The 131,408-nt window shown below is 39.7% G+C and overlaps 1 protein-coding gene across 10 annotated transcripts; it reads right to left on the bottom strand.

Annotated features, from left to right (window-relative positions):
• Nucleotides 1-51,782: 51,782 nt before the first annotated feature.
• scn8aa (sodium channel, voltage gated, type VIII, alpha subunit a) lies at nucleotides 51,783-130,643 on the bottom strand (the record flags this gene model as incomplete). 10 transcript variants are annotated; one of them, XM_079803333.1, is made up of 26 exons in its annotated part: nucleotides 51,783-55,430; nucleotides 55,543-55,813; nucleotides 55,908-56,005; nucleotides 56,124-56,265; nucleotides 56,337-56,390; nucleotides 56,503-56,787; nucleotides 61,976-62,098; nucleotides 80,404-80,577; nucleotides 90,865-91,019; nucleotides 91,134-91,251; nucleotides 91,742-92,212; nucleotides 92,464-92,820; nucleotides 93,803-93,976; nucleotides 95,039-95,277; nucleotides 95,381-95,516; nucleotides 97,615-97,920; nucleotides 98,820-99,107; nucleotides 99,267-99,473; nucleotides 103,047-103,188; nucleotides 103,435-103,498; nucleotides 103,748-104,083; nucleotides 109,622-109,713; nucleotides 111,912-112,040; nucleotides 112,207-112,294; nucleotides 115,110-115,230; nucleotides 130,368-130,643. In XM_079803333.1, 26 exons carry the CDS (start codon nucleotides 130,641-130,643, stop codon nucleotides 54,286-54,288), a joined length of 5,991 nt encoding a protein of 1,996 aa, XP_079659459.1. In that variant the 3' UTR covers nucleotides 51,783-54,285. The 10 variants fall into 10 exon arrangements, with proteins under 10 accessions (XP_079659459.1, XP_079659464.1, XP_079659465.1 ...); XM_079803338.1 differs by having other exon boundaries at nucleotides 103,859-104,083; XM_079803339.1 differs by having other exon boundaries at nucleotides 95,381-95,513; nucleotides 103,859-104,083.
• Nucleotides 130,644-131,408: the final 765 nt, after the last annotated feature.

The following is a 131,408-nucleotide window of genomic DNA, read 5'->3' as shown; positions in this document are numbered from 1 at the left end:
TCAGCCATGTGCACTCAAATCCGTCACATCCAAATGTAACACGTCGCACGGCACTGGTGGTGTAAATCTACATCATATCACTGCATCGCCTCTGAATACACCTATAAGCAAAAAGCATGCAGTGTTTAAATCAGTGTGAATGTTTGAGCAAAAAGGAAAAAAGCCCACTGTGCAACCAGTAACCAAGTCAACTCTACACAGCAACTTGCTCCATCAGCATCTATAAAACTATCCTTTGTCCAACAAAGGTCTTTTATCCCCAATGCTGCCATTCAGCACCACCCCCGTTCAAAAGAAACTTCCTCACAAAAAGCCTTAACCGGTACTATTCTTAGTGGCGCACCAGTGGAAATCACTGTAGCTCAGCACAAAGCGCGGGGTGAAACGGTAGCCGGCCATTTTCATCCTTTTATTTCAACTCTTTGTAGCTTAAAAGTGCGCAAGCCACCATTTAAAAAGTGGAAATGCTAAATGCAAGCCTTCACAATGCCATGCGGAAACACCGTTTAGCTGTGCGTCATTCTCTATTAACGGTGCAGTTTTTCTTCCCAGGCTGACTGTAATTGGTAGATGATAGTGGCTGTATACGGAAGCAGATTGGCAGGGCCTTGTGAGGATTCAGGCCCATCACTCTATCGCCTACCAGAAGAGAAAAAAAATCAAACATTAATGCTGAGGCAAGCAGTCTGGCTACTGCAAGCCTGCTGAGTGCAGCACTAATGACCACAAAGCAGTCTTACTTCAGAGCTAGAAAGGGAGGGACAGAGAAGGGAAGAGTGAGTTTGACAGGTGTCACTCATAAAATCAACCTCAAGTGTGCACAGTTCACCACCCAGTACAAGCTCAAACACCACATGCTCACTGACCCCATGATATCTCGAGCATATTAGATTATAAGCACTAAAGAACAGAGCAGCTGAGCTTACTTAATGCAGGACTCCAAAACAAACACTAAGGATGAGAAACGCCGCTAATGACCTAAAACACTGAAAATCTCAATCTGACCTCATTGTTGGAGGTCATGCCAGCTTTTAGCAGCTTTTCCATCTTCCGCCTGTACAGTGCAGGGGGTTCAGGTGCACAAATGACAGCCCGGTGATGAATCAGGGTAATAAGTAATTTGGTTGAATGAGAAGCTGCAAGCCTTGCAGTCGTCCCCCGCTGGTACTCATTAAGCGAGCAAAAGAGCAGGACTACTCCAGCACAACCCTTAATGAAGATGACATGCTAGTGATTTTCAGTTTTGAACTAAAATAGGCTGCACTCTTCTGTATTACAAGGTTCCTTGTAATATGGCCAATGAATTTCCATGACTTTCCCAGTCATTAGTAATTACAGAGAAAAAAAAAATATTTGTCAAGATATAGCACTTGGCGCATGGATCATGCGTGACAATAAAGACATTTTAAAATATTTCACAATATTACAATTTGTACTGTATTTTTGATCAAATAAATGCAGCCTTAAGTGAGTATAAGAGGCTTCTTTCATGAGCATGAAAAATCTCTTACCAACACCAAACCTTTGAAAGGTAGTGCATATATGAAATTCCTTATACCTTCATATGTGTATCTGTGTGTGTTAGCTTAAAATTTATCCTGACTATTGCTGCACTATTCTGCTTAATGGGCTAATTTTCAGGTCTCATTTTAGGTGACAGCTGTACACTGCTGAGTGGTAGACATGGCTGGCAGAGGAAATATTGTCATGGTTTTTTCCAGCAACCACCTAAAATAAAATGAGTCTATAATTAGACAATGCCATTCTAGAGCCAGAGAGAATGCCTTTCCTGCAGACATGTGTTCATTCTCTGCCATAGCTGAACAAATATAAAATGTCAATTATCAAAAAAAAAAAAAAGATTTGTCTGGAATACACACAAACGTATGAAGATTAAAATAATATTGGGATGTAATGAAACCCTCATGTCACGATTCGATACATATCACGATACTGAACTCACGATACAATATTATTGCGATACTCCGAGACATGGTCAAAGGTTATCAAAGAAAATATACTGTTGATTAATGCTAAATTTGGGATTACATTGGGGCCGGAAATGAATAGTTTTGGACTTGGTGCTAATGCACAGGACAATGGTGACACCAGAATAAAAAATTTGTGATTCTGAATTTGAAAATACAGAATTATTTTAGACAAACATGCTTGCACTCTGTCACTGACTAGATATTTTACATCAATACCACAATAATACCACTTTTTTATTATTTTATTGACATTTGGCATTATCAGGACCCACAGGTATTCCCCCACTGCATTATTATTCATTATATTTACATTTACATTTATGCATTTGGCAGACACTTTTATCCAAAGCGACTTACATTGCATTCAAGGTACACATTTTGTCAGTTCTTGCTTTCTCTGGGAATCGAACCCATGACCTTGGCGTTGCTATCGCCACGCTTTACTGTTTGAGCTACAGGAAAGCTAGCTCTATATAAATTATATATAGTAGTTTAATGTAGTACTGACACTAAAACTCCAACGTAAACTAGACTAAACGTTTTAACTAGATGAATTAAAAATACAGATTGGCACTATCCACGATACATATTGTTGCATTTTTGCATTGCGATATATTGTAACACAATATGTTGTTACACCGCTAATATATATATAGTTTGATCAAAAGCATGACCTTATTAGTGTGACTTGACACTTTTTGAAGAACTCATTGGATATGACACACAGTTACACTTTTAATTCCACAAGGAGATTAATCAATTCATAAAAAAATAAACATTTTGACAAGTCTAAATAGAATGATTTTGTAGAACATATCGTTTCATACAAAACACTAATCACATTCTACATATGCAATAGCCAAAGTTCAAAATGTGTGTGTGTGTGTGTGTGTGTGTGTGTGTGTGTGTGTGTGTGTGTGTGTGTGTCCGAGATTTTTGGGGGTGTGCGCATGAATGTGGTGATAATCAGTCCCAGGCTGCTCAAGTTTGGTGATATGGTGTCATTAGTCGGCCGGGCGAGTGCAGAGTCTTTGGCAGAGATTAGGACGGACTGAAACTCTAGCCTGGCCTCGGTGCCATACAGAGGAGGGGAGAGGGGTCAGATGGATTATTACTGGCTGTTTCAGATGTTTATTATTCCTATTCTATCTCTAACAGCTGAAAATTGAAGAATTAAGCAGCAGCCTGGGGGATCAGTGCAGAGGGGTTAAATCCAGCACTTTGGTTCCTCAGAAAAGACATTTCTCAGCTATTTATGCTCTGTGCTTCCACACAGTTGGGGTTTGAGTCAATGGAGGAAGATTGAAAGCAAGAAACTTGCTGAATGGGATTCTTTTTGTCTACCCCTGCCTTTCATTGCTGCGATTCTATCAGTAAAAAAAAAAAAACACCAACGATATCTCTTTAATATCTCAATTTCTTCTCAGCATCTCTTAGACAGCAATTAGATTAAATAGAGAAAATAGACGATCCTGATTCGCAAATTTTCAAAATTGCAAAGAACTTTGAAATCAAACAAAAAGGTTCAACTGATTTAACAAGATACATATTCTGAAGATTCAAAGATTTCAGTATGAACTCAAACATAATCATCAAGTTATTGAAAGACCAAATTATCTGAGCTGCTCTATTAACCTTAATAAAAAAGGGAAACATCTGCAACATAACTGAAAACATTATCCTAAAATATGAAAGACTAACCAATGAGCAATATATGTCTAATAGAACAATAGCAGTGTATAATCAAGTTCCATTACACTGAAGTTTTGCACCTAAGTTTCTGCAATAGCAGGGGTGGAATTCATTTCAGACTGAAGCAGCATAAGCAACTGGGCTCCATTTTTAAGCCTTCCTTTCCCACAGACGTCCAGTCACGTCCATGCAAGGCTGCTAATCTGACTGGGAACATGTGACAGCCCACAGAGAAACATGAACTTTCTGTGTAGTGCAGCACATGGGTCACCTCTGATGAATTTAGATTTTAATACCGTTCCAAACACAATATGTACATGTCATGCTCAGTCTAGTTTAGACTGGCACGGCCACGGAAAAAAGTTCTTGTAAGCTACTGCGAGAAACAAAACTAAAAAACTAAAAAGTTCCATGAGATACTAGTCACATTTGGTTATACTGTGTGTTTTTAGAGCTTACAGCTTACAGAAATATCGCAAACTATACCCGCAAAGAGTTCAGGGCAAGTATGTGGTTTTAAATTTTCTTTGATTAGAGTGCCAATGCTCCGCTAAGGCTGAAAGAGGAGTCAGATGAGAGTGCTTTAGACCTCTAATTAAAGACAGAGGTGGGCTAATCCACTAGCTGCAGGGGTGAACTCTGGTTACTGTGGCTAACCACTCGCATGGTTGCCATTCATCTGTGACTAAACAGGACCACAATTGTGTGTGTATTAAATATAGCTACCATTTCGTGTTTGTTCACATAATTACATGTCAGTAGATTTATAACTCACCTTAAAATCACCTACCAATTTAAATGTCATAGTCACACAAGTTATTTGGTCAATATTACCAAACGTAAAACTAAAACCATTAAAAATGAATTTTCGTTACCTAAAATAAAATGTATTTATTTTATTTCAGCTAGTTGCCAAAACAACATTTTCATTTAGTTTACCTTGATGTGCTAAAATAACTAAACCGAAATAAAAAATTAAAAACTATGAAAACCATTAAAAACTAAACCTCAACTAAAATTTTATGAAAACAGAAAATAAAAAAATAAAAACTCAAAATTCAAAATATAAAAAAATAAAAATCTGTAATATCTCAATGATGCTAAAATAACCAACCAACACTGGTCATTAGCCTTAATAGAAGCTTTGCAAAATAAAACAAAGTAAGATCAAATTTAAATTTGATAACACACTTCAAATGGCCTCTTTGAAAAATATAATACCATTATGTCTCAGGTCTCAAAAAGAAGGATACAAATTCAAACACAAACATATACACACATATACATACACTATATTGCCAAAGGTATTGGGACACCCCTCCAAATCATTGAATTCAGGTCACAATCACTTCCATGGCCAAAGGTGTATCAAATCAAGCACCAAGGCATGCATACTGTGAAGTGGTAGGCCACGTAATATCACAGAGCGGGGTCAGCGCATGCTGAGGCGCACAGTGCGCAGACTTTCTGCAGAGTCAATAGCTACAGACCTCCAAACTTTGTGTGGCCTTCAGATGAGCTCAATAACAGTGTGTAGAGAGCTTCATGGAATGGGTTTCCATGGCCGAGCAGCTGCATCCAAGCCTTACATCACCAAGTGCAATGCAAAGCGTCGGATGCAATGGTGTAAAGTAGTGGTTCTCAAACTTTTTATACCAAGTACCACCTCAGAAAATATTTGGCTCTCCAAGTACCACCATAATGACCAACATTAAAATACAGTAGTGTGGTAGGCCTAACTATTCAGCTACAGCTCAGCACAGTTCAAAAACGAGGCAGTTTATTCCTAATAGGAATATTTATTGTTGTCAGCCACTTTAACATTGTAAATACACAGTTTGTACATTAACACTAAAATATAAAATAATTAAATAATGATTAAATTAAAATGTTAAATTAAAACTGTGCTGTACTTAAATATAAAAAACTTTACTCAAATAAAGATGAAATTAAAATTCTTGTTTTAACATTAATTTATATTTAAAGTCCCTGTAAAGTTAAAATTAAATATTTGTTCTGAGTTTGTCACACCACAGAAAAATGTGTTATTAAATGTGTGCCAAATTTAAATGATAAAAAAAAAAAAAACGCACTGAAACCATGCCCATTAGCGGGAAAGCTGCAGTAAGCACACAAAACAACTGGGCAGTGGGTACCGCAACAATGGCACCAGATGTTGGCGGGACGGACGGATGAAGTCCTGTGTCAGTTCGGCCCCATTCGGCTGTGGATTATCTGTGAATCCCAGTTGTCTCCGATGAACGTTTGTAAAACTATCCGGTGTAAAACGATCACTGCAGAGGCAGGTGTTGGTGGTTATCAAGGTAGCTGTTCACAAAATTAATCCACCTCTTCTTGATATCGGCGATTTTTTTATAAGCTTTTTATACATTTTACAATTAGGTAATATGCATTTACGTGATGAAGGCATAATTAACTAGCTAACTGTAGGCTGTAGTAACTAGCGGTAGTGACAGCAACGCGCGATTGAACGGGCGACCTGATGCGAATGACGTTAGTTGTTAAAATGTTAGGGGAGGGGCCAGGCTCAGTGGCTCCAGTGCGTCATCGAGCCACCGTTTTAGTACAACACAGTTCACAGTGTTTGTAACGTGTTTCAGCAATACCTTTCTAACATTTATATGTGTTTAGAATAGAAACCAATTTTAGAATCGCGTTTACGGCGATTTTAATTTAGTGGTTCCTCTGCGTACCACTAGAGGGAGCCTGAGTACCACTAGTGGTACACGTACCACACTTTGAGAACCACTGGTGTAAAGCATGCCGCCACTGGACTCTAAAGCAGTGGAGAAGTGTTCTCTGGAGTGACCAATCATGCTTCTCTGTCTGGAAATCCGATGGACGAGTCTGGGTTTGGCGGTTGCCAGGAGAACGGTACTTGCCTGACTGCATTGTGCCAAGTGTAAAGTTTGGTGGAGGGGGATTATGGTGTGGGGTTGTTTTTCAGGTGTTGGGCTTGGCCTCTTAGTTCCAGTGAAAGGAACTCTTAATACTTCAGCATACCAAGACATTTTGGACAATTTCATGCTCTCAACTTTGTGGGAACAGTTTGGGGATGGCTCTTTCCTATTCCAACATGACTGCACCAGTGCACAAAGCAAGGTCCATAAAGACATGGATGAGCGAGTGAGTTTGGTGTGGAGGAACTTGCCTGGCCTGCACAGAGTCCTGACCTCAACCCGATAGAACACTTTAGGGATGAATTAGGAGCAGCGACTGCGAGCCAATCCTTCTCGTCCAACATCAGTGTCTGACCTCACAAATGCGCTTTGTTTATTGACATAAAACCACTCCTAAACCTTGTGGAAAGCCTTCCCAGAAGAAGCTGTTATAGCTGCGAAGGGTGGGCCAACTACATATTAAACCCTATGGATTAAGAATGGGATGTCATTAAAGTTCATGTGCATGTAAAGGCAGGCATCCCAAAACTTTTAGCAATATAGTGTATATGTGCATGTGTGTGTGCCATTTGCACTTATCTTTCTCTACCTCATAACCTTGAACTTTTTATTTTTTATGTCATAGACATTTCTATTTGCACTTCTGGAAATCTAATCTAATCTAAAACAGTCAGAATGTTCGAACCTCAACAGAACACAACGCATAAACATTCAAGTGTTTTTTATTTCCCCTAGGCAACATGTGAACAATAACTTTTGGACTACAACTATCTGTGTGTCACTTGAGCTCCTTCTGTCCATTCAAACCTTGACTGGCCCGGTGTGTCGGGATAACATTTCCACCAGCTCTTCCCTCAACAGCGCCTGATGTCAGGAACTCTAAATATAGCTGCAGCTCTGAGTTGGCATGGATGAGTCACGGACAGAGAGATGGACACATTCCAGCTCGCATACACACACCAGCCGATTCTCACTTGCATGATTAATGAAGTTCACAGTTGCCACTTATCCGATCAATGTCATTGTACTTGACAAATCACAAAGTGCCTGTTTACCATTCAAGGTGCATACTTTGTTTACATTGACTTTAAAAGGCATAAATGCAGCGTTATCTAGTACTGTTGATTTCCTTTCTGCTTCTCTGTGATTGATAGTTTCAGAGCAGCGAGTCGGTGAACATATTGATCGGAAATTATTCAGTTTGCAAAAAAAAAAAAATTACCGGTCAGGTGGTTTATCGATGCAGAGCATTAAGCAGCAGTGATCAATGGTTGGAGAATGTGTTGCTGAAAACATTCACCTATATACAATTTTGTTTGACTGACAGGAGCACAATATATCTAGCTTGGCGAAGGTTTGATGCTCTAGCAGAGAGCCTGAAGCTGCAATAAACCGAACAGGCTGAAACACCAGGGGGCCGCTGGAGCCAGAATGGCGTCTAGAGGGAGAGAGACGGAGACACTGATACAACCCACCCACACTGAGTGGAAAACTGTGGTGAGCCATACTGCTGGTGCCTGTTAGCCCAAGGCTGTCAGTAAAGCTGACATCAGCATGATCTTTATAGTCTATCAATAAATGTGTATATGTATTAGAATACTATGCCATAGACTGCAATTGAGTACACCATCTAGCCCAAGACCAAGCACAGAAACACTAAGGAAAGTCTCAGAATATTCTTGAACACGGACACAACGGAGTAGCAACAAAAGCCGCCTCTTGTCCAGCTATGTCAGTATCTCCAACGACAATGAAAGCCCCAAACAGGTGTCCTCATTTAGGATTTACTTTGCAGTTTAAACAATGACAAACAATGGCAAATGTATAAATTGAGTGTAGTACGTTTAGAATGAGGATAAATGGGTAATAGTAGGCATTCAATAATTTAGGGAAATTGGCATTATGACATGATCTATACCTTTAAATTTATAGTTATTATGCTTGCAGCTTTTATGGGTTCATACAAATATTCTATGTTGTTTCTATTAATTTGTCACACCACAGGACCATTTCAAATTGATGAAAGCAAAAATAATTAATACATTATTTCAATTATTAAAATGTCAATGATGATTAACAATTACAAGTTTTTTTCTGACAACCTTTTACCAAAAAGGTTACATTTAACCTGAATTTATTTATTAGGTAACGGTAACTTTTTTGTTGTTTACAGTATTTTCTAATCTCAGTCAATTTGAAAATGTTAAAAATGCATTAGTATATAGAAATTAACATAATAACCCAGATCAATAAATGCTGCAATGGTATTGTTCATTGTTATTACGTTAGCTTTTGCATTAATACATTTTGACAAATAAAACTTTATTGTAAAGTGTTAGATTCATTTAATTTTAACCTAAAATCTAGATTAAATAATGTTTAAACTTCCCAAATACAAATGGATTTCTGTCCCTGGGTGCAGAAAAAGGGATATAGAACTCTTTAGAAAAAAAAGGGTCTGATGACTGAAGCAAATTGATTTGTTCAATAAAGGTGTTTCTTCGTATCAGCAACCTTTTTTTCTTTTACTTTTTTCTCCTTTCAATTGCTGACCAGCGGAAAAAGATAAATGCACCCAATTCAGCCTCTAGCTTTCTATTCGGAGCTCACATTAACTTTGTAATAGCTTCTTTCCTTGGGAGGCAAGATTCCAATTCAACATATCATGTTATATGAATGAGATTCCTATAAATGGCAATATTTATGCACATATATTTTCAGCCCATGCACGTCTGTCTCATTGTTGCTCCTATTGAAGCTCAGATGGAAGCAGCTGCACAAGACATTCAACAGAGGTGTGTGCAAGTAAATATATGTAAACATATCCATATACATTCCTTATTAACACATCCAAACCTTAATGCCTCTGAATACTGAAATTCCATTATAGACACATTGAATGCAGGCCGTTCAAAGCAAATGTGCTTGAAAATATGGGGAAATACACCTAAAATATCAAAAGAAAACTGTCTGTTGGCCATTTGTTCCAAAAGACATGATTACTGGTCCAACAAATGTCCTTAAACTATAGAAACTGCATCTCAAATCTGCACAGAGTGCTGAAATGAACATAAAAGGTGGACAGAAATGGCTCGAGGCATTTGGGATCCCCATGTGGTACTGGAAGGAGGGCTGAGTCTGAAGGACACTTTCTCTGTGTGCGAGGGTGCTAATTCAATCAGGCCGTCAGTCTAGTGTCCGCCTTCCTCAGTAAGCTGCCTGTAATTGAGTTCCCGATCAGCTATCCATCAATAATTTATTTGATCCACAAATACAGTGACAACACAGAGGCCTGGGAGGAGACGGGATCCATTTTGCCAGAGCACAGAATCTATTAGTTCTTCTAGAACTGTTCATCAGCTCCCTTAAGTGCCATCACTGGGTTACAGTCAAGTTCTTTTAAGCTTCTGTCCTAAGCTTAGACAACTGGGAAAAATATCTCAGTCATTAACTACCACTCTCTATTTAGAATGGCCATGTTCCCTTGAAGTAAGCAATAAACTGATAGCCCAAAATCTTCAGTAAATGTCTCAAAGCACTAATATGTTTAATGTTAATGATTATATGTTTAATGTTAGTGATTACCTATGGCTTTAACAGAGGGATCCAGAAGTCAACTAAAAAAAACTGACAACCTTACAATACACAGAAATTCATATAGCACAAAAATAAATATTTATAAGACTAAAATCAAATACAACAAAATTCTGAAATTCGTTTAAAATGAAATGGAGAAAAAAATAAGAGTAAGGGGCTAATAAATTCAAATATTATACAATTCTGAAAGTCACTTAATAAAATAAACTAGATAAATAATGAAAATTAAATACAATAAAGAGTGAGAGCAACATTTAAAAATGCAATCAAAAATCTCGAAATAAATAAAACAAATAAAATATGTAAAAAATAAATAAATAAAAATAAGAGCAAAATACAAGCATTTTCACTAGTTGTCTCAGTTTGTTTTTCACTACACTATATATTTCTATTGATTCTACTAAGCATATATTACGTCTTTATGTGTATGACACCAATGCAAAGCATGAGCAGACAAGATATCTACTGTTAGGCCTTGCAAATTCAGTATAAGACACATATACTGATACATTGTCAAATTATATACGATCAATATTGCGATCCCTCAAGCAAATGCATTACTCACAAAGGCACGTTATCTTATATAAAAGACCAGTCAACACTGACATACATCTCCCATACTCTTAGGCACCAATTAATGCTGTTTTCTTGCACATGACAGTGCTGTTTCAAGGTTAAACTGTGCAACTGTCAGAATGATTTTCAATTATGCATAGCAAACCTTCCTCCCCCATCTAGAAACAGAATTGCGAATCATCGTCACTATTCTCTGCTTACCAAAGCATGCATACACAGATTGACAGCTGGACTCACAGGTGTAATATGTTTTTACTAAACATTTGCACATGATTAGAACCTGTAGCATTTAACCTGTACCAGTTGTATATAGGGGCTTCTTATGATTTATAGCCGTTCCCTTCGTCCCTTTATCCTTCAGCCAAATGAATTAATAGCTCATAAGCCTCCATTACATGACCGACCCAGTGGCTCATGTGCACTACACTGAAAACATTATAAAAGCCAGTAACATTAATTAATCTGTGTAAGTGACTTTAGGTAATGTATATAGAATGAAATGAGGAAAAGGAGAGACTATTGAACAGTCAGGGGATGGGAGGAGGTTCTTACTGTAAGCATACTTTCAGCTATACTGAATATGACAGTAAAGAGAAAATGTCCATTGATTTCTGTCAGTGGTGAGGTGCAAATTCATTAGCACTGAATTCTGCACAACATGGTGGTTCCTCGCATCGGCCTTGTCTCAGATAATATAACAGTAATTGCTTTTTAAAGAGAATGAAAGCTTACAGAAATCAGGATACTGAGAAAATATGTGTGTTGAGCTCGAAAGGACAAACAGTTTGAGTACAACTTGAGTCATTTCCTGATTTTGTTAACCTTTCTCGCCATAATTTCATAGCCTTTTCTTTTCTGTCCTATCAATGCAAAGGGGTAAAAGAGGCAAGAAATTAAGAACGAAATGTGTCAGGCAATAAAAACATACAGTCAAACCAAAAATTATCCGGACACTTTGACCTGACCATGTTTTGCTTAAGTGTTTTTTTTTTTTTTTTTTTGCTAATGCAACCTTTTACACCACATAATTAACAAAACGAAGCATTGCTTGGTAATTGGTTGACCTAAATTGCTATTATCTAATTGTGTACTTAAATTTAACAGCTGACAGCTGATTGGTTGATTGTAATCCAGTAAACCAAAGTTATCTGACATTATCAAGATGAATTTGTTCTGACACAGTTTAACTCCGAGTTCTTGTCATATTTTATTACCATTTTCTAAACTATAACGAATAAACTAATGTGAGAAAATGTTGAAGGTGTCTGAATAAATTTGGGTTTGACTGTATTTTGTATTGGATTTAAATGTATATTATATTTTATATATATTATTTACTCTGTAATTATTAATTCACTCTCGTGTCATTAATTAACACACACACACAAAAAATACACATACCATTCAAACGTTTGGGGTCTGTAATACATTTCTCAAGGATTTTTTACAAGGATGCATAAAATTTATCAAAAGTAACAGTATAAGACATTTATAATGTTACAAAAGATTTTGATTTCAAATAAATGTTGTTCATTTGAACTTTGTATTCAAATAATCCTAAAAACAATCAATCACGGTTCTCACAAAATGATTAAGCAGCAACATTGAAAACAATATGAAATGTTGCTTGAGCAGCAAATCAGCATATTAGAATGATTTATGAAAGATCATGTGACACTAAAGACTGGATTAATGATGCTGAAAATTCAGCTTTGCCATCAGAAATAAATGACATTTTAAATAGTTATTTTAAATTGCTTTATTTATTTATTTTTGAAAAAGAAATAAATGCAGCCTTGGTAAGCAAAGAGACTTCTTTTAAAAACATCTTATTCTTAATCTTAACACCTTAATCTTACTGACCCCAAACGTTTTAATGGTAGTGAAGATTTGAAGAATTGTTACGCAGCTCTTGCCATAGTGATTGTGGCTGTCAAAAAGGACAAAAAAACCCACCCACATTAAAATAAGTCTGTATGAATAATAGAAGTCTTATGATTGGAGGCTCTACAATAGCCTTGTGTAAGGAAAAGACTGAAATTAAGCCTTTCTGAACGATAATCTTTGTGGGTTTTTTGACATCTGAAGGCACTATGAAAGTCATGAAATGGCAAGAGCTGCATAAAGATTCTTAAAAAAAAAGTCTCCTTTTGTGTTCCCCAGATAAAAATAGCATATGAGTTTGGAATGACATGAAAGTCAATAAATGATGACAGCATTTAAATTTTTGGCCGAACTGTCCCTTTATTTTAGATTAATGTCACAGAAACTTCACCACACAGATATACACAGAAAAAGGCAAGGGAGAGAGAGAGAAAATTAGATGTAGCCCAGCTCTAGACAGCTCTACATCATCCCTCACACCCCAGACAGGCTGCGGTGCTGCAGCAGGATAATTCAATCTTTAAACTGCTCATTCTTTAGCCGCTGTCAGGGTCGTGTCTGCACTGACATTGTAAGGCTGCAGTAATTGCATTTGCGCTGGAACCCAGAGATGCGGCATCTTCAGGCTCTATATCAGTCAGAGGAATGTGTCTCTCTCTGGTCGGACTGGTCCAGGGATCCAGAAACGACTTGATCAGACAAACAGATGGCTCTGTGGCCACCCCCACAGCACACGGAGCGCCAGACATTTGCTTTAGAGCAAATAGTAATTGTTCATGAGGACAAGGCAGTCATTTGTCTATTTCAAAAACATCTATTGGCCTATCACATTTATATATGTATGTTTCTTTTTTGAAAGAAATCTCTTATGCTCACAGAATGCTCACTTTTTTTTTTTTAATTACAGTAAAGACAATAATATTGTGAAATATTATTGAAATTTGAAATAACTGTTTTTCATTTTAATATATGTTAAAATTAAATTTATTCCGGTGATGTCAAAGTTGAATTTTCAGCATCATTACTCCAGTCTTCAGCGTCACATGACATGATCCTTCAGAAATCATCTAATATGCTGATTTGCTGCTCAAGAAACATTTAAATTATAAAATTACATTTAATAATATTTTTGTTGAAACCATGCTAAAAATGTTTAGGATCCTTTGATGAATAGAAAGTTTAAAAAAAAATGTAATTACATTAAATTTTAATGTCCTACAATAATTACTGTGCACGAAGATTTAAAGTTGATAAAATGCACTTTTTTTCCATTGTAATTTTATCTATAACTAATTTCTGTAATTAAATGGTTGAGTTCACCCTTCCCCTCAGCATTAACCAGCCCTTAAACCTACCCATACCACTAAACCTGTCTCTAACCTTACCCGTTTCCAAACCTCAATAGCAGCAAACTTGTTTTGCAATACAACACAATAATTACACAATTATTATAAAAGTCTTACTGATCCCAAAGTTTTGAATGGTATATGCATGCATATACTTTATATAAGTACATATACTAATGCTTTTGAAGGATGGCCTTTAGAGCACTGAGTTTTACATAATATCTGGAGAATATTATACTCATAATGTACTAAAGCCATTGTGCCTGACCTACAATTTGAAGTGTCTTGAGGCTCTTATTTTTGGATCTGGCAGCACAGGTTCTGACAAGCTATGGGCCTGCAGTGAAGGGCGCTTGCATTTTTCACAGTCACGAATTGTGTAATAGATCCATCTTCTTGAAAACAGTGACGTCTGTGTGAGATTTTCACCATGTAGTTATGATCTACTTTTGGACTAATGGCTTTGACAATCTAGACTGTGGCACCTGTGTCAAGCAAAGACCTTTCTGTTGTGCTCGTAGGGCTTGGGAATGAGAGCACACACACATGATATGGTACTAAATGTATCCAGTTAGACTGATGACATCTTAGCTATTCTTATAGAGTCTGATTTAACATACAAAGAACTGAAAATATCCTACTCCACTTTTGTTTAATGGCTATTTGAGACAGACGTAAGCATTTCAAAGCCATTTTGTTTTATACAAATAGTAAGCTAATCCTTGACTATAACTTATATGACCATCAAACTATTAATAATGTAGCCTGGGCAGCTCAGTTATTGGCCCTGACTGATCGTAAATGCACCAAAACCCTTTGCTCACACTCTTAAGTTCACGTGTGCTGCTCTTGTACTTGTTCATTGTGCACTATTGATCAAGCCACTGTAAAACTTGTGACTAAAGCTTAGCCTGTGCCTCCTGAATAAATCACACTATTGACCATGCACTTATCAATAAGGGTAATGACAAACATCTGTCCCCATTTTTAATGAAATCGACAAGACTTTACTGGCACTCCACCGGTAGCGGCCATTCCCAGATTGACAATCTTTTAGAGCAAAGCAGTGAAAGTAAATGGAGCAAGCGCCTGAAACTGATGCTGTAAATCGAGAAGTATATTTATACTTGGGATTATTCTACCAAGCAAGCAACAATCGAAAAAGAATATGTTTCGCTTTAATATCATCAACAATCTGATGATCTGTAAAAACAATGAAATGAATATAAAACGGTAAAATGAGGATGCTTGGCTGACAGTTTCCTGTCCAGACAGTAAGCTCATGTTCCGCTGCCTGTCTGTAACAATACCAGCCAACTGACGATACGCTTCACCGGAGATGAGATCCAAGCATTGAGAGGAACTATAATACCAGTGAGATCAATAGATGGGCAGCTTTTCTGCATATCGTTCTAATAAAGAGCTTGTTGCAGTATGTCAGTGCAGTGGCCCGTGAGACAGCATTTGCATGCATCTTTGTAAGACAAGAAACACGACATGCCTGTCTACGATGATGGTCGATACTTCTCCATGTCTGAGTCTAAGGACAAATGCCTCCCTTTGAAAAATCATCTCTCGCTATTTACCCTTAATATCGGCAGAAGAATATGCATATGGAAGGAGGAACAATCACCTTTCTATCAGGTGACAATGAGCAGAGAGTCAATACCTCTTCCTATAATACGCATTGATCACTAAGCACATATGAACTCCCTTTATCACTCACAATTGGTTGAAAAGATTTTCCTCAGATAAAATAATGCAATATAAACACAGCTAGAGGCAGTAGGAAAATGCCGATATTACACATTACTTTAATAACTCTCTCCATAGAGCCTGCATATCAGAACAATGGACATATCAAATTGAATTGTGGTCAGAGGCTGAAATACAAAAGTGCAACCACCAACAAAGCACAAAATCTTATAGTCTCCAAATAAAAGGTACTTTTTCATAAGACAAAGGCAGTGTAAGGTATACGCTCTCCAGGATTTATAGCCCTATATCTCACTCCAGTGATTTCATAACCTCAAACGATTCGTTGAGACGTATTCACAAGCTAAAATCTTTCAAGTGAGGATTCTAAGATGCAAAACCTTTTTCATTTTCATAGATTTGTAAACTTTGAATGCCCAAAGATGCTCCTTGTTCGATCTTTATTTAGAAGAAGGATTTTAAATACAAAGCTAAATTAAAAATTCTGCTGTAAAGCTCGCCCATGCATCCCCATCGTTTCATTGTCACTCTCAACTGGGTTCTCAATTCATTTAGTGGATGAAGCCCCACACACAATGAAAAACTCATAAACCACAGCCCCCCCTCAAATATATATCTACACATGAGAAACCTGAAGGCTTTAAAACTACCATTTCATTATAGCTAGCTTTAGGACCTTATGTGCATCCACTGGAATCAATTTGTTTTTAACCGCAAACTGGAGGCTCTTAAAAAATACCAACATGCACATGCATAATTATAAACAAGTATTGTGACCAAAAAACACTCAAGCACAACTCTTGGCACATTTGAGCCTGCACTGCCTCAAACCAAATAGCTCAGATAACTGCACGACTCTGGAATGTATATGGTCCAGATACGTGTGTAGTAAAGTTTGCTATACCTAACCCATTACAGACACGCTGCATAGCATCTTATCATAGCGCAAATACTGCATAGTCCAAACGTGGAAGCCCTCAAACCAAATAATTCAAAAAAGCTTTGCAACAAACACTTCAAGGTCAAAGAACGGCCACAAAGACAGCTTACTGTCAATGATGTATGAGCCACACAAGTATGACTGCATAATGGCCTGAACACAGATAATTGAATAGCATGACTGAATAGAAATATATATATATATAATATAGATATGTTCTGCACTCTATATATTAGACGATAAAATAAGTCAACAGATGTTTCGGGTTACAGCCTTCTACAGTGTACTGATTTAGTGCTTCTTAGAGATTTTATACACAGCGATGAGTATTATCAGGTGTTCAGAATTAAATTTTGAAACACATTTTTCTTAGGAGGCCCACTGAAGTGCCTTGAAACACGCAGCATTATTCAATGTGTTCACGTAATTTCCCCTGAAACACGAAGACAGGGTGGGACATCAAGCAGCCCGTCCCCTTTTTAAAAAAAGCCAATCCGCTTAAGTCGTGACATAAGGAATGCCGTTTCTGGGTCCAAGCCTCAACTCTTTTCACTTGAGAATGCCATCGACGGCCGTTTATGAGCGCTATTTATTCATATTAAACAGCAGACATTTTAAATACTTACAGTCTACACAACAGTCTCTGTGCTCACAGTGTCACAGACATTAATATTTTAAGGATTTATAAAGGATGAATCACTGTCTGGCCATCTGGAATTTTGGTATGGAGATAAAGGTTATAATTATAATTTGTATTGTAGTATTACACCACATTGTGTGTAGATTAGCACCATTAGTTGTTTATCTTGTGGTATGAGGACCCGGAAGCGCTGCTGCGTGACGTCAGACTTAACAACCGAATAGCGTTTCGTTTACATCACAGTATGACTAGACCCTTTCAGCTCAGTAAAGCTGCAGTTTCCTCCTAATGACCTAATCTTTAACCATTTCTCATCATAATCTCCTCCATATCGTTTTGAAATACAGCATTCTGTGAAGAATTCAAATGGGTCTGATATTTTTAGTTGTCTGCTGACTAGCGCATGTGCAGACTGTGGCGGTACGCGTGAAACTAACGTGAAACCAGACTTCATTCACCTCAACTGAAAGTATATTCACATGGTCTGAATCGTTCCCTTTCCCCTATAGTGCTCAATGTGCCATTAACCATGTAGAAAATAGTAAATGTGTGAACAAGTGACCGATTTCAGACGCAGCTTCAGCGTCTATTTAGGGGCGGGATGCTTCAGAATCTAGAGAGCATTTGATTGGACAGAAGATGTGATGAGCAGCTGAAGTCTGCGGTAATGTCATAGAAATCTGTGATCCATTTTAGCAGAAGTTAGATACTGTAAGTTTCGAATGCTTATATTTCCTAAAGACAAATTTTGTCATTGTTTTGGAACACACCAGCTTATTCATAACCTTAAAGGGATAGTTTACCCAAAAATTTAAATTAGCCCACAATTTACTCACCCTCAAGTCATCCGAGGTGTATAGGACATTCTTCTTACAGACGAATAAAATCTGAGTTATATTAAAAATGTTCTGGCTAATCCAAGCATTATAAACGCAGTAACAGTTGCTCTGTTTTTAAAGTCCACAAAAAAAAATGCATCTGTCCGTCAAATAACGTGCTCCACGCGGCTCCGGGGTGTTAATAAAGGCCTTCAAAGCGAATCGATGCGTTTTTGTAAGAAAAATATCCATTTTTAAAAATGTATTTCACATTTTACTATGGGTCCTCATCGAATAAGGTCAAAATACATGCAAAATACCGGCGCTATCATAGATATTAGTTAATTAGCTCATTAGTGCCTGCGCGGATCGGTCGAATGAGGCATCTACGTATATATATCTTTGATCACGCCAGTATTTTGACCTTATTCGCCGGAAGTTATGGCGCTGGGAATACTAGATGACATTAGTCTGATAAGAGGTAAAAAAAAAATCTCAAATACAGTTCGGTTTCTCGCAGAAACCGATCGTTTTGTGTCTTAAGACATCAATGTGTCGCCACGAGCCACATGGTTTAATAAGGATTCGTATGTCTATGTGTTTTTACTCTCATACTCTAAAATATCCCCATTGACATGCATTATATGACTATCACACTGCAACGGTTGGAGTTAAAAATCTGCATTTGTTTTTTACTGAAGAAACAAAGACAGCTACATCTTGGATGCCCTGGGGGTAAGCAGATAAACAAAAAAAATTGTTTTTCGGTGAACTATCCCTTTAAGGCTAATATATTCATACTAAAAGCTAAAAAAAACTTGCATTTTGATTTCATGGAGCCTTTAAAGGCATTTGTTTTGAGTGAAAAACTTTTTTTATTTGAAAATAGACATCCTGGTCTTTGCACCTAAATCAGTTGGGAGTGTGCAATAATTACACTGACTTGATGAGAAAAATATAAGATAAACTGAAAGTTAGTTGTACAAGTTGTAAATGTGGTGTACAATTCTTCATTTAGGACAAATTTATGGTAGATAGAACCAATGCATAATGACTGATGAATATAACAGAACAATGACTATGCTTCACCAAGATGAAAACACTATCTAAGGATCAAGAGGGGAAATAACAATACTCTAGTAAACTTTATCTTTCCATTTACGGGCCAAAGCAGATGAACAGTCCTCCTCACTCCCCGGCAATCCTGTTACCACAGGGATTTGTTCTGGCAGCCCTGTAAAAGATTAGTCCTCCAGGAGAGTGAATGGACTTGATTAGCTAGACAGCATTTTAATGGGATTGTCAGAGAGGCAACAATAAATCAGCTTTTGTGATTAAATGGGCGCTCTAGTAAAAGTTGTATGTCTACAGATCAATAATTATTGAATGTTGCTCTCGCTCACACTATGGAGGCGGTGAAACCAACCCAAAATTTCAGCAAGCTAATGATCATGACAGACGGCAGCACGCGGATTCCACTCACGCGATTGTAGATGCATATATGCATGAGTGTGGATGCGGGTGTCAAAGAAACAGAAAAAGGTATAAAAGAGTACCATGAAGATGTACAAAAAATAAACAGGGCAGTACTTGACTGATGATGATATGAATGAAAGGAAGAGCACTAACTCATAAATAAATATAATAAGAAAATAAAAGCAAAGTAGACGTGAGAAGAACAAGAATAAAACATTAATGTCATAGTAAAGGGGCCATTTAAATAATTTTATTAGCATAATGTAAAATACTATAGTGGTGAGGTAAGCTAATAGAAGGAATAGTTTACCTGAAAAGGAAATTTGTCATTATTTACTCATCCTTGTGTTGTTCTAAAACAAGGACGAAAGTTTCATCCATGAAAAACAATAGCTTTGAAACTCAAAAAATTACAAATACCATAAAAGGATCATACAAAGTCCATACAACTCTAGATTTTAACTAGCCTCTTCAAAGTCCCACTGCACACCCGAAAAGAGCAAAATCCTTGCCTGTTTTCTCTCTCAAGGACATTTTTGTTCAGCTCAGATGAGCCTATCGTGAGGTTAACCCTGAAACACTTCTGTATTTATTTGCAAAAACTAACATTATGGTTTGCTTACATAAGACTTGCAGATTGAATGCACTCACAATTATGCACTCACAAGCAAAAGAAGATATGCAGCAAACAGCTAAAAGAACTGCTTCTGTATCTTGTGCATTGTTACTATTGCGCAGAAAGAAAATAGAAAATAAGATTTTTTTGTAAAAGCATCTGCTAAATGCATAAATGTAAATGTAAGATTTTGAAGAATGTTTCAACTATTTTTGTTCACATAATTAGTCAGTTGGGTCCAAAATGACCCCTGTGACTTTCATTGTACTTACAAAAAAACAAACAGTGTGTTCCAGAAGAAAGTCAAACAGGTTTGGAAAGACATGAGGGTGAGTGAATTCATGACAGAATTTTCATTTTTCACTATCCACTAACTTCTCAAATTGTTATCTCTTTGCGATCTTGGAGAAAGAATTGTGAAATTAAAGATCTCTAATTTCCCATTTTCTTTTCTTATGGGACAGTTTTGAGCATCGGTGTGTAAACCGCCATGTGGAGGTCATCGCATGGAGAGTGTCTCTCTGTCTCTGGTCTGTTGTTTGTAATTAGGTGTTTAAAGGACAACTGAACTCCAGACTGCATCAGTCTACTTCTGCATTCCTTCAGCTTTGATAGCACGCTTTTCCCCGCGTCTGCCCCTCATCAACCTATCACGTGCCCCTCCCTCCGTCTGTCCTCCCTTTGGCACGTAGGAATCCTTCGGCTCTGGACAGTGTTTCATTTCCCTCAAGCCTCGTCCTTGATAGCTTAATGGCCCCACATTGAAGAAAACATGCAGGGAGAGAATGACAGGGGAGTGAGTCAACATAGAAGTCATTTTCCATATTATTGTTCCCATTTAAAAGGGATCTGGTCTGTTTGGAGCACTGTCAGATGAAATTGCTAATACAACAGAGGATTTGGAGCCTTGTAAGAAGAAAGGGCTATGACTGTAATTGTCACAGTGAAAGCCTATGAGATGATTCTGTTGACACAAGGGCACATTTGAATGGTGTTTGTCAAGAGAGGGAGAGAAAAAAAAAATATATTTCAATTTGTATTTATTATTACACAGAGCTGAGCTTCATTGCCAACCAATCATTTCAAACATGCACAAATAGGGCTAACGTTCAACACAGCTTCAGCAAACACCAAAATGGAAAATTTGGTCACTTTTGTTCCCTCCATGCCTGCTGTTCGTCAAAACAAAAGTCTTTTATTCTGACAGATTCGTTATAACACAGTTTTTTCATTTTGTTTTGTTTTGTAATCCTTGTATTTTCTGGTTGAAAATAAATTGAAGTTTCGTGTCAGAATAACGCTGTTAAGAACATAAACTGCTAATATAAAAGACAGTCACAAACTTCTACAAGGTCAAAGGACAGCCACACATTATGTCAAACAAAGAATTAATATACTGATTTGATAAGTAAATGCCATATAATAGCTACTCCTAAAAGGACTATAAATAAAATAAAACAGTAATCCTAAACCCTATTCAGATGGTAATTGTTTTTCATATGGACGAAAGGTAATTTCACAATTTACATTGACTTGTTTGTGAAATGCTGGAAACCGTTTACAAGAATAATATTACGCAACCGCTCATCAATAGCGAGTGGGAGCTTTTAAGAGAAAAAAAATAAAAAAATAAATTAATTTATATATATCACGTACATTTTTTTAAATGGGCCATTATTATGTTATGTTAACTTCGTCCACATTTTTAAAATGATATAGGAGAGAAACAAGTCAATTAAAATAAACACATTATTTTGGAACAATAAAATAAAAGTCAACTAGACTGAAAAAACGTTTGAGTTTCTCAACTGGACTCTTCATCTGATGACCAGTGGTCAGAATGGACTGCTGTGTTTATGAGATTTCCTAACATAACTGAATACAGAGGATGGATAGACTGACCCTGAACGCTGTCCACACCATTGGGCCTGTGAAACGAGCTGGAATGGGAGGGGCTAGGGGGTCATCACAGGTGTTGTGGGTACTTTTTTATTATGAAGCGGTGGCTGTGCAGATGTTATAAAGGGTAATTGCTTTTGGGCAAACACAGCTGTGGCAGCTTCAACTGTTAACCACATCTCAATGCATCTAATATCAAGGTTATCCATTTACTGCAATTCCTCCTATTGAGCCAGCAATATAAGTCTATAGCGCTCTTCTCACATTTAGCGCTTGTTTACACAGAGTGGACATCATTAAAAGCTTACGGTGTCAAGCAGTACTGTGAATCTACTATCATGTAGAAAAACAGAAATATGGCGCTTGCTAAACCCGCAGGCTGTGAATACTGAGAAAATTCACCTGCTGATCTACTGTTTCATTGGCTCCCATTCCAGTGCTCCAGTTCCTATTTAAACCCATACGCTATACTGGATACGGACACCCAAGCCCGGACCAACTGCTCGTGTTGTCTTACTTTCTCTGGTTTCGGTTTCAGTTTCAGCAACAGTCCGCTTCATTCAAATCCCTCGTCTGTCTTAACTGGAGCGACACAATGCACTGTGTCTGGAATGAGGTCATGTGCTTGTCTAAATGTAGAGGTACACTGATATTCACTGTTATGCAAGTTGGGTTCTGTAGTCAATGTGGATGTTTCTTATCGGACTCATCAGCTGTAACACTCATGTCAATCATGAATTCCAAATGTAAAACTGATCTGGGGATAAAGTATACTTGGCACATAATTAATCAAAATAAGCTATGCAAAGATAATGATACTGATATTGTGTAAAACTAAACCACATGCCCATGCAAAAATCACTGCCATGATACTAGGTGGTCTGATATTGTTAAAGTGTTCTGAGATTACTAGGCAGTTACATACTGGCCTAAAACCAAAACGATTCCATTCAAAGTACATGCTCTATAATATTTCAGTCCAATTGAAATGGCTCAGGTCCCTCCTTTAAAGCTATTTTTATCTTCGACAGGTAAAAATAGCAAGTCCAATCATTTTGAAAAGTAAAAGGCATCCTCAAAAAGCCACATGATTTTGGATATACTAAAAAATATTACATTTTAGCACACAACTTGCCCCTCGTTGTCTGTGCTATGGACAAAATTAACTTTCAATCTTAAAATACATTTTAGGTTAATGCAAAATATGTACATTTAAAAAATACATCTGAAAATATCTAATGTTGCCTCTAAATATATAATAACAAGTATAAACAATAGCAATTGTGCCACTAATAACAGTTACAAACAAACAAGGTACATTTTCTCTTTTTGATCATCTCCGCAACATTTTTGCACCTCTTTAGAGTTATAGGAACATGAACGTCTGGTAAAAACATTTCAGCCGATGTCTGTTCTTTGCTTCACCTTCACAGCTAATGGAGGCCACAGCCGTGTCAGGACATGCAGCAGACGGGCTGTCTGATAGTGAACACGGGCCCAAAGGGAAGTATGAACCAGTCACACAAGTCTAGAATGTGAAATCTCTCTGTCACTCTCTCCCTCTCTTTCTGTATCTCATTGTCTTTGTTTTTCTCTCTGCCCCTCTTTCTTCCTCTCTAATAATCCATCTCTCCTACAAAGCCAACATTTCTTGACTCACTCCTTCCCTCATCCCAGAGAGAGATAAGACAGAGTGAAGTCTTGCTGACAGGCCCTTTTAAATATTTATCCTGGCGTGAAGAGAGAAGTGAGCAGAATATTTTCTACATGGGCTTCTGTGGGTCTGCCTGTGCTCACTCAGGTCCTCTGTCTTATGTTTCTTTATCTTCTGTTTTTACACACTTTTTCCCTCATGCTTGTACAATTTTCAACTATTCAATCTATCTAACACTTAGAAATGCCTTAACCACATAATAACAGCCCAGCAATGCCATAGCAACCATTTAGAACACCAAGCAACCCTAGCAAAATACCTGGCAACCACAGAGAATACCCAAGCAACTCCCTAGTAACCACCTAGAACACAATAAGAACTGTCAAGCAACACTCTAGCAACCTTGTAGAAAACCCCAGAAACTGTCAAGACCCAGAACCAGTATTGTAATTATGTAATTAAGCTACCGTACTTAAGTATCAAAGATATTAGCAATTTTTACTCTCTACTTGACTGCATTTTTTTGAAGTTCGATGTTCTTTTGTGCTGCATTTATGCCATGTCGTAATTACCGCAGTTTCGAGATGACAACATGTGACGTTCTATTCGGAGCTGTTCACGTCCTTGGAATGGGAATTATGCGTTTCTATGGCAACACTATCAACGACTACATGAATATGCAGTAGTCAGGTGGTACAAATAGGAGCGCTCTTGTGCATTTTGGCCTTATTAACCCAAACTGGTTAATGGTTGTGAGTACATTAGCGGGTAGTTGTGAATAACAGGTGTTTCATATATGAGATGAGGGCATTACACACATCCAAAGAGCACGGAAAGCCATGTTTTAGACAGCGCCCAAATACTGAATTGAGTATAACTACTGTTAAACCTAATTAAAAAGCACTGTTTATTTCATATGCATCTTTGTTCTGTTGTATTTATGTATCAGTATCGGTATCAGAACCAGCCAATAGTTGTTTGTTAAAAACTATATTGGCCAAAAGAATAATATCGGTGCATCCCTAATGTTAAGGTCGCAACACTCAACTACAACCCTTATCACATGATTCACAAAGCTCTAGCATGTCTGACCTCTAAAAAACGCCACCAACCACACCCTCCTTCACACCAGAAGCAAAAATGTTTGTCAGAATCACTCCATTTCTCTCCTTCGCTTGCTTTGTTTTTCGCCTTTTGAAACATGAACAACATACGCTCTGATTTAAACAAACACACACAGATGGGCCACTGTTGTTACAATGTAAGTGTTAGCCCTGGGCCACACGAACCAGCAACGCTGTACACAGATGCCACCTTTCCTGTGATCCACATCCCATTAAAGGAAGTCAGGCTGGTGCCCCAATCAACAGATCACCTTTTCAAAAGTGTCTTTGTTCCCTGAGCCACAACAGCTGGGAACAATTAACTGGCAGTACACAGCAGTACGGGTTGCCAGTCAGTGTATTATAGTGCCTAGCCAAGCATGGGAGCCTCAACGTCCATGCTGAAGTAGTAAATCAATCCACCTCAGTTTACTCCAAACTTCAGCCTTCTTAAAGAAGAATGAATTCATTAGCTGACCACCTGTGTGGCTCACCTTGTAATTTGCTTGGCATTAGACAAAATTTCAATCAAATTGGATGTAAGAAACCAACATTTGTGGGACTTTTCCAAAGTATTTGAATGCAAAAGCCTTTCTTGAAGTTTTCCCCTTGAAAAGCCTTATGGCTGACAGCAATAAAACATTGCAGTCTGACTTTAATCAATGGTGGACTGTCTTGAACCCCTTAAGTCCTTAAGAAAGGGAGGCCGGCTGAGAAATCAATTTGCAATTTACATGAGCGGCAGTGTGTTGAAAACAGGCTAAAAGCTACAGCTGAGAAGGGCCGGCGGTAATTAGAAGCCTCTCACAACAAACGCTGCTGGATTGGCCAATCAATGGCGCTCGGGACATGGCTATCTGCAAGACCGTCGCTCATATGCATGTGGTGGTCAATAAGCTGAAAGGTATCAACCAAGGAGAAACGACTACAGTTGAGTGTGTGAAAGCTTGTCTATAATGAGACTTCCCATGGAGAGAAATGGGGTGGAAGACCGAAAGTGACAGTGAGTGAGTGAAAGAGAGAGAGAAAAGGAGAGAATACTCTGGATGTGAAAGGATAAATAGTAGGAAAATCTAAAAGCAGAATCAAAATACTGTCATTTGAAAATTCTAAATGTAATTTAAACCAAATGGATCCTGGAAATAAATTTGAATGACAATTTTCTAATTGTCATTTACATACTTAAAATATTTATTCTAATAATATATTTAATTATAATCATATAAAAAAAATTTAAACTACCTTTCAAAAGTGCTAAGTAATTATATGATGCTGCCCTGATTTCCTCTCTCTTTATCAAACATGTAAGTTCAGAGACACAAATGTATATCCCTACATGTACCGAGCAGTGGAGCTGAAGGGAGCTTCTCTGATTTTGCTTTCTTTTTCAGGACAGAAAGAAAGGCTGGCAGAAAAGGAGCAGATTTAAATGGTTAAACGCTGGAAGAAAAAGCAACGAGGGGACAAAAGAACCATTGTGAGATGCAGAAGTCTCCCCAGAAAGGAGAGAGAGGAAAGAAAGGCACCACTCGCCAGTCCCCTCTCTCCATTGTGAGTGGACGGAGTGCAGCCACGCATGACAGATGTCCTGCCCATTGTCCCCCATCAGCCTCCTCTCTGCCTCCTGGCACTACTGGAATTCCAAGAGACGCGTTCTGCGTGCGTGTGAGTGTGCGCCTATGCATGAGCGTGTGAGTCAAAGCGTGTTGCCTTGAGTCCGTGTGGAGCCGTCTGTGAGTGTGTGTGTGTTGGGGGATTTGGGTGTGAACAGGGGCTCCAAAGTCTGAAGTGCCAAAGTTAGCTAAACTACTCAATACAGCTCCCACGGTCCTGTCACTCAAATGCACAAGCACAAACGAGAACGTGCAGCGGCGCACTTTCACAGACTTACAGAGCACACACAAATCAAAAGGCTTCATCGCAGATGAAGATATCTACGTACTGCTATTACACACTTCATCTACAACAACGGTCACATGAATAAGCAGTATCATTTAAACGGCAAGCTGCAGTGTAAAGCGATATTAGGACAGGACGCTCTGTGAAGTGCAGTGATGCATTACATTCTCTGTTAAGAGTCACACCATGTGGTAACTCTCCAAAAGCATCCTGTCAGCTGTCAGTCAGCAGGCCACAGCAACTGGTGGGCACAATAGAGATGCAAAGTTAATTAGTGAACAAGTGGCTTTACAGAGCAAAAAATTATAATTCCCCACATTTTTTAATACACTACAGTTTTCTCAATAAATGAATACTTTAATTCAGCAAGGATGCACTAAATTGATCAAAAGTGATCAAAATACTTTTACAATCTAACAAAACATTTCTATTTCACATAAACTTTCTATTCATCAAAGAATCCTGAAAAAAACGTATCATGTTTCCACAAAAATATTAAGCCGCACAACTGTTTTCAACACTGAAAATAATTAAAAAAAAATATGTATTGAGCAGCAAATCAGCATATTGGAATGATTTCTGAATGATCATGTGACATTTAAAACTGGAGTAATGATGCTGAAAATTCAACTTTACCATCACAGGAATAAATTACATTTTAAAATATACTCAAAGAGAAAATAGTTCATTCAAATTGTAAAAACATTTCACACTATGACAACTATAAGTACACCATTTGTGGGATGATTTCCATGAAATCGGTAAAACTTAAAACAATGTGGACCTGTGGTGTTAATTACTTCAGTTTGAAAAATTAACATCAGGGTATCATTCAAATCCAGTGCTAACAATGATTAAACATCCAGCAGTGACTGTTGGCCTATAGTTTAACTGCCCACTACAGCATCCGAGATGTGTTCCATTCCAGCGCTGGAGCTGCACTGCTGCGGAACTCGAAAGAGACAAGGACTAATGGACGGAACAAAGACAGGTCACACACACACAACCTTTAAAACAAGTCACAGACATTCTCAGAAGATTTGTACTTCATGACTTATGACGGAGGCACATTAATACTATAAACGAGTATTTAAAAAAACAGGACATTATTTAATCCTGTAAAACAGGATTTGTCATCTCTTGTAGTCTTTCTCTTTTTCACTTGACTTCCAGTGAGGAGAGTGTACAATTCATGATGAATTATTGGAAAACTTCACCTCTATAGATTTCAGATCAATAGATCAATGAGTGGGAGGCATTGCTAGCCCACATGCATCTCTAATATCTGTTAAGGACCCTGGCTGTTTGTTGACTCTTGTAATGTACTAGTAAACAGGGTGTGTTTTTAGTGGGATTAACTAAATATACTACAGTAAATTAGGTACAATATGGCAAGTTCTGTAATATGTAATATAAAGAATATTGCAAAATATTATTACAATTCAAAATAACCATTTTCTATTTTAATATAACTTTAAATGTGATTGATTCCATGTGTTGACAAAGCTGTATTTTCAGCATCATTACTCCAGTCTTTAGTGTCGCATGATCCTTCAGAAATCATTCTAATATTCTGATTTGATGCAAGAAATATATGTTAAACACAGTAGTGCTGCTCAGAAAGTTCCAAAGAACAGCATTTATAAAACATTATTAATGCCTTTAACTTTTGATCAATTGAATGCATCCCTTCCTCACAAATTACCCTCAAATCCAAAGTGACACATACAAATTTTGTACAGTAAAACCCTTCGCAGGCTGCTGTCCCCAATTGCCCTGGCATGCGCTCTGGCCTGTGCGCATGTGCTCGAGCATGTGTGTTTAAATGAATGCATGTAAACGTTTAGCCCCTGTGCGCAGCGCACCATGCCTCCCAGCACGGGCTTAGGTGACCCCAGTCAAAATCAATCAGCCTAGCACAATGGGACGAGGAGCACAGGGGAAAAGCTTGGGTCAGTGACGCGTTTAATTCTCCAGCCATATTGTCATTGTTCCAGCAGATCGGCCTTTTCTTTACGGGCACGTAAGCCGGGTACTTCTGCCCCTTTATCGCCGTGCTGCAATTATGAGTGCTCTTCAATGCATGAGACAGTGAGATGAGTGGATTAACTATGTGGGGGAAATAAATCTAATCTTCCATCCACGGCCTTGAAAATCAAATCACTATGAGGTACATGTATAGCAGGCGGTCACTTTGATGGGGATGGTAATTGGTATCAATTTTATTCAGCATGTCAACAAAGAAATATATTTCCAAGAAGATGGGTTATATATAAACTTGTTGTTCAACTTGATCAACTAAAAGAATTGAAAACCTACAGGTTAGTAAGAGCATTTGTGTAGAGAATGCATGTACTCTCTCATATAGAATATACAACATGTAAACCATATGCTAAGCACAGCTAGTCAACGTGTACCTCAGAGCTCCAATGCTAACATGCTAGGAAGCGGGTTTACAGTTGAAGTGTGAAAGCCTGTCATTCTGTTCCCTAGATAAGCTTTATCAGTGGTCCACAACGTTCTACAGTAATCGCCACACCTTTTCTCTAACTTGTGTGGCAGGTTTTCCTGAAATATCCGCCACAAACTGTAGAAGTATGGTCTGTTTGATTAGTCGCTGAATGAGCTGTATAGCAGTTTCTTGTAATTGAAGCTATTGAGCCTTTGCCACCTGGCAAAATATCCTTTACTACACAGAAGGAACTCTAAAACACATCAAATGCTATTATGTTTACATGCACAATTATAAATCAAGCCAAGGCAGGTTTTTGCATAGACAAGCTAGTCTTTGTCCAAATATACATGACAAATCAAATGCATAAAATGTATAGTCTGATTAATGCGTATATATGCTGGATTAAGCCAAATGAAATCAAAATTGTAACCAGCAGTTCTCAATCTTTTTGACTTCAGGAACCCTGTTGTCAAAGACAATACTTGAAGGCGCCCAAATATTTCTGGTACTGTTGCTGTAATGACAAAGCTGCTCGTTTTCTAACTTTTCTTATTTACAGAAACTAGGAGCAGAACAATATATAAATATAGCTGCAAGCAGCAATACCGGGGCCAAGCGCAAAGAAGAAGACAAGACATGCCAAAATGGCTGGCAGTGTCAGATCAACTGGAGCAATGAGCAATTAATCACGTTTTAAGATGATTTTAGGCAAAAGGCTGAAAAATGCATTGTAGTCTAAGAGTGTCAGACCAACTGCAACAATTAACAATTATACAGTTTAAGAAGATTAGGCAAAATGGCTGAAATATCATATATAGAGTCACTGATAATATAAGTTAATGGTTTATCACTTTTGACCAATAGGTGGCACAGTTACGAAATTGATGTGGTGTAGTCAGAATAAGGGAACAATGACACATGCAAAGTTTGATGCCAATATGTCAAAGCATTGCAGAGATACAGCCTCAAGAGTCATTTTGGCATCATGGCTCAACTTCGTCACTGCGGTTTACAAAAACGGTTTCATCTATTGATGCAAAATCCCTAACTTTTTGTTGACATAGTCTGAAGATGATACGATTCGATTTTGGTGGAAATTGGACAAACGGTCTAGGATGAGTTTGAAAAAGTAGGTTTTGATCAAATAAGAACATTGAGGACAGGATGTTTGACCAAATATGGCAAAATTAGTATCTATGTTCTCGGCATGAGCCAATAAATGTATTATGACCAGTTTCATTAAACTAGGCTAATTTAATCAAAAGTTATTAGCATGTTTGTAAATTTTGTTATAACCTCTGACCACAAGGTGGCACTGCCCCAAAACTTTTTGAGTACCTTCAAAGCATGGTGCGGAAGACCCATACCAAGTTTCGTAACGATAGACTAATGCGTTTGTAAAATATAGTATTTTAGCACATAATTCAAAATGGCCGAGAGCCAAAATGGCCGATATGGTAAAATTGAATATCAGACAACTCTGAATACCGTCCTGAATCTAACGAGACAACTTTTATGATTTTTGGACAAACAGTTCAAAAGTTATAAGCAAAAATAGCCATTTTTTGTATCTCCGGACCAGTAGGTGGCGCTGCGCCGAAACGCTGCAAGTTGCCTCAAGTCATGCTTGTGATGACATGTACCAAGTTTGGATTGAACACGATAAAGCATTGTGGAGATATAGCCTTATGAGTGTTTTTGCAACCGCTACGTAAAATTTGTGTGCACGTTTATCAAAAACGATTTGACGAATCAACTTGATTTGCAAGATTTTTTGTCAGCATGGTCTGAAGATGATCTGGTTCAATTTTCGTGCAAATCGGACAAACCGTCTAGGACGAGTTCGCAAAAGTAGGTTTTTTGGAAAATTAAATATGGCGGGGAAATTATCATGACCGAAAATGACGTCATAGGATGCAATTGAATCGGCATGAGCCAATGAATGTATTATGACCAGTTTCATTATACCAAGCTAATTAAATCAAAAGTTATTAGCATTTTTGTCAAGTTTGTTATAACTTTTGACCACAAGGTGGCACTGCCCCAAAACTTTTTGAGTACCTTCAGGGCATGGAGTGGAAGTCACATACCGAGTTTAGTAACAATACACTAATGCATTTGTAAAATATAGCATTTTAGCACATAATTCAAAATGGCCGACAGCCAAAATGGCTGATATGGTAAAATTGAATATCAGACGACTTGGCATGCCGTCCTGAATCTAACGAGACCACTTTTATGATTTTTGGACAAACGGTTCAAAAGTTATAAGCAAAAACAGCCATTTTTTGTATCTCCGGACCAGCAGGTGGCGCTACGCCGAGACACTGCATGTTGCCTCAAGTCATGCTTGTGATGACATGTACCAAGTTTGGTTTGAATACGATAAAGCGTTGCGGAGATATTGCCTTAAGAGTGCTTTTGCAACCGCTACGTAAAATTTGTTTGCGCGTTTATCGCAAATGATTTGACGAATCAACTTGATTTGCAAGATTTTTTGTCAGCATGGTCTGAAGATGATCTGGTTCAATTTTCGTGCAAATCGGATGAACCGTCTAGGACGAGTTCGCAAAAGTAGGTTTTTCGGTTAATTAAAAATGGCGGGAAAATTATTATGACGGAAAATGACGTCATAGGGTGCAATCGAATTGTCTTGAGCCAAGGAATCAGAGGGAAAAAGAATTTCGTTTCTAGCCCTTATGGTTCAAAAGTTATTAGCATAAACATGAGTCTAATTTTGGACTGATGGTGGCGCTAGAGGGATTGAGTTAGAGACTCAAAATTTGCTATGGTGACATTTCAGACTGTCCTCTATTAGTGTGCCAAATTTCATAACTTTTTACCATACGGTTCTATGGGCTGCCATAGACTTCGTGGCGGAAGAAGAAGAAGATGAATAATAAATATAGCTGCAAGCAGCAATACCGGGGCCAAGCGCAAAGAAGAAGACAAGACATGCCAAAATGGCTGGCAGTGTCAGATCAACTGGAGCAATAAGCAATTAATCACGTTTTAAGATTATTTTAGGCAAAATGGCTGATATATTATATAAAGATTCACTGATAATATAAGTTAATGGTTTATCACTTTTGACCAATAGGTGGCACAGTTACAAAATTGATGTGGTGTGGTCAGAATAAGGGAACAATGACACATGCAAAGTTTGATGCCAATATGTCAAAGCATTTCAGAGATACAGCCTCAAGAGTCATTTTGGCATCATGCCTCAACTTCGTCACTGCAGTTTACAAAAACGGTTTCATCTATTGATGCAAAATCCCTAACTTTTTGTTGACAAAGTCTGAAGATGATACGATTCGATTTTGGTGGAAATTGGACAACCGGTCTAGGATGAGTTTGAAAAAGTAGATTTGAGGAACATTGAGGACAGTATGTTTGACCAAATATGGCAAAATTAGTATCTATATTCTTGGCATGAGCCAATAATTGTATTTTGACCCGTTTCATTAAACTAGGCTAATTTAATCAAAAGTTATTAGCATTTTTGTACATTTTGTTATAATCTTTGACCACAAGGTGGCACTACCCCAAAACTTTTTGAGTACCTTCAAAGCATGGTGCGGAAGACCCATACCAAGTTTCGTAACGATAGACTAATGCGTTTGTAAAATATAGTATTTTAGCACATAATTCAAAATGGCCGAGAGCCAAAATGGCCGATATGGTAAAATTGAATATCAGACAACTCTGAATACTGTCCTGAATCTAACGAGACAACTTTTATGATTTTTGGACAAACGGTTCAAAAGTTATAAGCAAAAATATCAATTTTTTGCATCTCTGGACCAGTAGGTGGCGCTGCGCCGAAACGCTGCAAGTTGCCTCAAGTCATGCTTGTGATGACATATACCAAGTTTGGTTTGAATACGATAAAGCGTTGCGGAGATATTGCCTTAAGAGTGCTTTTGCAACCGCTACGTAAAATTTGTTTGCGCGTTTATCGCAAATAATTTGACGAATCAACTTGATTTGCAAGATTTTTTGTCAGCATGGTCTGAAGATGATCTGGTTCAATTTTCGTGCAAATCGGATGAACCGTCTAGGACGAGTTCGCAAAAGTAGGTTTTTCGGTTAATTAAAAATGGCGGGAAAATTATTATGACGGAAAATGACGTCATAGGGTGCAATCGAATTGTCTTGAGCCAAGGAATCAGAGGAAAAAAGAATTTCGTTTCTAGCCCTTATGGTTCAAAAGTTATTAGCATAAACATTAGTCTAATTTTGGACTGATGGTGGCGCTAGAGGGATTGAGTTAGAGACTCAAAATTTGCTATGGTGACATTTCAGACTGTCCTCTATTAGTGTGCCAAATTTCATAACTTTTTACCATACGGTTCTATGGGCTGCCATAGACTTCGTGGCGGAAGAAGAAGAAGATGAATAATAATAATAATAGGAACGGGAACGGTTTCAATAGGTGCCTTCGCACCTTCGGTGCTTGGCCCCTAATAATAATAGGAACGGGAACGGTTTCAATAGGTGCCTTCGCACCTTCGGTGCTTGGCCCCTAATTACTTTATTTTATTTAAATAATAAAACTAATTAAATTCCAACATTCCAGAACTTTCAATTAATGATAAAATGATTAATGATAATGATAACAAATAGCAATTTATCAGTAATTGCTACCAATAAAATATATTAGAGCTTGACATAATTAGAAAAAAAATATACCGTTTTAAGATTTTCCTTTCTCAAAATGTCCTCATATATCCAGATTTCCCAAGCCCTTAAGAGGGAACAAATAAAAAAATAAGAAATATGATGTCAATTTCATTTTTTGTTTGTTTTAGAGCTTGGTTTGTCTATTTTAATTATGTAAACATACTGGGGTAGAGGTAAGAGGTAGCAGGGAAAGAGAAGGTGAGGGAGCCATTAAAATGGACAAGTAAGGTGGCAGTGATGTGCTTCAGTGTCCTTGACCACATAGACCCTCACCTACGAGCATCGCCGAACAAAACAAGGTTCGCTGTCACAGTGATTCTGATAAAATACTAGAGGAAATGGCTGACAGGCTCAGTCTTCACTTATACAATCACATTTCCAAACCCACTTAAACTGCCCGATATAAAACAGCAACAAAAGAGAAAACAAGAGATTGACTTTTCTCTTACTCACTTAAGCATGAGACTGTGACTCTTAGAGTTTCATTGTTTCGCTCTTGATTTTAGTCCCCTCCAACACTCCATTGGGTCAAGTGATGGGTCATGGGTTAACAGGATTTCAGCTCAGCAGTGTCTCCTCTCGCAGGCTGAATCTGTACACGGGAAGTCAAACATAATGAAGAAGCCTTAAAGGGTTGGTTTACCCAAAAATGAAAATTCTGTCATCATTTATTCACCCTCATGGCGTTCCAAACCTGCAACACTTTCGGTCATCTTCGAAACACAAATGAAGATCTTTTTGATGAAATCTGAGAGCTTTCTGCCCCTCAATTGACAGCCTACGCAACTACCACTTTCAAGCCCCAGAAAGGTAGTAAAGATCAAAATCATTAAAGTAATCCACGTGTCTGCAGTGGTTTAAAGGCTTAGTTCACCCAAAAATAAAAATTCTGTCATTAATTACTCACCCTCATGTCGTTCCAAACCCGTAGGACCTTCGTTCATCTTCGGAACACAAATTAAGATATTTTGGACGAAATCAGAGAGCTTTCTGTCCCTCCATAGACAGCACATAGACACAACTACCACTTTCCAGGTCCAGAAAGGTAGTAAAGATCAGTGTTAAAATAGTTCATGTGACTACAGTGATTCAACCTTAATGTTATGAAGCGATGAGAATACTTTTTGTAAAGAAAAAATAACGACTTTATTCAACAATCTCTTCTCCTCCATGGCACTCTCCTACGCGATTCACGCAAGCACACAACGCATGCAAGTGGTGCTCAGCCAATAGTGAGCTGCCATTCTGCCATAGAACCCGGAAGCGCTGCACTGTGTGAATAGCCCAACAACGTGAATAGCGTATGAGAGTAAAAGTGAGAGAAGACATTGTTGAATTAAGTTGTTATTTTTGTTTGTTTTTTTGCACATGAAAAGTATTCTCGCCGCTTCATAACATTTAGGTCGAACCACTGGAGTCACATGGACTATTTTAACGATGTCTTTACTATCATTCTGGGCCTTGAAAGTGGTCATTGTGTTGCTGTATATGTGGGGTCAGAAAGCTCTCGGATTTCATCAAAAATATCTTAATTTGTGTTAAGAAGATGAACGAATGTCTTACGGGTTTGAAACGACATGAGGGTGAGTAATTAATGACTCCATTTTTGGGTGAACTAACACTTTGACCTAAACTTTATGAGAGAGGTGCGCTTTAATTGCGCAAAAAAAACTATTTACCACTTTATTTACAAAATATTAATCCCCAAAGCACGTTCACGCAACAACGTCTGTTCTTGCATCAACACAACACGCATGCATAGTGGACGCTCGTTGGAGATTAATATTTTGTAAATAAAGTGGTAAATTATGTTTTTTTTGGCGCAAATAAAGCACTCGTGTCGCTTCATAAATTGAGGTTAAACCACTGGACTGGACTCACATGGATTACTTTAATAATGTCTTTACTACCTTTCTGGGGCTTGAAATGGGTAGTTGTGTAGCTGTCAATAGAGGGACAGAAAGCTCTCAGATTTCATTTGTGTTCCGAAAATGAACGAAAGTCTTATGGGTTTGGAATGACATGAGGATGAGTAATTAATGACGGAATTTTAATTTTTGGGTGAACTGCATTTCAAAAGATGGTTTCTAATATTGGCATGAATGAGATGCACAAAAGCAGCCGGTTACAAGTCCCTTATTTTTAGCGGACGCTGCCATTTGCAACTTGAATGTGCAAGGCTTCCAGTGTCATTCGTTTCTAGTTATTTTTAGCTGTACAAAACAGCTCACATTGCATTTTTTAAATGTATTGTTGTAATTATAAACACCGGTTTGTGGAGCAAATAGTTTTACTGTTTACTGCTCTTGTTTATTTACCTATAGTGGCTTTTGCATTGGAAGTCTCACACATTCACAGAAAATAGCTTACTTCAGCGTTGCAAAATAAAGTGGATAGAACCTGTGAAAATCATAAGATCTGAAATCTGAATCAATAACATGAAGGTGCTTGGATGATATTACAACTGTTGTGTTTGAAATCACATACACTAGGTACTACATTTGGTTTTAAACTTGCTTTGCCACCATTTAAAAAATATGCTCTATATAGAATGAAAGTGTGTAGAATAAATGAAACTCTGATATACTACATCCCCCATGTTGTCACTGTCATGTGACCTACAGTATGGCATCAGTTGCATCACTTTACTGCCATTTACAAATCCTCTCCCATGGCCTCATGGGATTGTAAAGTGCACACTGGATGCACACTCAATCTGTTAGTAGTAGGTTATCCAGGTACTTGTCGCCTACTGTTTTATGAATACTGTGAATTCAGGCATACTGGCTAGTATGGTAATAGGCATATTCGAATGCAGGGAATGTCATCTCTGAATCACTTCATTTCTGTCCCTAAGATGTGACCTTGGGATGCACCAGCTCTTCATTGAGGGGGCGGCGCTTTGTGAGTCTGTTCATTTGCGAGATCATTTGAACCTGAGACAATAGTTCAGCTGCTCATTGCATGTAGAATATGTGTCCCAAGCAACGTGGCCCCCACCCCCAGCCGAATGAGTCAAGGCTTATTCTTTGCAAGCCAAAGCTTTGTCCGCATTTTATGATCTTGTTACAAGTCATTTTCATCTATCTGACCTCTTCGGTGGACCCCTGGACCACCATGCCTCCCTGGTTTTCAATAAATCTTTCTGCCCAATCCGAGCCAGAGATCTTCGCCGTTTCATTTACACAATCCAACCCAAAGGTTTTTTAACCGCTGAACCGGGGGAGAGAACGAGAGGGGTGAAAGGTGAGAACGGAACAGGAGGAGATGACAGAAAAGGAAGGGTGTGAGTTTAGGGAGGAAAGAAGGAGGAGATGTGAAAAGCGAGCCTCGAGGTGCTGTTATGATAGGAGCTGTTCTCGCTAGGCCAGCGTGCGCGATGCTGTGCGTTCGCTGGACCACAGGCTTCGGCAAGAAAGGGCCCCATTCAGCAGGCTTCCCCCAGATGCTCGCCTCAGCTCCACACTCCTCCAGGCTATGGCAGAGAGCAGGGGAGCGAAGAGGGGCCACCACAGGAAAAAGAGATCGGAATCTGATATCCCATCATTAACAGGCCAAATAAATGGAGAAAAAAAGGCCCAGCTAAACTATTGACCTCAGTTACAGTGTTTATTGGCAGGAACATTAGCAACAAAGGTGTAATTAGCTCACAGCTCTGGTCATGAAACAGCATCTGGAGAGAAGCCAATGAAACTACACCAGGCTCTAAAACATGTTTACTTGAAAAGGAGCCATATCTTTTTTAAAGGCTGCTTGAACACACTAAGGATTCAACAATAATGTTTTCTTTTGGAGCAAAAATTGAAAAATTAAAAAGTTTTTTTTTTTTTATTGACGTTTCTTAAAGTAAATATCAAATATTAAACATAATTGTGTCAATGACAAGCTATTTTTAAATGCATTAAACATGCAATTCATATAGTATAAATGACATGCTCATCATAGAAGAGGCTCATTTTTACCTTCTGGACTAAAATTATTTTTGGGGGGTCATAAAGTAAAAATTGTCAGGGTGATGAAATGTCCAGACATCATAATTGAAAAAAAAAAAAAAACATAAAAATTTAATTCTTAAAAGGTACACTTTTTGGCAACAACAATGGGTCTCATTCACTAAGCATGCGTACGCTAGCCTGACAAACCAGACCCACCTCAAGATGTTGGGTCTGTGAACACACCATTGGCAGGGCTCAATCCGAGGGGCGGGATAAACGGTTGTCTTTCAAATTTCCTCTGTACGCACAAGGATAGCGCTACAACCAACCAGAGCAACGAAGAAGGGGAAGCAAAGCTAGTTGATAGATTCAAAAAAAATTCTGTATCCGGTTGGCAAAACTCCGAACACAACTTCCTTTTTTAAGAATGACTTCGGTGCCGTTCTTTGTTCTTTTCTCAAATAAAATCTTAACTCCAAATCTTCCAGAGTCGCGGCCAAAGCCGATTCAAAAGACCGCTGTTCGCCAGCTTCTTTGTTTACAAGAAGCACTTGGAACTGCCACAACTCTGCTGTCATTATGTTAAGCCCGCCCACCGGCTCTATACACAATGTGATTGGCCTGACTAGAGTTTGGATTTTTCCAGCTCGCAAGCCAACGGAGAGTTGCTAGACGCCCTGGCTGAAAATTAGATTTGCTGCCGCTAGGGTGCGTCTAGATTTCTAGGCTATGCGTACACACAAATTTTGTGGTGAAATGTGCATACGAACGATTTTAAGAACAAATCCAGATTCACGCAAAAAGCGCGGCCTTATAATCGTGTTAAGAAGTTATATTTCATCCTAACATTACTAGGCCTATAATTTCATTGAAGTATATTGCACTAATTGTATATATAATCCATATATAACATTATATAATAAAATGATTAAATAATACAATTTAATTTAATCTTAAAGACATTCGATCAATAGCTACAGTGAAAGAGTAAGAAAAGCTGTTATAGCTTCAGCTGCAAGGTTTCTCTAAATAACGCAGATATACGCGTATATTTACAGCTGGCTTATAAGAGCTCTGTAATCTGGGTCTGTATAAAAGGTGTTTATTGTGAGAACTGGTGAGAATGGCACACTTGGCATTGCTCGAGGATCAGGCGAGAGCACGTCTGCAAACTACCACTTTCAAGAGTGGCGAAAGGCTGTATGGAAAGCGTGCGCGGAAAGCCCTTATATGGAGAGGGTTTGGGCGTGTTTTATGCAAATGACTAACCTTGTGCACATGGTCGCTCATTTAGAATACTTCAAATTCACTAACTTCAGAACGATGTTAAGAACAAATTTAAGAAAAAAAAAACACCCATTGTTTTGGTTGTGATTCGTGACTGTGTGCGTGTGGCACCTGTGTTAGATGTAAAGCATCTCAAGCTTTCCCTCGGGTGAGGCTCGAGATGTGTGCTCCATGTAAACATTTCTTGTTTGTTTTGACAGCTAATCTATGCCACTCCCACACCATACACTCCTTAAAGTGACTGGGGCAACTTTTCTCTATATACGGATATAAGGAGATGTACTCAATTTCCCACAAAAACGTAGCCTGGCTCCGCCCTCCTACGTACTTCCGCTCAATTTTAATTTTCCTTCAGTACTCCGTCTGGGATTGCGGTGTATTCTCTGGTTTTCTCCGATCAAATTTTAACTGGTCCAATCAGCGAACAGAGGGAGTGGTTGAGAACGATGACGTTGATGTCCTGCACTAGTTTGAGATGACATACGTCATGACCAAACATTAGCGACTAGTTATGGCAGATCCAGAGTGGCTCTGGGCCGATCCAATAGTTTTAAACTTCAACAGAGTACCCGCCTTCAAGGAAGTAAACGCTTGTCAATGGAGAGTGGCCAGACTCTCTGTACCAATGAAACTTATATCTGGTAGGACCAGGCTAAAAAAAAACAATCCCGTCAAGATAAAAATATAAACAGTTATAATAGGCTTACAAGGCATAGAGAATCAGGCTAAGGCAAAAAAAAAAAAAAAAACCTTGAAAAAATTATTGATGATGTATTCACTCATTATTTGAATTTTGTTAATTTATTTTATTATTATTTATATCTGATTCACTGCTTAATAATATTTGGGGGAAAAAACACGTGGTCCAACTAACATGCAGGGGTAAAAAACAAAACACAAAAATGACTGTCAAAGTCAATAAGTCTCTTAAAATATCAGCTAAAGTGATTTTTATTAAAGGCACTTGGGTAGTGAAATGTCATGTAGTGCTCCCCAAAAACCCTAATGATATTTATAAATAATATTTAAATATTAGGCTATATAATTCATGTTTGTTTGCCTTTAAATCAAATAAAAAAAAACAAAATAAATAAAGATTAACAAGTGTACACTCACATGTATTCAAGGTAAAAGGACAAAAATATATAATTTTTTAGTTGGTTATACCACATGAGATTTTAAATGTAAACTTTACTTGATAATAATATGATATAAACGATACAAGTTACAATAATGATATTTCTTTGTCATAGACACTCTTCATTGACCCAGCAATGGAAAGCTGCTAATACATTACAATAATGAAATAAACAACCACATAATGGTACCAGAAAACATCTGTCCACCATCACAAGGATGCAAGTCTCGTCCAAGAAGTTTTAATGTAAAGTAAACTCCTAACGACACTGAGGAAGATTCAATTAAAAAATAAAATATGGGCACAATTCAATTTAACACAATTTTCCCTTTCTGACCTCTTCGAATCAGCATACATGAAGAAAGGTGACATTGCTATTTTATATCACAGGAATGAATGCATAAATCTGTATCCACTAGACCACCTCTGACTTCTACTGAGTGACCGCTACATTGTGACCCCCAAGGAACACGCCATTCTCTCCCTATGCATTTTAAGGGCTGGGCTATGGGAATATATCAAATAGAAATAGTAATTTAGGCATCCAGTCCCTAGGGGACAGGCCAGGACGAGAGAGCACGGAGCAGAGTAGGACCTGTCCACACAGTCCTGAATAATACATGCAGTCTGCTTATTACAAATCTAGAAAGGACATACAGGCGCCGCGTGCTAATATTGCTATTCCTCACACACACACACACACACACACACACACACACACACACACACACACACACACACACACACACACACACACACACACACACACACACACACACACACACACACACACACACACACACACACACACACACACACACACACACACACACACACACACACACACACACACACACACACACACACACACACGCGCGTATGCATCACTCAAAAATGCTTGTTTGTTTCAAAATATGGGTCAAATATGGACAACCCCAACTGTTGGTTTTGTCAATACTTTGTGCAAAAGTGTATATAAATATAGTGCACATATTCATTGTGCACAATATAGTTATTTCAAACTTGTTGTGACTCTTTGTTCCATGGAACACAAAAAGGGAATTTTTAATTCTTTAAAGGTTTCGCAGCCAGCTGTGTGAAGATCGAAAAAGACCAGAGTAGAAGTAAAAGTTATAATCGTTCATTTTAAATGAAGCCTTGGTGAGCAACTGCAGCACTACCTCATCCAATAATGACTTTGACTGGGGTATTAGACACTGTAGGAAATGCATTGAATAAATCATGAGATGAATTAAACATCCATGACAATTTGGCATACACTTTCCAGTTCTACATTTACAGTAATAGACTCATGAATTTGAATCAATCACTAAGTACTGTGGCTGGACAAGTGGGACAGAGAAGCGTGGAGGAGAAACTATGCCATCATCTGATATTTTAATGAACTGCAACCTTAACACTCATTATCTTACTCTCATGAAAATACAAGGCTGGAAGTAATATAAAACCTGGCTTATACAAAATAACCGGTTATACACCATTTAAAATATAAAAATATTTTAAATATTAACCATTTAAAAAAAAGTGGCTTGTAGTAGCCTAGTAGGCCTACTTAATTACATAGGCCTAAGTATTATGGACTATTATCAGCTAAATATCGCCCCCTTGTGGGAGCTACAGCAGCATTACATGAGATACAAAAAAAGTATATCCATTTTCATGTTTATTCTTTAGAAATTAATGTTAAAATAAACGATTTGTCTTATAGTATTCCCAACATCAAATTCACGAGTTGTTGCCAAGTGGTTGTCATAGATTAGGCGTGACAGAAGTAAACAGGTGTCCGAAAAGTCAAATTCTAAATTAGTAGTGGTAGACAATATTATGGAAATCATAAAAACAGACACTTATTCTTGTATTTATGAAAATGATAGAAGTAAGCAGCCCATAATCAGCGAAATGTTTGGTTCGGAAATAAATAAGAACTATTTATTATATTCAGCCGATTCGAGAATCAGTTTCAGCTTATTTTAATCAGTTATCAGTAGGCTGTTGTTTTTTTAACTAATACTTAATAAGTTAAAAGAAAATCACTGTTTTAACTTTAGTAGGTCCAATTTTGGGGGAAACTGTGGTTTGTAGTTGGTCTGTAATACCTGGCAAGTGCTATTCGCTCGCGCTCCCATTCATGGCAGTTGCAGCTTGAGGTGGCTCAGTTTGTGCAGTGCAGCACGTGATTGGAGGCTGCCATTTTTACTTCATGTCATTGTCATGTGACTGATCTGCAGGATAGGATAAATTAATATAATGTTCGAGCTTTTAAGATTCAGATTAAGTGATAGAGCATAACAATTTGACAGTGCTAGCACAATAATATAATAAAATCAGTATCATATATTTGAGTGATGAAAATGACCATCAATGGAAAAATAACTAGTGTAGTTCAGAAATCTACCTGCAGGGGCTGACAGAGTGACAGTGACGCTCATATATATGAATGTCTTTTTTTACAGTCTATGGTTTTAACATTTAATCCTTAAAACGTACTAGTATCTATTTTCATGCTATTAACCTGCTAATTGTTTAGATAGCTACTAGTAGCCTATGTATTTGTTAGCTCCTAGTGCGTATTCTTTAGGTAGGCTACTAGTGCCTTTTTAAAGATACTAGTTTTTATTTATTATATTCTACTTATTCCAAGGGTCTAGTATTTAATTACTTTACTTGTTAAAAAAAATTAGAACTAGTAGGCTACTTATTTTTTAGTTATGCTACTAATACGTTTAGACCAAAGACATCCTGAACTTAACAGGTAACACTTTTTAAATGTACATTTCTGCTTAGTATGCTGATGATAAATTGAATATTAATGAACCAACAACATATAAGAGGCAGTAAAGGGGAAATAATGAGATAGCACTAGATGTGATGTGAATTAATTCATTTTTCTTCTTCTTTTTTTTTTAGTGTGTGTGTGTGTCCTGGTCAAGCCTGCTGCACTCATGTTAAAAACTGAAGCCAAACCATCTCGACGACCCCAGGTGGTTGGTCCCAGTAGGTTATAACCCCCGCCCCTCCGTATATTCTAATGGACACGAGACAAAGTAAACAATCAAATTACACTTCATAGAATTGTTTCCCAAAGTTGGTTTCTGTCATTTTAGGCAGTTTTTAGCACGCTGATTTCATTTCAAGGTTTTCGTTTTTAGTAAGTTATTTGATGTCATGATTGACAGCTGATACTCACAGCTTCTCTGAGTGAAGTTGTCACTGAGGCACCAACTGACTTTTTTCGAAGATTGGAGCTTTAGCTTTAATTTCTACATTTCCATAACTGTTTATTTCAGACCGACACAATTTAATTGTTCTGCATCTGCGAGAGTGTGGGAGGGCTTTTGATATTGCGGCTCTACTTCCTGCTCTCTACTGCGCAGACTCTGATCCCGAGTCAAATGTCTTCGCAAGATGTCAGCGCCATATTCGGACCTCCGGCGGCTTCACTTTTCTTCAACGGAAGAGAAGTTGCGTCGTCCATATTTTTTTACGGTCTATGGTACTGGTATAGCCTAATATATACAGTGGGGACTATTTGATACACTGCCGATTTTACAGGTTTGCCCACTTACAAAGCATGTAGAAGTAGTAATTTTTATCATAGCCCTGTAGCCCATCCCAGCCTTGTGTAGGTCTACAATTTTATTTGTAGAGGTTGGAGTCGGTTTGATTGAGTTTGTGGACAGGTGTATTTTATACAAGTAACAAGTTCAAACAGGTGCAGTTAATACAGGTAATGAGTGGAGAACAGGAGGGCTTCTTAAAGAAAAACTAACAGGTCTGTGAGAGCCAGAATTCTTACTGGTTGGTAGGTGATCAAATACTTATGTCATGCAATAAAATGCAAATTCATTACTTAAAAATCATACAATGTGATTTTCTGGATTTTTGTTTTAGTTTCCGTCACTCACAGTTGAAGAGTACCTATGATAAAAAATACAGACTTCTACATGCTTTGTAAGTAGGCAAACCTGCAAAATTGGCAGTGTATCAAATACTTGTTCTCCCCACTGCATATATATATATATATAGTGCATCCATTATACTATAAGAATATCCTGAAAGTTCAGAACTGCAAACTTCCTTGTAAGTCCAAAAACAGCTTTCATTGTAACCAAGCTGACTTTTCATGTAATGTGCCTATAGATTGGTGAAAGACCGCTTCTGCAGATGAAAATCAACTGGCATGTTAGTGAAATGACGAGGAGGGAAAAAAAGCAGTAGGCCTACAGGATGGACTACAAATAACATTACCTTCCAAAAGATCCTAATGCTAGGAATGTGGTTATTTATTTTCAACAATTTTAATGTCTCAGTTGAGCATTATTTATTTGTACTCGGTTTCAATATGGATTCTTTGGTAAATCAGTCACAATTTCGGCACAGGCTTTGCAAACAGACTTTTAAAACATGCAAGTAACCATGTTCATTCAAATGCCTGATCTGTGACCAGTGATTTCTGCTATGTAATGATTAATGTACAGTCAGGTGTTCTTTTCAAAACAGAGAGTTAAAATCAGGGTGGGAAAAATGCCTTTTATTTCGAAATTATGACAATATTTGATCATGCTAACATTTTAAGTGCACCCCAGGAAACATTATAAAACAATGCAGTTCATGACCCCTTTAAGTAATTTCAGTTCCCAGACAATTTTATATTTTGCTCTCAAATATCAATGTCTGCCTTTTCTCCTCCCCATCTGTCTTCTTTAGCCTACTTGTGTGTATTGTAAACATAAAGAAAATTTAAGGAGATAGAATGATAATTACATTAAAAAGGGCAATCTGAAAGGGGAATGGTTTAGGAGCCTGGATGTATAACAAGTCATGTGCAAACTGGTCTTAATAAATGTGTTTTAACTCTTTATGTGGCTAAGTGAATGTTTGTGTCATTATTCAGGTGTAAACCATTGTCCAGGCCACTTCTGTAGGAGCACATTGACAACATAGTCATGTTATATTTCTTAGTGCTGACTGGATGGATACATTTGTTTCTGATTTGCTTATTCGTTATCTTACTTTTCAGCATACAGATGTCTCTTTGGTTGGTATAGCTCTCCACATCAGTGTCTGTTAGCCTGAATTAAATGGGAAGTGGAACAGACATTTATGCCAATAGTCAAAAGCAAAACAGGTTATTTTGCAACATTAAACAACATTAAATTGAAAATATTTAAAGTATCAGAAGAACTATAATGAAAGGTCGTGTGTGCACTCAGGACCAGACTTGTTACTTGAAAGCATGTGCTGTGCAGCTGTCTGAAAGACATTACACATCCACAGAGCTATTTCAAGTTGAAAAGTTCATGGGGGATTTGAGCAAGTAATTATTTTGTACAACAAAAAAAAGACCTTCAAATTACATGAAAGAGGCTACCTGACTGTCCCGGGACTCCTGAGTTGACTGTATTAAAATAACATTTATGATTGACAGCAGACATTATAATCTGACAAGTTTACAACAGCAGTTTCAAGGGGTTTCGTCATACTGTTTCATATAAAAACTCAGTTGTTCCTTCAGCAGAAAACATCTATAATGAAGCATTTGACATCTTGTTTTCAGTTTCCCCATAAACAGAGAACTGGAAAGGTTTATAACATTTTATATAGGATATGTTAGTTTCTCCAAATGACATAGAGAAGCAAACAAAAACAGTTTTCCACATTTAACTAAATATCTGTCAACAGATCACATACCTGTGATGTTTTTCTTATTTCACACCCAATGTAGAATAATTGGTCTATATACCCCATTTAATGAATTGTCACCGGAGTATAGTTTCAGTTGTTTCGAAATATTATATATATATATATATATATATATATATATATATATATATATATATATATATATATATATATATATATATATATATATATATATATATATATATATTTTTTTTTTTTTTTATTATTAATTTGATCCATATTAAAATACAGATTTTTCTATAAACCATAATTTCCCAAAACACTTATGGCTACAAAACTGCATTACTAAATCGATATATGTGAGATTACTTACCTACATAGCATCATTATTTATCATAATCATAATGATAATCATACCCCTATACAGTGCACATTTATGGTTGTGACAGGTGTACTTTGAGGCAAATATTCTTCCTAAAAGATTTAGCCTATAAATAAATAAATTCAATTCTGTCTTACAGCGTGTGAAAATAATGGTGTGTCATTTGGTTTATGTAATTATTTGGACATTCTATACATTGATGTAACTTTAGCACTATTCATTCAACATGCCTACAATACCCACAATCCAGCAGCACCTATGGCAAGCCGCTTTAACTTTTATTCATTCACAGGATAGGAACTCTTGAATGCTAATGCTAATTCTTGTAATGCTCATTCTTGATATCAAAAATTCAGTTTTCACTAGTTAAAATGCTAATTCTTGATATCAACAATTCAATTTCAACTAGTAAAAACTGTAATTCTTGATATCAGTAATTGTATTTTTACTAGTGAAATGTCACCGTAGGCTGCCATTCAAATTCTATAGACCTTGATATCAGGAATTGAATTCTTGATATCAACAATTTAAAACTTGATATCAACAATTCAATTCTTGATATCAACAATTAGCATCTCTGATATCAAGAATTGAATTGTTGATGTCAAGTATTAAATTGTTGATATCAAGAATTCAATTCCTGATATCAAGGTCTATAGAATTTGAATGGCAGCCTACGGTGACATTTCACTAGTAAAAATAGCCTACAATTACTGATATCAAGAATTACAGTTTTTACTAGTTGAAATTGAATTGTTGATATCAAGAATTAGCATTTTAACTAGTGAAAATGTTATTGTTAATATCAAAAATTCATATCTTGTGAATGAATGAAAGTCCAAACGGCTTGCCATACTCAGGTGGTGGAGTTCGAGAACCGTCGTGGCTTCTGCAATTGGTGGATATGGTAACTTGAGTGAGTGATACAGCCTCCCTCCCTTGCTTCCATTGATTCACTGGACTCGCATGATGGAGTCTGAAAGCGCCACCAGACCATAAATCAAAGCAGACTTGATCTATTTTTAATAAACAGCTATGAGAATTATGAAACTGCAGCTCATAATGCAATTGCTTCTTATGAATGTCCCTCAAAAATCTGTCTGACATGAAGGTCATGTTTACTTGTATGCATGTTAGATAGGGTGAATCTGTTCAAGAATTAGGTCAAGCCCGTAAGCTTCCAAGATCACCAATAAATAATTACAAATTTTGGCCAGTAAAACATTGAGAGCAAAACGTTCGATGCGTCTTCGATCAGGCAGGAGGCATATTGACTGCATGTGTGTGTGTTGACATGCATGTTGTTCCTCCTCCTCAGACACAGTTGGTGCAGGCAGTGGGCCAAACTGGGAGTGGGCTGCTGACTCAGCCACCAATGGTGCATTCATTTATCTGCACTGCAGTGCTCCGCCGCACCCTCTCTCCTCTCCGTCTTCCCCGCTGTCTCCACCTCGCCTCGCACATACTGAAACGGGGGGTTGTGTGAGACAGACATTTTAAGATAAAGACCAGGTCCGTACCACGAGTGGCTGTGGCACCGATGGGGTGGGGGTGGGATATCGTGCTTCATAAGGTTTGGCGATACGAGTAAAGGAGGGAAGCAAGAGAACAAGCCTTGTGACTTGCAGAAAGGGAGCAGGGACAGAATCCTGCTCGGCTGTGAAATGGAGTAGGAAAGGAGAGGAAAAGGTAGTTCATTAATGTTCGCGCTAGCATCTTTCTGTTTTGCTCCAATTTTTTTTTGAGTAATTTTCCTTTCTGGCGATCTTCTTTTAAAGGCAACGGAACCCAAAAATGAAACTTTATTCCTGGGAACATAACATAATTTTAACATCCTGATCTCATCCTGAATAAAGGAGGACTGGCGTGGTCATGCTCCAAAATGACAAAAAGTGGATTATATATTCAAGTATTTTGACAAACAGGTCGAAAATTACGTCGTTATTTAATGAAGGAGGAACAATATTAGTTCATAAGAAAGTTAATGAGCCCCTAAAGAAACACATGGTGAAGACAAAAATATGAAATGGGAGGAAAATGTTTTGTTCTCTGAGAGCAAAAGTGAAGTTTCTCGAGGGAAAGCAAACCATTTTTGAGAAAACGCAAAAGCATTCACTTATTTTTCCTCCCATCTCATATTTTTTCCCCCATCACCATGTTCCCTTACAGGCTTTTTTGTAAATCTTTTGATTCATATATTTCTCAATAAATCAGTTGTCTAAAAGACTAAATAGAAATGACTTGAAAGGGTCAGTGGTTCTCAACCATTTGACTCCAAGGGCCCCTATTGTCCTCAACAATATTCAAAGGCCCTGATGAGTTTTCCAGTTCATAATTTACTGGATAAGGGAATTAAGGATAAGAACTTTTACAAATATTTTGCACTCAAATATTTACCCTACAAAATATTGGAGAGCGTGGCATAAGATAAATAGGTTGAAGTCTTCAGTCCCCATTTATTGTAATTCTATGAAAAATAATGACACGTACACCATTCAAAATGTTCAACTTTCTGGTTAAACAGAGGAAAGTAACATACATTATTGTCTGAACTAATCCTTTAACCAATGCTACACTGGTAAAAGTGCAAATCAATTCAACCAAGAGCGTGGTCAGAATGCGGGATCCCCCGAGGTTAGTCAGATGAGTGTCATTGATACTTAAGCTCACAGCTAATAGATTTCTATTGATCTCTCTGCTAAAACATGACTTACTAGATGAACAGAGGAGCATGTTTTGCCACAATCTGCAGTGACGCCGATGGAGGTGTCATGAGTGCAGATCCCATCTCACCCTGAGACTTATTTGAAAGCTTATCACTGTCAAACTCTTAATGACAAAATCACAAAATTAAGGGATTGATGTGACTTACTTTCTTCTGCAGAACACAAAGTGTTTTTTGTCCATATAGTGTATGGGCATTGTATAGGCAAAAAAGCTTTTATTATGGTCCACAGAAGAACGAAATTCATACAGGATTGGAACAAAATGAGGATGTAATTGATGACCAAATTTTCATTTTTGGGTAAGCTATCAATTATAAAATAATATCTGTAAAACATGCATTAATTGTTTTATGGAGGGCCAGTCATAAGTGTAGCAGATTAAAGGGTTAGTTCACCCAAAAATGAAAATTCTGTCATTAATTACTTACCCTCATGTCGTTCGACACCCGTAAGACCTCCGTTCATCTTCGAACACAAATAAAGATATTTTAGTTGTAATCTGATGGCTCTGAAAGGCCTCCATTGGCACAATGCACTTTACACTCTCAAGACCCTTAAAAGGTACTAAAGACGTCGTTACAAAGTCCATCTCACTACAGTGGTTCTACAATAACTTTATGAATCAACGAGAATAGTTTTTGTGCGCAAAAAAAACCTAAATAACGACTTACATAGTGAGGACCGATTTCAAAACAATGCATCATGAAGCTTCGAAGCGTTATGAATCAGCGAGTTGAATCATGATTCGGATCGTGTGTCAAACCGCCAAACTGCTGAAATCACATGACTTTGGCGATTCAAACCGCTGAATCGACTCACTGATTCATAACGCTTCGAAGCTTCATGATGCATTGTTTTGAAATCGGTCATCACAATATAAGTCGTTGTTTCTCGCCGATTCATAAAGTTATTGTAGAACCACTGAAGTGAGATGGACTTTGTAACGACGTCTTTAGTACCTTTTATGGGTCTTGAGAGTGTAAAGTGCATTGTGCCAATGGAGGCCTTTCAGAGCCATCAGATTTCAACTAAAATATCTTCATTTGTGTTCCGAAGATGAACGGAGGTCTGACGGGTGTTGAACGACATGAGGGTAAGTAATTAATGACAGAATTTTCATTTTTGGGTGAACTAACCCTTTAAGGACTAATTTCTTGATGTCACATGGGCGCTAAATGTGTCTTTTTTCTCATTCACGTTCAACAAAATCAGTGACGACTCTGTGCAACTGAAAGGCTGCTTTATTGTTAAAAAGTTTCGTGCTCAAATGAAGACAATCTTTTATATGTTCTTACTAAGAGTTTCAGTGGTTGTGCCATACACACCATTATATGTCCTCCTACAACACGGTGTCAAACAAAACAACAGTTTGAAAAGCACTTTTGAAATCTTTTCAGCAAAATGGAAAGCATTTTAGTCATGCTAAAAATGGAAGTCCAGTAACTGAATATCGATACAAAAGTGAGTTTCAAAGATGGAAAGAACATAAAAGTCTGAAGGCAAGCTATTTTTTTTTTTTACAAGCCAAGTGGATGATACACAAAGTACAGAAAACAGAACATCAGAAGATTTCGTAACATCAAATCTGGAAGAAGTGGGCTTGTTTTCTTGGTTGGTTTCAGTGTTCCTCTGGCAGTACACCAGACGCCTTGTTCAGACTATAGTCCCTGATTTGCATTGTGCTCCATTTTGTATTCACCTGTCTTTCCCCCACCATCAACTAAATGTTAAATATGGCACCATCCTCCAAAATTGCAGTGAAATGCAATTCAGAAAATGTAGGAACATGGAGAAAATGCAGAAAAAGGCACACGACAATTAGTGTAGCACTAGAAACAGACCACTGAACACAAAAACCGGATACGAAATGCATACAAAACTGTTATTCAGGCCCACGAGTACTGGCACTGAAGTGTTCGGGGAGGCCTTTAGAGTAGAATACATGAACTACTCTATGACTGTTTTAGGCTCAGGTGGGTGACCACACAATGTCCATAGGCAGGACGGCGCATATACGTGCATTCACGTTTATATGTGTGTTTGTATGCGTGTCTATAAAACCTCAAGGTTACAGAGGTGTGCTGGTTGCATAACCCTCTCGTCATACAGTATCAGATTAAAATATCCAAGCAGCGCTGATAACAATCGTGCGCGAGTTTGTCTCCAACATATATATTTTTTCGACATCCACTGGACATGTTGCATATAAATGAAATATTACAGTGCTCATTTGTATATCCTTTCATACATGTACATATATATAATATAATACATATATTATACATATATATACACAGTACCTGTCAAAAGATTGGAAAACAATTTTTTTTAATGTTTATGAAAGAAGTCTCTTATGCTCACCAAGGCTGCATTCATTTAATCAAAAATACAGTAAAAACAGTAATATCGTTAAATAATTGTTTTTCTATTTTAATACATGTAAAAAATATTTATTGAGCACCAAATCAGAATCATTTCTGAGGGATCACGTAACAACAAAGACTGAAGTAACGATGCTGAAAATTCAGCTTTGTCATCATTGGAATAGATGACAATTTGAAATATATTCAAATAGATAACAGTTCTTTTACTTTTTACCGTATTTTTGATGAAATAAACCCAGCCTTGAGGAGCACAAGAGACTCATTTCAAAAACATAAAAAAATTGGAATGTTTCCAAACGTTTGACAGGTACTGTATATTCTTTGTCTAAAAGAGTATTCTTGATACATTATATCATTCAGTTCCCTTTAATAAAAGTGAAATGTGTTAGAAAAACAGAAAATTAAAATATGTGACAAGGGTATCAGCTGGAAGCCATTCTATATCATCGTTATAATTTATTATTAGTAATAGCAGTAATTCTTTAAAATTCTGTATTTACAAAACCCACAACAAAGCATGCCATTTAAAAGAAAATAATATATTACAATGCTTATAGTTTTCCTCAAAAAGTTCATTCTTTTCAGCAATTGTGCCATGTACATCATAGCCCCCTCCTGTACATTGAATGATACATTAACTTGTCATACAGTGAGTGAGAGTGATTTTTCATTTCAGGTCTGAACTAAAATGGGAGTTGGGGGGAAACTACATGGTAGTCTAAGTGTTTCACCAGGCTTCATTTGGTTTAAGTCCACAGCACCCATGCTGATTTAGAGATCTCAGGCAGTAAGCAGACCTACAGGTCTGAGAAGTAGAGGAAGTGGGTTTGTAAACTGGTCCGCTCTCCAGCACTCCGGCTCTGGGGGCGTACGTCTACTGACCCAGCAGTTTGAGATGTCCTATGATCTTTCATAATCCTATACATACAGTATGTTTTCAGCATTGTATTATGTTGTCTGTGGTCCACCGTAACACCTTATACAGGGCTAGCCCACACCAGAATAAGCGTTCATTCCTACCGAACAGAAGAGGTAATGAAATGAAACTCAAATTACTGTAAACGCAAGAATTACTGTTGCAAACCGTATCAATTTCCATTGCACCCAGAGCAAGAAAGGATGGCAGTTTGCTCAAGAGGTAGCAACATGGGTAAAACAGCCAATTTGTAGTATCACCATCATAAACTCCAGGCTATCAGACAACACAAGTACTCATACCCCTTCATCCTGCTTTGTTTTCCTGCTGTGTAAGGACAGTTTTACATGTATAATCTGCGCTATACCGAATACCCACTTGAGTCACTTTTTCATTCAACAAGGAGAAAGCTATTAAAGTCTACAGGATGCATTAAAAATGGCTACTCGAGTGCTTTCCTCAACATCTTTAAGACAAAACATGATGCTAACACAACTGACAACCCCTTTAAATGGTAAACATGAGGATGTGCTGACACGAAGACAAGTGCCTCCAGGAAAACCGAAGAGATTGCCTCCCACCGAGGTCTGACAAAGCATTGTAAAGGTTAAAATGGCATGTACCTTTTGAAGATCGATTGAAGGCCCTACTGGAGCCTCAGCTGCACATTGAGGGGCAGTTGAATTATATTGCTGGTGCAAAAAAGCAAATCAAGGTTTATGAACCCAAGATTTGTTTAAAGTGAAATCGTTTCTCCAAATTTTCTATCCTAACTTCTCAAGTCCAGGGCAGTGAAACACCTCTACGGGTGGACGCATGTGCAGATGCCACATTGTATATCCAAACGAAGGAGTAGCTTTGATCGGCCACCTTAAAATACACACATGACGCATGGTGTGAGAATCGGTTAATCAGGAAGCAAGCTTTACGAGGGGTAAGTATAAATATACTTGTCATAGCCAGTAGTTAAATATGTTGCTATCGACCAATCATTTCCCAGCTATATCTATTTAATTTGATTACTAGTGGACAGTATCGAAAGTATGGTCAAGCCACTGGTGTGGTTTGAGTAGCAGTGTCAAGTGGACTATGATTATACATGCATGATTCCTGATCAAAACATGCCACCATGCAAATCATTTCTATGCATTGAACGAGCACAATTAATTATTTATTTACCAGGAACTCGGTCTGAGTAAGTCCCTTTCAGCCCAAGTCAAAACCCTGATGATCCCCAACCCATTATCGATGTGAAAGCCCATGTATAAAATGTCTTTTTTTTTATCCTGTAAGTATAACAAAGAGATGATGACGAGATGAATGACATGGGCTGAACTTTCCCCCTTAACTTTTGTGGGTCAAATAAGGTGAGATATTCATCACAACAACGGAAAACCCTTGCATATTGTTCTGTTTTGTTTTGTTTTTTTTCTGTGGACACTCCACATGATTGAGTTAACATCGTTATTACTTGTTCTCCTATGGTTAAAATACAACGTCCCAGAATCCTCCTGGGATGAGCGGGAGGTTTCCGTTGGATTTCGGCAGTGTCGTGTTTGAAAGGGATGTCCGTAACGGAGGAATGCTGGAATCCATCTAATGAGTTTGCTTTGTACTTCTTCGTCCTTTGGCAGGTGGTCCCTATCAAAGATGTCTGCCATAGGTCATTATTTTGTTTCTCCTTGTAAGTGCCTTTTGGCTGCAGTTGGAACAGTAAAATCTTGGTCACTAAGCACAAATATAAGACAGTAAGCTCATAGGTTGGTTTGGTCATCATCAAATCTGTAAAAACCAAGCTGCTTTCCTGTTGCACCGGTGCATTTGTTGTCTGTAAACAACCTTTTTCTCCAAAGATTTCTGTGTTTTTTGTTGCAAATGATTTTCTATACATTTGTTGGAATAGATAGTTTCAGTCTCGACTCCGGAGTTCGGTCTCCATCGTTCCTAACACTTAGATTCCTTGACATCTTTTTGGTTTTTGCCCTTTTTGCCCTTGCTGTCGCTCTCCTCCAACTTCTCCTTCTCAGGTTTGGTCACACTGTCGTAGGACGGCAGCGAGGCAGTAGAAGGTGTGCTCTCTTTCTTTTCCTGATTGGTCCCGCCATTCTCCAGCCTGCTGCTGAGCAAGCGCTTGCAGATGAAGCCTCTCCGAATAAGATATGCACGGTAAGAGCGCTGGATGACTGAGGCAGACATATGCTCCTGCTTGCGGCGCAGAGTGGTGGTGATGGGCTCAAAAGACACTTTGGAAGGATTGGCAGCAATGAATCGCTCCTCCATCTGTTGCCGCATCATGTCCAGGTCGCCGCTATCACCCAGCACACGCTTGGTGAAGGCAAATAAGATGTCTAGGCAGTGGATGCGGTCGCCGCTCACCATGGGCAGGTCCATGGCGATCAGCTCTATAGTGTTGGGCTTGGGAACGCGCAGCGGGTGCTCCAGAGTGTCAGCAAAGTCACCCAGCTTGGCAAAGGTAATGAACTGGGAAGCAGTGGGGTCAAATTTTTCCCAGATCTCGTAGAAGGACTCAAAATCGTCCTCGCAAAGTGGGTCAGCACTCTCCTCCGTGGCAACGCTGAAGTTCTCCAGAATGATGGCGATGTACATGTTCACCACGATGAGAAACGAGACAATGATGTACATGACAAAGAAGAAGATGCCCACCGAAGGGTTTCCACAGTCACCCTTCACCGTAGTACCTGGATTCTCCTTGTTCGGATCGCAATCCGGTGGGTAATTGAGAATGGGAGCGAGAAGGCCGTCCCATCCCGCTGAGGTGGTTATCATGAACAGACAGATCATACTATTCCCAAATGTTTCAAAGTTATACATGTCGTCTATGCCAGACTCCCGCTTCACATAGGCAAAGTTTGACATGCCAAAAATAGAAAAGATGAACATGACCAAGAACAGCAGAAGGCCGATATTGAACAGGGCCGGCAGTGACATCATCAGGGCAAACAGTAAAGTCCGAATGCCCTTTGCTCCTTTGATCAGACGCAAGATACGTCCAATTCGAGCCAGACGGATTACCCTGAACAATGTTGGAGACACAAAGTACTTCTCAATCAAGTCAGCCAGGAACATACCTGTGGTTTGGGTGATAAGAAAGAAGGAGAAGAAGAGGACAAAATTAGGCAAAAATAAATTGCTGTATTTCGAAGCGTAAATGAAAAAGTCTATCAAACATTGTTCACTTACCCACGATAGAGAGAATGACCACAACACAGTCAAAGATGTTCCAGCCGTTTGTGAAGTAATAATGACGCAGGGCAAAGAGCTTCAGGACAAATTCAGTGGTGAAGGCCACAATGAAGATGAAGTTGACCCAGTACAAAATGTTTTCTGTCTCTTCTGACTGATCGTCTGTCTCAACCATCATGGTGACCATGTTCAAACAGATGAGGATCATGATGGAAATATCAAAGACCTGCTGTGTCACAAAGTCAAACACCATCCCCTGGAGCTTGTTCTAAAGAAGATAAAAAAAATAGCACAAATTAGGGATTAGGACTCTATTTGTGTCAAGTCAGTAAGTGAAGTATCACTTTTCAACAGTGGTGTACCTGGGGTCTGGGTATGGGTTTCTGAGGTTTCTTTGAGCCAAGCTTCTTCATAGCATTGTAGTACTTCTTCTGTTCCTCGGTCATGAATATATCCTGACCTCCAAAGTATAGTAATAAACAATAATTGGTTAAAATCTACTCAAAAGTTAAAAGTTACTGTGAAAACCACTCTTAAGAATGAGCAAATAGTTTCAAGTGAAGGTAAAATGTGGACACTTATCTTTTTCTTTTGCTGGTTAAAGTTATCGATGATGACACCAATGAAGAGGTTAAGGGTGAAGAAAGAGCCGAATATAATGAAGATGACAAAATAGATATACATGTAGATGTTGTCCTCATACTTTGGTTGCTGTCCAACCTGATGAAAGAAAGACATTTTAAACAGGTACTTTGACTCAGGTGGCAGTTAAAATTGCTCAAACATCTCACCTTTCGTGAATCTACTGCTGCATACATGATGTCCATCCATCCTTTAAAGGTTGCCTTGGAAGTAGAAAAGGGAAAGTTAATATCAGTGTTATACCAACACTAACATAGTATTTCTTTAGCCAGTGTACCATACTACAAGCGACTAAAAACACTCAGGTAGACTTACCACTTGCAGTAGAGCTAAGTAACCAGCGCCCACATTGTCAAAGTTGATTTTGACGTTTTTCCAGCGCACCTCAGTAAAATTCTGGCTCATCAATTCCAGGCATTCTGATTTGTTGTTGACTACATCGATTTCGAAGTATGCCTTTTCGGTCATGTTGTAGCAGTAGTAGTACTTCCCCGCAAACATGTTGACGCCCATGATACTGAAAATCAGCCAAAAGATGAGGCAAACCAGCAACACATTCATAATGGAGGGGATGGCACCCACCAAGGCGTTGACTACCACCTACAGCAGAGTAGGACAGACAAGGCGATATAGTGTAAGAGACCGGAAATGGCCCAGCAAACACAGAAACACATTCAAACACTCTCACATTTGTGGCTGCATATTTGGATGGCACAACAAACAAAGAATGCCACTATGAACACTGCTCACATGTTCAAATATTAACAAATGATATACTATCTTTGATTCATGTTTCAGTCACATGGCCATCCAAGAAAACTGCTTGAAGCTCATTGTTTGAACAGTATGATAAAAATGATTTCCAAGTTCTTGCTATAATTCTTTGCTTGACTTAAGCTGTTTTTTTGTCGTTTTCCCACACAGCAAGGCAACAACTTCAGGTCTGAGCTAAAAATAAAAGTCTTATTGCAGATTGGGCTCAAAGCAGGTTTTCATTGTTTGCAAGGTGTTCAGCCTTGTTATACCAAAAGATAGCATTTCTCCCATTTCATTCCCAAGGTAATTTTTTTCAAAAAGTATGAAAAATTCTGTCACTTTGAATTACATGAGGCTGCAGAAAGACATCAACATACTTTGTGACATAAGCGGCAACCAAAGATTCATTAGTCTTCACTTCAATAGATTCATTAGTATTCATTAGTATTCCTGCACATATATTATGATCTCTTTTGGTTGTTTAAGAATAGTCTTTTACCTAAAACAGCAGTCTAAGATGGCTGCAGTGCAATGGGCAATGGCTTGCTAACTACAGACTGGTTGTGATGTCTCATGTTTAGTTCATAAATATGAATTCATAAGCAAATGATCAAGTCTCTTTAAGGTTATTATAAAGAGTCAAGCAATTAACTTAGTGGGATTTGTAAATTGATTGGTTGGTGAAATTTTGCATATACAGTACGTACATGTGTGGTTTGAGAAGAGTTTGGGAAACCTGTCAGCACAAATAGCTTTAAATATTTTGTTTTTCTTGGGTGGCCTATGACTTTTACACAGTTAATACTATTCCTAGCATAATGCTTAAAAAAGTAAGTAGTTGCTTCAAGAAATGTTTTGAATCTCAAAAATAAGTGATTCTCTATTCTGGTCCTGGACTACCCCAGCACTGCACAATATGGATCAATACATCCAAACAACTTACAGATGTACTTTTTTTTTTTAACAGTCGAGAAGTAAGCATTCAGGCATGTTGTACGAATACAATCTTGACACACTACATACACTGTTACGCCACTGTAGAGGAGTCAAGTATCCATCAGATACACAATTCAGAATCTCTGTGGAAACAGCAAGTTATGTGAGTATGTTTTCTCCTTTATTAACATATATTTTATGCATATTGACACCTAAAGTACTATTAATACAATGTGAGGTGCTGGGGTCTTCCAGGACCATGGCCCTAAATAGTAGCTCTCTGACTTAGCAGTATATTTATAAAAATTGATGCAACACACCTTCCATACAAATATGCCACACAGACTCACACAACGACTTCTACATACCCAAAGCAAACATCTGCACCCTTAAAACTACAACCCCACCACCCATCTACTTTAACGTAGCCATAACATAAAACATTTTACATCAACCCATCCTTCCCGCACCCCATTTGCCTCCACGTCCCTCCCCTCCCCCACCGTCCCAGTCAGGACACTGTCCATCAGTGATTAGCGATGAGCAGAGCGTGCCAGGAGACGCTCACTAACTGTGTTAGGCAGCCGAGCCGCAGCTCTCAGGCAGGCAGCTGAGCATGCAGATCTCTCACATACTGAAAAGTGGAGCCATATTCCCCCCTTAAACACACAGAGAGGCACAAAGGACAGCAGGATTCTCTCAGCAAGTGCAGGGGACCAGTCTGACTTTAGATGATGATGCTGATTTGTTTTACATATTCAAAATGTAAAAAAGAAATACGGGATGAGTAGAATTTGGAGTGCTTAAGATTAAAGGAAAAGACCCCCAGCAAAAAGCACTTGTCAGGAGAATTACTGTCCATCTTTCAATAGCAGTTACATGTTCAAATGTCACATAGACATAAAATATCTTTGTGAGAATCGACATAGATATGAAAGTGAGGGAAAATGGCTTTCAAAAGTGCATAATGTGCATTGGCAATTGAACAGGACATGCGTGTTACATGACATCTTTGTGCAATCTCAAGAACCGTTAAAATCAATAAATATATGAACAGGAGAGGCAGCAGTATGGTGGAGACATTTCTGCTATTTCAAAGCTGGCTGGGGTTCGATAAATGTTTTGTCAGGATAGAATAACTGAATAAGGTCAATCGATTTCCAGTTCATCAAAACACACATCAAACAATAATTATTTCCTATACTGGGTTGTTATATCAGGCCAAAGACTTGCCTATTAAAAATGGCAAAAACTCCAGTCACAGCAGGTTTTTTCTCTCCAAAGTTGTGTCTCCTTGTCAAATCATTTATTAATTTTAACTTTTTTTGTTGCTAATTTCAAACAAAACAGCATGAACATTGAACTTGAATATTCACTAGACTAGGGTAAGAACTCATTGTTCTCTCTGTACTTTGACTAATATGTTACTACAGGTTACATAAAATTGATTTCACACACCCTCATGAATCCAATTATAGGTACAATTAAACAGAACAAATCTATGAAAACCATTTTGATTCACCCAAAAAAATTACAGTCTAATCTAAGTACAATACTAAAGGTATTAAGCGATAGAAGACATAAAGACAGAAACAAAATAATTACTAAAAAATAAAATGCCATAAAATACTATAACAGTGCTCCAGAATAAAATAAAAATGACTGGCTCTTAAAATAAAACATTTAGGAGCCAAATTACTTTGACTATGCAAACCAATGACTAAAAATAAAGTAAAATATTCAATGTTTTTTTTTTATTTATTTTTTTAGTAATAGTTCTTAGTTCATTTTGAATTGGATTGAAAAATGAACTGGGGTTCAGTGAGGGAATTTATTGCCTGAACTGACTGAGTGAGCCTGATTCAGACAACTAAATCACAAGCACGTTCGTGTCATGAGTCTTAAACACATTAAAAAGAACCGCTTCACTAGAGTATTTTTTCAAAGCGGAATGGCTTCTGTACGATCTGACAAAATTATATCTGACAAATCTGCATGGATGCAAACAGTCGACAATGGTGACTAGATTTTAAATTATTGGACGCAAAGGTTTGTCGCATTTTCAACCATTTTAGTTGCAGTCTGGAGCCCTGTTAGTAGATTTATATGTAAGTGCAAACATAACATCAAATACAGCTTTAATTTTGATAACTGAGAAACCTTATCTGTCATTTTTGAGTTCAGATATACCTTTAGTCATTACAGCAGTGTGAGATCACAGAATCTCTTTACTCTGATTCCTTTACGCTTCACACTGTTTGAAAGTAAAAACTAACACAAACCTTTCACTTGCTATTTGTTTCAAAGTCCTGCACATTTCCTAAGCTTCTGTGTTGCTACGTATAAAACCACTGACTAGTCACTATAATAAATGTCCTAAATAATCAAATCTAAAAGACATCATCCACTCCACATTGCCAAAGGCTTCAAATGGAAACCAGCTGGAAAATACAGAGAGATACAGAAGCTTAGCAAATATCTCAAACCCAGGGTTTTTCTTTTTACAGTCCCATGTGCAGATCCTAGACAAGCAAAGAGGAGTGAGGCGAGCCTCCAGCGGCTTGGCTCCTCAACGCTGCTCTGGGCTGGGCAGCGCGGGGCCAGATGGGCTGAAGTGAACAGTGTGAAATGAAGGGAGGGAGGGAGGGAGGAAGGGAAGGAGGGCGCTGCACGGTGCTGCAGATGAGGGGCAGGGAGGAGGTGAGTGGGGGTTGAGAGGGTACAGAAGCTCAGGGCAACCAGTCCACAGGTAAGAGAAGAAAGACTGAAAGTGACAACAACCAGATGCAACTGTTCACAACCATCAAAGGGGTTAAGTACCTATCTTTGCCAAATTTCTAAAGATGACGACTATGGATGACCTGCATGTGTTCAAACATTCAGCACTGACAGGCAATTCTGGTTAAACTGTCACTCTGACGTATTCTTGCCCCGCCTTCTTGTGATATGCCATATCAGGATTTGGCTCTTTTATAATTCAAGTCAATCTGTGCTTGGATAGTTTTAACCGAAATTTTACAGCAATATCGATATTTTTTTTAATAAATGAAGTATTTTTTGAATTTCAGAAGTGCATGATGTGGATTATATTCATACCATTTTATGATGCGTCATTCCCAAATGAACCTGTATGACATCAACATTTAGATGATGCAGTTCTATTTACTTAATGTAATGAGTTATAAAATATAAAATAAAATATGTCTTTTAGCGGTTCCCTTGATTCAAAGTCTCAACAGTTTTCAATCATGTTACTGTGTCATTTATTGTGTAATTTTTTTTTAAGATGCCAAATAAAAGATGCTTTACTATATCGTATTTCATTCCATTTTACGTAATATAAATTCAAATGTTGCATATTTATGTGCACATTTTAATGAATCGCGCCAAGAAAGTAACTGAAACCGGGTGGGGCGGGGAGCTTAGCAGAGGGTCAATTATATGAAATGTGCTTTGAGTCCTTAGTGTACGAGAGTATCTAGTATGCTGTAGTACTAGTGAAGTGGGGACCTCAGTGGTAAAGTGTTCTGTGCTGCTGGTTGTTCTCTGAGAGACAGGGTCAGTGTAACAGAGGAGAAATGGAAGGAAGGGGGCTCTCCATCAAAAGCAGAAGTTGAGAGTCAGGCTAAATGAACAGCCAATTGCAGATCAAATGCTGTGTGAAATGAGAAGGGATTTGAATGGTGTTGTGTTTGGTTTGTAAATCATTTTTTCATGCTCTTTTTTCCCCTCCAGGGCCAATTTGAAATATAATTTGTAATGAGGCAGCATTGATCAATTTGACAATTACTTAAGTTAACTAGTAGTCAATCATACGCCCAATTTTAATTAAATAAGGGAACAGAGATGCTTTTCACATCCTATGATTTCACAGTTATTTCAGCTGCATCATGACTGGATCATTAATGTGGTACAGAAGAGGTGTGCATGAAAAGGATGGGCCTTTTCATTGGCGGCTGTCTTTTAAAAAAAATCCCCCGGTATGGTTTTGGTGGTCCTTGTTGTTTGCTTTTTTTTTTTTTCTCGATCAGTTCTAGCATGCTGTAACTGCTGAATGGGCATGCAGAGAGATCAGCTCTATAGCTTTGTATCTTACCCTCATCCCTTCAAAACGTGACAATGCTCTGAGGGGTCTCAGGGCCCTTAGTGTCCTGAGTGATTTAATGGGCCCTAGATCGGAGTAGCCCAGCGCATTAGCTATAAGGCTGACTATAGACACCTACACAGAAACAGAGAAGCAAAAAAGGATCCATACTGTTAGACGGGAGAAAGCTCTTGAGGGAAGAGATGGCCTCTAGAGCTGCTGTAACGTTGGTTTACACACATACACAACAGTTTGGATGGGTATATACATATATAACACTGCATTTATACATGTATATATCCCCAAGAAGGAGAGAGATAGAAAGACTCATGTTTAGTATTGGTTACAGGTACAGGTAGGGGTTTAGAGGCAGAGGACAAACCCAGGATTTTGCGCTCTATTAGTTTTGGGAGGTCACCAACCCTTGTGAGCTTCCTTACACCTGTGGAGAAACTTGTGGTTGAAAGAAACAGACAGAGAGAGAAGCATAAGACTCCAACACAAGAAGACAGAGAAGCGCAAAACACAAGGCTGATGAAGTATATTAGGAGACCTTGGGGACGTGGGGGTTGAGAAGATAGAGGTGACCCCTGCAGATGCATTAAAACAAAAAATCAACCCAACATACTGCAAGAACCTTACCCTTGCCCTTCTAACATTGTCTCTCCATGTGGCTCTTGGCTGAGGCATTAAATCCCATTTAATTTAAGACAGACAAACTAATGGAACCTGTGAGAAAGAATACAGGTAAACATGTACATGTATGCCAAATTGCAAATTGTCACATTGATTTTACAGTTTAAAGAGCATCACATTGACACAGTAACATGACAGCGGAGGGGGAGATCAGGGGATCGCAGATAGTAAATGGACATTAGACAGCACTCAAAGGACAGAAATCACTCTGCGGGAACTCAAGCCCTGGTAAATCTCAAAATGCCATCCATTGTGGAAAAGTAAACGCCCTCCATGCTAGCATGAAGGATAAAACGAATGTGAATGCAAAGGGCAGAAAGGTCATACCGGTCAAAATGGCTCCCCAGAGAACCGTATTGATTATTCTGCATGCGTCAAAGGTGTTGATGAAGAGGACTGGCGCAAACAAAAACGTTGAAGAAGCTTGTAATTGTTTAGGACCAAAAATGCAGATGGATAGGCAGTAGCATTGGGACACCAGGCTTGAGCACCCCTATAAAAAGGAATACAAACAGACCTGCACACCTCCAACCAACCACTGACGAAGACTTGGTAAAAACACAGCAAAAGTCCACAACATCGAAAGCTAACCAACTCACAGAGGGGATTCTATTAAAGGTGAAAGCTTTATTCTCAATGGCATGACCATATCATGTTCCTTCACTGAAGAAACCATGCTAGCTGACATTTTAGAAACCACAAGCCAAGAACTGGCAGTCTTCAATAGGTTTGACCCACAAGGGCACTGTATGCAATAATAATCTCTACAAAAAAAAATCAGCTGTTTAATTGAATTGATTAAATGGCATAAATTAAAATGAACTACATTTTTGGTTAACATATAAAAAACTTTAAAAAAAAACTGGTTTTATCAAGAGTTTCTTGTTTTATACTATAAATTGCAACTTCACAAAATCAGTCCTTTACAGGAGATTCTGTGCAATAAAGCTTTCTCCTTCATCTACAGATCATGTGATCTTTGGGGGTAATTGTCACCTTTAGCCTCAGTCGGAACCCACAAGCGGCCCTTTATGGAGGGCCCCGGGGCCCCCTGAACCGGCTGAGATGGCCCCTCAGTGTAAGCTTTCTTCATCTGCCAGCACTCTCGCTCTGCAAGGCAAGGTCAATGAGATGTGTGGCTGTGACCAAATGAAGACAGGAAAAAAATGTCAACTGAAACTGAATTGATTCAAAACATAATCAAAAATGGCTGATGTTTGTCACTCATACTTTTATGTGATCAATGCTTTGGTTATTAAGTGAATTTTCCCCCAATAAAATTAAGTTAATAAAGCATTATATTCAAATAATATATCTTTTTCAGAATGGATTATAACTCACACACTCCTTTAACATTAAAAAAAGAAAAAACTAGAAATATGAGCAATCAAATAATAAGCTGTATGGTTGATGGCACAGATATATAGTATGACAATACTATAAAAAAATGAAACAATGGCACATATACAGTATATAAATATACATAAACACACAAACACATGCTAGATATGATGCCGACCACTTGTGAAAGCCCTCTGAGCATCACACCCATAAAAGCAAAAGCAAAGTACAGTGGAGGAACAGAGCACAGACTAGTCAGGAGGACAACTCACCATCTGCTGCATGTCCTCAACATCAACACATCTCAGCACTACCTCAAGGAAGGGAAGAGCAGGTGTGAGTGGGGAAGGGAGGAATGAACTTTTGATCCATTTTTGGGATATGGAGTTCTTCCCAACTAGCACGTATTAGTCCAGCACCCCGGGAATAGTCACGGAGGACTATAGCTCGCATCACCCTCGATTAGGGCTAAGGGGTTATTGGACGGAGGGTGGGTATGGACTGTGGTAAGAGCAAACTCACAAACTTGAGGGGGTTTTTAGCAGTGGGGTAACTCCTTAGTCAATTGCTGGATGGTCAGATTATGTGTTATGCTGCATTTCATTTTAAGTCAGATGTGGGATTTTCTTACTTGATATCTTAAGACTTCAGAACAAAAAAGCATTGCACTGCCCCAATGCTCAAAAGATGTGTAAGGCATACAGTATAAAGATCCATGAATGCATTTGCTAGACGTTTTTATCAAAAGCAACTTTGGGTTCGGGCAAAAAATCAGAGCTCGGAGTCCTCCCCTCGGACAGCACACCAAATACGCATACGTTTTATTCTATCTGATTAATTGTAAGTGTGAACTCGTGAAATGCCATTCTCCACCATTTGAGCTACAGGAACACTGCACCATCCCTCCAGTTTTTATCAATTCCACTATCGCTGAATACAATGCAAAATCAACGATCCTGCATAATTCGTCATTTGACCGCAAAAAATAGTCTCACAAAAAATAGTCTCACAAAAAATAGATTATAGATATCTAATTGAGTTTTCCCTATTGTAATGCATTATTTTCACAAGGATACAGATGTCGCAGTAATGGTCTCTGAAACAGCAAAAGCAAACTTTCCTTACCTGCCGACTGCTGTCTCACATAATTTCCTAGGACTATACGAAGCAATTAATAAACATGGACGAATGACCAAATGAAAAGTATGATAAGCTTGTTAGTACTGTCATGGAAATTCTCAATACGAATATCTGACTTCACCACGGACAATTCAAACAACCTCCAGTTGTTACAGTATCTTGAGGTAACTCCCTGAATACTAATATCACTACCTTAATCACACTTAGCTTTGTTGTCTTTTGAGGGGAGAATCTTTACAATACTTCCCTGAGGTATGGTTCCATCAAGAAGCTACTATCACTACCTCAATCACACTTGAGTTGTCTTTTTGTTGTCTTTTGAGCGTAGATTAGAATCTTTAGTACTTCTATTTCTCAGCTGTGCAGCATTTACCAGACATGATTCCCAAGTTGCTCTTTGCAGGAATTAAGTTTTATTCATGGTCGGGAGATCACTGGTTACAACAACCAAGTGAGTCTCAAGAACAGAAAGATACATGTACATTTAAACCTTACAGTTAAGTGAAAATCAATGCCACTCAAGTTTCCTTCACTGTGATTTGTTCTGGTGATTGGTTTGTAATGATCTAAGCTAATCAAATGACAGTTCTATTTTGTTAAGCACTTTCTGGGTAAGTCTACATGGTCTTTGACCTGAGCATCCTTAGTCTGCATCGTTTCATCTAGAATTACCCTTTTACCACTTCTGAGGCCATTATATCAAATACTTCTTTCACAGTATTAAACAGACTTATTAAAAGCGCAGTTTCACGCGAACAAGAATTTAATTCCACACATACTGACTGATGTCAGACTGGCTGTGCATTTCTGTGTGTACTTGCCGCCTGTCAGCACGCTAGTACCAAATTGTAGACTTATTGCACTTGAACGGTCAGATACATACGATTATGTCAAAATGTCTTGGTGGTTACAGTGAGGAGAACAAGTATTTGATACACTACCGATTTTGCAGGTTTTCCTACTTACAAAGCATGTAGAGGTTTGTAATTTTTATCATAGGTACACTTCAACTGTGAGAGACGGAATCCAGAAAATCACATTGTATGATTTTTAAATAACTAGGATAACGGCTCGGGTTATGTATATAACCCTTGTTCCCTGAGAAAGGGAACGAGCACTGCATCGGTAACGACGAATTTGGGGACACTCCCTAAGCAACAGCGCGTCTGAAGTATGAATGAAATCAGGCCAATCCTGATTGGTGTTGCGTCATGACGTAACTATGACGGCGTACCCGGAAGGTACATATAGGGCAGCCCAGGCATAGTAATGGCAGTTATCGCGATGAAGCATGCGCTCCAGGCCTGCCGAGGTGTGGCGACGAGATGCAGTGCTCGTTCCCTTTCTCAGGGAACAAGGGTTATATACATAACCCGAGCCGTTCCCTTTCGAGGGAACTCCCACTGCATCGGTAACGACGAATTTGGGGAACGAGTACCCACTAGGCCACACCGACGGTAGCACCAGTCCTAGTGTGAAGCCGGAAACCGGGCACAGCTAGGACTGGAGTACCCTAGCACCGGGCGTCGCAGGGAGGTGCAGACTATAAAACCTAATAAAGGTGTGTGGAGTAGCCCATCCGGCCGCCTCGCAAATGTCCTGCAAGGGGACCCCAGAAAGGAGGGCCACCGAAGAGGCCATGCCCCTGGTGGAAAGTGCCCTCACGGCCATAGGTGAAGGCAGGTTGCGCACCTGATAGGCCGTGGCTATAGCCTGGACAATCCAGTTACTAATAGTCTGGGTTGACGCAGGCAGCCCCTTCTTAGATGAACCAAAACACACTAATAGCTGCTCAGACTTCCTCCACTGCGCAGACTTCTCCACATATAATTTAAGGGCTCTGACCGGGCAGAGCAGGTGAAGCCTCCCTTCTTCCGCCGTCACGTGAGGCGGAGGATGAAATGCCTGAAGAACCAAAGGCCTGACCACGTTGATGGCACCTTGGGCACATAACCGGCCCTAGGGTGTAAGATGGCCTTCACTTCGCCAGGGGCAAACTCCAGGCAAGTCGGCGTAAGCGCCAAGGCCTGAAGGTCCCCCACCCTCCTCAGAGAAGTGATGGCTAAGAGAAAGGTCATCTTAAGGGTCAAGCTCTTTGGGTCTGCTGACTCTAGTGGCTCGAAGGGGGCCTCAGCCAATCCCTCGAGAACCACTGCCAGGTCCCAGGTTGGGACACTGGACCGAGCCGCAGGCCTCATCCTCCGAGCCCCACGGAGGAACCGTACAACCAACTGGTGCCTACCCAAAGGCCCATCACCCAACGGTGTGTGGAAAGCCCCAATGGCAGCCACGTACACCTTGAGTGTGGACGGGGTAAGCCCTGCAGAGAAACGATCTTGGAGGAACTCCAGCACTGAAGCCACTGGGCAGTTAACTGGGTCCACCTCACGCTCTCTACACCAAGTGGAAAACACATTCCACTTGAAGCTGTACAGTCTCCTTGTAGATGGAGCCCTGGAACTGAGTAAGGTCTCGATCACATCGGCCGGCAGGCCAGCCTCTAGGTATCTGGCCCCCTCAGGGGCCAGACCCAAAGGTTCCATAACTCGGGCCGGGGGTGAAATATCGTGCCCCCTGCCTGAGACAGGAGATCCCTCCTCAGAGGAATCTCCCAGGTTTGACCTGCCAGCAGAGATATGATGTCCGAGAACCAAACCCGAGTCGGCCAACGTGGCGCCACCAGAAGCAGGTTGGCGCCTTGTCGACGGACCCGCTCCAGGACTCCCGGGAGCAGAGCGATCGGGGGAAATGCATACAGACGTGGCCTCGGCCATGTCTGCACCATGGCATCCAGCCCCAGAGGGGCCGGATGCGTGAGAGAAAACCACAGTGGAAAGTGGGTCGTCTCTCGAGACGCGAATAAATCCACTTCCACTGGGCCAAATCTCTCGCACATGGCCTCCACCACCTCCGGGTGGAGTCGCCATTCCCCGGGCCTCAGCCCCTGCCTCGACAGGATGTCTGCTCCCTGATTTTGGACCCCCGGGACATACATTGCCCTGATGGACAACAGTTTCCCTTGGGACCACAGGAGGATGTGATGCGCCAGTCTGCATAGAGGGCGCGACCTCAACCCCCCTGATGCCGTGCCCCAACCAGTGAGGGAGGCGTCTGTTGAAACGGATTTTCCGGCAACAGGACGCTCCCAACACTGGCACCTGGGACAGAAACCAAGGTTTCTTCCATATGACTAGGGAACGAAGGCCACTGCGCGTTACCCTGATCATACAGAATGGATTTCCCCTTAAGGAAAGCCACCTGGTTTACTTCGTATAGGGCATGGTGGCCGCGGAGGTCCGGGAAAAAGCTCCTCAGAGCTTTGTAGACCGCCAGCATTTCCAGGCAAAAGATGTGCCAGGAGAAATGCCGGGTCTCCCACAGACCTCTCGCAAGGCGGCCGCCATGACCACGTCCCAGCCAGTGAGGGAGGCGTCTGTTGAAACGGATTCCCGGCAACAGGACGCTCCCAACACTGGCACCTGGGACAGAAACCAAGGCTACTTCCATATGACTAGGGAACGAAGGCCACTGCGCGTTACCCTGATCATACAGAATGGATTTCCCCTTAAGGAAAGCCACCTGGTTTACTTCGTATAGGGCATGGTGGCCGCGGAGGTCCGGGAAAAAGCTCCTCAGAGCTTTGTAGACCGCCAGCATTTCCAGGCAAAAGATGTGCCAGGAGAAATGCCGGGTCTCCCACAGACCTCTCGCAAGGCGGCCGCCATGACCACGTCCCAGCCAGTGAGGGAGGCGTCTGTTGAAACGGATTCCCGGCAACAGGACGCTCCCAACACTGGCACCTGGGACAGAAACCAAGGCTACTTCCATATGACTAGGGAACGAAGGCCACTGCGCGTTACCCTGATCATACAGAATGGTTTTCCCCTCGAGGAAAACCCCTTGATTCCCAGCCATCACTGTAAGGATCTCATGCAGCAGGCCAAGAGATATTCTGTTGGACACAGCCGCAATGAGCCCCAGCAGTCCTTAAACTGCTTCACAGTGATGCTGTGGCCTAGCTTCCTTCTAGAGACCACCGCCCGTATGGACTCGATACGTGCGGGAGACAATTGTGCCCCCAACGTAGAGAATCCCATACGACTCCCAGGAACACAGTTCTCTGAGAAGGCGTCAACACGCTACTGCGTGTAGAGTCTCAAAGGGCTAGGCCGCCTGGAAGAACCCGATATTGGTACGCTTTGCCCCCAAAAAGCGAACCTCAGGAACTTCCTGTGACACAGAAGGATGGATACAGGGAAGTATGCGTCCTCTTCAGACCCATCGTGACAGACCAGTCCTCAGACTGGATCTGAATCACAATGGAGGAATTGCTAAGCATCTTGAATCTGAATCTCCTCAGAGAACGATTCAAGTACCTCAGGTCTAAAGTTGGGCACAACTCGCCATCCCTCTTAGGAACTATGAAGTACCGGCATTAGAATCCGGACTTCCTGTCTGCCAGAGGGACCCGCTTTTCTATGGCCTCCTTGGCTAACAGGGCTGTACTTCTTGTTCCATAACCCGAACCTGCCCTGGGCCGACCACAGTCCGGACCACCCCGTTGAACTTCGGGGGAGGAGAACCGAACTGAAGCCTGTAACCCAGCTCTACAGTCTGCAGGACCCACGTAGACACACTCGGAAGGCATGACCATGCGCCGAGATAATCTACTAAGGGAACCAGCCTCTCGAGGCTGGCCTCGGGTGTCAACCGAAACTCATTCCCGACCCCCTGAAGCGGCTAACCGGCAGGGAGCAGTCGAGAACGTTTTTCGGTTGGCGCACACGTTCGCTGCCCAGTCGCAAGTCCTACTGGAGGCGACGACGGCGGCGTGCGTGCGCGGGAAATCAGTGAGGCCCGAAGCGTCTTTGACGGCGGGAACACAACACTGATTTCCCGAGAGCTCCTGGGGGAAAACGACCTCGGTCGCTCCTACCCGGGAGAGGGGGCTGGCCAGCAGGGGCCTCATCTACACTGCGATTTAGCCCTTGCCTAAACCTGATGTGTCCCGCAGGCCACAAGGCGGCGAGAACGACATCACTTCAGGAGGGCTCCATCTTAGATGAATATCCAGTTCACAAGTTAAACACGCTTGGGCGACAGAATTAAAGTATCCAATTTATCAAAGTCGGATAACACGACACTCAATTCCTTGGAATTAAATGCCATCATAATCACCAACCCCGTGCCAACTGAACTGAATGACAGGCTGCATAAAATACATCTAACTCCTCAAAGTCAGATAATATTTTAATTTAATTCCTCAGAATTAAATGCAGCCACAATAAGGTGAAACAAAGTCTGAATGATAGGCTGAATATCTAACTCCTCAAAGTCAGATTATATTTTATTTAATTCCTCAGAATTAAATGTGGCCGTAATCATCAGACGAACTGTTTATTTGTATTATATGGACTCATAAACCCCGCGTTGCCTCAGCAACGTGGTTCAAGCCGTCATAATACAATTGGCTTTCATCCCTCGAGAAAGAAAGCCAAACAGTTTCAAACAATACGGTGAAACATGGTCTGAATGACAGGCTGAATATCTAACTCCTCAGAGTCAGCTCATATTCCATTTAAATCCTCAGATTTAAATGCAGCCATCCAGTATCTCATGCACACCGATCGCGTGTGTTCACTTTAATTGCATATATAAGGAGTGCTTCATGACTTTGACTGCCTCGATGCTGAGCGCGTCTAATTCCTCAGAATCAGACCGCTGAAGCATCGGGTCCTCCGCCCCGGGGGAAGAAGCCGCAGCGCGGGCTTCCACACGGGGAAGGAGAACATCTGAACTGTCAGACAAAGACTGGGAAAATGCCTCAGCAGTCCCAAGTCCCGCTGACAGTCCATCCGTGAGCCCCATGACCGGCCTCGCCGCACCGCCTCGGCGGATGCGGGACCGATCCACAGGGCTCACGAGGCTGGCTGGTCTCACTGAACACGGCCAGCCGAGAGCGGAGCAGCCTGAGTGTCAGCTTTCATAACGCTCGTAAGCGGCTCCCTCGAGAGCCGCCCGAGTATGCTGAACACCCAGACACTGCACACACAGCAGGTGTGCATCCGAGCCCGACATGTAACGGGGACACGGATGCACACACTGCTTAAACTCTCTCACTTTCCAGTCGCCATTTCACACACACTTTCACTTTTTGACAAACAACAATAAATAGACAGACAGATTTCACACAGAGCGCTATGCTGAAGAGCGATAACTGCCATTACTATGCCTGGGCTGCCCTATATGTACCTTCCGGGTACGCCGTCATAGTTACGTCATGACGCAACACCAATCAGGATTGGCCTGATTTCATTCATACTTCAGACGCGCTGTTGCTTAGGGAGTGTCCCCAAATTCGTCGTTACCGATGCAGTGGGAGTTCCCTCGAAAGGGAACTAGGAAATAATAGGAGTGTGTGTGTGTGTCCAGAAATGGGCTGATAGTTTCATCCTTATATCTGCTATATAACACAATATGTTGTAGTGCCGAGATGGTTTATGTTAGTGAATAAATACATAGATCCGTTGTGTATAGTTTATTTATTTTCTCATTAAAACCAAAGATGTTGATCAGTGATTGTATATCAAGAACAGGGACACATTAGGGTGCATTTCGTTTTGTGATTTCAATGGAATTAATAGTCTTCGCAACAACAATCGATTGAAGTGCTTGTCTGTGCATGAGCCAACGAAACTGAAAACAGCGTCACGAGCACTCGGCATGATTTCAAAAATGCATTTCAGCGCCAGATCGCCTCTTTTGTAACTCTACTAATCAACTAGAGATGCTTAATTTGTATTACATACAACAACTCAAGCTGCAAGAAAAGCCGATATCTGTCGCCATGACGGCTGCTGATACTCAGACAATGTAAAAATGCTTCTTCTTCGGCGTTTGGCTTGATACTGTGGATTACCATCAACATGCCCGTGGACACTGCTAACTAGCGGTCTGCATGTGGATTTGCACATTGACGCAGACAACAACGCAGAAGTATAAATGAAAACCAATGCGTAACTTGCGCCGTAGAGGATACGGCGTAGGTGCGACGCAGAAGCAGTGTTGCCACAGTTACTTTGAAAAAGTAACTTAGTTACTTTACAGATTACTTGATTTTAAAAGTAACTAAGTTACTTTACAGATTACTTGATTTTAAAAGTAACTAAGTTAGATTACAAGTTACTTTATTAGTTACATTCATCAGTTGCCAACAACACCTCTGCAGCCTCAACATAAAAATGACAACCGTTTTTGCCAACAATAAACATAAAACACTAAACATAAAACCCTAAACATGTTAATGAAAAAGGTACAAATTACTTTGTGTACTTATTAAATACATTTATGAAAAACATTTTTAATTTATATATGAATGTAAATAATGATATGGGCCTACACAAATAATATAAAATTACAAGATTTATATTTTATTGTAAACGTAATGTGCAGCTCTGTAAAGGGACAACAAATATATGATCGATCCGTGAGAACAATATATTTTTTAATAATCTTTAAGTGCACAAAACTATGAAAATATATGAAACGCTTCAAAACAGAGCGGCAACAAAGCGCTTATGCGCATCCCGGGTGCAGAATGATGCGCTTAAAGCAACATGGAGTCAGAGGGCGCAGTGCAGCGCGAGTGCACATTGAAGAGTTCACGGCATAAAGAGAAGATGAGCGTTGAGCCCACAAATCCTAGTCTACTATGTAGCCTATATCGGTCCAAACATTCACTGATTATTTGTTTCTTCGCAGTTTTTAATTCTGGTTATTGTGCATGTGATGCTAATTAATAGTCCTTGTGTTGTCACCTGAGTAGCGAGCACAACATCTTTCAGAAACCGCTAGATAAACTCCAGGAAGATAAATTATTTTATCAACATATCAAGTATTATAACGGGAATATATCATATGGAGTGAGCTTTACCGTGCTGCTGACCAGCACGAACGCGACGCGCAGTTTTGCTGAACGGAGAATGATTGACAGCTACAGCGGAGGAAAGACATTCAGCTATGGAATGGCTTTAGATGACTTTGTAGGCTACTAGCAAATAATAATATTCTAATAATGATTGCTGAAAGATAATGTGACAATATATATTTCTGATGATTATTTAATTATCACGACATGCCTAATCTGAGCAAGTGACTGCCTGTCTTGAGTTTTGTCGACAGACGGAGGCGGCAAGAAATTTGACGGAGCGGCCACCTCGTAATTCTCTATGCAGGAAAACCCCTGCTGAGACTAAACAAGAAAGCAAAAATATATATTTTTACTAAGGAAAATGACAAAAAAAAGTAACTCACAGGGACTTGGATAAGTTACTTTAATCTGATTACTGGTTTGGAAATAGTAACGCGTTAGATTACTCGTTACTGGAAAAAGTGGTCAAATTAGAGTAACGCGTTACTAAGTAACGCGTTACTGGCATCACTGCGCAGAAGTATAAATCAGCCTTAAGGACATCAGGTATAAAATTGTAGACCTGTACAAGGCTGGGATGGGCTACAGGACAATAGGCAAGCAGCTTGGTGAGAAGGCAACAACTGTTGGCGCAATTATTAGAAAATGGAAGAAGTTCAAGATGACGGTCAATCTCCCTCTATCTGGGGCACCATGCAAGATCTAAACTCACGGGCATCAATGATCATGAGGAAGGTGAGGGATCAGCCCAGAACTACACGGCAGGACCTGGTCAATGACCTGAAGAGAGCTGGGACCACAGTCTCAAAGAAAACCATTAGTAACACACTACGCCGTCATGGATTAAAATCCTGCAGCGCACGCAAGGTCCCCCTGCTCAAGCCAGCGCATGTCCAGGCCCGTCTGAAGTTTGCCAATGATCATCTGGATGATCCAGAGGAGGAATGGGAGAAGGTCATGTGGTCTGATGAGACAAAAATAGAGCTTTTTGGTCTAAACTCCACTCGCCGTGTTTGAAGGAAGAAGAAGGTTGAGTACAACCCCAAGAACACCATCTCAACCGTGAAGCATGGAGGTGGAAACATAATTCTTTGGGGATGCTTTTCTGCAAAGGGGACAGGACGACTGCACCGTATTGAGAGGAGGATGGATGGGGCCATGTATCGTAAGATCTTGGCCAACAACCTCCTATCCTCAGTAAGAGCATTGAAGATGGGTCGTGGCTGGGTCTTCCAGCATGACAATGACCCAAAACACACAGCCAAGGCAACTAAGTAGTGGCTCTGTAAGAAGCATCTCAAGGTCCTGGAGAGGCCTAGCCAGTCTCCAGACCTGAACCCAATAGAAAATCTTTGGGGGGAGCTGAAAGTCTGTATTGCCCAGTATTGTCTGTATGGAGGAGTTGGCCAAAATCCCTGCTGCAGTGTGTGCAAACCTGGTCAAGAACTACAGGAAACATATGATCTCTGTAATTGCAAACAAAGGTTTCTGTACCAAATATTAAGTTCTGCTTTTCTGATGTATCAGATACTTATGTCATGCAATAAAACGCTAATTAATTACTTCACTCCGTCACTCACAGTTGAAGAGTACCTATGAAAAAAATTACAGACTTCTTCATGCTTTATAAGTGGGCAAACCTGCAAAATTGGCAGTGTATCAAATACTTGTTCTCCCCACTGTATATGTATATATATATATAGTGCATCCATTATACTATAAGAATATCATGAAAGTTCAGAACTGGAAACTTCCTTGTTAATCCAAAAACAGCTTTACTTGTTCTCCCCACTGTATGTCTTAAAGGTAGGGTAAGCTATTTTTTCATAAACACGTTGTTATTTGTTATCTCTTCACTCTCAGGACCAAAACATTTTCATCCAATCAATGCATTTGGTCCTGCCTGTCAACATATGTATTTCCATAATTCCACGCACCCTGCTCGCACAGACATCACACGTCATCAGCGCGTTCAATGAGGTTATGCAGAGTTGTGGCAGACATACATACTCCGTCTGCAGTGCGTATTCGGTGCGTGTTGCGGTGCGTATGCGGTGCATATATGCTGCGTTTGCAGCGTGCAACTTATCCGCGGTTGTATACCACAAACACAGCATTTATTCATTTTTTTTTATTATTTCAAATCCAAAAGTTGTTACTGAACATGGCTTGTCAGAATTACAATTCTCTTTGTTTACACTTTCATAGATGTCACGTTTTAACGTAGTAGCCTACATTTAAACAACGTTTTATTCAATTCATTACTTTATATTTATATAGCCTATACTTTAGCTCACACAAGTGGCAAAACATTTAAATATAACTTATAGCCTATAAACATTTTAAATTAGAAACTTACAATAGGCTATATACAAAAACAGCCGACTCTCGTCTTTTCTTTCGTTTTTAAATCCTTTTAAAAGCAGTTCATAAAGACCTGTTTTTCCACCTCCAGGAACGTACGTGCTCTCCATTATTTCAATTTTTTTTAAACTAAATGCCAGGTAAGGTGTCGTTTCCTTGCTTTACCCAAAAAAGCAATGTGTTGACTTTGAAACAGAGTAGGCCTATATTTTAAATTATATGCATCTGTGGTAAAATTACTAGATTTTCGCGTCAGTAAATGTTTATTTTAAAGCGAACAATGTGCTGTCACTTTAATTCCGCAGTGCAGCACAGCAAAAAATTTACTCTGTACGGAAACGATCGCCGGACTGCTGCAGACGCACCGCACCTGGAACGGATTGACGGACAGCATCCGCGTGCAGTGTGAAAGCTGTAATCCGTTAACATGGGTACGGAAAAAAATACGCACCGCATACGCACTGCAAACGGAGTATGTGTAACGCCCGTTTCACACATACTCCGCCTGCAGTGCGTATGCGGTGCGTGTTGCGGTGCGTATGCGGTGCAGGAGCAGCACGCGCTGTTGTGCTTTCATATATGCTGCGTTTGCAGCGCGCAACTGATCCGCGGTTGTATACCACAAACACAGCATTTATTCATTTTTTTATTTTTATTTCAAATCCAAAAGTTGTTACTGAACATGGCTTGTCAGAATTGCTCTTTGTTTACAGTTTCATAGATGTCACGTTTTAACGTAGTAGCCTACATTTAAACAACGTTTTATTCAATTCATTACTTTATATTTATATAGCCTATATTTTAGATTTAGCTCACACAAGTGGCAAAACATTTAAATATAACTTATAGCCTATAAACATTTTAAATTAGAAACTTACAATAGGCTATATACAAAAACAGCCGACTCTCATCTTTTCTTTCGTTTTTAAATCCTTTTAAAAGCAGGTCATAAAGACCTTTGTTTTTCCACCTCCAGGAACGTACTCTCCATTATTTCAATTTTTTTTACCTAAATGCCAGGTAAGGTGTCGTTTCCTTGCTTTACCCGAGAGAAAAAAAAGCCATGTGTTGACTTTGAAACAGAGTATATTTTAAATTATATGCATATGTGGTAAAATTACTAGATTTTCGCGTCAGTACATGTTTATTTTAAAGCGAACAATGTGCTGTCGCTTTAATTCCGCAGTGCAGCACAGCAAAAAATAGACTCGGTACGGAAACGATCGCCGGACTGCTGCAGACGCACCGCACCTGGAACGGACTGACGGACAGCATCCGCGTGCAGTGTGAAAGCTGTAATCCGTTAACATGGGTACGGAAAAAAATACGCACCGCATACGCACTGCAAACGGAGTATGTGTGAAACGGGCGTGAAACGGGCGTTATTCCTTTGCCACCTGCCCAGGTGATCCCCGCTCTGTGGAAGCTCGGAATCATCGCTGCAATCCCTCTCACCGCGCTCACCGCTCTCTTCTGGGAATCCCCTCTCTGCGTGCTCTTCGCCATCATCGGGGAATTTCCCCTCTGCGCGCTCATTGCGCCCACCGCGCTCATCTGAGAACTCCTCTATATTGCGTCACGCGCTCATCTGAGAACTCCTCTATATTGCGTCATTGGTGACGTTGGGAACTGTCCTTGTTTAATAGTGCTCACCGGACCTGTGGACATTTGATTTGGATTCTTTTTCTGTTTTTTTTTTGTTCCTGCCATTTTTCCCTGTGTCCATTTCTGAGCTCAAAATAAACTTTTCTGTTACCTGCAACTGCATCCGTATTATTCCCTGACAGTTTATATATGTATATTTATGTTGTATTTATTTGTCCTATTGTCATTTGTTTCTTTGTTCTTATTTTATCACTGACTGTTTACTCAATTAGTTAAATAATTACTTGAGAACTTCTATATTAGGCAAGTTTTTTTGTGGTTTGCTTATAAGATTCTGGTCATACTGCCATCATACATGTTATTAAAGCTAGATAGTACACTGTTAGACTAGCTTAGCTAGCTAATAGACAAACAATTTTGAAAAATTAAATTATTATTATTTTCCTAGAAGGAAATTCTGACTTTCCGAGTTAGAATGAAATGCAGCATCAGCTATGATTTAGGGACCAGGCTGTGTCTGTAACTTAATCTGCAAATAAATACATTTTATATTTAATTCTGTCAATGACTAAATTTCTCTTTATGTAGAGCTAAACAACAGATTTCCATTATCAAGCTTTTTGGAGCTTCTGGAAAGATTTGAGGTGGACAAAAACAGTTGGCAAAAGCAATCTTCTGATCACATTTAAGGACATATAATGTCACAAAAAAACAACAACATCAGATAGACTGTGTATGCATCTAAAAATGTCCCACAGCAGCTCATTAAACAGTATGAGATGTACGAGTTCTGCTAAAATGTGGTTAGTTCAGGAACAAGGTCAGAACACACATACAATCAATTTGTATCTTGACATCGTCACTGCAATTGTAACATGTCCTCCAAATATCATGAGAAAAGCACATCCACATCACATTCCTCTGAATCCCTTAGTATGGAGTCCAAGTGTGAGCATTTTAGTCACATATACAGCTTAAAATGTTTAAATCAAATATTTTGATTCATAATTTAAATCTACATTAACACCATTCATTTGTTGTATGAAATATTATGTGTTTATGATTGCACTCATAACTTATAATGGACTCTAAAATGCATTTTACACTTGGTGAGTCTCCCACAATAAGGGCAGGGTAGAAAATGAAACCAGTCAGAGGCCACACATATCTTATTGTTCACACAATATAGACATCATACACATATGTACAAGAATTGGAAACAAGGTTCATTTGGAATGAGAACTGCTTGAATATCATAGATCAATAATCCTTGTTATTGATAGACTGATTCTGCCTAGTTGTTTCCATTCCAACACTTAAACCATACAAGGATGGATATGGCCTCTGTCATTTTACAAAATGAACTCACTACTGATTGTATACAAAGGGGGAAGAAAAAAAGTACAATTATTAGCACAATACTGGGGATTTTTAAAGCCAGTTTATCATTCTTGATGGCAGATATTCAAGCATCTCAGGATCACGCAGAAATCTAGCATTTTTGCATGGCTATATATGGGTGATAGATCTTAAAGAGGTGATGTAATCTTAAGAAATAACACGATTTAGACACAAAGAATATATATTACATAAGCAGTTATATTCAAGAGAAGCACACAGTTTTTCTTCTAGCCTCACCCCTGCATACCACCACACAACTTCACTCTTCATATAAAAAGAGCATATTTGACTCTACTCTGCCAAAAACATTCACATCTTGTTGAAAAATGAACCATCCTGTTTTTTGTTGTTGTTTTTTTTACACCATATAATTCATCTGCATAGAAACAGGACAGTGGGCAGATATTTGTCTTTTTATCTACCCTGCTACACTTTTTTTTTTTTTTTTTTTACTGACAGCTCAAAGAAAGTACTACACCAGTGTTCAGCTATTTTAAGCCATCTTTTAAACTTACCTTGCTGTGACTGGCAAACGTTATTGTCAGGTCTATGAATATGCAGTTTATACTGTCTGAAATGCCAAAGAATTTATTTTATCAGTTTAAACAAAGCTCCAAAAGTCCCTTTAAGACAAGCCAGGTCACTCGACAACCATCTAGGTAACGCCCACTGCAGCTAATTTTGATGTAGGTAAAAGACATACAGCTCCTATCTACTTGAATGGGAAAAGACAGAAATGCCCAAAGTTGAAATTTTAAATCAGCAATTAAAATCGGACAATTTAATTATTCATAAAAACTAAAATCATGTTAAGTATTTTTCTGGCTGGTTCAGTTAATCTGCATGTGTGTTCTAGAGAAAAAGGCAATTGCCGTTTTAAACTGAAAGGCGGGACTTTCATTCCTACTCTCCTACTCTTCATTCATTCCTGCTTTTCTGTGCAAATATGCTTAAATTACACTTTTCATAGTATTACACATTTTACAGTCTGACTGCAAATTCATTATCAGATATTAGAATCATACAACTCATCAATCAGAGTCTTTAATTGTTAACTTCTACTAGCAGCCAACCAAAGCCTTAAAGGGGTCATTTGATGGTTCTAAAAAGAACATTATTTTGTGTATTTGGTTTACTGCAATGTGACAATGCAAAAAGTCATTATTTTACACATACTGTACATTATTGTTGCACCTCTATGCCCTCCATTCGGAAACTCAACGATTTTTACAAAGTTAATCGTTCTGAAAAGTGCGGTGTGCTCTGATTGGCCAGTGATCCAGCGCATTGCGAATGGCCCAAATACCTTAAGTGTCTGATGGAAATGTCATGCTTCTAACTATATTTGGAACATCAGCTCCCAAAGCAAAGCAATATTGACAGATGATAATGTCGGTCCTACCTTATCAATTCGAGCCCAAATCTGATCCAGATGATGCAGATGACCAAGCTGATCAATCAACTTTGGGAAGTGTTTTAGGAAGGTGTGGCTGAGCTTTAACTTTTACAAAGAATATCTCTTTGGGTTTGAGACTTTGAGCTTTAACTCTGCAGATCTTATTCATTAAAGAAATCCATTAAAGAGAATTGAAAACAAGAAATTGCATCATATGACCCCTTTAAGCTAACACTTTCTAAACTAGGCTTAACACAAAGAGACAAAAAATACAATACAAATAAACCTTAAATCCCTTCCATGTTTTTATTATTTTTTGTCCAAAGCAGCCATATGGTGTTTCACGTCACACATCAAGGCCCCACTCACAGTGACGCCTCGTTGCAAAATCTCACTCCAGAGTTTTATATTAGATATGCAGCACTGCATTTTGCTGTTCAGTTTTCAACAAATTCTAACACTAGTCAGATTTTGCTTTTGGCAGGATGTAACTCATCAACAAGATGTATGTCAAGGGCATTTATTAAACTGACAACAAACATAGCACGACTGAAGTAATAGACTTACGTCAACAATGAAGAAGTCCAGCCAGCACCAAGCGTTGGTGAAGTACTTGACAAAACCGTAGGCTACCCACTTTAACAACATCTCCAGTATGAAGATGTAGGTAAAGACCTTGTCAGCATACTCCAGAATGACACGAATAGTCTTCCTCTGTTCAATGTACACATCCTCAAAAGCCTGCAACACACAACATATGGATTCATTAACACTACAAGTACTATCCGCTGCTCACAATACCTCTCAGTGGATTTCATTTCAAATGAAAAACTAAAATCGAATGAAAATCTAATCTCTTAAAAGAAGAGTTCTGTCAGGACCACTATCATCAAAAATGATTGACAATTAGCATATAGTTTGGATTGCGGTATGGTTCTGTTCTGGGCCAGAACTCCCTGCACATCCACGGAGCCTGGCATGGATAAAAGAAGGGAGAGCAGCGATAACCCCCCTAGGGTAAACAGAACAGAACCAACATAATGTATTGTAGTGCTGGGAGGTATACCGGTTCATACCGAATACCGGTATTTATTTTTGTTATGATATGAATTTTGATTATACCGCAATACCGTATATGTCGCTTAAACAACGTTCGGAACAAGGCGCAGAGCGTCAATGTTTGAGAGGGTCCCGTTTCACTGTTGTACTGTAGTGAGAACACAGCTGAGATCGCATTACAGCCTAGGGCCGAATCTGAAATCGCCCCCCTTAAGCCTCATTCACAATTTCTCTACGTTATCCACTTATATTGTTCACTTGAAGGAGTGAATGAAAATGAGTGAGTGAATTGGGACAGCCGTTGTGTGTACATTGGCTGTAGAGCTTAGTTCGGGCTCAAAAAATCAAGCCCGACCCAACCCGAGCCCGTGCACGTTGTGTCTGAGCCCGGCCCGGCCCGTCACATTAACTGTAATTATGAGCCCGAGCCTGATTTAAACCAGACCATTTTAAACCCGATTTAAACCCGACCCGAACGAGCCTGTAATGAGCGAAGCGGAGCGGTGTGACGCTCAACTCAATAATCCGCTCTATGCAGGCGCACTCCACTCATGAACCGCTCGCCGGTAAAAGGACTCAAATCCCGCTCAGAGATGACATTTATCTGTACTGTAGCCTACTATACTTGTTGTAGCCATTAAACAATGTATTTTGTTTCATATTTATGTTTAAATATTATAATGTTGTTTTAAAATTTCATCTGATTGTGAAAAGTGAAAAGATGCGAGTGGGTCAGAAATTATTTTGGTGGTTATTATATTTTGTTTAATATTAAGTTTTGTTTTGTAGAAAACCTTTCTTTAAAGTTTTTGTTTTGCATAAATTGCATCTTAATTTTAATCAAGGTTTCGTCAGCCAATTACCTGGATTTAATAAATGAGAAGGAACTAGACTATAGCAGACTATAAGCGTGACATGAAGGCGCGGGAGTGATCACTTTCATTGCACATGAACTGGAGCGCGTCTCATAAATAAACCAAAACTCATCAGGCTACTTGCCTCACAGACATGAAAAATATGTGTATAGAAAGCTTGAAATGTCTTTTAAACTAAACAATTCGAAACGAAAAGAAATAGGCTAGTTAAGCAATGCGCAGTGTTCACGCGAGCAGCTCATGACTGGCGTCTCAGAGCGTTTCTTCACGCTCCATCGGTTTAACACACATCTTTAGACTAAACCTGACTTGTGCAACTTTGTATACATTTGTTTCTTAGTTGTAGTATTAGTTCTTACTTTGCTAAATATATATTATTTCTGATTATGGCATAGCTTTCTGCCCACCCGATTAAGCTAATAAAGTAATGATTAAAAAAACACAAATGCTTGATCAAGGGCCCGGTCCGAGAATAGTACCGGGAAATATCGGCCCCGAGAGAGAGCGGTTTCTGCGCGGAGCGCCGTGATGAGATTTACAACGCTCACCACATGGATCATATAGCACATATATAGACCGGAGCGAGCGTGTTTAAGTTTTTTATGGACCTATTTCATATACTTTAGTGCTGTAAACATGAACCAGCAGCGTGTATGCGGCGCACATATTTACTCACGTCTTCTTCAAACGAAATGTATGCAAAGGACACTGATACAACCGTACGTCTGATCACGACAGCGATGACACGATGGATTATTCTGCTACACGTAAGACAATGATGCAAGTTAATAAATAGACTGACAATTCAAAGAAGATTGGGCAAAAAAGTAACTGTTTTATTCTTTCAGTGTTAAACTGATGTGTGTCATTTCTTAAATGTATTGAAAATATCAATTTCCGCTGATCGTTCGAATATTCCGATCTATTATGACCTCTGACATGTAAAGTTGCCAGAATAATAATCATACACTAGGCGTTTCTCAATGTCAAGGAAGGATCCTCGGAAGCCAGAATTCCGACGATGCTACGTCATCGTCGTCAGTCGAAGGGCTGTTCCAATGTCGAGGATCCTCGGAATTTCAACCAAGGTCTGAGTCCTTCGTATATGTCATATACAGGAAAGGATGCTTACGAGTAGACTTCGCGCACTTAGCGTTCTCAAATCACCTACAAAGCGCGCAGCTTTGCTATCTTGTTCAAAAAATACAAAATATCGGACGTTGGCGGAGTCGGAGCGTTAACGGGGCAATATGCTTTCAAGTGTAAGTATTTACGTTACCAAACATTTGTTATAACCGTACTAAATATAAGTAAAGTTTCACTTTTAAATGCCAGTACAAATTACAACCTTATTGATATTATACAAATTACATTATTGATGGCTAACGGACCTTTTCACTGACGTAATGAGGCTGACGCGCACTTGCTAGCCTGTTCCATTTATGCTGAGCCTCGCCCAGCCTCTGAAGGAAGTGACTTGGAAGGACCAGTCCTGCAGAGGAAGGATCCTTGACATTGAGAAACACCTACTGCTTGTTAATTGGCCAGAGGAGAACTGGCACCCCGACTGAGCCTGGTTTCTCCCAAGGTTTATTTTTCTCCATTAGGTCACCTGATGGGGTTTTGGTTTCCTTCCCACTGTTGCCTCTGGCTTGGCTTGCTCAGTTGGGGACACTAAATTGTTCTAAATGTTTCAACTAAATATCCAAATAAATCTAATTATTAAACTAAATTAACCATATAAACTAAATTACTGATCTAAGTACTGATCTAAAGCCCACACTGTCACTGTATGATAATTGAAATGAAATGATGACATAACCGTTTTCTCCACAATGGCTATACAGCTGAATAAAATTATGTTGCATTATTTTCCTGTTTAACACTGTAAAGCTGCTTTGAAACTATCTGCATTGTTAAAAGCGCTATATAAATAAGGTTGACTTGCCTTGACTATCCTTAGACCTTCTAAATGTTCTTCCGCGTTTCTCCCTCATTTTGGCAGTTTGTTGTTATATAGGGTTAGATTTTTAAAATGCTTAAAGGGTTAGTTCACCCAAAAATGAAAATTCTGTCATTAATTACTTACCCTCATGTCGTTCGACACCCGTCAGACCTCCGTTCATCTTCGGAACAGAAATGAAGATATTTTAGTTGAAATCTGATGGCTCTGAAAGGCCTCCATTGGCACAATGGCACTTTACACTCTCAAGACCCTTAAAAGGTACTAAAGACGTCGTTACAAAGTCCATCTCACTACAGTAGTTCTAAAATAACTTTATAAATCGGCGAGAATAGTTTTTGTGCGCAAAAAAACCCTAAATAACGACTTACATAGTGATGACGATTTCAAAACACGGCATCATGAAGCTTCGAAGCGTTATGAATCAATGAGCCGAATGATGATTCGGATTGCGTGTCAAACCGCCAAACTGCTGAAATTTGGCGATTCAAACCGCTGAATCGACTCGCTGATTCATAACGCTTCGAAGCTTCATGAGCCCGTGTTTTGAAATCGTCATCACTATGTAAGTCGTTATTTAGGGTTTTTTTGCGCACAAAAACTATTCTCGCCGATTTATAAAGTTATTTTAGAACTACAGTAGTGAGATGGACTTTGTAACGACGTCTTTAGTGCCTTTTAAGGGTCTTGAGAGTGTAATGTGCCATTGTGCCAATGGAGGCCTTTCAGAGCCATCAGATTTCAACTAAAATATCTTAATTTCTGTTCCGAAGATGAACGGAGGTCTTACGGGTGTCGAACGACATGAGGGTAAGTAATTAATGACAGAATTTTCATTTTTGGGTGAACTAACCCTTTAAGGTGCCCTCAACTCTGTTTTTTCTCTCCGTGGTCATATTTTAATATTCATGTGTAATGAGTGTGTTGCAGGTCTGTGTTTTATTGGTTGTTGTCTCCCCACAACATCATTTTGCGGGGCTTTGCAAACCGCTATTTACTCTAGTGTGGAATTTTTCTACAATATTCACTTGTTTTGACAGTAAAATAGGGCATTCTAGTAAATCTACTGCAGTATTTCTACTCTCAATTAGTAGAAAATGTGGTTAACACCTGGTCATGCATAGGAAAAAAAAGTTAGGTAAATAGGTAGATAATTTACTATATCTCTTTACATAAATACTATTTTCTACTTAAAACTATCATTTCATTATTTTTACTAACCCAAATAATGACTCATCCGCTAGGTTGCATGTGAGGGGGAAAAAATAGCTTCCTTCCACTTAAGAGTGGTGCTCTTTTTATATTAATATAGCTCTTTACATAAATACTATTTTCTACTTAAATTTAAAAAAAAAAAAATTTCGTTATTTTACTAACCCAGTGTTTTGTATGTGAATGCTGTTTCACGTGAATATTACCACAGGAGTGAAGCACAAAGCTTTGTCTAGAAAATAAATAATGGTCAGATAGCACTTTTTGATTCTGTTTTGCGATCTGGTCACTCGATTTTCCGTGAATTTTAACAATAGGCCTTGTCCATTTTATCCCAATGGACATGGACATCTCGTTTCTTTTCCCAAATCTTCACTCACGTCGCACAAATGTTCGCAGGGGATATACTGTAAATGTTTATTCCTTTCGTTTGCTTATAATTAAGTCTATTATAACTATTCACATCCTTTACTGTGGTAAAGTATAAAAAACACTGTAGGACGAATACCTTTTTACCTCAAATTTTATATAACACAGTTTGTTCTTTTTATTAAACTTGGTAAGGCGCGTCAAGTTTGGTTTATTTGAATAGCGCATTTCACACACACACACACACACACACACACACACACACACACACACACACACACACACACACACACACACACACACACACACACACACACACACACACACACACACACACACACACACACACACACACACACACACACACACACACACACACACACACACACACACACACACACACACACACGATTTTAGTTTCGTTTTCTCTGGCAGTGAATAATCAAACATTGCCTAAATGTCTTGACCGTGTGGAAGAAAATCCGCTCTTCAGACATTTTACAACAAGTGTTGCTTTGCAACATCAGGAGAAAACATGAAGACGAAGATATTCGAAAAGGTGTCTATCCAGCTTGTGTCCCAAATTCCTCTCAAAGCGCAGAGCGGTATATGACACATCTTTGCGGGGAAATAGTATGAATCAAATATTTTTCTAACTAATTTTTTTTTTTTTTGCTTATATTCTTTAGGTCACCATTATTTACTGAAAATCGTTTAAATGTTTTATAGGCTGTAGTGTGTTGTTTCACTGACAGAAGTGCTAAAATAAACACGCATGCTTATGGATGTTTCAGCCTCAAATTATTTCAAAATGTAGGCTATATATATATCTGGCATAGACTAATGCATATATATGCTATTTTAAATACTGTAGTTACATTCTCAATTTAATTTACAGAGCAATCCCTGCTAAGTTTTAGTTTAACTAATACTATAGAAGAGGATTAGTGTGTCGCACTCACAACAGACTCGCTACAGGGGCGTGGCATCACGATGGTGGCGCTCCATCGTGATGTCGGTCAGCCATCACGATGGACGATGATATCGTCCATCGGCACAACCCTAATCTACAAAACGAGCCAATGGCATGAAAATGCCATGGGTCTGCGGAATTTGAATAATGCAACCCCGCCCCACCGCGTGGGTATAAAGGGTGTTGCATTGCACACTCGTATTATGTTTACCTGCTGAAGAGCCGAGGCATGAGCGCCTGGCCGTTCCAGCGGTACAGCGGTAGTGGCATGGGGACGTAAGGGAACGAGGGTTACATACGTAACCGAGACGTTCCCTTTCAGTCAGTACATTATGAGTTACGTCAGTTATTGACGAAATGGGGGTCCCAATTCAATCTCGCCACGACGGCTGTCTTCCAGCGTCCTGCGCTGACCCGAGATCCCTGACGTGAGTCTGAGCATGAACAAGGGACTGGGCTCAACGGCAATACCAAGGTACACTGGGAAGCATATCCCACGTGGAGAAATGCAACACAATGCCTGCCCGAAGGGAGGGCTTAAGAATACACGTATGACCCCTGTAGGGACTGCATACGGAAGACACTGGGGTATCCAGCCGCAGGTGGAATATTTCAACCCCAGGGGTGGCAATGTGTCTTGCCAAGGGAAGACACATGCTCGAGGAGACTTACCGTGGAAATACATATGTGGGGGTTACCCAAAGGGGTACAGACAAAGAACAGACAAAGAGCTGGTCTGAGGTCCTGAAACACTGCGTCCAGTCTACGTAAGCCCGAAGGGCGCGTACTGGACAGAGCAGTGCCAAGGCTGGGTCTGCCTCCTCCACAGGCAGCGCTTGCAGGTTCACCTCCTGATCCCTGAAAGGAGTGGTGGGAACCTTGGGCACGTATCCAGGCCGGGGCCAAGATCACGAGAGAATTAGCCGGCCCGGATTCCAGGCACGCTTCGTCAACCGAAAATGCCTGCAGGTCCCCTACCCTCTTGATGGAAGCTAGGGCAATCAAGAGCGCCACTTTCATTGAAAGGAACTTCAACTCTATGGATTGCAGGGGCTCAAAGGGAGCTTTCTGCAGGGCAGATAGAACCACTGCAAGATCCCTAGAGGGCATCTGAGGAGGGCGAGGTGGATTTAGCCTCCTCGCCCCCCTCAGGAACCTGCTAACCAGGTCGTGCTGTCCAACCGTTTTAGAGTCCACCAGGTCGTGATGAGCCGATATAGCAGCTACATGAACCTTCAGGGTGGAGGGAGACAGCCTTCGCTCCAACCCTTCTTGGAGGAAGGAGAGCATGGACCCGATCGGGCATTTCCTGGGGTCTTCTCGCCGAGAAGAGCACCAGGGGACGAAGAGGTTCCACTTCAACGCATAGGACTGTCTGGTAGACGAGGCCCAAGCAGAAGTTATGGTAGCTGCCACCTGAGGTGGCAGGGTACTCAAACCTACCGCATCCCATCCAGGTCCCACACGTGTAGGTTCCAAAGATCGGGACGTGGGTGCCAAAGGGTGCCCCGTCTCTTAGTCAGGAGGTCCTTCCTCAGAGGGATCGACCAGATCGGGATCGGCTGTCGCAAGGAGTACTAGTTCTGAGAACCAGGTCAGCCCGGGCCAATACGGGGCGACCAAAAGGACCTGTTCCCTATCCTCCCTGATCTTGCACAGAACCTGTGCGAGAAGGCTCACTGGGGGAAACGCATACTTGCGTAGGGCCCGAGGCCAGCTGTGCGCTAGTGCATCCGTGCCGAGGGTTCCCTCGGTCAGGGAGTAATACCAGCGGCAATGGGAAGAGTTGTGGGAGGCAAACAGATCTATCTGTGCATCGCCAAACTGTTCCCAAATCAGCTGGACCGTCTGAGGATGGAGTCTCCATTCCCCCGGCTGCGTCTGAACACGTGACAGCTCGTCGGCCGCATGGTTCAGTTCTCCCGGGATGTGAACGGCATGAAGCGACCTCAGATGCTTCTGACTCCATTAGAGGAGGTGGCAGGCGAGTTACGACATCCGGCAGGAGCGTAGACCACCTTGTCGATTGATGTACGCTACTGTCGCAGTGTTGTCTGAACGGACCAGTACATGCTTGTCCTTGAGCAGGGCTCGGAAGCAGTGCAGGGCAAGACGTACGGCCAGCAACTCGAGGCAATTGACATGCCATTGGCGCTGGGGTCCTTTCCAGGAGCCCGCGGCAGCATGTCCATTGCACATGGCACCCCAGTCCGTGGCAGAGGCATCTGTTGATACAACAACATGCCTGGAAACTCATTCTAGGGGAACTCCTGCCCGTAGAAAACTGAGGTTCGCCCACGGGGTGAAGGTCTGACGGCAGGCCCGAGTCACTGGGACCCGGAGCGTTCCCTGTTGTCATGCCCACCTCGGGACTCGATCGCGAAGCCAGTGCTGAACCCAGACAGGTTAGGTGCTGGAGCACCAGGTCCCTGTGTTCGCAAACCTGCTCTCGAGAGTGACTCAGAATCAGCCAGTCGTCGAGATAGTTCAGGATGCGAACCCCGTGTTGCCTGAGTGGCACAAGGGCTGCCTTGACGACTTTCGTGAAGACGTGAGGGGACAGGGCTAACCCGAATGGGAGAACCGTGTACTGATATGCCTGCCCCTCGAAGGCAAACCGTAGTAACGGTCTGTGTCGAGGAAGAATGAAAGTACGCGTCCTTCAGGTCGATCGCTGCAAACCAATCCAATTAACGAACGCATTCGAAAATGCGTTTGGCTGTCAACATCTTGAATGGAAACCTGTGAAGGGTTTGGTTCAAGACGCGCAGGTCGAGGATCGGTCGTAACCCACCATTTTTCTTGGGTACAATGAAGTAGGGGCTGTAAAAGCCGGACTTCATCTCGGCTGGAGGGACAATCTCGACCGCACCCTTCGTAGGGTGGCGATCTACACTCAATTTTGAAAAACATTAAATATGAGATCAAATTAGCACAAATGAACTTTTTGGAAGCATATACAACAACATAAATACTCAACCCCCTTAAGTGCCCGTTTTTTGGTTTGGGCCACTGTCCCTCAAAATGTCTGTGCACGGCCCTGCCAGCACTAATGTATTGTAGATATCATTAATGTCAATATTTAATGTAAAACATAATTAGGGAATTTAGTCTGATTCGAAGGGAATCAGAATGCCAATATCTGGGAAAACAACAGAACAGAAGGCTACTACACATGTTCGAGTCAGCTTTCAAAATGCATCTGTATAAGGCAAGGTCATTGATTCTATTATATTCCTTTTTTGGCAACATTAGCAGTGCTAAAGACAGGAACATTTCCAGTGCCAGAAATAGATCCAATTGGATGAATAGTACAGTCCATTAATCTCATCACCCAGCTCTGGCGCCAGGTCTCTACAATGCCTGCTTGAACTTCACATTATACTGTATATATACATACAACTCAACTGGACATTAATGAAATGTTCAGATAAAATCCAAACAGAATACAAAATATAATGTAAATAAGTTAACAGCTATTTACACTTTTTAATTTGTTGTCAAGTACAAGAAAAAAGTGTGTTTTTTATATTATAGACCATGCAATATTGAATTCCAAGTACAATAAACTACCGTAAATCATGCAATATTTTGCCACATACACACTGCAAAGGATTTCAGGATTCAGGTATCTCATGTTTTTGGCATCCACTATTTTTGACAAAAGTAATATCACAGATTTACCATACTTGTTATGCTCTGCGTTTGAAGTGCGTTTTTGGGATTGTTGTTCGGTCTGGGTCTTGGATCATAAAGCGATCGAGTTTATATGTGTTATTAAAGTGTTCAAGAGGGGGTCGTGATATTTTGGTCTTGTTTTCAATATAAAGCATTTTGTTTTTTTCAAGATCTGGCAACATGAACGAGTCAAGGCTAATACCTATTTCCCTGTGATCTTGCACTGCACATACAGAAAAGAGACATCTCAGACAAGCATTTAAATACATCATCAACAACTAGTTGTTCAGTTCGGTTCTGTACACACTCATTTTTGTTAATGCGGTTAATACCGGAGTTAATTCGATTGTAGAATGCGGCTGTCACACTGTAACTTAAGCCGGGCTCACACTACAGGAGTTTTAGGCCGATTTATCTTCGATTTTGGAGTGTTGCAACAACATGTCTATTTGTATAATATTCTTCGAAAACATAACAAATTTAAATATTACCTCAATGATGATCATGTTTACATCCGCTTCCCCATGAGATCACGTAAGGTGCTCGTCCTGGCATGATAGTCTTAATAATATCTTGTAGTGTGTGTTGCGTAAAATTAAAAAAAAAATTGTAGTGTATGCATGTGAGAAAAAAATCTGTGAAGATTCTCCTTATGTGAATGATGCCACCAGATTTCATAATCGGTTAGGATTTAAAAACTCGTCTAGTCTGAGCCCAGCTTTAGTGAACTGTGTATGTGTACAGAACAGGATTAAGCACTAAAAAGTGAACTGACAACCAAATTTAGCTGCAGTGTATACATGGCCTTTAAGCAGTATTTTTCTACACACGTATTTAATTATAGAACAAAATACTTGTGCACATCCTAATAATAAATTTGTGTTTGTGTACATTCTCACCAATGCTCCACTACTGAGGAGGATCATAAAGATGATGAGGGTTTCAAACCAGTTGTGCTCCACAATGAGATAGCAGGTCTTCCGGAGGAACCACCAATTCTTACCCCAGCCCTCCGTGATGGGCACATCACAACACTTGTATCGGGCCACACAAGCTGCAAAACAGCACACATTAAACTTGTTCTCACAATTCTTTACAATTTCTATATTTAAAAAAGAAATGTACAAATTTGCAAACAGAGAAATAAAAAACGCATGAGCCATTTTACCTTCGGTCCAGCAAGCTTCTGGGTCAACGTATTCCTCTACTGCCTCCACCACCACCGCTTCCTCTACCTCTGGTTTAATATCTATGGTGCTACCCTCTGATGAGCTGATGTCATCCAGCTAACAGAGAAAAGAGAGCGGTCACAAGTGTTAAAAAATTAAAAGAGCAAAGCAAAAATACTAAAAAAAAATAGTATCTCTGTGTCTCTAGTGTTTCTGGCACTATCAAACAAATCATAGTGCTAATCTTGGTCAGGATGCACAAACAAACAGAGCAATCAATAATGTGAGTTTCGGGCGGGAGTATATGTTTGCTTGACCAATCTGTTTTTTTAGCTAGATGATACACTTAACTTTAAGAAACGACAAGAATCTGTATTCATGTTTCATAATACAGTGTTCTTAATGGCCTGCATATGTTTGAACATCATTTTGAAACAATATACCGCACTTTACTGCATATGCATCATGAACCAAAATTTGCAAATACCTCCATTTAGAATCACTGAGCATTTACTCCTGAGGCCAAATCAATAACCGCAGGAATTACATTTCACCCACTAGCATCTAGGTTAAAAGCATCACAGCATCAGCTCTTTTGCATACTCACTTCTTTGCTGCCCTCTGCCTCAGACTCGCTGCTGAAATCTTCCGTGTTGAGATTCTCAAAGTCAGACTCGCCCACAGCGATAGGCACACATACTGTCAGATTGGGGTTGTGGATGAAGGACATGTGGTCATCATCAATCATGTACTTTCCCACACTACTGCCGATACCACTGGTGGTTCCGTTGCCATTTTTTTGATAATCCAGGTCACGACTGATGTCTACGCCTGTGTGATTGGCGATGCAGTTCAGCTTCCGGTTATACATGTCATCTAGCGGCTTAGCCTCATCGGTGGCCTTCCTCCCGAGGATGATGTTGACCAGTTCTCGAACTTTGATCTTCATCCAAGCAATTCCCTTCTTAATGCGGATAACTGCAATCTGCAGGTTGTTCATCTCACCGTCGTCATCAGGAGCTGCCAAGTTGTCAGCGCTGAATGAGCTCAGCAGCAAGGCAAGGAACAGATTCAAGACCTGATCAGCGAGAGAGAAAAGTAGTATAAACGAGTCTCTGTTAAAAACATACACCGCTGCCTTTGGAGACAATTTATGCATTATGAATATATATTGAAGCACATTAATTAAATATTTTATATACTGAAGGTTGAGATATGAAGATGGTTAGGATGCTGCCACACTAAGTTATATCGCCATATAAACAGTTTTCAGTACAACAGCTTAAATTTCACAACAAAAATGCATTTTCTGCATCAAAGCACACTTACCACCAAATTTCCTATGACCATGACCATCATGAAGACGATGAGACACATGGCTTGTCCAGCCACCTCCATACAGTCCCACATGGTCTCAATCCACTCTCCACATAACACCCGGAACACAATTAGGAAAGAGTGAAAGAAGTCAGTCATGTGCCAGCGGGGAAGCTCACAATCCTTCGCGATCTTACACACACAGTCCTTGTAGCTCTTGCCAAACAGCTGCATGCCCACCACAGCGAAGATGAAGACGATGATGGCCAACACCAGAGTCAGGTTCCCCAAAGCTCCAACTGAGTTACCAATGATCTTGATCAGCATGTTGAGGGTGGGCCATGACTTAGCCAGCTTAAACACTCGCAGCTGTTAAAAGTGACAATAAGGAGGATTCAAATACCATGAACATTCAATATTACTCTTTGAATGTGTGCTGTTGAAAACAAAGAGCAAATTTACGGCACTTATTCATTATGTCTTATTCAGTAACCACCCACAATCCAGTTCAACCAGACGCTGAATGCATTGAACGAATGTTGCTCTGTATTTAAATTAAATCACTGTCATTCTTTTTTCAGTTCAAACACACCTCCTTTCTTTGTAAATTAGACTTATTATACTCACTATCTGCCTGATGCAATTAACGTTGTGCTATTACCACCCGTGTAAAGAAGGTGCTAAACAGAATTTTATTTAAGAGAGATGTGTTTACACTGTTTTTATTGAGAATTGGAAGTAGTAATTCAACAAATGATAATAAAATGATGGAAAAGTTATAACAGACATACTGTATACATACTGTACAGTGTGGTTGACCGCACTTAAAGCAATTCCTGTAGGTCAATGGTGCTCAAAATTTGCTTAAATAAGTATTAAAGGGCCAACATAATAAGTAGCAAAAGATAATTTTCTCTGTGTTGGGGAGCACATCCAAAACAAATTATTGAAAAATAAATAGATGTATAGGACGGGGACTTGGTTCTCTACATCAGTTGTTGATTGGGTAGAGGCAGATCTGAATGTGAGCTTTAGTCAACTGTAAGAAAGGGGCAGGCTTAAGCCGAGTAAATTATTAAGACTGGCATGCATCACCAGAGAGAAGTCTGATGTTTCACTGGAAGATCGAGGAAAAATACAAGGTCAAAAAAAAAAAAACTGGTTTAGTTTAAAGCATATCCAGTTTAAAGCATATGCATGGATAAATCGTTCATAATAAGATACAATTAGATCAATTAGAAAATATGGTGAACATCCATTTAATGTCAACTGATTTTGTTACCAGATTCACATAATTAACAGGCATTACATTATTAATACATTCAAATTCTGAAGCAAAAAGAAGGTTTACCAATCGGAAGGATCTCAGCACAGAAAGACCTTCCACATCGGCCAAGCCCAACTCCATCAAACTCAAGCTCACAATGAAGCCATCGAATATATTCCAGCCCTCCTGGAAGTAGTAGTATGGGTCCATTGCAACCAGTTTGGCAAACATTTCGGCAGTGAAGATACCAGTAAACACCTAGAAAGAAAAAAAAAAACATTTAGACGGATTGCTGACAAAAAGACTATTTGAGACAGACTTATTTAATCTCATTTTGTTAATTTCACATGCCAGACTAATTTATGAAAGAAATCCGATATCAACCAACTTATAAAAGGCACATACATACTCAACTGTGACTTTCATTTGATCTATTACACACCAGCTCTTTCCTGACATTGCATGACACCTAGCAGTTCCCAATCCTGGCCTTCACATTCACAATCACTTCCTGACAAATCACCACAAGACTCTGTGGCGTTTAAAGTGTCAAACAGATCATCCTGCTGTCACGGCTGAAGGGTACAGTTAATCACCCTGCAGACGGGTGATATGGGGGAGGATACAAGGTGGCCTTGACTACAGGAGGCCTGCCGTGTGTCTGCACAGCCAGTGAACGTGACTCACGATGCCGCCTGCACAGCCACGACCTGCTCCATCCCAGTACGCCTCCTGCTACCATGACAACAGAGCATTCACAGGTGTACCGAACCAGTTATACTTGCATCATTATTTCACTATGTCAGCAGAGCTGAAATTTCATTTAGAGAAGCCTCACAATGAGAGGCATGCATTTGATTTACTCCATGAGGCAGGTCATGGTCTGTGTACGGCACCATACTGACAGTGAGAATTTATATGCCCTAACAGTTTTGCCATCACTTGGCTACATAATAGGAAAAGCAATTTGGTTCAACGATTCATGAGTGGGAAAGATAATCTGCTCTTCTCTACCAGGTTCGAGCTCCATAACTGTGAAACCACCACCATTTTAGAGCTGCTCACTGATTAGGCTACATGAAATATTTATGCTGGCTCTGCACCACCACACTCAGCCAATAGCTTAGCACTGTCTTTACACCAGGCATAAAAATGGCTCTGAGTGTTCCAACAACGTCCCTACAGAGACTACAAAAATATAAGCCATGGGGGAGGGGAACCGTTTTACCAGGCGATGAAAGAATTCTTCGTATTTTTATTCAAAGGCTCTCGGAAAAAATGGGAAAAAAATTTTTTAGAGGGTTTATGTAGAATCCTCACCAGGTTTCCAACACTCAGCACATGCTCAAATTCCGGTGTCATAGGGTAATGCTCCATGGCCATGAAGAGAGTATTCAGCACAATACAAATGGTGATAGCCAAGTCCACAAAAGGGTCCATCACAATCAGGTTCACAATCTCCTTAATCCTCATCCAAACGGGGCCACACTCCCAGATAAGAAACGTGTTGGCGAATTTGTACCAGCATGGTGGACAATTCCTTTGCGACTCTTCCAGTTCTGGAAGTAAAGAATACAATTATGGTAATCATGACAACAATGGAATTCCTTCGGTTTAAAAAACCCCCCAAGACATTCCTTAGGTTACAAGATGTGAACATACCCTCAACCAATGTGTTGGTTAACGCACTCATCACGCTGTTGGCTCGTTCCTTGCGCCCAAACGATGTGTTAAGCTGCTCTATGGAAACCATTAAAGAGCCAGAGAGTTTCTTCTTGATTTCAAGATCAGTGTTTGGCTGTCAGGAGAAAAACAATGAGGTTAAACAGACCCATCAAAACATTATAGTGCAGCTAGAGGCTGGAAGAAAAATCTTCATCACAGAGCTAGTTAGAAAAAGGTTGGTTAAGAGAAGAGTAACTTTTTTGACAATTTACACATTTGGTCCAAAGGAACCATTTTCATTTGAATGCATTAAAGCGGAAACATGCTGGACTCTCACAGGAGAGAAGGTAGGGTGGAGATACATAGGAATTTGTCATTAGCATTCGTGCAAAACAGAAGCATGTGATTAACATGCCACGTTATCAAAATGGTCAAACATTGAACATTAGAAAGGATTCCTAATCCTTCCTAATGTATTCCAAGTATATGTTTTATAAACTGTGCTTAAAATATCCAGAATTCTGGAAAGGCTATGAATTAATATCTTATTCAAGTTATCATATTACAAATCAGCCATTGTCCTCCGCTCCCTTCCTCCCCTCATGTGAAGCCCCTGCATCTCCAGCTTTTAGGAGATCCAGACAGCATGCATCTGCATGCATTCAGACAAAGAATTTAAGAGAGGAAAAGAATATATACCATGATCCATTAACCTCATGCTGAAGATCTGAAGGTATACCAGAGCTCTTTAAGATTCATGAAGCTAGCAGACTACCATGCTAACTACAATGCTCTCATTATAATTAAGATGCAACAGTACTGATCATAATTATTATAATTTTTTTTAAACATGAATAAACTATAATGAAGAAACACTATAGAAAAATTATATACAACACAAAACAGGAGGAAAAAATTGTAGATGAAGAGAATATGGAGGCTGGAGGGTGGAAGTGGCATTTTTACATGAATATATACCAAAATACAATAACAAAAGGACATTGAGTTTACATAACCGTAAAAAAAGAACACATTAAAAACTTAGTAAATGAAATGAGGTGAATGTGTAACGAGATGATGCAATGAATTCTAATTCCCCAAGAAATGAACATGACTGCAGAAATCCCAAAAATTAACTACTAAAACATGATTTACCATTATAAAGTTTGGGGTCAGTAAAATTTTTAACAGAAATGAATAATATAATTCAGCAAAGATGCATTAAAAGGGACAGTAAAGACATTAATAATGTTGCAAAAGATTTCTATTCCAAGTAAATGCTGTAGAGTTCGGCAAAATGCTCTATAGTCATATCGTCCTATCATCACCCTGTGAGATCCCAAAAACATATGATACTTCGCGGGGGATGGGGGAGCAATAGTTTACTTATTTGATTATCAATTTACTTCATTTAATTATTTACTTACCTAGTTTTATTATCACGACAAATGAGAATCATTGTCTATCATTTAGCGGGTAAAGACGGTGTTTAAGAACGTATAAATAAAATATGATAAAGAACAAATGTGATCAAGAAAAATGCAACGCCGCATAGGAATATTTCACCCAAAATGCGAGTCTGTGGATATAACACAGGCAATTTGCAAACTTTGCATGAGAGTTATGCCGGTGAAGTAGTCTCAAATCAGAGTCAATTATTCACTACAGAAAGTGAAAGCAAAAACTGTCGCTGCATTAAAGGCATATCAATTCTCTCAGAGACGGCGAGACGACGGAATCTACGTCAACACACGCTGCTAACGGAATCAGCTATCTTAATTTATTGGCTTAAAGGGATAATTAAATGAAATGAAAATTAAGTTATCATTTACTCTCCCTGGTGTTGTTCTAATGCCGTATGGCTTTCTTTCTCTTTCATACCACTGTTTTTACAGTATTTTTGATCAGCCTTTCAAAAACAATAAAAAATCTTACCACCCCAAAACTTTTGAACGGTAGCGTATGAAACCCCTGAATCTTAGCATTCATTCAGTGAGGTCTATCTATAGTTCGCAGCTTGTTCACTAATTTCAAACTGGCATAGGAGGGCAGCATATCACACAGGCTTTGAGAGCAGTCCTCAACTTAAAGAGAGCTCATTTTAGAGCAAAGTCAAAATAACCATTACACAAATGCATCAAAAAGAGAAAGAGCCAAACAGAGAGAGAGAGCCAAGGTTTAGAGATAGATGATGCCCATGCCTAGACTGATCTACTCTTAGACTTCCTTACGCTGTCATCAGTAGCTGCCTTATCTATTATCACCTCAGGCAGTAGGCGTCCGCCAGGCCCCGGCCCGATGAGAGAGACCACTCCATTGCAATCCACAGTGCTGTTGCGCTTGCCGTAGTAACCCGTGTAGCTGCTGCGACGTTGCGGGCTTAAGAATGAATCGCGCCTCTCGTCGTACTCCTCAACCGTGCTGTGCTCATCATCTGCAAACTCATTCTCCGAGCCTCCGTCCTTACAGCGGCTGAAGATGCTGCTCTTACTGTTGCGTCTTGAAGGGAATGGCGAGCCTGGGATGCTGAGCAGAGACTGAAGGCAGGAAAAACAAGAGTGAAAACAGGGTGAAATGTTTTATTTTACAATGTCCCTGTTACACAGCTTACATGTACTATAGTAATACTAAGTAAAAAGTAAATAATATATAAATACAAGCAACTAACCATAAACCAAACCCTAATTATATATCAAGTACGTTGTTAATTAATACTTATTTGTATAATTACACTGTAACAAGGACACCATACTATAAAGTGTAACAGTGGAATGATGGACATTAGGCACAGACATTAGGTAGTTTCAATGTGCTTTTCCCATTAAAAGCATTAGAGGTACAAGATTGTGATTTTTGCCTTGACCCACCTCTACCTTCTTGACAGAGTCCAACATTTTAAAATCACACAAAATCATAATTTCAGATTTGTAATATTTTCTTCTTATTTAAATGACACAGAGGTAGTAACATAATTCTACTTTTTCTACAGCATGGCAAGAAAAAAATATCTCATTGCTTTTATTTTTACAATTAACAATAACAAAATAAGCTATTGTAATTAAAAAAAAATCTTTCATTTATGATAAATCAATATGTAATCGTTTTTTTTATTAATTGTATTATTCATTGTCCATTTAATTTGGATGTTTATGCAATTATATTAATTATACATAATTTATTCAATATAAAAAATTATGGATGACTATAATACATACATTTAATACAATGAATTAGTCATAAAATAAATAATAAGCAGCTTATATAATATTCTGTTGAATGTTTTTGCATGCTGTTTTCTTCACACACCATTTGTTAACTAAATTAAATCTTTTTTAAGACCCTATTTTGTACCCTATTCATAGAAAGCATCATTAACAATAAGTTAACAATCCTCAAAACTATAAAAACAAGACTATAAACAGAAGTCATTCTTTACCTGGTTCATTATAGAACTCCTACGCCCTAAACGGTTGTCAGGGAAACGAAATCTGCTCCTCCTGCTTCCATCATCCGATTCGGATTTGACAAACTTCTCACTGTCCCCTTTCTCCTTCTCCTGCTCTTTCTGCCGCCACTTCTTCTTGCGGTTGCGTCGCTCTTTGGCACTCTTGGAACTGAGTTTAGACATCTCAGATGAGCTGCAGGACAAGTTCCCACCTACTTCACCATCATCCTCCACTACGTCCTCAGACACCGTCCCCGCCGACGTTGCCATAGCATTAGCCTGCCATCACAAAATGTATCAATCATTCACTGATTAAAAACCAGAATTGGTTACTAGTGAATAACGAAATGCAAAGCAACCATTCAATATCTGGTACAAGAACACATTTGAAATTGCACAAAGAGGACCCTTATTATTGTCATCAAAACAGTGCCTGACCTGCACTTCCTCCTGATGTTTCCTCAGCTGTTCCAGCATGGCTTTAAACTCCGCCTCCTTTTGCTCCGCCTCTTCCATGGTGGCCTGGTTCTGTTCCTCATATGCCATGGCCACCACAGCCAGGATCAGATTAACAAGGTAGAACGAGCCAACAAAGATTACCAGCACAAAGAAAATCATGTAGGTCTTCCCCGCTGCTCTCAGGGTCTGTGGATCAGGGACAGATCAGAAGCAACTTATATTCAAGAGCATTTATACATCACCATAGAAAATGATTTGGTTTTACACACACATACACACTGACAAATTTCTAAACACTCACAAACATAATTTTCAGGGATTTTGTCTGTGCTATTTCACTTACATACATGTTGAAGAGAACTCTCTGGAAAAATTCAAATGTCAGTTCATTATTCTGAGCCTCAGAATATTTGACCTACTTGTGCATAGAATGCAAATAAACATACATACATACATACATACATACTATTACACAGACTAGCTGAAGGCAGCCACTGACACCCTGAGATGCTGGTGCACAAACAGAAAGACAGATAGTTTGAAGTGAGAAAATTAAAAGGAGAAGAACAGAAAGATAAGTAATTTCATGGTTTTTAACAGTACGGTTGGTTTGCCTGACAAAATAATGAGAAAATACTAAGCCCAACTTATGAGGAGTGACTCTTCTCATCAGCATTAAAAGAACTGCTATTATGTGTGATCTAGGAACAAAATGCATTTAAAGGGGGTAACACACACAGTTTCAGCCAATCTCATGTTAACCTTGAGTACCTATAGAGTCGTACTGCATCCTTCATAACTCCCAAGTGTCTTTAGTTTTATCATATTTATAAAACACTGATACGCTGTACCGATTTTTCCCGAAAACAGCTGAACTCGTGGAGGAGTGGGCGGAGCTAAAGAGAGTGTGGACACACACACACACACACATGCAAAAACATTTTTGGCATTATCCCTCCTTGGATAACTTTCGATTCACTATATGTTCGTGTTGTTGACATTATATGCACTTACGCGCCGATTGCCAACAAAACAACAAAAAATATTTGATGCAGTTTCACTCATCGGTTTCGACTCGTGACAGGGAACAAACAAACACACTTGCAGAACTCCGTTGCTGCTTTGGAAAAACAAACTGCATCCACTGTTTCCTTAACGCTGGGTTATTTGGGAAGCTGAACAAGGTTATCTTTCCCTCACAACCAGAAACACACTTCTTTAGTGACATTGTTGATTTTGTGGGTTGACGTCAGAACCCAACGTTAGATTGATGTCAGAACCCAACATCAGATTGACGTCAACATCCAACATTGGACGGACGTTGCATTTTGGTTGAAAATGAAAATCGGACTGACGTCAGAACCCAACGTCAGATTGACGTCAGAAACCAACGTCAAATTTACGTCAACATCCAACGTTGGACGGATGTTGCATTTGGGTTGAAAATGAAAATCGGGTTGACGTCAGAACCCAACGTTAGATTGACGTCAGAACCCAACGTCAGATTGACGTCAGAAACCAACGTCAAATTTACGTCAACATCCAACGTTGGACGGATGTTGCATTTGGGTTGAAAATGAAAATCGGGTTGACGTCAGAACCCAACGTTAGATTGACGTCAGAACCCAACGTCAGATTGACGTCAACATCCAACATTGGACGGAGGTTGCATTTGGGTTGAAAATGAAAATCGGGTTGACGTCAGAACCCTATGTCAGATTGACGTCAGAACCCAGCGTCAGATTGACGTCAGAACCCAGCGTCAGATTGACGTCAACATCCAACATTGGATGGACGTTGCATTTTGGTTGAAAATGAAAATCGGGTTGACGTCAGAACCCAACGTCAGACTGACGTCAGAAACCAACGTCAAATTGACGTCAACATCCAACGTTGGACAGACGTTGCATTTTGGTTGAAAATGAAAATCGGGTTGACGTCAGAACCCAACGTCAGATTAACGTCAACATCCAACGTTAGACGGACGTTGCATTTTGGTTGAAAATGAAAATCATGTTGACGTCAGAACCCTACGTCAGATTGACGTCAGAACCCAACGTAAGATTGACGTCAACATCCAACGTTGGACCGACGTTGCATTTGGGTTGAAAATGAAAATCGGGCTGACGTCAGAAGCCAACGTCAATCTGATGTTGTGTTCTGACGTCAACCCGATTTTCATTTTCAACCAAAATGCAACGTTTGTCTGACGTTGGGGTCCAACGTCAATCTGACGTCATATTGACGTCCGGTGCCTGCTGGGAAAGGGTTCAGTGTGTTTGTGCACATCCTGCAGAACGAGGGCTGTCTGCAGTAGCATAAATATTGTGGCCTATTCTAAACACTCCTCCATGCATGAATTAAAGGTTAAAAAAGTATATTGAACTAATGTAAATGCAAAACACTGTGACAAAATATCTGGGAAGATGGATTCAGAAAGACCCACATCCTCATAATTGCTAATCGCATATTGTTTCCTGTTGTTTACAAATGTAGTATCAAGTATAAAAGGCATGAGAATAACTCAAGCACCTAGTTTATTTAATTCACAATGATTCATGCAAATATTTTTTAATTCAACTGACTGTTTAATTGTCTAAAGTTACATAGAGACTAAATATACATGTACTACAATTTTGTTTATTGGTAACACTTTAGAATACTGTTCCATCATTAATAAATAACTGCACAGGAACGCATGAGTAATGCATTATTAACATTGTAGTAACTACTATTAACTAACAAGAAACTCTGATTAACGAATTAGTAAGTAATAGTGTTTAGTCGAATGTCGTAGTTCACTATTAGCTAATCAGTAACTACTATTTTTTTCATATCTCCCCAGTGGACTACTAAGAACTACTATATACAGGTTCATAATGAATGTGAATAATGCATAATGAATAATTAATTCTAAAGTGAACGTCATAGTAACCCACTAGTAATGACTCAAGTGTAACCAAATCTTTCAGAAGGAACTACTAATTATTTGGATCGTTTTCTAAAGTGAAAAATATGTTAACTCTCTAGTACTGGCAGAAGTCATTTTAAGATTTTGTAAAGTTTTGGATAGAAATGACTCAAGTGTTACTACTTCCTTCTAAAGGAATTATTAATTATTTGGATCAGTATTCTAAAGTGAAGATCATGTTAACCCAATAGTAATGAATCAAGTGTTACCAAATCTGTCAGAAGTCATTTCTAGCCAAAAACCTCAAAAGCTTACAATGACTTCTGTCATTACTAGAGAGTTATCATGTTTTTCACTTTAGAAAACTGGTTCAAATAATTAGTAGTTTCTTCTGAAGGATTTGGTAATACTTGAGTCATTACTAGTGGGTTACTACGACCTTCACTTTAGAATTAATTATACATTATTCATGTTAATTATGAACCTGTATATAGCGGTTCTTAATAGGAGATATGAAAAAATAGTAGTTACTGATTAGCTAATAGTGAACTACCACATTCGACTAAGCATTATTACTTACTAATTCGTTAAACAGAGTTTCTTGTTAGTTAATAGTTGTTACTAGAGTGTTAATAATGCGTTACTAATTTGTTCCTGTGTAGTTATTCATTATTGCAGGAACAGTATTCTAAAGTGTTTTTTTTTTTTTTCACAGTAGATTCTTCTATGAAGATAAAAATATATACCATTTGATTTAGAAAATAATAATTATGGTTAACAGCTAAATTAAGATTTCTGAGAAATGGGACTGAAAGTGATGAAAGAGGAAAAAAAGACCACGCCCTTACCAGCTGGTACAAGTTCTCCCAAAAGTCCTGCGTCATGAGGCGGAAGAGAGCCAGGAAAGCCCAGCCAAAACTGTCAAAGCTGGTGTAGTCATAATTTGGATTGCGACCAGCCTTCATACATGTGTAGCCTTCAGGACAGCGCCTGAAAGGGGGAAAAAAGTGCACACAACCAATAATGACCATTCTATGGATTAGCATACAACTTTTGTCAAAGAAGAATCCCAGTGAATTACTTCTGCTATTCTTGATGTTATTTAAACATATGGACATGCCTCCATGTTTTGTCTTTTTTTAATAAAGAGGTGTAGTTTATGTTTTCTAAATGTCTATGTTGTATGATTTAAAGTTTTGGAATTATGATTGGAACATGAGAGGGTCAGACACTTACCCTGAATCAGAGCTGTTTCCACATAAAAGAGCATCCAATTGGTCTGGCAGGAAGTAGAAATTGGCTAATGGCAAACAGAGATGTAGAATTAGTTAGACAATTTTGTACTTTTGATCAATACAATTTTACAATAAAATCAAATTATTTACTTTTTTTTTATAAATAAAAGAATTAAAGCAATAAAAACTAAAATCAATGGTTTGATAAAATGCTAAAAGTGAACATAGGCATCACAACAGTAATAATGTATATGGATATTCATTTTGTGATTTGCAAAAAATGACATTTAACAGTGTTATTAAATTATCTTAACTTTGAGCGTTGGATAATGGGTAAAAGCTATCTAATATTGGCTGAAACCAATATGCTGTACATCCATAAGCATTTTTGTAATTTGTGTGTGACAAATTAAATAGAAACTCACTCTCATTCATGATGTACTCGTCCCAGTTGAATGCATGGCTGCCATTGACACTGGGGTACATTTCTGTGATGTTAATGGGCCAGATGACACACTTTTGCCGCAGATTTCCCATGAAGAGCTGCAGACCAATGAGGGCAAAGACACTGAGGCAGAACACGGTGAGGATCATCACATCTGACAGCTTCTTCACCGACTGGATCAAAGCGCCAACAATGGTCTTCAGACCTATGAGATATCGAATATGCACACACATACACACACACATATAAACACAGGCACACACACACACACACACACACACACACACACACACACACACACACACACACACACACACACACACACACACACACACACACACACACACACACACACACACACACACACACACACACACACACACACACACACACACACACACACACACACACACACACACACACACACACACACACACACACATACACACAAAGGCACAGACAGTTGCATGTGTGCTCAAATTCCAGAAGTGTATGAAAGGAGTCTCAAGGCATGATGTGATGAATTAACTTTTTTTTTTTATTTTAAATGTGAGGCTTGATGTTTCAAGCTTGAAGTCTTATACACATATGACTTTTGATCTGTGGTTCTCAACTGGTGGTTTGCAGCTATGTTCTGATTGCATGGAACAATGCTACATTTTTATACCTATAGAAAGGTTTTATCCTATAGAAATTTACTTTCAACTGTAGTCTTTTAAAGTAGAGTTGTCAAAAATATAGATTTTTCAATACATATCGATACTGAAATATCTGAAATGTTTCCAATACAAATTTTCAGCAGAATAGATACACGATACCAGCTGCGCTTTCTCACTCTCATCTCTCTGACAGTGAATTGACACACAAACCCATCTCCCCTCACTCACTCGTTTAATTTGTTCTGGATGAATATTGTTGGTGTTACAGGGCTAAAACTTTGGAGTGAGATTGCGCGCATTGCACTCATTCCCGCAAATGTTGTGCTCACACCCAAAGTGCGTGCACATAAAGCGCCTCTCAGTAGTAAATTGAGTTCTTTTTTCGCTGCTTATTGCATTTAAAGTCAAATACACACAAAATAATGTCAAAATGCCAGTAATCGACAAGATAACAGCTGTCATGGATGTTTGACCGAACATACAGGAAAATAACGGTAATTTTCCTTTATTTTATCTAGCCTACAGCTTGTTAGATCTAGAATTCTGAAGTGAAATGAAGTAAAGCTGTACATTTTTTGAGTGAATTCAAATGAATTAATGAGAGAGAGAGAGAGAGAGAGAGAGAGAGAGAGAGAGAGAGAGAGAGAGAGAGTGAGAGGAGAGAGAGAGAGAGAGAGAGAGAGAGAGAGAGAGAGAGAGAGAGAGAGGAGAGAGAGGAGAGAGAGAGAGAGAGAGAGAGAGAGAGAGAGAGAGAGAGAGAGAGAGAGAGAGAGGTTGGACTTCAAAGGTGAATTGGATCTCCGTAGGTCGGATGTCCAGATATTGGATATGTATCTGATTTGAAACCACATTTGGAAGTGGCTCGATAGGATGTGGGGAAAAAAAGGATCTTGTGCGGATTTTTTGTGTTTACACCTGTGCAACACATTCCGATCTGTGTAAGATGTGAGATGTAAATGCAGCCTATAAATATATACAGTGAGGAAAATAAGTATTTGAACACCCTGCTATTTTGCAAGTTCTCCCACTTAGAAATCATGGAGGGGTCTGAAATTGTCATCGTAGGTGCATGTCCAATGTGAGAGACATAATCTAAAAAAAAAAAAATCCAGAAATCACAATGTATGTTTTTATAACTATTTATTTGTATGATACAGCTGTAAATAAGTATTTGAACACCTGAGAAAATCAATGTTAATATTTGGTACAGTAGCCTTGTTTGCAATTACAGAGGTCAAATGTTTCCTGTAGTTTTCACCAGGTTTGCACACACTGCAGGAGGGATTTTGGCCCACTCCTCCACACACATCTTCTCTAGATCAGTCAGGTTTCTGGCCTGTCGCTGAGAAACACGGAGTTTGAGCTCCCTCCAAAGATTCTCTATTGGGTTTAGGTCTGGAGACTGGCTAGGCCATGCCAGAACCTTGATATGCTTCTTACAGAGCCACTCCTTGGTTATCCTGGCTGTGTGCTTTGGGTCATTGTCATGTTGAAAGACCCAGCCTCGACCCATCTTCAATGCTCTAACTGAGGAAGGAGGTTGTTCCCGGAAATCTCGCAATACATGGCCCCGGTCATCCTCTCCTTAATACAGTGCAGTCGCCCTGTCCCATGTGCAGAAAAACACCCCCAAAGCATGATACTACCACCCCCATGCTTCACAGTAGGGATGGTGTTCTTGGGATGGTACTCATCATTCTTCTTCCTCCAAGCATGTTTAGTGGAATTATGACCAAAAAGTTCTATTTTGGTCTCATCTGACCACATGACTTTCTCCCATGACTCCTCTGGATCATCCAAATGGTCATTGGCAAACTTAAGACGGGCCTGGACATGTGCTGGTTTAAGCAGGGGAACCTTCCGTGCCATGCATGATTTCAAACCATGACGTCTTAGTGTATTACCAACAGTAACCTTGGAAACGGTGGTCCCAGCTCTTTTCAGGTCATTGACCAGCTCCTCCCGTGTAGTTCTGGGCTGATTTCATTGAGACCCCACGAGGTGAGATCTTGCATGGAGCCCCAGTCCGAGGGAGATTGACTGTCATGTTTAGCTTCTTCCATTTTCTAATGATTGCTCCAACAGTGGACCTTTTTTCACCAAGCTGCTTGGCAATTTCCCCGTAGCCCTTTCCAGCCTTGTGGAGGTGTAAAATGTTGTCTGTAGTGTCTTTGGACAGCTCTTTGGTCTTGGCCATGTTAGAAGTTGGATTCTTACTGATTGTATGGGGTGGACAGGTGTCTTTATGCAGCTAACGACCTCAAACAGGTGCATCTAATTTAGGATAATAAATGGAGTGGAGGTGGACATTTTAAAGGCAGACTAACAGGTCTTTGAGGGTCAGAATTCTAGCTGATAGACAGGTGTTCAAATACTTATTTGCAGCTGTATCATACAAATAAATAGTTAAAAAACCATACATTGTGATTTCTGGATTTTTTTTTTTAGATTATGTCTCTCACAGTGGACATGCACCAACGATGACAATTTCAGACCCCTCCATGATTTCTAAGTGGGAGAACTTGCAAAATAGCAGGGTGTTCAAATGCTTATTTTCCTCACTGTATATACACACACATATACATACACACACTCTAAATATATTGTTGTTGATATCGAAAGCTAAGCATCCAATTAAACTTAAACACCATCTGTCACTTTGTAGAAATTAGCCAATTAAGAAAGAAGGCAACGCGAACATAATGCTTGACATGTTTCCATCATAAACATGGTTTTTGGCCTAATGTGTCTTGTGTGATAAATTGCTGACTGCCAACAGCATGAAATCAATTTTGTTTGATTGTAAATGTAACAGTAAAATCTCAGTCTCCAGAAGCAAAACCAGTTGATAACCACTGATATGGATGCTTGAGGATACGCTTCAGCATAAATAATTTTTTTTAAAATTGTTCATCATTTATTTTTTAATTTTAAATCATGCCTTGAATCATTATTTTAACTGATTATGACAACATAAATAACAGCACCACAATATACACTTTAAGTTTCTTTAAACAGATACTGCTTAGGAGCCATCCCATCATTTGGTCTATTCAGAAGAATAATTTACTATTCTTCTTAAACTTGGTTTTAATAAATGCCTACAAAAGATAATATATTATTTCAGGGCATGCAAAAATCAATCCTGAAACTTTTTTTGAATTACGGCAAAAATAAATTTCAGGTTCTCGGAGACTAACCTGCGAGGAATTCTCTTGACAATAAAGGGAGGGCTCCCAGAAACAGAACAACCTGACATCCATTTGTCTATAAATACTTAAGCACAACCAGAGGGCAATGACATAGGGAGAATAAAGCAGGCAGGGACTAAGGGGGTGAAGATTGCATGCAGGTTATTTCAGCTCAAAGGCTGAACAGAAACAAGTCCAGTGTTGAAATCTTCCAGGACTCCACCAGACATGCTGAGCTAAACATCATGAGAACTGCACTGACCCCTCCCACATTCAAAAGAACTGCTTTATCTTCAAGACTCTCAAATGTTGTGCTGAAGTTTAGTATTTATATGCTACAATCCTCTTGCCCATAAACCCCATCAAAACATCTAAAAATCGCCCAGGGCTCAGAGATTTGATGAGTAGGCTTAGGCCTTACTTAAAATAACATGGAAATGACAAATATGACAGTAAAACCTAGTCAGCTAAGTAAATCAACAATCTGTTATTTGACTGAAACTGACTGCATATGATGCTAATGTGTCAAGACGTTAAGCTAAATGTCTGGTATTTTTGCAAGGCCACTGAAGGAAATAAAAATTCACTCCTCTGAAACCGGAAACAAAAAAATCTCCCTTTACCATCTGCGCTATGCTTTTTATTTCTCTTCCAGGTGCAATTTGTGAGTTTCATACAAAATAAAAGGAAAAAAAGTGAAGAAAAATGAATATTCAAATAAAATCAAAAAATCAAAATAAAAGGCAGCCAAGCACTTAGTAGGCTAATACTATAAAAGCAAGTGACTTCCAAAGCATCATGCAGCATAAAATATGTCCACAAACTAGGCTTGGCAGTCTTCATAAATAAGTAACAAGTATGTTCTTTGGGAACTCACTGAGAGCTATTCAATTTTCATCTTGGGGAACAAAACATAGCTTGTTAAAAATATCTACTCTAGTGCTCGGAGGCCGGGGGCTAGTTTTAAAAGTTCTATTTGATTCCTGATTTATTAATCAGCAAAATGAATCCATTCATACCTTTGCAGTTTGATTGTCGAGGCTACTATTCTAACTCTGTTTTTAGACTGTACCCTACTAGGTGCTTTTTTAGACTGAACCTCATACACTGGTGAATTCTACAATTAGCCTTTATCTTAAGTCTTTACTGTTGAAATCTGCAATAAAATAACTCAGTAAAGTAACTCAGAAAATGTGTTGTTTAGCAACATCTTAACAACAAACCAACATATAATATAGTGCCTTGAGTTCAACCCTTTTCAGGGTTTGTTCACAGATATGTTTAATGCTTACATGAAGGAGGTTACAGAGGTTTGGTCGCTAAAGCTTTCTAAATCGCTCTAATCTGCTCTGGGACAAAAAGGCTGTCGAAACCAAAGGACTCTCAAAGGAGATTGATAGTAGACTGCAAAGCCTATCAAAAATGTATAAGTACCATTTTTGATAATTTTGGAGATAGGAAAAAAGCAAATTAAATGGTCTTCTCCAAATTAATTTTCACTAAAAAAATAATGAGAGAGAAGTCCAACAAAAAGATTTAAAATTGAATAGTAATAGGGGGTCATACTGAAAGTTAACTTCAGCGTCAAAACTGCATCTCACCTGGAATGACAGAGATAGTTTTCAATGCTCGGAGAACTCTGAATGTTCTCAGCGCAGATACATTCCCCAGGTCCACAAACTCTGTTACATATCTGAAATAAGGGAGGATCACACACAGACACCAATGACAACCACAAACACACCAAGAACACCACCACGCCAACGAACCACCAGGAGGTACGCCACTCACAGAGCCTGTCCACTACGGGGGGAAAGGAAGGAAAAGAAAACCAAAATACACACACATACACCTAACACCGACCCGACCCCTCCCGCTCACACACTCTCTTACCTGGGATTACAGAAATAGTTTTCAATGCCCTCAGAACTCTGAACGTGCGCAGAGCTGAGACATTGCCTAGGTTTACAAACTCTGTTATATACCTGCAATGATCAGATCAAAGTTACATGGAGACATGGTCATGACTTAGTACTCGATGACTTCCATATGCAGACTATGATGATATGATTCTTAAATAGCTTTTAGAGGTGTGGGGGGGGGGGGTATAATGTAGTCACAATACAAAATAGAAATGCTGATGGCAAATATTACAATTTTAATTTATAATTTCATTTAAATAGATACATATAATTAAAGGTTTTTCTATGTTGGAAGAAAGTAAACATTCTATGGCATTAGAAGATTAAATTAGCGATATCTTTCAGATAGTACAAATGCTTGCATGCCATTTCATATTAAGTTTCTGCAGTCCAAAAGAAAAAGAGAAAGACATTGCAATGCAGTGTAGAAATTTGGCATAACAACACAAAACCTGATCTCGGTTTCCCACCTCTAATAGCTTTCATAAACAATTATGATCATATGGTGATATTATTATAGGATATACAATATATCTCAGATTAATGTGTCTGGTAGTTGTATACAAAAATACAATGAGATACATTCAATAAAAACAGATAAAATTAAAAATGGAGAATGAGAACTAGGAAGGCAGGAAGAGTCAGTGAGTGAGTTCTGCGTGGGCTGCTGGTAGGGGTGGGCGATATACCAATATAGACATGATTAAGCGGTAGAAATTTGTCAACCGGTAGAGTTTTTGGACTATTGTTTCTATCACGGTTACGCTCACGTGATGTTGCCTTGCTGCATCATCACAAAATCGTATCATTTGAATGCGTTTTTAAGCATTACTACAATTTATGTAGTAAATCAGGTCTATTTCACTTGTATCTTTGTTCTATTGTAGTTTTTAATACTTGCAATTCGTTTCTTTGCTCCTATTTTATCACTGACTGTTTACTTGTCTTCGGTGAGCTTGAGAGTTTAGTTTGTTTGTTTTTAACTTATGTTATTTAGGCTTGTATTTTTGTAATATTGAAATTGGTGATGACAATTATAAAATTTCAATTTCAATTTTGATATAAAAATACTTTACTTAATTATATCGTGATGCATTTCGTTATCATGAAATAAAACTACTTGTATTGGGATTGTTGGTCATTTCGCCCACCGCTAGCTGCTGGGAGTCGTGTTGATGGTGAATGGCTCTAAACACTGATCTTTTGGACCATCTGAACAATGAAAATTCTCAGAAAAGAAAAACAGATTGAGTTCTCTGGATTCGTGCAAGAAGCAGGTATAAATCACAGCACAGCAGAGAGATGAGGAAAAAACACAGGAGTCACAAAGACAAATGCAGAGCAGTGATGAACTTGACAATAAGCAGAGTTGCCACAATCCATAAATATGCTACCTAAAAATTTTCATATGGTTAGAGAAAGAATATAACACTGAAAATGTGTTGTATGTGTCCCCCACATACAGTAAGAGCTCAATATACAAACAGCTTATTAATAATTATTTTCATCATCCATCATTAAAAAAAAAAGCTAAGCAAATGTTGTTCAAGTGTCCTGTCCAGTTAATTTATTATTATTATTTACAATTAACCGAATGATAGCTCACAAATCAGTTCATAATCAGGTTCAGTTGATGATTGTTCTGAATTATATCATTCATATGTTTAAAGACTCGTATGAAAACATATCCTACAATCAGGATCTTGTAATAGACTTTTGGAATCCATAATAGGTGCACCATTTTTAAATTCTGAGACCACACTGAAAACTTGGGATTCACAATCAAATTTGAAGAGTACATTTTTTAAAAGCAAATAATTTTCACTAGTGATCTTAAGCCAGGTGCAGACAGTACAATTTAAAATAGTCAGATTTAAAAAAGTATGATTGTCAGACTGTACGAACATGTCACACTGTGGGATCAAAGTTCAGTGGTCTTTAAATGTCAGATTGTACGACAGTCAATATTCGTTAAAAACAGGCACACACAAGAAGACTCGTCCGGAATTTTATATCATCACTCCTTGACAAGTTCGGCGATGGATGTAGGATTGAAATGGTGGCTAGGAAACAAAAACTATCTCTAGCGTTAAATTGAATCATGGTTTGTCTTGAAAATAAATTTTGGCCTAGGAGCAGAGGAATATTTTAGGATTTACTAAATTTGTCTCAGACGTCCAAATCGTGGCCAAAATAGTACAGTGTGCACTAGGCTTTAGAGTTTTAAATGTGAAAAGATGTACAAGTGACTGAATACTTACGCCATTGAGATGACCATGAAATCCAGCCAGTTCCATGGATCTCTAAGGAATGTGAAGTCATCTATACAGAATCCACGGGCAATGATTTTTGTTAGTGATTCAAACGTATAAATTCCAGTGAATGTATACCTGAGGGAAAGAGCAGGAGGTGGGGATGCATTTTTAAATTAAGTAACTGGAAGTAAATTATGTATAACCAAACTGGTTTCTATTTTGAATATGAATATTTATTTTAATAATAATTTTTTGTGAATAATTTGTTCTGAGGCATGCTGTGGTTAGGATCAATACTTACTCTACTTGTTTGGACCACTCGGGAGGATTACTAAAAGTCATGAACACACAGTTGGTCAAAATCGTACACATAATGAACATGCTGAATACTGTGGGTATCAGTTAAGGAAATTCTGAGATGTCACATGGAAAATGCATGTACTTTGTATATATACACACACATACCAGGTCATTCATCAATAACAGATTGCCAAAACAGTCAAAAAAGGTGAATCTTGGCTAGTTGTAAAGCACTGGTAGGGCAATAATTATATTTAAATATTTTTCAACCTTATGACAATATTTTATATGTATTTATAAACATTTTAAAATAAGTACAGCCGTGGCCAAAGGCATTGGCAGTGACATAAATGTTGTGCTCCACAAAGTTTGCTGCTTCAGTTGTTGTGGTGTTGATTCACATACATTGTTTCTAGATTATTGTGCAGGAATGATCTGATGCATTTTAAATAATTGCAAAAAGCTCCATTGACCCAAAAAAAAAACCACACGTTTTTTGGCCATGGCACAAAATGGCCAGCTAACATCATTTCACTAATCATATCATCAACACATGGGAAAGTGTGAACGAGTACAAGTCAGTATCATTCTGATTGGGTTATAGAAGCAGACTGATTGATATAAAAGGGGGGGAAATGTGCTTCCAATCATTGTGTTCTTGTGTTAGCAATGGTTACCTCCAAAGAAAGGTGTACAGACATCATTGCTTTGCATCAAAATGGCCCTACATACAAAGAAATTGCTGCAAAGAATGTTGCTGAAAGAACCATTTACCAGATCATCAAGAACTTCAAGGAGAGAGAACTGCACTGAAAAAGGCTCAGGACGTCCCAGAGTGTCCAACAAGCGTTAGGACTGTCTTCTTCTGAGGAATGAGCTACGGAATTGTGTCATCATTAGTGTAGAGCTTGCTCAATATTGGCAGCAGGTGGGTGTGAGGCGAAGACTTTTGGACAACGGCCTGGTGTCAAGAAGGGCAGCAAAGACGTCACTTCTTCACATGAAAAACATCAAGGACAGACTTAAATTCTGCTGAAAAGTATAAGGATTGGACAGTAAAAGAATGGTGCAAAGTTATTCTTCCTGAGTAAGCCCCCCTTCCGACTGTTTGGGACATAATGGGAAATTGATAAGTTGAATGCTACCATGAGACCTGTGTCATGCAAACAGTTAAGCATCCTGAGACCATCCATAAGTGGGGTTGCTTTTGGACTCTCTTACAGGCAACTCCCTGTAGACAACCTGAGGTCAATCCTCACAAGACGAGTGGACAAGCAGAAGCCCACAAATTGTGATCAACTCCCAGCAATAATAAGGCAAGAATGGATTGCCATCAGTCAGGATTTGGCACAGAAGCTAATATCCAGCATACCAGAGCGAATGGAAGAGGTTATGAAGAAGAAGGGTCAACACTGAAAATATTGACTCTTTGTGTATATTGCATGTTTTTGCAAATCAAAGCCTTTAAACTTATGAAATGCTTTTCACTGTTTTCCAGTATACAATAGAAACGTGAAAAAATTATCTACAAATACAGAAGCAGCAAACTTTGCAAACCACAAAATTTGTGTCACTGTCACTTTTGGCCATGGCTGTATAATAACAGAAAGAGATTAATGTTCAATAATTTTCATTTATACAGTATACCAACCATATAACAATAAATAACACAATTAGCATAATTTCAGTATTCAAAATGTTGTTTAATTTTATATCACCAGCAAAAAAAAAATCTATTATCATAACGGAGATTTCAGCACATGTTTTTTGTTTGGACTACAACCATATTAACAATCAAATTAGTAAAATAGTCATCAGTGGTCAGAGCAAAGCAATAGAGTTCAAATCTTTGGCATGTTTGAAAATGGTTGTTTTCATTCAGCTCAATATTAACAGTAATGCCATCTCTCTGTAAATGTTTTATAAATGAACTGCAAGTTATGACTGACATTACAATCTGAATATAACAAAACACAAATCAAACTATATGGTCAGAGAGAAAGCATTTTTAAATTGTGCTACATTGGCCAATAGGGAGACTGCTGCTGTTCAGCGTCTGACCATTCAAGAGGATGTCCTTGGCCATGGATTCAGCATCAAAACACCAGGACACAATGTGCTGAAAATGGGCGACAGAGCTCCGCTCCTCCTTCCCACCATTTTCTATCTCTATTTGGCAAATCCACTTTTTAAAACAACAACAACAACAACAACAAAATTCACACCTACATCCACAGATTCCACACCCACTGATATAATGTTGCAGTCCCACAGTGTAATAGACTGCTTAAAGGTAGGGTAGGCAATTTTTTCATAAATATTTTTTGCTATTCTGGTTGAAACTCAATAAATATCGTGATAACAATCAATAATAGAAGTGGTCTAAATATTAAAACATTTACATATTGTCTGTGGAAGTCTCAGGACCTGTGACATTCTCCCGGGAGCTGTCAGACTCTGATTTATGGGTTTCTATGTCAACACTATCAATGCCGAAATGAATCTGCAGCAGTCAGGTGGTACAAGTAAAAGCTCTGTAAGTTGTTTACGTTCATTATTATTAATGTTATGTGCTTTGAGACTTGAGGTAATTTAACACTGTCTCTTATGACGCTTTGCTGAATCTGCTCTGGCTGTTATCATGTCTGTTCATGTGTTTTGGACGAGGCGCGGAGATGCTCTGAAGTGAGGGTCGGATCTAATGCATTTAAAGGTTTCCTTTCTATTGCTAGCTGCTCCGAAATTGCCTACCCTACCTTTAAGTAAAACATATAAGTCTGAAATCCTTAGAGTTATCCCATGCAACCTAGCAATAAGCAGACATATTAAATATTTTATGCAGAGAAAGACATGTCTAGACATACAGTATTTATCATATTCACATTTAAACAGCTGAAAAAGGATATGAATGTATCAAAATTTTAATCGCTATTCGCCTGGCAAGATTAAAAGGGCTTATCATGTACAAGGCAGGTGTGGCACTAAAGCGGAAGATTGTTTTCCCTCTATTTAGGACTATAAACGTCTGTGGAGAGGAAAAACAGAAACAGCCAGAGAGAGAGAGATAAGTGAGAAAAAGACAGAATAACAAAGAGAAAGAGAAATACTAGATTAGTTGCAAGCATAGAGACACATCACTTATTCAACTGGACTTTCAGAAGTAATAATCATGTACTTAAAGTCTTCATCTATTTCTTGAAGACAAGGCATCATAATGAAGACATATCGTTTTATATACTACTAAATAATTAAAATCACATTCTTTGGCAAGAAGAAAGTAAATCCGAAAGACTGCATGCAAAACATCCACATTGTCTCTGGAGAGCAATAAAGTAAAACGATGTTACATAATCTTTATACAACAGTCAGTTCCAGTTGTCGAATTTCATTGGTTGAGAGTATACTGATATTTAGTCCAACACAGCATTCTGAATATCACGGCGATATGCGATTTGGCCATAAGCATGAGGTTGCAGGATGCTTGAAGGAATAATTCACCCATCAATAAAAAAATCTTTAGTTTCCAAACAACCAACGTTAAACGTGTATATCTGACGCCTACTGAACTGGATTATAAAGTGCAGGATGGCGTACAGGAACGCAATGGCATCCGCCAAAATTTTACTGATAAAGCTGTTCAAATATTATTTTTCTTCACAAAAACCGAATGACCCATGAGCCGTTTGTACTTAGTTGCCAATACTCTAGGGTGCTTTATTAAATCACAATGTTCTACCATTGAAATCGCCCAACCAGATATTCATTAAATGAAGTCATTTTGTTTTCTACAAAAGCTGTAAAAAGTCATGCAGGTTTGGAATGACATTAGGATAAGTAAATGTTGACAGAATTTTCAATTTTGAGTGAACACTTGCATGTAGGTTTAGGAATATATAAAATAGAAACTGAATTCTGGGTCACACTTTAGTTCAGGGTCAAATTCTCACTATTAACTATTACTTTTGCCTTAATAAACTCCCAATTACTGCTTATTAATAGTTAGTAAGGTAGTTGTTAAATTTAGGTATTGGGTAGGATTAAGGGTAGGATTAAGGGATGAATATTGTCATGCAGAATATGTCATTAATATGTGCTTTAGTACTAATAAACAGCCAATATCCTAGTAATATGCTAATAAGCAACTAGTTAATAGTGAGAATTGGACCCTAAACTAAAGTGTTACCGAATGCTGTACTTTAAAATACATTTCAGAATTTACCACCTAAAGAGCAAATGATAACTCAAAATAACTAATAAGAGAATTTGGAGACTCATTAGTAACCCATTAGGTCATTTCACCCTATTCCACAAACTAAAAATATATACAGGCTTATAAACCCTATAAAGCCTACTGTATCATATTTTATACATGAGTTTCTATGGTCTCTAAATGATCAACATGAAAAATAAATTTTGCTGAAAAACCTGCACACAATCTACTACACACCTTCTGACCTCTGATTGATAGTTCATACTTAGTAAGTAAACTAAGTAACTTAGTAAGTAAACTTTTAGTATAATTCTAAAAATGTCCCACAATTTATATTGTTATATTGATTTTACTGTTACATTTGCTTTTACTGAAACGTAGATTTACTTGATTACACAACATTTATTTATGCATTTCTTAATCATCCTAATTGTATTGCATTGCATTATATGCCCCCCCCCCACACCCCACAATTAAAACTACAGAGCTTTGATCAGAAAACTAATATAATCTTACTTAGATAAATAAAATGCATATAAATATCAGTTGTAAGTGTCACTCTATCCCAAAAATATAAGAAGTCTGCTATACTTTTATAAAAATATAATTGATTTACACTACTGGCCATCAGAAATGCATGGCCACATGACAACATAAATGAAAACATCTGCACCAAACTGCATATTTTTGTTTAATTTGGGCCTCTGAATAAATGTAGAGGTGTGACCCAATTCGCATACTTATGCACTATTCTATAACGTTTTTAAGTATAAAAAGTGTAAGTGGTGTGTTCACATTGAAAATTCCAAAAAGAAAAAGTACACTTTAAATACCCGGATGATGCACTAAATTAACGGAAAAAACAAAGTGTGGAATGTTGGACACTTCATGCACATGAACTGTCGCAGATTTAATTACGTAGTGGAGGGGGAGGCACTACCAGATTACGATCTTGAATGACAAAATAACCATGTAAAGTTCATACACTACATGGTTGAGTACATAGTGCATAAGTACATAGTGTATAAGTGCATAGTGTATAGTGCGTCATTTGGGACACAGCTTTTGTGTTTTTCCCCTCCTCGAGTATGAGCTCTATATTCTCACTATATCATACTATATGGTCCATAGAAGCCTGATGCAGGTATTAAATATTCTATATTTGGAAGAGGAGAAAAGATATTTATTAATGTCTGTAGTAATGCCAAAAATGAACCCTAGTTCTAACCGGATATCTCACTTCTCACTGAATCTGAAAAGTTTAAATTCATGAATATTTTTCAGAGCATGCTTAAGACCACAAACGAGTCATCGTAAGCTCACCAGCCTTTCAGTAGATAACCTCATAATTGTCTAAATAAAACATGTTCGCTACCATCAAAGTTTCATGGAAGGTTGTGTGCATTTGCAGTGATGGGATGCACCCCTGCACTTCACCCTGCACACTACATGCTTGAGTTTAGTTGAACACCAAGAAACCCTCTTCAGCACCACGGAGAGTGCCGAGTCTATGAAACCAATGAGTAGCACATATCAAAGCTCATAATTTGGGTCATTTAATTTAATTTGGTTTGTTGGTCCACAATAATGCATAAGGTTAAAGAAGTACAGCTCAGTAAATAACACTTTGTATATGTAACTAAAGATGGAGAAGAGTTAGATCTATTTGGGTCAGACTAAATCAGGCCACCATGTAAACTACATACTGAGTCCTGCTTAGAGAGAGAGAAAAAAAGATCTGCTCCCTGCTCACAACTGTGTGTGAGACATTGGGGATCAACTGCATCTTCTCCTGTGTTAAAAACAGGACAAGATCACTTCAAAACAGTAGCCTAAAGCAGTAGTCACATATATGAAACATCATGAGATGAAAAAATAATGGAGAAGTGGTGCATTTATGAAAAAAATACATTGGCCCTTTCTCAATATTCTCTGGATATAGTACATGTGCATGTGGGTTTCCTCTTTTTAATGCATGACAGGCTGCACAGCTACTGAAAATTTCATAATCCAGAATGGAGCAGAAAAAGAAAGATAAAGAGCGGGAGAAAGACAGCCCAGAGAGGAATGCGTAAGCAGTGAGAGGAAGGGAGGAAGATGGAGAACGAATAAGGAAACAATGACATTTAAAAACCAATCATAAATATAAAAAGAAGAAGGGAGAGGACAAGCTATAAAAATATGTACAACTGGACCCAACCACGGACACTGAATTAAACCTAGAGGTTGACCGATGAATCGGCACCGATAGCTAATTGGTGGAGCAAAGACAGGAACAAAAGCCCATGCCGATAGTTGTTCCGGGTTGCATCCGTTGTTGGAGCTACATGGGGGGGGACTGGAGAGGTCATCATACAGTACGATAACGGCCTCTAGAGGTGAAATAAAAACTATCGCGAATGCCTCGTGCTGTTTATTTTGACACATGAGGCTGCGTGCTGAATGGAGAGCACGCGCTGTGCGGAAAGTGCTGATACTTCAAATGTGGATTTAAAACACAGACGGCTAAATGTTATGAATACAGAAAACTACAATAAATGTAATGTAATTAATATAGTAATAGTATAGTAATTAATTTGCTGACTAAATGCTACATTAGCCGAGAAAGAACAGCAATAGCCTATGTTTGCTGTCAAGGCTGAGAGGACGCCAACATTACTAGTACCTCAAGCAGTTAAAACAATGTGACAAAAATACATGCCAAGCTGATCCAAATGTTTAATGTCACGCTTGTAACCATCTATTTGCATTAGTTTATATTCAGCAGATCACTTATGCATTCATTAGCCGGTGAAATTGCATATTTAAAGCTAGCGACGCGAGAAAGCAAATTGTTCATGCAGCCGACAGAAATATAAACAAATCAGAAACGCATCCGATTTCAGTTTCTTTTTTATCAACACTGCGATACATATTTAGTTATTTTGATTAGATAATCATCAAGTGTTCAAAAATAGACACATAAATTGAGAGACTATACATGTAATATACATTTTTGTAATTTCAGTACTCTGGCCTTTGCATAGATATTTAAAGATGGAAGAAGCGTGACTGTTTGGATTTATATGAAATGGTAACACTTTACTATAAGAGTCCATTTGTAACATTAACTAAGGTTTATGAATGCTGTAGAAGTACTTGCTTAATATTACTCAGTACTTGAATGTATAATTACACTGTAACAAAGACATTCAAATAAAGTGTTACCGTGTTTTGCAATATGTACATTGTACATATTTTTTGATGTAGCTAAGTGCATAGTAGTTAAGGACACTTAATATAAAGTGGAACCAAAAATGTTACTATAAAATAAAATAAATTACATTTATTTATTTTAATATTCCACTAAAAGCTTAAAAAAAAAAACAGGGAGAGGTAAAAGTGGAAAGAGACAGAGATCATGTAACAGGATGATGCAAAGTGAGCAGGAGAGTGTAAGTGATGTAAACAAGATCCAGAAGCACAGAACAGACGTATGATAGGACACGTGGAGAGGAGAGAAACATGGTGAAAAATAGAGAAACAAAAACAACAGAGATGGTGACTAATGTAAAAGAGAGTGATGAGCAGAGCAGAAAATGGCGAATGAAAAGAGTGAGAAGCTTCAGAGCCAATGCAGCATCTGCCACATCAAAAGCTTGTCGCTTGACAAGGCCAAACTCTCTTCATTCTATATCATTTAATATCAAACATAAAATAGTTCAACCATTTAGAGTGAGCTTCCATGTCAAATCTGCACAGAGATAAATGTATAGGCTCTATTTCCTGTTAATGTAGCCATGTACAGTATTCGTGTTTAGGTATGTAGCAAACATAAAACCAACAAAAAATAAATTAGATACCTGTATTACAATATGAGTATTTCCTGGTGTGGAGTGTGTAGAGGTTGTGAACAGATGTGAGGGAGGAGTGAGATGGCCATTATACTCAAGCTGTGCATCATCCTGCCTTCCCCAGCCCCCCAACCAGCCCAGCCAAGCCCACTCCAAGTGCCACGTCATCACAGGGAGAAGCAATGGTCCTACATGGCACATTTTGAAGAGTCCCTCTTAAGATTTATGACCCAGTCTGCCTCCCTCCTTCTGTCTCCCCTTTCTCACCTTTGCACACCCTTTACTCAAGCAGGACATGTTCCTGGATCAACAACGTTCCTATTTAAACAATCAGAGCCCAAACCTGAAGTCAGAAATGTGTATAAGAATGTTGGTCAAATCTAAAACATCTAAAATCTAAAAATCTGATTGTTTAAAGGTGCTGTAACGGTGCTAAGCTCAGGCAAAATAAGAACATTACATCAAAGAGAACAGAAAATGAAACAAAATAGTAAAAATAAAATAAAATAGTAAATAACTTTAAAATAATACAATTAAACATTTAAAATACAACACCTTCGATAATTTGTGTTCTCATTTTCTGTCTTCAAAACTAAAAAAAACCCAGAAGAAACTGTTCATTTATCACATATTCGATCCTTCTTGTGAACATAAACAAACTATTCATGCGCAGTTTTTTCATACTTTTATTCTTCTTTTCAACACACTTTGTTCTAAATCGCCAAATGGAAAAACAATAAAACCAAACTGGATAAACAGCTCGAATATTCGTTCTGTACATCTGTACTTTGTGCTGATTGGTCAACCGAAGATCAAGCCATGTCGTCATCAGTTTTTATTCAGTTCCACACAACAGAATAATAGTAGCCATCTGCTACAGTTGTATGGATTCTTAACATATTTATTGCAACTACATTTCATTTCTCTTTCTCATCAAACAGCCAGACTAATGAATGGCTCGACACAAACCCTCCCGGGGAAGAGCCCAGATGGGGCATTCTTCTGTGTACACATAAATTTGCGTGCGTGAAATGTTAGTTTAGGATATCCTATAACTATTAAGAGACATCTGCTCTCTCAACTACCCCTAGCTAACCTATTTGGCACACTTATTTAGCTGACCAACTCTCAAAATCCGTGTGGCAAAGCTGTATTTACACTGTAGTGAAGCGCCAACCACAATCTTTTTAAGTGTTATTTAATTAATATTGAGTATTTATTGATCACAGAGTGGCGTTTCCTTCCCGAATGAATCTGAGTCTTCGAACATCGGTTGAGTGAGTGATTCACCAACCATATAGTCAGCCACTTGATTTTTATATTACTGAATGAATCAGTGTTTTGAGCGAATCGGTTGAATAAATGACTCTTTAATTAACAGAGTGACTTGCCGCCACCTACTATGATATATATATATAATCGTTTCATCTCCATAATCGTTTCATCTGGTCATCCATTTCATATTTCTGTATTAAAAATGTCATCTCATGACATTATGCAATTTCAGTTGCTGTGTACATGCATTTACTGACCTCTATAAGCAGCATTAAAAAAATCTACAAGCAACTTCAGATGCTGCTTCTGTGCCAACTCTGCAGCGCAAAGATGGCTTTGGTTGATACTGATATCATTGGAAACAGCCTATAGTGTCATATAATTCTAATTGAATTGACTAAATGTAAGAATTTAAATTTAAAGCTGACATAGCCTACATATTTAATAGGATTAGAAAAAAAAAAATCGACGTAAAAATACCCCAGAAAATCAATTTGAGGGGGCAAATATTTGGGTTAATAAAGTGGGCAATACATATAAAAATACTCTTCAACTCTGGCTTTTTTGTTCAAAGTGTTATTTCAAAGTGTATCCTTCGATACTGGTCTGCGCTTCAGTACAGTGTAAATACAGATTTGCCACACAGATTTTGAGAGTTGGGTCAGCTAAATAAAACAGGTGGTGAGCCGAATAGGTAGGTTAGGGGTAGTTGTGAGAGCAGATGCGTGTACACAAAAGCCCTGTCTAGGCTCTGCCCCGCTAGGGATTGTGTCAAGCCATTCATTAGTCTGGCTGTATGATGAGAAAGAGGTGAAATGTAGTTGCAATAAACACGTTAAGAATCCGCACAACTGTAGCAGATGGCTACTATTATTCTGTTGCGTGGAACTGTGTAAGAACTGATGACGACATGGCTTGATCTTTGATTGACCAATCAGTGCAAAGGGGCTTTTTATTCCCACCCATGTACAGATTGAATATTCAAGCTGTTTATCCATTTTGGTTTTATTGATTTTCCATTTGGCAAATTGGAACAAAGTGTGAGGAAAGTAAGAATAAAAATATGCAAAACTGATTCTAGATTAGTTTATGTTCACGAGAAGGGTCGAATACATGATAAATGAAAGGTTTTGAAGGCAAAAACAAGAAAACGAATTATCCAAAGGTACACGGACCATTATCACTCTGGATAAAAGTATTAGCTAAATGCATAAATCAATGTTGGAGACCTCTACGTCTCAAACCGGATTTGTTTTCAACATATAACCAACTCCTGGAATCATCTGTGCTGGAGGACTCAGCCTTCATCAGCTGCTCCTGTAGCAAATCTTCCTAAGCTAATTGCTTCTGATAGTGTCACAGGTCTGGATTTAAAAGCTGCCAGCTCCCATTTCTCAGCTGGTTTTCCACTACTATGAGCCGAGCTGCCCTGAGCCTCAAGAATCAGGTTTCACTACTGCTGCAGGCTGCAAGTCAAGCCCAGCATGTGGAAACAAAAGGACAATGGGAGATCTGATCACAATGCTGGCAAAGCGTACAATCAAAGAGGCATTAAATGCAGGATAGATCGTCTATGGCATGTGCTTGAAAACATGGTGCAGAGATGCATTTAAATAAAAAAGAAATTCTAATATAAGGTCTAACGTGAGCCATTTTTGCAATAAAAATGTATTCTGTTTGGAGTATAATTCAGTTCCTTTAGACTGTTTCACATACGCTCCTCCATGAGGTTTTCATCAGGAGACTGAAATCTCCTTCCTGTGCATGGAGCGGGCGGTTACATAACAGTCAGTGTGCACTGCATGAGAGGGAGGCAGAGGAATGAGACGGTGGGAGAAAGCAACAGAGGGAGGCAGGGTAACGCCTCGGCACATGCACACATTAACAGGCATTACCATACAAATTAGTCTGTGCATTATTTAGTAAAGTCCGGTGTGGCAGACCCTGCTGAAGTCTCACCGCTGCACTTTGCACCGAGCCAAACATGAACACAGGGCTGAGCCTGTTGGGCTCCATTACGACTCAGACAGAAAAGATGACTTCATCTTCCACCCTTAGGCTACATCTTATAACAACAACTATCTTGCATCTGATATAGCTCATTTGAAACATAAAACAAGGCACTGTTTTATGACTGGTGATATATCAAGAAACTGTGCATCCACTTAATAGTCTTAAAGCATAAAATGCTGCATTTTTATAATATACAACTAAAATAAATGATATTATCAGCATAAAATTGGAGTGAAAGGTTTGATTAATTAATACATGAACATTGTAAAATGTGCTATTTGGTTTGTCCAAACCAAACTATGAACTCTAATGTCCTTTAGAATGATTTGAAAATTATCCAAAGGGTGTAGAGCTTCAATGGAATGTTAAAAATGTTATATATACATATATTACATCATAACATTTGCATGTTCTAAATTGCACATGCCTGCAATGCTTCCAGGTTTAAATTAGATTTTGAACTCCACATTTTTAATGTGGTCTCAAACTTTTGGAGTCCACAGCTTGGAGGCTTCACTCATAAACAGTAAGTTTAAATGGAACTCAAAATAGGTTGACTTAAAGGTTGGCAACTTGGCATACTGAACAGAAATACACACAGCATGATGTTTTAAAATCAGCCAAAATGCAATAGATTAACCATTATTGGCAAGCTCTGAACGGACCCAGCATATCCTGTTCATAACAGATGGATCTACAGTATCGTTCAAAAGCTTAGGTTAGTAAGATTATTTTTATTTTTTTAGGACTCATTAAATGGATCAGAAGTGATAATAAAGAAGTTTTTTGAACGTTCTATTGATCTTCGAAGAATAGAAAGCATCGCTATTTCCACAAAAATATTAACACCAAATCAGCATATTAGAACGATTTCTGAAGGATCACTGTAAAAAAAAAATGCTGTAAAAAAAAACGACCAAATTCTGACTGTAATATACTGTTTTCCATTAAAACAGTAATGTACTGTAGAAATTCTGGGCAATAATTTTCACGGTAAGTAACTGCTGTTAATTTACAGCCCATTTTCAACACTTAACTACTGTATCATGCATTACGGTTTTGTACTGTAGTACGCAATGCATTCTGGGCTGGTCCATTTGAAGCAAAAGCACAATGGCACTGAACGGGTATTTCACAGATGTATTTCACAAGTCTTCGCCTATCCGTGTTTGCAGCGCTCATGACAGGAATATGTGGAAAATAGAAGAAAACTAACCAAAGCAGAGAGGAGAGAGAACTTTGAAACTGACTGCACAATCTTTTAAAAATTGAGTGTTTTCTCTCACATCCAAATCACTCGAACGGTGAAAGAAGAGCTGGAACTGAACAAGCCGGAATAGGGCTTGAGAGTGCTTATACTTGAGTGATTAAACGCATTAATTAGAGAGGGTAAAATCCTGTCGATTCACTGTAATACATCACTTTCAGTTTCACATTAGGCCTTCAGACTGTGTATTTCTAGGTTCTCTGCTTGATGGAAGAAAAAAAAATGTATGAAAATCCCTCAAATTTGTTCTTAAAAATTCTTTATTATTACACTTTTAAAACACAATTTTGTTTAACTGTATAAGCTATATAACCGAGTTGAAGTTTGTATGCACTTATTCATCTACTAGCTCATGATTAGCGGCGATAGCGGCAACATAGACTTTGAGGGTGGAGGGAGACAGCCTTCGTTCCAACCCATCTTGTAGAAAGGCAAGCACAGATCCGATCGAACATCTTCGGGGGTCTTCTCGGCGAGAAGAGCACCAATCGACGAACAGGTTCCACTTCAACGCATAGGGGCGCCTCGTAGGGGGGCTCTAGCGGAAGTGATGGTGTCAACTACCGCTTGCGGTAGGTCACCTAGAACCTCTGCGTCCCGTCCAGGGACCAGACATGGAATTTCCAGAGGTCTGGACGCAGGTGCCATAGGGTGCCCCGTCTCTGAGTCAGGAGGTCCTTCCTCAGAGGAATGGGCCAGGGAGGTGCTGTCGTAAGGAGCACTAGTTCCGGGAACCAAGTCCGGTTGGGCCAATATAGAGCGACCAACAGGACTTGCTCCTTGTCCTCCCTGACTTTGCACAGTGTCTGCGCAAGAAGGCTCACTGGGGGAAACGCATACTTGCATTCTTCCCGGGGCCAGCTGTGGGCCAGGGCATCCGACCCGAGGGTTCTCTCGGTCAAGGAATAAAACCACTGACAGTGGGTCGTCTCTGGGGAGGCAAACAGGTCTACCTGTGCGGCCCCGAAACGACTCCAGATTAGCTGGACCGCCTGGGGATGGAGTCGCCATTCTCCCGGAAGCACCGGATGACGTGACAGCTCGTCGGCTGCACGATTGAGCAGGCCCGGAATGTGAATGCGACCTCAGATGTTTCTGACTCCATAAGGGGAGATGGCGGGCGAGTTGTGATATGCGACGAGAGCGTAGACCACCCTGTTTTTTGACGTACGCAACGGTCGCAGTGTTGTCCGTACAGACCAGAACGTGCTTGCCTCTGAGCGGAACTTTGAAGCGGCTGAGTGCAAGACGAACTGCTAACAACTCGAGGCAATTGATATGCCATTGCAGTTGAGGCCCCGTCCACAGACCCGAAACTGCAAGCCCGTTGTACGTGGCACCCCAACCCGTGGATGAGGCATCCGTGGAGACAACGGAGTGCCTGGACACTTGTTCTAGGGGAACTCCCGCCCGTAGAAACAAAGGGTCCGACCATGGGCCGAAGGTTTGGCGGCACCTCGGCGTCACTTGGACACGGAGGGAACCGCTGTGCCACGCCCATCTCAGGACTCGATCGTGTAGCCAGCGTTGAAACAGTCTCATATGAAGCAATCCGAGCGGCGTTACTGCGGCTGCGGATGCCATATGCCCCAGGAGCCTCTGAAAATGTTTCAGTGGTACCGCTGTCCTGCCTTTGAACGAATTCAAGCAGTTCAACACTGACTGGACGCGCGCTCGGTGAGGCGCGCTGTCATGGCGACCGAGTCTATCTCCATACCGAGAAAAGAGATCCTCTGCGTGGGACAGAGTTTGCTCTTCTCCCAGTTGACCCGAAGTCCCAACTGGCTGAGGTGACTGAGCACCTTGTCCCTGTGTTCGCACAACTGCTCTCACGACTGGGCAAGGATCAGCCAGTCGTCGAGGTAGTTGAGAATGCGAACACCATGCTCTCTCATGGGGGCAATGGCCACCTCCGCAACCTTCGCAAAGACGCGGGCGACAGGGACAGGCCGAAGGGCAAGACGCGGTACTGACATGCCCGTCCCTCGAACACGAAGCGCAGAAAGGGCCGGTCGAGGGGAAACGAGAATGAAAGTACGCGTCCTTCAGGTCGATCGCTGCAAACCAATCTTGGGGACGGACGCACCTGAAGATGTGCTTCTGCGTTAGCATTCTGAACGGCAGCCTGTGAAGGGACCGGTTCAAGAATCGCAGGTCCAAGACCGGCCATTACCCGCCGCCTTTCTTGGGTACAATGAAGTACGGGCTGTAGAACCCGGACCTCATATCGGCTGGAGGGACCGGCTCCATCGCGTCCTTCGCCAGTAGGACTGCGATCTCCGCCCGGAGCACGGGGGCGTTCTCCTTCGCTACTGAGAAGTGAACGCCCCCAAACTTAGGGGGACGCCTGGCGAACTGAATCGCATAGCCGAGTCTGATGGTACGGCCCCGAGACGGGCTGGGAAGCTCTAGCCAGGCTTCCAGACACCGAGCAAGGGGATTAACCACAGACGTACCCGCAGCGGGGCAGCGACGCGGAATGCAGGGATCCGACACGGACGGCATGGAGCGGCCCGAAGTGGGATCTGAGTGTGCTGTGCAAAACTTACCTGCGTCCGCGGAGGGGGCGTGCGAGTGTGGGGAGGCCGCTTGAGTGCGTTCCCACAGCCGTCGCCCCCTGCTGGCGAAGGGAGAGGCGTCTGAGGGTGGCGAGGCATGGGAGCGTCGACCACCGCCAAGCGCGCTCCCAAATGAAGGAGGGGCTGAGCGTGGCAAGGCTTTGTGGCGTTGCGCACGGTCTGCCTCACCTCCTTCCTCAGCGGGGAACAAGAGTGGCGAGGCATAGCGTCACGCACTGTTGTCCACGCACCGCTGAGAAGAGGGGAATGAGAGTGGCGAGGCTTTGTAGCGTCACACACTGCCATTCTCGCCCTCTTGTGGGGAGGGGAATGAAAGCGGCGAGGCTCTGTAGCGTCACACGCTGCCATTCCTGAACTCCCGAGACCCAGAGGTATTGGAACTGCTCTCTTTTTTTTTTTTTTTTTTTGGGTACCACTGGCTGTTTTTAACATCAGTGGCGGAACAGAATTACTAATGGTTTTCCACCCGGCCCTCCTCCGGGGAAGAACAGTTCCAGACCAAATCCGGGTCAATTGTGTTTCTGGACCAGGGTGGACATCGTCTAGCCAAGGGCCAGCGCTGTGCGCAGCTCAACCTCGGCTCAGAACTACCCTCGTGCACTAAGCAGGGCGGAGGTGGCCTGCCAGTGGCACTGCCACCCCACCGATGAGGGTAGTGAGAGAGAGGAAAACTTTATACAGATTATGGCCCTATTGGTGTTCCATATTTTGGCACCAATAGTTCCACAATGCCAAAGCCTTCCAATGCACATCCGAAAAAAGGCAAGGGGCAGGCAAGGCGATTTACGCGTTGCACTATGCCTCAGCCATCCGGGAAAGCATGGCTGTCAAGTATGAATCTGATTCAGCACGAGCGCCCACTATTACAGTGGGAATCTCAGCATCATCTTCATTTTCAACACATAACAGCCCTCTCTCCGATGCAGCGATTGACATCTGTCCTCTGCTAGAGCCCCAAATGAAACGCTAGGTCCCCTTTCAAGGACCAGCAATCCCATCTGTAAGCTACCAGCAGATACGTGAGACAGTGGGCGTGGCCGTGAGACGGCACACGGCGCGCTGAACACTCAAGCCCTTATGAAAAAGGCAAGACGAACAGCGCGCCGACGTGGCTATGCTCTCATGAGAGAGCATAGAGCATAGACCACCCACGAACACAGTCTCAACATGCTTGCGATGCGATAGAGGAGTGAGGGGCCCACAGAGATGTACGCGGCGGGGAAGCCTCACTGTAATCCTCAGGCCACCCAGGCTTATCAGCCAAAATAGTCCCCCCTCTGGTGCACCAGAAAAGAGACTAGATCGGGGTATAAGCGAAGGGACTCAACCCCGTTTGAGGCATCATAGTCTCGACCACGCATCGGAGGCGCCGAGTGACGCGCGCAGAGTTGCCGTGGCAACCCGCGCTGTCACCCGGCAGCCAGACGGCACACGGCGCGCTGAACACTCAAACCCTCACGCGGAAGGTGAGATGACCAGCGCGTCGACATGATCCCGTTCCCCTGAGAGAACATGGATCACCCACGACACAGTCTCAACATGTTTATGCAAGAGGGATTGTGGCCGTCAGGACAGGAAACAACCGCATCCAGAAACGCACGAGTGGAATGACGTCTTGAAAAAGACGCAGTGTCACACCCGTGTTGCTCTTTTGTGAGGAAACGCTCTTTAAACAGTGCTGAAGCACCCAGGGGAAGACCGCGGCAACACACAGGTGGTAAGTGCAGTCCTGTGGTGCACTCACTGAAACAAACGTCCTCACCAAACCGACAGTTGCTGTGAGAACAGCAGTTTGTTATGCTGATGCAGCGGTGAACATGCGGTCGCGCTGATTGTGCCTTTTCGCCAACACAGAGCGTCCTTTTCGTTCTCTGGAGCATCTCTCTTGCAGATAGGCTCTCTTTTAGAAAAGCAGTCTTGCTTCATCAACGCCGTTCGGCTCCGAAGTGAATGACAGCGTGCATTCGCTCTCGCTTCCTGTTTATACCCGCGGCGCGGGGCGGAGCGCGAGATGCAAATCTCGCACGCCAATGGCCCATTGGCCTGTTCTCTATATCTCGAAGCTGATAGGGGCTCCCTGAAGTGATCCCAATTCGTCGGTACGTCCGACGTACGTCGAACGTGACCGACTGAATGGGAACTGGAAATCGAGTGTAACGTGGGTATGATGTCATTGATAGGCAATGGTGGACATGGCCTGTTTCCTGGTTAAAATTGCTTATTTCTCTGGATTTAAACCTTCTTGGAGACATTTGGGATAATGAAAGTAAGTCAACAAAACATATAACATAGTTCTAGTGGTTTTTGGATATTTTAATCCAAAAATCTTACATATTGTGCCTTTAAATGTGGACTATTCTAAGATGTTTCTCTTTTCATGTACATATAGCAACACTAAAGACTACCAAACACACATTTCACCAAAACAACAACATTAAAGATCTTTAAATGGCCTAACTAGTTTACGGTTGTACCACTACTCAAAGAGCTGTTCTAAAACAGTGCCCTGTTCCTTTAAACGCACTGGACTGTTTCTTTTGGCTCTTCTTTTCTAAAGGATTACTGCTGGAACAAATAAAACAAGTCTGTCAGCTGGAACTGTAAAGCTTCAGCAGCCCACTGATGACCTCCTCCTCAAACCTCTTAAAAGCATCATCTAACAGAAAATCTACAACATACACAAGCCATAAACAAATGCTTCAGAACTTTACTGGATTGCAGGAGGAAGTTATTCATATTTTCATATGATTATCATGTTATCAGGTATCAAGTATATCCTAAAAGGGGTATATACATGCACACACATACAGTATATATATATATATATAAAAAATGTAGGCCACAAAACAATTGTGGCCTAAAAAGTGTGAAAAAAAAAATTCCTCAGCATCTCCACCTCTAGAACGATTCAAGCTGAATTGTTAAAAGATAACGCATGAATGCCAGCTGTGCAGGACATATGAAGAGACATGATGATGCACTTACTTTCTTATTCGCGTAGAAGGGATCTAAATCCTCCAGTGGTGTTGCCACCATGCCACGAGGGATGTCCCCGTAGATGAAGGGCAGACTCCTGCCCGGCTCCAGGTCACTGTTAGGCTTGGGCTTGTTCTCGTCGTCATCGTCGCGGTAGCTGCTGTCTGGCTTAGGAGGCGGCTTGGCTTTCTCCTCAGCAATGCGCTTCTCGATTTCACACAGCGATTCCCTGGTAAAGTATTTGAAGCTGTCAGGTCCTGGCGGTGCAATAAGGGGTGCAGCCATGTTTTCATCCTGCAGCAACTTCTTCTCCTGTTATGTACCCTCCACGGCAGCCAGGTCTATGTTGGAAAGAGAAAAGGACATTACTGAACCTGGGTGTGCTCTTTGATACCAATCTTTCATTTGAAAGCCACGTTTCTAGCATCTGTAAAACTGCATTCTTCCATCTTAAAAATATATCTAAATTACGGCACATGCTTTCAATGCAAAATGCTGAACAGTTAGTTCATGCGTTCATGACCTCAAGGCTAGATTATTGTAATGCTCTACTGGGTGGTTGCCCTGCTCGCTTAATAAATAAACTGCAGCTGCACAGTTAGTTTATTCTGACTAAACGTAACTGTGATCTTATTTTTTTTATACTATTTTTCATATTTTTATTCTTAGAAATTGTATTACTATGTCCTTGTTGTATTTGTATTGTATATGTGCACTGGAAGCTTCAGCACCAAGAAAAATTCCTTGTGTGTGGAATATTAGCCCGGTTCTGTCAACAACGCACTGGCACCCTATTAAACATTGTATACATTTTAAAATCTTGCTTATTACTTACAAAGCACTAAATGGCCTAGCTCCCCAGTACTTGAACGAGTTCTTAACCATTATACTCCATCACGTCTATTGCAGACACACTCAACTTTAAATCTAGACTAAAAACACATCTCTTTACTATGGCATACACATAGAACATTATCAATTTCTATTATTTAAATCAGTTAATTGATTGTTAGGCTGTATTAACTAGGTCTGACGGAACCAGGAACACTT

Source organism: Gobio gobio (assembly GCF_949357685.1).
Source record: "Gobio gobio genome assembly, chromosome: 21".
NCBI classification, from domain to species: domain Eukaryota; kingdom Metazoa; phylum Chordata; class Actinopteri; order Cypriniformes; family Gobionidae; genus Gobio; species Gobio gobio.
Note: the sequence above shows the minus strand (reverse complement) of the source record. Positions and strands in the feature narration are given on the sequence as shown.